The sequence below is a fragment of the Chrysemys picta genome, chromosome 22 (assembly GCF_011386835.1).
Source record: "Chrysemys picta bellii isolate R12L10 chromosome 22, ASM1138683v2, whole genome shotgun sequence".
NCBI lineage: Eukaryota > Metazoa > Chordata > Testudines > Emydidae > Chrysemys > Chrysemys picta.
In genome coordinates, this window is record NC_088812.1 from 12,781,934 (window position 1) to 12,916,517 (window position 134,584).

At 61.7% G+C, this 134,584-nt stretch overlaps 7 protein-coding genes and 1 non-coding gene across 13 annotated transcripts in view; 6 read left to right on the forward strand and 2 right to left on the reverse strand.

Moving 5' to 3' along the window:
* ESYT1 (extended synaptotagmin 1) overlaps positions 1–22,166 on the forward strand; it is a 23,280-nt gene extending 1,114 nt beyond the window's left edge. The window contains 31 exon segments of the mRNA XM_065575892.1: positions 8,027–8,068; positions 8,172–8,306; positions 8,754–8,827; positions 9,162–9,234; positions 9,858–9,947; positions 10,413–10,468; positions 10,783–10,906; positions 10,986–11,162; positions 11,327–11,409; positions 11,585–11,633; positions 12,427–12,516; positions 13,238–13,330; positions 13,545–13,616; positions 14,164–14,250; positions 14,340–14,489; positions 14,678–14,722; positions 14,724–14,819; positions 15,104–15,280; positions 15,825–15,907; positions 16,114–16,162; positions 16,258–16,347; positions 17,610–17,705; positions 17,983–18,054; positions 18,338–18,424; positions 18,495–18,641; positions 18,727–18,899; positions 19,377–19,475; positions 20,028–20,159; positions 20,257–20,362; positions 20,470–20,519; positions 20,963–22,166. Coding sequence (XP_065431964.1) covers positions 8,027–8,068; positions 8,172–8,306; positions 8,754–8,827; positions 9,162–9,234; positions 9,858–9,947; positions 10,413–10,468; positions 10,783–10,906; positions 10,986–11,162; positions 11,327–11,409; positions 11,585–11,633; positions 12,427–12,516; positions 13,238–13,330; positions 13,545–13,616; positions 14,164–14,250; positions 14,340–14,489; positions 14,678–14,722; positions 14,724–14,819; positions 15,104–15,280; positions 15,825–15,907; positions 16,114–16,162; positions 16,258–16,347; positions 17,610–17,705; positions 17,983–18,054; positions 18,338–18,424; positions 18,495–18,641; positions 18,727–18,899; positions 19,377–19,475; positions 20,028–20,159; positions 20,257–20,362; positions 20,470–20,519; positions 20,963–20,996 — 2,931 coding nt within the window. The 3' untranslated portion in view covers positions 20,997–22,166.
* A 2,788-nt stretch (positions 22,167–24,954) lies between these two features.
* On the forward strand, positions 24,955–32,363 carry LOC101936584 (myosin light polypeptide 6). The gene is made up of 7 exons (XM_005311085.4): positions 24,955–25,236; positions 28,283–28,310; positions 29,449–29,592; positions 30,121–30,294; positions 31,028–31,105; positions 31,235–31,277; positions 32,038–32,363. The coding sequence occupies exons 1-6, from the start codon at positions 25,045–25,047 to the stop codon at positions 31,261–31,263; spliced, it is 645 nt and encodes a 214-aa protein (XP_005311142.2). The 5' UTR covers positions 24,955–25,044; the 3' UTR covers positions 31,264–31,277; positions 32,038–32,363.
* Positions 32,364–34,050: 1,687 nt separating this feature from the next.
* Positions 34,051–40,355, forward strand: LOC101936853 (myosin light polypeptide 6). Of its 2 annotated transcripts, XM_024111741.3 has the most exons (7): positions 34,051–34,181; positions 34,524–34,551; positions 36,619–36,762; positions 37,561–37,734; positions 38,281–38,358; positions 38,805–38,844; positions 40,012–40,355. In XM_024111741.3, exons 1-6 carry the CDS (start codon positions 34,077–34,079, stop codon positions 38,831–38,833), a joined length of 558 nt encoding a protein of 185 aa, XP_023967509.1. In that variant the 5' UTR covers positions 34,051–34,076; the 3' UTR covers positions 38,834–38,844; positions 40,012–40,355. The 2 variants fall into 2 exon arrangements, with proteins under 2 accessions (XP_023967509.1, XP_008173467.2); XM_008175245.4 differs by lacking the exon at positions 38,805–38,844.
* Positions 40,356–44,830: 4,475 nt separating this feature from the next.
* Positions 44,831–67,501, reverse strand: SMARCC2 (SWI/SNF related, matrix associated, actin dependent regulator of chromatin subfamily c member 2). Its single transcript, XM_065575891.1, is given in 30 exon segments — positions 44,831–45,354; positions 45,677–46,108; positions 48,346–48,706; positions 49,395–49,529; positions 50,909–51,069; positions 51,443–51,572; positions 51,829–51,893; positions 52,842–53,003; positions 53,371–53,629; positions 53,724–53,786; positions 53,884–54,003; positions 54,498–54,590; positions 54,945–55,098; positions 55,363–55,476; positions 56,161–56,232; positions 56,354–56,484; positions 56,966–57,003; positions 57,339–57,398; positions 57,795–57,919; positions 58,155–58,270; positions 60,394–60,525; positions 60,843–60,918; positions 61,259–61,328; positions 62,172–62,241; positions 62,401–62,493; positions 62,593–62,674; positions 63,346–63,431; positions 63,756–63,875; positions 67,375–67,431; positions 67,433–67,501. Coding segments are annotated over 30 exon segments (3,702 nt in total). The 5' UTR covers positions 67,487–67,501; the 3' UTR covers positions 44,831–45,283.
* Positions 67,502–70,705: 3,204 nt separating this feature from the next.
* On the forward strand, positions 70,706–70,787 carry TRNAS-CGA (transfer RNA serine (anticodon CGA)). Its single transcript has one exon. It is a non-coding gene; the product is annotated as a tRNA-Ser (tRNA).
* A 7,185-nt stretch (positions 70,788–77,972) lies between these two features.
* On the reverse strand, positions 77,973–106,831 carry RNF41 (ring finger protein 41). 3 transcript variants are annotated; one of them, XM_065575902.1, is made up of 8 exons: positions 106,693–106,831; positions 103,297–103,482; positions 96,416–96,580; positions 90,111–90,223; positions 84,212–84,483; positions 83,186–83,321; positions 82,504–82,607; positions 77,973–81,072 (listed from the first exon to the last, which is right to left on the reverse strand). In XM_065575902.1, the coding sequence occupies exons 4-8, from the start codon at positions 90,198–90,200 to the stop codon at positions 80,721–80,723; spliced, it is 954 nt and encodes a 317-aa protein (XP_065431974.1). In that variant the 5' UTR covers positions 90,201–90,223; positions 96,416–96,580; positions 103,297–103,482; positions 106,693–106,831; the 3' UTR covers positions 77,973–80,720. The 3 variants fall into 3 exon arrangements, with proteins under 3 accessions (XP_065431974.1, XP_065431972.1, XP_065431973.1); XM_065575900.1 differs by lacking the exon at positions 96,416–96,580; XM_065575901.1 differs by lacking the exons at positions 96,416–96,580; positions 106,693–106,831 and adding an exon at positions 104,778–104,889.
* A 1,819-nt stretch (positions 106,832–108,650) lies between these two features.
* Positions 108,651–114,646, forward strand: NABP2 (nucleic acid binding protein 2). 2 transcript variants are annotated; one of them, XM_065575908.1, is made up of 7 exons: positions 108,651–108,785; positions 109,757–109,866; positions 110,641–110,779; positions 111,960–112,031; positions 112,459–112,540; positions 112,839–112,905; positions 113,400–114,646. In XM_065575908.1, exons 2-7 carry the CDS (start codon positions 109,788–109,790, stop codon positions 113,600–113,602), a joined length of 642 nt encoding a protein of 213 aa, XP_065431980.1. In that variant the 5' UTR covers positions 108,651–108,785; positions 109,757–109,787; the 3' UTR covers positions 113,603–114,646. The 2 variants fall into 2 exon arrangements, with proteins under 2 accessions (XP_065431980.1, XP_042700071.1); XM_042844137.2 differs by lacking the exon at positions 108,651–108,785 and adding an exon at positions 108,904–109,044.
* A 4,229-nt stretch (positions 114,647–118,875) lies between these two features.
* Positions 118,876–126,624, forward strand: SLC39A5 (solute carrier family 39 member 5). Of its 2 annotated transcripts, XM_065575898.1 has the most exons (11): positions 118,876–119,003; positions 120,092–120,511; positions 121,451–121,679; positions 121,973–122,147; positions 122,341–122,510; positions 122,888–123,025; positions 123,794–123,875; positions 124,130–124,354; positions 124,439–124,519; positions 124,624–124,814; positions 125,355–126,624. In XM_065575898.1, exons 2-11 carry the CDS (start codon positions 120,105–120,107, stop codon positions 125,505–125,507), a joined length of 1,851 nt encoding a protein of 616 aa, XP_065431970.1. In that variant the 5' UTR covers positions 118,876–119,003; positions 120,092–120,104; the 3' UTR covers positions 125,508–126,624. The 2 variants fall into 2 exon arrangements, with proteins under 2 accessions (XP_065431970.1, XP_065431969.1); XM_065575897.1 differs by having other exon boundaries at positions 124,439–124,814.
* Positions 126,625–134,584: the final 7,960 nt, after the last annotated feature.

A 134,584-nucleotide genomic window follows, 5' to 3' on the forward strand; every position in this document is an offset into this window, starting at 1 on the left:
TGTCTCCTCCTCACCCCTCCCGGGACTCCCCTATCCCCTTCCCCGCCGGGAGCTGCCCGCCTGGGTGAGGAGAGCGGGGCCCCCGCCCCCCAGGGATCCCCCGTACCCCTGGGGTTCCCCCGCCCCCCCGGGGACCCCCTGTCTCCTCCTCACCCCCCCCAGGACTCCCCTATCCCCTTCCCCGCCGGGAGCTGCCCGCCTGGGTGAGGAGAGTGGGGCCCCCGCCCCCCGGGATCCTCCCCCCCCGTCTCGTCTTCTCCACCCCGGGACTCCCTATCCCCCTGTCTGCCTGGGTGAGGAGGGCAGGACTCCCCTGGGTTCCCCTGCTCCCCCAGATCCCTGTAACTCCTGGGACCCCTTGGGGTTCCCTTGCCCCACTGTGCACCCCCATCCCACCAGGGATCCCCCATCCCCCCTGCCTCTTCACACCCCTGGGATCGCCTGGGTGAGGAGAGCGCCTGTCCCTCCCCACACACACAGTTCCCTCTTTCCCTCTGCCCTGCCCCGGGGAACTTCCTGTCCTCTTCACCCCACTCCCTGTCCTGAGCAGACCAGCCCTCCCCCCCCCCCCCGGGACCCCTTCATCTCCTCCCCATCTCCTCTTCACACATTCACCTCCACCAGGAGCTGCCTCTACCCGCAGCCCTGCCTAAAGATCCCTCTCCTTGGTCCCTGCCATCCTCTCTGCCTGCCCCCACCCAGCCCCTTGGGCATGGCACGCTCCGTCCTCGGCTGGGTCTGTCTATAGCACCCTCCTCCCAGGGCATCACATGCCCGTGACCCTGCCAGGGACTGCGCCATTCCTTCTCCAGGAACCCTTCGCTCTGGGCATCCAATTCCCTGCCTCGTCTTGTGCCAGGCCCCCACCCTGCCATCCTGCCGCGTCCCATCTCCCCTGTCCTCACTGCTTCTCCTTCTACCCTTCCCAGTCGGCCGGGCTTTTCCGTCTCTCTGTGTGCGGGGGTGGGCGGGTCGGGATTGGATCCGTGACGATGCAGGGGGAGCCCCTCCTGGTTTTAGGGTCTCGGCCTGTTTCCCCCGCAGCCCCTTGTCCAGCCGTGGGAGCAGCCTGCCCCGGGTTTTGCTGGAGCTCCCCAGTAGCCGGTCTGTGCTGAGCTGTGGCTCCAGACAGAATCAAGCCAGCACAGAGCACCGGGCACTCAGCTGCCAGCGCAGGGAGAGAAGGGACCTGCTGAAATCCTGAGCAGCCAGGAACAGAGGTCGGCGTCTTCAGTCTTAGGTGCTGGAAGTTAGACGCCGACATCCAGACAGGGCCCTGATCCGGCAAAGCCCCCGGGCCGTGTCACCGAGTCCATCCCTGTTCAGGGAGACATGGGCCCTGGGCTTTAAGCACGTGCTTATGTGGCTTGCCGAATCCGGGCCTTGGTTATTTCAGTGGGAGCATCTGAAAATTAAACCAGTTCTTTGGGTGCTTCCGTGCAGACCTGGTGTGAACGTTCTGGCTCAGGGCTGGCTTGGCTGGCGTTAAACCTACGCTGGATTCCAAGTTAATTGGCGTCGTTAACAATCGGCGCAGAGCCCATTTCACGAGGAGTTCTCTGCTGGGGTTTAACGGAATTAAAATCTAGCGACTGGGGAGTGTTTGTGGTCTGGTGCTTGTGCGGTTTTTACTTCTCCTTCGTCCCTCTTTGCCCACCAGAGTGTTTCAGGTACGCCTTGGACAAGGGGTGGGTGGAGCAATTTCAGAGCTTTGTTTTGGGGGGAGGGATAGCTCAGTGGTTTGAGCATTGGCCTGCTAAACCCAGGGTTGTGAGCTCAACCCTTGAGGGGGCCACTTAGGGATCTGGGGCAAAATCAGTACTTGGTCCTGCTAGTGAAGGCAGGGGACTGGACTCGACAACCTTTCGGGGTCCCTTCCAGTTCTAGGAGATAGGTATATCTCCATAATTTTATTTTTGTTAGGAAATAAAATATCATGATGTCACTTCTAACCTCTTTAAGTGGGAAGCGGTGTTCTATGTGGATGGAAGCTAGGAACCGCCACGGTGGGTCCGAGCAGGGGTCCAGCTGAGTCCAATATCCTGTCTCCAGCAGTGGCTGGACCCAGCTGATTCAAAGGGACAATTATGGAATGACCTCCCCAGAGGGGAAGTTCCCTCCTGACCCCTATCAGTCCAAGGTTGACACATTCCCTGAAGCATGAGGGTTCAAATCTCTTCCAAACTTTTCAGTAGGCTTTTTAAACCCTCCCCCTGCAGTGTCTGCAACCAAAACCTCACAGCAAGGTGCTGCAGCATGAGAACCTTAGCGTGACATGGGACAGACTCAGTGAAATTGCTTAGTTCACCAGCTCCTTGGGGCAGGGTCCAGAACAACACCCGATCTGGTTTACGGACCCAAAATGGATGAAGATCAAGACGCTTTACACAGTGTCAACAGTGACAAACCAAAAATGGATGTTGAAAAGAGGGGTTTTTTGGCCACTGTGGTTAGGGACTGGGGCGGGGTGAAAGGAAGTGAGACTACAGATCTTTGCCTCGGGACTAGATGTCTTTCTGCCAGAGATGCACTTGCTCCCCCAGCAGCTGTGGGCTGGAGGCAGGAATCAGCCATTAGAATGGTGCCTTCTGCCCTGGAAATCCATGATTTTAATCCTGAGGGATAAAGAAGAGCCGAAGCCCCATCTTCTGTGGTTTAAAAAAGTCTCGGGCTCCGTGTGTCCGGCAGCTGGGGCGGGGGAGGCGGGATGAGTGTGCGTGTCCCCTGGGATAAGGGATTCCTTACACACCATACATGGAGAGATTTCCCTGCTCCGGGATGCCGGGAACGTGAACCCGGCTACGCGTGGTCCAACCCCGAGTGCTTTGGCCTCATTTCCCCCCTCCTGTGGCGAAGGGGTGGGGGATCGTACAGGGGCAGTGGGGAAGGGTCAGATCCCTTTTGCAAGGGGGCGGGGTGGGGGCTGGGAGCTGCTCATTGGAGTGTTTTCTGGCTGCCCCCCCCACCCCAGCCGTCTCTCCCCTGCTGGGGCCGCCCCCTCCCCCCGGCCAGGCTGGCGTGGAAGGGGAGCGGTCTGCTGCCGGACTGGGGTCTAAAGGTTGAGATGTGAAACAGGCACGGCCCCAGAGCAAATGTCCTCTGGCCCTGGGCAAACCTGCCTATAGGGGGCATGAGAACGGAGCTCGGTCTCCAGGGCTCGTCCCCTCCCGGGCTGCCCCACTGGGGCTGGCTAGTGCCACTTGGCTGGGTGGCTCAGAGGCTGGTGGTCTGGGCCTCAGGGGACCTGGCATTGCTGGGTGACTGTGAGCAAGTCGCTCTGGCTCTCTGTGCCTCAGTTTCCCCACCCAGCCTTCATCTGTCTACCCAGATCGCGAGCTGTTTGGGGCAGCGACCGGCTCCTGGCACGGCAGGCCCCTGAGCCCGGCCGGCCCCTCTAGGCACTATCGCGATCCGACACCCCGTGCTGTGGCCCCCTGAGGCCCGGCAGACTCGTTTCACAGGCCAGAATCGCCCCGGCTCCGCCCCGCTGGCCTCCAGAGGAAGCCGGCGCATCCCCGCTCCTGGCACGTCTGGAATGCGGCTGAGTCACTGCCAGCCGCCCCTCTGTTTTCTGCCATAACGGAAACCCTGCTGCTGCGTCTTTCTCAGCCCTGGGCGGCCTTGGCAGCTGCCAGCAGCTCTGTGGGTGTCGCCTGCTCCCCATCCACCCACCCACCCGGCTCTGCTGGGGGTGGGGGGAGCCGCTGTGATGAACGCAGGCCCCTGCGGCTCGCTCAGCCGCGGTCTGAGACAGCAGCTTCCTGCCTCTCGCCCCAGACGTGCGGCCTACAGGCCCCATGGGGAGCTGGCCCCACGGCCCGGCCCAAAGCCCGGGGAAGGGGGCAAAGGCTCCTGCTGGCTTTGGGTCAGGGCCGCCGGCGGGGAGGGGGCAATAGGGAACCCCTGGCCGAGCCCAGCCGGGGAAACCGGTTCCCCCACCTGGTGCAGGTGGAGCCCAAACCTGGGGGAGGCTGAGCTGCCCCCGAGCTCCCGGACGGGCCAGGTGCCGGGCGGGTGGTCGCTCGGCAACAGCTGCGTGACGGTAGCCGTGCGGGGTGCGCCCGTGCTGGGCCCCTTGTGCGAAGCCGCACGTGCCTGGGCGCTCCCCTCGACGGGCACGGCTGGGAGATGCTCCCCGTGGTACCGAGGGGGACGGGCAGCCCGGGCCGGAGCTGGGCTCTGCTGAGCCCCCGCCCGGCCCCGTAACCACGAGCCCCAGCTGGGCTCTGGCGCCAGGGCAGGTCGGTCCCCAGAACAGGCCCGGCAGGTTTGGAAGTGTCTCCCGGGCGGTGTTTGCTCTGTGGGGCGGAGCGCCTGCCTCCCCCCCTACGAGTGCTAGTTGAGTGGGGACATGGGGGGAAGGGGTTGGGGGGGGAGCTGCCTGAGCCAGGCCTGGCGTCTCAGTGCCGGCATGGGGCACTTTCTCTGCGAGCCCTCCCTTGCACTGAGCGTGGGCCCCGAGCTGCCCTCAGCAGCAGGCCCTCTCCCAGGTCAGGCTTACTGTACAGAGGGGGAAACTGAGGCACAGCAGGGCCCGGGGGGGTGGTGAGCTGGGAATAGAACCCAGGAGTCCTGACTCCCAGCTTGTGCCCACGACTCTCCCCTCGGCGAAGGGGCGGGCGCTTGGCTTTAACCCCGGCTCCTTCCAGCCAAACTCGCTGCTTTAGCAGCTCTCCGAGCGGAGAGAGATTCCCCCTGACCTTCCTGCTGGGCGTGCCCCTGTTATCGTAGGGTCTCTCACGGGGTGGGGGTTGGGTGCTTGGCATGCCGGTTTGTTTTCGTTGGGTCTCTTATGGGGTGTGGGGGGTGCTTGGCATGCTGGTTTGGTTTTGTAGGCTCTCTCATGGGGGCTGTTGGTGTTTTGGTTTTGCACTAACCCCCAGGCTCCTCTCTAGGCTCCCAACCCACCCCTTGATCCGACTCCCTGCAGGCGTCGTCCCCTCCCCTCCAGCTCACACAGCCAGCCTGTCCCCAGAGCTCAGCACGGTCGGTACCCCCCTGCCAGATCAGCCCCCCCTTCCCAAAGACATCCCTGGCCACCCCCTTCCCCAGCATCATTTCTGGGGGGGCAGGTCCCCCCTTTCCCCAAGCTCTTGGTTTGTGCCTCTGACCACCGGCAGCTCATTAATCAGATGCTCTGGGAGCCCCCCCCTTGGCCCCCCAGCTGTGGGATCTCTGCCCGCTGGGTCTCGTGGTTACTGCCCTGCACATGATCTGCGGTGGGACCAGCTCAGCGTTGTATCTGGGGCCTGACGCTTCCCTTGTGATGGACGAGGGAGGGGTCTAGTGGGGGGGTGGGGTTGGGAGCCAGGACTCCTGGGTTCTGTCACAGCTGGGGGAGGGGAGTGGGATCTAGTGGGGGGTGGGAGCCAGGACTCCTGGGTTCTGTCACAGCTGGGGGGGGGGGTGGGATCTAGTGGGGGGTGGGAGCCAGGACTCCTGGGTTCCATTCCAGCTCAGGGAGGGGAGTGGGATCTACTGGTTAAAGTGGGAGGAGGTGGCCTGCTCATCCCCCATATGGGAGGGCGCAGCCCGTGCCCCGCTGGTCCCCTCCCCTCTCGTGCCCGGCCCCATGTGCTGCTCTCTGCCTTCGCCTGCAAGGGGAGGAAGTGAAACAGCTTGTGGGAGGCTCTGGGCTCCTCTCGGCTGCTCCAGCTGCCACGAAACATGTCCCTGGTGCTGAGACCTGACACAGTGGGGCAGGGTTTGGCTGGGGGCCAGGACTGCTCTGTCCCCCGGCATCAAACCGTCTCCTCCTGGGGCCAGGAACACACTCAGCCAGAGAACCCGGGACATCGGCTCTGCGTGCTGCTCGGATCCGGCCCAGAGCCTGCTCCCCGCCCGGACGCCAGCTCCAGTGTCCTTCGTCTGTGTCCGTTCCAGAGCCCTTCGCATGCTCGGTGCTAACAGGAAAATGCAGCCACCTCTGGGGTGGGACACAGGGGATGTCTGTCCAGGGATCCCTCGCCCAGCACTGAGCTGCGGCTGCCTCTGGGGTGGGACATGCGGGCTGTCTGTCAGGGGGTCCCTTGCCCGGCTCTGAGGTGAGGCACTGCGGCCAGGGCACCATGCAAGGGAGACCCTGGCCAGGGAGCGGGGCCATTCCCCTGCTCTTAGCGAAGTGGCTAGCGGGATTTCGAAGGGCTGGGCCATGCAGACAGGATGAGGCCTGAGCAGACCCACCCCCCCCCCCCCCCCAGCCAGGCCAGGCCTTTCCAGCTCCCTGCGTCGCTGTCACCAGGATGCTGACAGGGGAGTAGGGGCTGGACTCCGCGGGGTCCCCCCCAGGGCACGCTCCCTTAGCCGATGGGCTCTGATGGGAAGGGGGAGGCCAACTCTGCGGCATCCCCCCTTGATCCTAGCTGGGCATGTGGGGATCCTCCCTGTAAGTCATGCCCCCCCGAGGGGTCCCCCCAAGATGTGAAGCCTTCTGCCCACTCCTGACTCCCCGGTGCCTTCTCTTCGCTGGGCTCCCGGTCAGATCCGTCTTTCCCCTCCCGCTCACCAGCTCCTTGGCCTCCAGTCACTGGCCCCCCAAACTAGCTCCCGGTCTCCCTGTCCCTCGAGGAAGCCAGGCCAGCTCGGCCCAGTTCATGGGGTCACGCCTGGCACTGGGGGCAGAGGGAGCTGGTGACCTCAGGGTGGTGCCCTCGTGGGTTTGGTTCATGCTGCCCCCACCCCGCAGCCGGATTGAGGGGGGAGGGCGGGGCTGCGGGGGGTAAACGTGTGAGACGGGTGTCCCGGGTTTCGCTTTGATTCGCCTCGCGGGGAAGCCGACGGGCCCCCGGCTGCCCCGCTTCCTGCCCTGCCAGCGGCACCATGGGGGCACCCCAGCCCCAGCGGGCCGGCCTGCGTCTCTGTAACGCTGGGGGGTGACTTGTTCCACGGGGCGGGGGGCCAGGCCTCGTGCGCCGTCACGTTGCCCTGTTTTCCCCGTCGCCAGGCCGTGCCGTGCTGCAGGCGAGAGATCCCCACAGAGCCCCAGGACCCAGCTTGTGCCCCACGTCACTGCAAACCGGGTCCCTCCAGCTCCCTGTCCTGTGCCCCCCAAGGCCACCCCCCCATCCCTTCGTGCCGGACGCGGCGGGGGGGGGGGCATACAGGGCCTTTTCCTCCCGCGCTGGCAGCTCTCCTGCAGCCTGGCACGATGCTTTGCTGCTCAGCGGCCGCTCATGCGTCGCCTGTGGTTTTGCTCTGCGGTCCCCTCAGTTCTGAGAAAAGAGAGATGAAGAAAGCCGGCCGCGCCGGCTGGCATAATTGCTTCACACCCTAGGGCTTGGTGATAAGCTGCCCTGGGGGCTGCGCCCCGGAGGCTGTGACCCCGAGGGGGCTACCGCTGCACTGTCGCCTCGTTCCCAGAGCCCCCGGCCCCTCCGCTTGCTCCCCTGGGTCAGGGCTTCTGGCCTGGCCCCTCCTCGCCTGCTGACCCCCACGTCACTGCAGGCTGAATTGAAACCCCCGGCTTGGCACGGCCTGGGCTTTCCCTCCCCGTGATAAGGAGCCTGGTGCAAACAGCAGCAAGAATCTCTGTACAGGAGGCCGGAGCAGCGTGGGGCCCCCATGCACATCCCAGACATCTTAACCCCCCCACACTGGGGCGGGGGGGGGGTGTTAACCCTGCTTTGCAAATGGGGAAACTGAGGGAGAGGAAGTGACCTACCCGTGGTCACATAATGGATAAGAACCCAGGAGTCCGGACTCCCAGCCCCCGATGCTCTGACCCACTGGACCCCACTCCCCTCCCAGAGCCAGGGAGAGAACCCAGGAGTCCTGGCTCCCAGCCCGCCCTGCTCTAACCCACCAGCCCCCACTTCTCTCACAGATCCAGGGATAGAACCCAGGAGTCCTGGGTCCCAGCCCCCTGCTCTAACCACTAGATCCCACTCCCCTCCCAGAGCCAGGGAGAGAACCCAGGAGTCCTGGCTCCCAGATTCTCCCCCCTGCTCTACCCACTAGATCCCATTCCCCTCCCCGGGCTGTGGGAGCCTGGCACCCCCTGACGGGCTCTGTCTGCCTTTGTCTGCAGGTCAGTTTCCCGGACGTGGAGAAGGCCGAATGGCTCAACAAGGTGAGAGCGAAAGGGCGAGCACATGTCTGTCAGCCGTGGGAGGTGGGGAGGGCTTGCTCTGACCCCCAGCTAACACCCCTCCCCCCCCACGTGCCCCCTGCAGATCCTGGCCCAGGCCTGGCCTTTCTTCGGGCAGTACATGGAGAAGTTGCTGGTGGAGAACATCGCCCCCATGATCCGTGCCTCCAACACCCACCTGCAGACCTTCGCCTTCACCAAGGTCGACATGGGCGAGAAGGTAGGGCCCCCAGCCCACATCTCCCCAGCCCTGGCCAGATGGCACCTCCTGGCAGCCCTGGGGGTCTGTCTGAGGCCTGCGCCACTTGGGGAGGGAGGGAATCTCTGCCTTGCTCCCTCCCTGCTGCAGCAGGAGATGGATGGAGCTTGGGGGGGGGGGGCATCCCAGGGATGCACGGAGTCAGTGAGACCCCAGCCCTGTTAAAGCAGGGCCCCCCCCCCCCCCCCCCGCTGAGCTTGGGGATGACCCTCCCCATCATGCGGGCTGGGTGCACGTCTGTTTCCTCAATTCGCCTGCAGCACGTGGCCTTGTTAAGCAGCTGCCACGTCCCACCCCAGAAGCAGCCGCATTTCAGGGTCAGAGCCATTCCGAGCCCTCTGGGGAGCTGGGATCTCAGTGCGGGGCGGGGCCTGCTCCGGTAACCGTCTGCCTCCTGCTTCCCTCCAGCCCCTCCGGATCATGGGCGTGAAGGTTCACACTGGCCAGAACAAGAAGCAAATCCTGCTGGACCTGACCGTCAGGTAAGAAGCCGGCTGCCTCCGTGCTGCCCCCTAGCAGCCAGCCCTGGCAGCGCAGCGCGGAGACTCGCCCGGGTGCCGAACGTGCTGGTTCTCAGCCTCTGGGCCGAGGGCCTGGTCGCAGGGGCCGGGAGGAGCCGCAGGGCCTGTCTGTGGCCAGCAGCCTCGGTCCTTAGGCCTGGCTGCCCTGTGCAGGGCCTGGCACCGTGGGGCAGCCAGCCCACAAGGAGGGTGGGGCTCTGCTAGGGAGAGGATGGTGGTCCCTGGTCTGGGGAGGGGCGTGCCGGCGTGCGAAGGGTTAAGCGGGGGGGCGCCCCTCATGCTCCCGTTTCCGCAGCTACGTGGGGGACATACACATCGACGTGGAGGTGAAGAAATTCTTCTGCAAGGCCGGGGTGAAGGGGATGCAGGTGAGATGTGCCCGCTGGCTGGGCCTGGCCTGGGCCCATGCGGGGGGTGGGGTGGTGGATCGGGCACCAGCCCCCGCTGCGCTGCTGGGACGGGCACCACCCAGGACCCAGCGCCTCCCACGCTCTTAGCCGAGGCCGAGAGGGTTGCTGGGATGGGGGAGCCGGTCGGGGGGAGCTGGGGGAGGAGTGGGGGGGTTGCTGGGGTGGGGGGAGCCAGTGGAGGGAGACCTGGGGGAGGCCTGGGGAGGGAGCCGGTGGAGGGGAAGCTGGGGGAGTCGTGGGGGGGTTGCTGAGGTGGAGGAAGCCAGTGGAGGCATGGGGAGGCGTGGAGTTGCTGGGGTGGGGGGAGCCGGTGGAGGGGGAGCTGGGGGAGGCGTGGAGTTGCTGGGGTGGGGGGAGCCAGTTGAGGAGGTTACTGCGGGGGAGCTGGGGAAGGAGTGGGGGGTTACTGGGGTGGGGGGCATCTGTGGGGTGGGGGAGTCTGGGGGAGGCGTGGGGGGATACTGGGGTGGGGGGAGCTGATGGGAGGGATGGGGGAGGCATGAGGGAGTTGGGGGAAGTCTGTGGGGTGGGGGGGCTCCGGGGGTGTTGGGCCGGGCGCTCACTCTCCGTCTCCCCCCCAGCTGCACGGGGTGCTGCGCGTCATCCTGGAGCCCCTCATCGGGGACATGCCCATCGTGGGGGCCCTGACCATGTTCTTCATCCGCCGCCCCGTGAGTACAGCCCCCCCCCATGCCTGGGGGCCCCAGGGAGACCCGGCTCCAGGCCCCCCCGGCTGAGGAGCGTGTGGGGCCTGGGGACGAGGGTGGGAGGCCGGAGGTGCAGATGGTTCCCGGGGCCGGGCTGGGAGACCTGGGTTTCCCCTGGGCTCTGAGCACCAGGCTCCCCCCGCAGCGCAGCGACTGGGTGCTGTGGGGGCGTCAGTCCCTGGAGGTGCCGTGGCCAGACACACACCCCTGCCCCCCGGCCTGGCTCCCGCTCTGGGGCAGGCCCAGGTTCCGGCTCGCCGGACGTGGCCGCGGGGGATTGACTGCAGGGCCCCCAGGAGACGCCAAGATGTCTTTTGTGGGGAGGTGCTGATAAGAAGTGCCCCTACCCTGTCTGTCTGGGATTCCTGTGTGCCCTCCAGCTGGGGGAGCAGCTGGCGAGTCTAACCCCCCCATTGCTTCCCCCCCCAGACTCTGGACATTAACTGGACGGGGATGACCAACCTCCTGGACATCCCAGGGCTCAGGTGAGTTCCCCCCCCCCCCCCCCCCCCCGGCCTAGGGGCCCCACGCCCAGTGAATGCCCCACGCAGCAGGGGGTGGGATTGGAGGGCAGAGAGGCAACTGGGGGGGGGGGGGGGGGGCAGCGGGATCCTTAATATTGTCCGTCGATTCCCTGTCCAGTGGGGGTCTGCAAACCCCCCCCTCCCCCCCGGGCTGTGTCCACACTCCCATTCCCCGCAGTCCAGCCGTTCCTTGGTACCCCCCCCCCCCCACAAGTTTATGGGATGGGGGGGACTGGCCCAGCCGGCTGAGTTCTGCCCATGCCCCCCCCCCGCAGCTCCCTGTCGGACTCAGTGATCATGGACTCCATCGCGTCTTTCCTGGTGCTGCCCAACCGCCTGCTGGTGCCCCTGGTGCCCAACCTGCACGACGTGGCCCAGCTCCGCTCCCCGCTGCCCAGGGTAAGGCCTGCACTGTGCCCGGGGGGAGGGGTCGGGGCTCCAGGGCCCGGCTGAGTCTCTCCCCGCCCCCTCTCCGCAGGGGATCGTCCGCGTCCACCTGCGGGAGGCCAAGGACCTGCAGTCCAAGGACAAGTACGTGAGGGGGCTGATCGAGGGCAAGTCGGACCCCTACGCCCTCGTCCGCGTGGGCACCCAGCTCTTCACCAGCCGCGTCGTTGACGAGAGCCTGAACCCCACCTGGAACGAGACGTACGAGGTGAGCGGGACTAGAACTCGGGCGCTGAGCCCGACTCACCGGGGAGCCTCTCAGACGGCCCATGGCTAGAGGGGGACGGAGCCCCGGGGGGGTGCATGTGGGTCTGGGGTTGGTGCTCCCCCGCATGCACTGACCCCTCCCACTTCTTCCGCCCCCCTCCCCAGTTTGTGGTGCACGAGGTCCCGGGGCAGGAGCTGGAAGTGGAGCTGTTTGACAAGGATCCCGACCAGGACGACTTCCTGGGCAGGTGAGAGACGCGGGTGAGGGGCACCAGGCCGGGGGGGGGGGGGAGCCCCGCTCTGGGGATGGGCAGAACCACGAGGGCTGAAGCCACGGGGGAGGCCAGGACCAGATTCAACCCTCCCCCTCGGAGCGGCAGGTTCCGTCCGGGCGCTCACGGCGTCTCCTTCCGCCCCTTCCAGGATGAAGCTGGATTTCGGGGAGGTGCTGCAGGCCCGCGTGCTGGAGGAGGTCAGTGGGGCGGCAGGAGGGAATTGGGGCGGGTTTGGGGATGGCAGGGCTGGGGGGGTGCGTGGATCTGGGGGCGGCAGGAGGGAATTGGGGCGGGTTTGGGGACGGCAGGGCTGGAGGGGGTGCGTGGATCTGGGGGCGGCAGGAGGGAATTGGGGCGGGTTTGGGGACGGCAGGGCTGGGGGGGGTGCGTGGATCTGGGGGCGCACGGGGCAGCAGGAGGGAATTGGGGCGGGTTTGGGGACGGCAGGGCCGGAGGGAGCACTGTGGGTGTGTGTGGATTTGGGGGGTGTCTCTCCCAGGTGCAGAGGTGGGGGAACTGACTGGGAATTTCTTGACTCCATGTTTCCTCCGGGAGAGGCCGGCTGGCTGCGAGCGTCTCTCCGGGGGCTGCAGGGGGGCGTCTGGAAACGCTTGGGAAAGGAGTCGGTTCTGGGCCGCGGGGGTCCGGGCCAGGCGCCGCGGAGGGCGGGAACCGACGTTTGGCTTCGGAAAAGGCCGACGCTGAGCCGAGCTGGGTCGTGTCCGTCCCCTCCCCCGCCCCCGATTCATAAAAAATTGTTGAGATTTCAACTTTTTCTCCCAATTTGGGCAGAAAATTTCCCCGGGCCGAGAAACCTGTTTGCTGCCAGGCTCTGAGAGACGCTCGGCCTGGTGGGGTCTGGGGGGGTCAGAGCTGGTCCCCTTGGGGTGGGGACGTGAGTGGATGGAGCAAGGTGGGGGGTTCGGGGGGCTGAGGATGGGGAAGGACAGATGGGGCTCAGGGGCTGACCCATGTCCCGTCCCCCCGCAGTGGTTCCCGTTGCAGGACGGTGGCCAGGGCCAGCTCCACCTGCGCCTGGAGTGGCTCACGCTCCTCTCCGACGCCTCCAAGCTGGAGCAGGTGAGAGCCCCCCCTGCCCCCCCCAGGAATGGGACCGGGCGGGCCCAGGAACTTGATCCTGCCCCCCGTCGCAGCCAGCGTCAGCAGCCCCCGGGGCCTGGGCTCCCTCCACAGGGGGCGTCCTGACGGAGCCGGGGCTGTGGATACAGGACATCACCACAGTGCAGCCCCCTCACTGGGAGGGGAGTGGGGTCTAGTGGTTAGAGCAGGGGGCTGGGAGCCAGGACTCCTGGGTTCTAGCTCTGGGAGGGGAGTGGGGTCTAGTGGTTAGAACAGGGGGGCTGGAAGCCAGGACTCCTGGGTTCTCTCCCCAGCTCTGGGAGGGGAGTGGGGTTGAGTGGTTAGAACAGGGGCTTGGGAGCCAGGACTCCTGGGTTCTCTCACCAGCTGTGGGAGGGGAGTGGGGTCGAGTGGTTAGAACAGGGGCCTGGGAGCCAGGACTCCTGGGTTCTGGCTCTGGGAGGGGAGTGGGGTCTAGTGGTTAGAGCAGGGGGCTAGGCACCAGGACTCCTGGGTTCTCACCCCAGTTCTGGGACTCCATCATCAGTTGACCGCAGCCTCCGTTTCTGCAGAGGATGGATAAGTTCAGCTTAAGAACCATGGGGGGTTGGGGGAGCCCAACTCCTGGGCAGATGAGAAGTGGGGGGGCAGTGAGCCCCCCTCGGCATGCGGGGGTCCTTTGGGCCAGAGCTCTCAGGGGTGACTCTCCCCCCCGGCCCAGGTCCTCCAGAGGAACCGAGGAATCTCCTCCAAGCCGGAGGCGCCGTCGGCCGCCATCCTGGTCATCTACCTGGACCGGGCCCAGGAGCTTCCCGTGAGTCTCGGCGCCGTGGGGGGGGTGCGGGGGCAGTGGGAGGAGGGATCTGCACTGAGTGGGGCTGGGGGGGTCTTGTCACTGGAGGGTTGGGGGAGTGGATTGGGGGGGAAGGGTGTTTCAGGGAGAGAGGGAGGGGGTCTGGCCTGAGCCGAGCTGGGCCCGGGCCCCCGGTTACCGTCAGTGACCCCCCCCCCCCCGTGTCTCCCCACAGCTGAAGAAGCCCGGGAAGGAGCCCAACCCCATGGTGCAGCTCTCGGTGCAGGACGTCACACGGGAGAGCAGAGTGAGCCCCCGCCGCTGGGGCAGCCTCGGGGACCCCGCAGCCCCCCCGGGCCACCGTGTGTTGCGGGGGCTCGCAGAACGGAGCCCCCAGCTCCTCCCGGCCCAGCCTCCCCCAGCATGGGGCCACTGTGGGGAGCGGGGCAGGAGCTGGCTTGGGGGTGCCAGCAGGGGGTGCTGTGGGGAGTGGGGCAGGAGCTGGCTTGGGGGTCCCAGCAGGGGGTGCTGTGGGGAGTGGGGCAGGAGCTGGCTTGGGGGTCCCAGCAGGGGGTGCTGTGGGGAGTGGGGCAGGAGCTGGCTTGGGAGTCCCAGCAGGGGGTGCTGTGGGGAGTGGGGCAGGAGCTGGCTTGGGGGTCCCAGCCGGGGGTGCTGTGGGAGCGGGGCAGGAGCTGGGCTGGACTCCCAAGAGGTGGTGCTGTTGGAGTGGGGCAGGAGCTGGCTTGGGGGTGCCAGCAGGGGGCGCTGTGGGGTCCAGCGGCTGTGGGGGGCCCCTGTCTCCTCCTGCCCCAGCGGGGGGGCACTGTAACCCAGCCCCATCTCCTCCCCCCCAGGTTGTCTATAACAACAGCTCCCCAGTCTGGGACGATGCCTTCCGCTTCTTCCTCCAGGACCCGGCCAATCAGGACATCGACATCCAGGTGGGGCCCACCCCCTTACTGCCAGGCCCCACCCCCTGGTCCTAGCCCCACCCCTTCCCCTGTAACGGGAGCCCTTCTGCCCCCTGCAGGTGAAGGACGACACGCGCCAGACCAGCCTGGGCTCGCTCAGCGTCCGTCTGTCCCGCCTGCTGACGGCCGAGGACATGACGCTGGACCAGTGGTTCCAGCTGGAGAACTCCGGCCCGAGCAGCCGAATCTACATGAAGCTCATCATGCGGGTGAAGCCAGGGCAGAGGGATTGGCCCCGGGATGGGGGGTGGATCTCGGGGGGAGGGGGTCCCCCAGGAGCTGAGATCTCTGCAGCCACCATCAGCTGCCCCCAGGGAGGGGGTTCATCCCAGTGGCACCCCAGGGCCGTTAACGTCGGCTGCCCCCACCGTGACGCCCAGCACTGCTCTCCCCACAGATCCTGTTCCTGGACGCCCCCGAGGTCTGCCACACCTCCCGGCCGTGCGTTCCCGGGAAAGTCGGACGTGGAGACCGGCAGCAGCGTGGACTTGCCGCCGCGGCCCAGCCGCGCCAGCCCCGACGCCCAGTTCGGCACCGAGGTACGGGGGGTGGGGGATGTGCTCACCCCCAGCGGGACGTATGGACCCTGCACCCCGAGGCGGCTGGTTCAAATCCGGCCCAGGGCACCGGGTGCTCACCGGGCTCCTATCAGGGTGGAGACGCCAACGGGCAGTGGAGATGGAGCCCTCACGGGGGCAGCGAGCCTAGGGCTGGCTCGTGGGGGGGCCCGCCTGTGCAGCATAGGGGGCAGCGTAGGGGGGGAACCTGCCCCCGAGCAGATCATGTGAACGCTTCTCCCCCCCCCCCCCCCCCCCCCCCCCAGAGCGTGATCCGCATTCACCTGCTGGAAGCTGAGAACCTCATCGCCAAGGACAACTTTATGGGCGGCATGATCCGGGGCAAGTCGGACCCATACGCCAAGGTGCGGCTGGGCGGGCACAGCTTCCGCAGCCACGTCATCAAGGAGGAGCTGAGCCCCCGCTGGAACGAGGTCTACGAGGTGAGGGGGGGCGCGGGCTGGGGAGAGCCCTGGGGTGCCCCTCCCCCCGCCCGCCACGGCCCTTCCCCTTCCCGTGGGGCTCCGAGGGACCAGCCGGGTTGAGCCTGCCTAGGCCGGGAGCGGGCAGAGAGATGTTCCCCCACCCGCGAGTACCCCCGAGGGGCGGGGGGGGGGGGCGGTGTCTCATCCATCACTCTACAGATGGGGGAACGGCACAAAGGGGGGGACCGCCCAAGGTCGTGCAGCGGTCAGATCTGGGCGTAGAACCTAGGAGTCCTAGCTCAGCCCCCCTCCCCCTCCCGCCACATCTAACCCACTAGGCCCCGCTCCCCTCCCAGAGCCAGGGAGAACCCAGGAGTCCTGGCTCCCAGACCCCCCTGCTCTCACCCACCAGCCCCCACTCCCCTCTCAGAGCCGAGGAGAGAATCCAGGAGTCCTGGCTCCCAGCCCCCCACTCCCTCCCGGACTGTGCTGGGAGCAGGGACGCAGCTGGGTGGTGGTGGGCTTCTGGTGACCCCCCCCCCCGTTGTTTCCCCTCCCCCAGGTCATTGTGAACGAGGTCCCAGGCCAGGAGGTGGAATTCGAGATCTACGACAAAGACATCGACAAGGACGACTTCCTGGGCAGGTGGGTCGGGACCGGAACCAGGCGGGGGGGGGGGGGGAACCGAACCGGGGCTCCCAGCCCCCACCTGCTCCACTCGCATCCTCGTGGGGTTCCCTGGAGCCTCCCCAGGGCGTCTGTGTGCCCCCTGCCCGGTCTGCAGGCCCCTCCGGCGTGTGACTCGGCTTTGGGGGGCCCTCCCCCCAAACTGACCCGTGTTCTCCCCCCAGGTGTAAGATCGCCCTGAAGCGAGTGCTGAGCAGCCGGTTCATCGACGAGGTGGGAGCTCGCGGGGCCCCTGGGGGCAGCGTTGGGGGGCGGGCGGGGAGGGGGCAGGCAGGGAGATCTGACCCCTGCTGCCTTTCTCCTTCCAGTGGCTCCCCCTGGAGGACGTGAAATCCGGCCGCCTCCATGTGAGGCTGGAGTGCCTGCCCCCCACCCCCAACGGCGCCGAGCTGGAGCAGGTACGGGGGGGCCGGCCAGCCCCCCGAGATCCCGGGCAGCCTGCGCTGGGCGCTGTGGGTTGGAGCAGGGGAACAGCCGCTGGGCCAGGGAGGGGGGTAGCGTCAGGGTCGGGTAGGGGCCCAGGCAGCAGCTCTCAGCCCGTGGGGAGGGGATTGGGGGGCGGGGTGGGGCTAGAGTGATATGGTGGGGTTCAAAACGCAGCAGATCTCACAAGCGACAGGAGCTTGCTGGATCTCAGCCAGGGTCCCTGCCCCACCGGTCCGTTCGGTATTGACTCCCCGAGAAGCCCCAGCCCTCGCTCTGCGGGGGGCAGGGGCTTGGCTGTACAGCCGGGACCCCCGGGGTCCCAGCCGCCCCGCTCTGGCTGCAGGATCCCGGCCAAGCCGGCGAGGGAGAGGGAGGTAACGCAGCGCGTCCGTATGCCCCCGTCCCGTGCAGAACAGCCTGGGAGTCGTCCGACATCTTCCTCCGTGCCAGGGTCCAGGGGGCTGCCGTGGGGGGTCACCGTTCGGCCGTTTCTCGGGGCCAGCGTCACAGGCCTCGAGCCTTGTCCAACTGCCGTAGCTGCCCCTTGTGTTACCGCGCAATGAAATGGAGGCGAACTAGCCCCTATGGGCTATGCGATGTGTCCAAGACAGGGCCAGCGCTGGGCTAGTGGACGGCTGCGGGTTGGGAGCCCAGGGCTGGGCTAGCAGGGGCTGTGGGTCGGGAGTGAGGGGCACTGGCAGTGCTGGGGGGAACCCAGGGCTGGGCTAGCAGGGGCTGTGGGTCGGGAGTGAGGGGCACTGGCAGAGCTGCGGGGGGCAGGGCTGGGCTAGCAGGGGGCTGCAGGTCGGGAGTGAGGGGCACAGGCAGGGCTGGGCTAGCAGGGGCTGCGGGTCGGGAGTGAGGGGCACCGGCAGAGCTGGCGGGAGACCAGGGCTGGGAGAGCAGGGGCTGTGGGTCGGGAGTGAGGGGCACTGGCAGTGCTGGGGGGAACCCAGGGCTGGGCTAGCAGGGGCTGTGGGTCGGGAGTGAGGGGCACTGGCAGAGCTGGGGGGGGCAGAGCTGGGCTAGCAGGGGGCTGTGGGTCAGGAGTGAGGGGCACCGGCAGAGCTGGGGGCACGGGGATGTGGGTCAGGAGTGGGTCAGGGAGAGATAGGCTGCATGCTAGGCGCTTGCTGTGAACCCAGCCCTCGCGGTGGGGGTGCCATGCTCTCCGGGCAGCCCCCTGGCACTGCCCCGCGGGGCCGGGCCGGGGCTCACGCTGGCTCCGTTCCAGGTGCTGATGGTGAACAGCCTGACCCAGACCCAGCGGAGCGCGGAGCTCTCGTCCGCCCTGCTCTCTGTCTTCCTGGACCGGGCGGCCGACCTGCCGGTGAGCCCCCAACCCCCCGGACTCCTGGGTCCAGCCTCGCCCAGACCTCCCGCTCCGCCCTCTCCGTGCTGGGCACGCTCTGCCTCCATATCTGGGGGGCGTGAGACCCCCAGTTTGCGGCCAGCCGGCCCCGAGCTGGGCAGATTCCCAGGCTGGGGGCCTCGGACACAGCCTGTCGTGCACCCCACTGTCTGGTCCTGAGGGTGGGGGCTGGGCCAGCTCCATGGGGCTTGTGCCCCCCTTGGTTTCCTCTACTCACCGCCCCCCTTCTCCCCAGCTCCGGAAGGGCTCCAAGCCCCCCAGCCCCTATGTCAGCCTCTCCGTCCGGAACGTCTCCTACAAGAGCAAGGTAGTGGGGGACGGGGGCGGTTTGGGGGGCTTGCCCGGAGGTGGGGGCTGTCGGAGAGGGAGAGGCATTGGGACAAGTGTGGGGAGGACAAGGTGGGGTCCCTGTGGGGCAGGGGGGATGGTCTGGGGGGCTTGCCCTGTGCTGGGGCTGCTGGAGAGGGAGAGGCATTGGGACAGGGGCGGAGTGGGTGTTGGGGGGGGTGCCATGGGGAGGGGCACCCTGTGTGTTTGGGGGGGGGTCCTGGCCTCTCTGCTTTCACAGGCTCCCCCCCTCCCCCCCCCAGACAATCACCTCCACCTCGGAGCCGGTCTGGGACGAAGGCTTCTCCTTCCTCGTCAAGCGCCCCCACGTGGAGTCCTTGGAGCTGCAGGTAAATCCCAGCCCCCCGCCCCCCCTCCCCTGTCTGACCCAGGCCTGAGCTCTGTCCGTCCCGCCCGCAGGTGAAGGACGAGGGGGGGCAGGGCCTGGGGGCGCTGAGCCTGCCCCTCACCCAGCTGCTGACGGCTGAGAAGCTGACGCTCGACCGCTGGTTCCCACTCAGCCACGCCGGCTCCGGCGGCCAGGTCCTGCTGCGGGTGCAGCTCGGGGTGAGTCGCCCGGCGGGGGGCGGGGGGGGCTGGGCGCACTGGAGACTGAACCCCTCTGATCCCCGTGTCTCTCCCCGCCCCCCAGATCCTGGTCTCCCAGCGCTCGGGGGTGGAGCCCCGCAGCGCCGCAGCAACTGGCGCGGAGACCGAGAGCCCCCCGGGGGGGTTGGAGCCGGAGCTCTATGTCAGGGAGGACGGGGACCCCGGGGGTGTCGGGCCCACCCAGGAGCTGCGTCAGCGCCTCACCCACGCGGACAGGTGAGGGGCGCCCAAGTCGGGGGGGGAGGGGGCAGAGTGCAGCTGGAGAGTCCGGCCCCCTGGATTCCCAGCCCTTTCCTGGGGGACCCTGGGGCCCTCCCCGGGCTCGACCCGGCACTGCCAGGAGCCGCCACTTGGGGGGCTACCGTAATACTACTAATAAAGAGCATGATATAATGGGGCTTGGATCTCAGCTGGGGGCTCTAGGGGCTACCGTAACACCGCTAATAAAGGGCACACAACTCTGGTGCTACCGTAATGCCGCTAATAACGGGCCCAGTACACGGGTGCTACCGTAACACCACTAATAAAGGGCACACTACTCGGGTGCTACCGTAATGCCGCTAATAAAGCTCAAGTCATAAAGAGGCTCAGCTGGGGGCTCTAGGTGCTATCGTAATACTGCTAATAATGCACCCACCCAAACGGGCAGGATTCCGGTGCCCCCCGTAACGCTGCCCCCTCTCTCCGGCGCAGTAACTCGGAGCTGGTGGAGGGCCCCCATGGCCAGCTGCAACTCACAGCCTGGTACCACATGGACGAGCGCAAGCTAGTTGTCATCGTACATTCCTGCAGGTAATGGGGGGGCCGGGCATGGCGATGCGGAGATGTCGGGACCCCTTTCAGGGCGGGGGGAGGTTTCCCAGGACGCCTGGGTTCTCCAGCTGCCCTGTATGAGCTTAAGTCCCTCTTGGCCGGCGGGGGGGCTTGGTTCAGCCCCTCGTTATGGAACCAGCTGCTCTGAGCTCCTGCGTGGAGCTCGCCGGATGCCCCCCACTCCCAGGTGACCAACTCAGGCCTGACCCCAGGGCTTCCAGGGGCTCCCACTACTGGCCGGAGCTGGTGGGAGGTGCTGGGTGCCCATCGTCCCCCCGCCTGGAGCTCCCTACCAACAGTTGTAAGGTCTGGGCCTTTGTGGGTCAGCTTCTAGGGTCACCCCACATCCCTCCACAGGCTGGGCACCCAACGGGGCCCTCCAAGAGCTTGGCGCCAGCCCCCGTCCGTGCCTCTCTGGCTTTCTGGGCACGTCTCTGCAGCGGCGGTGTGGCCGGCCCGGCCGGGGAGGTAGAGCTTTGCCGCGCTCTGACCCCCTCGTGCTGTGTGTGTCCCCCTGCCCCGCCTCCCCAGGAAGCTGAGGGCCAGTTCGAAGGACATTCCCGACCCCTACGTCTCCCTGATCCTCCTGCCCGACAAGAACCGCGTGACCAAGAGGAAAACCACCGTGCGGAAAAGGACCCTGAACCCCGAGTTCAATGAGAGGTGATGGGGGGCAGTGATGGGGCTGGGGGTGGGGGAGGCCTCTTCCCACAGGTGTGGGTCCCAGGCTCCCCTCACACCTCTGTCTCCTCCCCGGCAGGTTCGAGTGGGAACTGCCCCTGGAGGAGGCCTCACGGAGGAAGCTAGAGGCCTGCGTCAAAAACAGCGTCTCCTTCATGTCTCGGGAGAAGGAGCCCCTGGGGAAGGTAAGGGGGGGCGTCGCCATGGTTATCGCTGGGCTGTCATGTTTTGAGTAGGGCTCAGATAAAGGGGGGGGAGAACAATCACCTGATTCCTGCTTCTCACCCCCCAGGTGCATCTTGACCTGTCGCAGATGGACCTGGCCCAGGGCAAGGCCCAGTGGTGAGTGGGGGGGGGGGGGGGGCAGTAATGGTGGGAGGTCTGGGAATGCTCCCCCTCTCTGGGGAGAGCAGGCAGGACCAGTTGGGTCCCCCTGGGGAAGTCCAGGGCCAGTGGGGTTCCCTGATCGCTGTGGCCCCAGACCCCAGGGTGGGAAGGTGGCTGTGGGGCGGCTTCCCCCAGGCAGAGCAGTGCAGGGCCCCAGCCAGGGCGGGGCCCCCTCCGGAATGGGGCCCCGTGTCCCGCTGAAAAATCTCCAGCTCCCCAGGAAGGATGGGGGGGGTCCCTCGGCTGCATCGGGGACCCCGAGCGCTGTGGCCAGAAGCAGCGGGCGCCCAGCTCGGCTCAGCAAAGGCACCTGCTCCATGGGGGCAGGATCTGGGCTGGGGGGGCGGTTCTGGAGGCAGCTGCCCACCCGTTCACGCTCTTCCCCCTTGATCTTGCAGGTACAACTTGAAAGACGACAGGAGCAGCTCTTAGTCCCCCTGGCAGCCCCCCGCTTCCCAGCAGGGTCCAGCCCACGCCCGCCCCCGGCGGCACCAGCCTTCGCTTGTGTGGCTCTGAGCACTCGCATCTCTTCCGTTCTCTTCGGTGTAAAGCCGTGGGGGTGAACGCTGGGGGGGAGGCTGTGGATGGGGGTGTCACCCCCCCCTTCCCCGCCCTGCGGCACTGATCAGGGATGCCAAACGCAATCTGCCTTTTAACTGACCAAAGAAAATGGACCCGCGGGCGGAGCCAGGCAGGGGGCTGGGGCCTCGTCAGCTCTTGGGCCCGATCCCAGATGGAGCAGAGCTCGGGGGGCAGGATGGGGCGTCTTCCACCCCCCCCAAGAACCCCACCCGCCTGGTCCGAAACGCAGGCCATGCCGGACAGCACCGCGGGGCGGGAGTGGCTCGGCAGGTCCTAGCTGGCCGAGCTGCCGCAATGTGGTAGAGAGAGCAGCCCAGATCCCGGGGTGAGGGGCGCGGGTGAGACCCCGCCGAGCCGTGCAGGGCAGGGATCCCGTCCTGCGCGGCGAGAACCGCAGGGGGTTTAACGCCCCAAGAAGGAAAGATCCCCCCACCAGACCTTGTACCCAGCAGCCGGGCTCCCAGCTCCAGCACAGAACCGCCCGGCCCCCTCCACCCCACTGCAAAATGTAGCCGCTCGTGCTCTTCGCTAAGGGTCTGGACACCCCCCACCCCACCCCCCCGCAGTGTCTCGCTCTCTCCAAGGTCCTTGCCTTGGTTTTCTTATTTTTTTTTTATTTCCTTGTGCCAATTTCTCGGCTTTTTTACATTATTTATCTCACGTGCCTTTTAATTCTTGTTTTCAAAGCAGCCGGCTCAGGGTGGGAGAGGCAGGCTCCGGGCTGGCTGGATGGGGCAGGAGGGCTCTGCCCCACTCCTCCCCCTCCCCCCTGCCCCGCCCGGGGCATGGGGTGAAGGTAGATTTGCTCTGGACGGTGCCCTGGTCCCTCCCTGCGGGAGCCGCCCCCTGCTCAAGCCAAAAACTCTCGCGCCGTATTTATCTGTATTGTGGAGACGCCGCTTTTCGAGTGTTTGCATCATGAAGGTGCCACGCGGCCGGCGCCAGGCGGGCGCCCCCACTGCCTGCGAGGCCGGGCCCGCGTCTGCCATTGTAACCAATAAAAGTGAGGAGGTGACCGGCCCGGCGACGTTCATTTCACCCTCGAGGGCTGGGTCAAAGGGGAACCTCCCACGTTTAACTTCCCAACCCCCCTGGGGTACGGGCCTGGTTCTCAGCTACCCCAGACCTGATAGGGACCTGCCCTGCGGCTGGGCGGAGGCCAGACGCCGCCACCCCGTCTCCTGGCGAGTTCCCTGCCGTAGCCGCGCTCCGCCCTCCCGCACCAGGGCCGGTGGATCCGAGCCATGGGAGCTGATGCAGGGGGAGGCAGCGTTTCTCGGGCGCCCCCCCCCGGCTCCCCCCTTCCCCCTGGGAACAAGCCGGGCCCACGTTAATAGTGTTGCCGATTTGAAGGTTAAATCTGCAGATCTGGGCCAAGCCTGGCCTCGCTCCCCCCCCGCCCGCCGACCTTGGCCCCGGAGCCAGCGCCGGGCAGACTGGCTTTCACCTGGCAACAGCGCTGCTCAAAGGGATTCAGGGCTCGCGCCCGGCGGGAGTGCGGGGGGCCGGCTGCCTGGTTCTGGCCCCCGTTGGAGACGGGCTCGATGGGGCCTGGCCAGGCCCTGCCCCGGCGTAACAGCCCAGCAGCTGCCCCGGCGGCGCCAGTGGGGGGGGCTGAGCCGCAGGGGGGCTGCGATGAAGTGGGTCGGGCTTCGCAGCCTAAGCCGGGTTAAAGCCCCATGGGCGGCCTGCGGCTGTCCCCGAACAATCCTCTGGCACTACTGCCCCAGGCCGAGCCTGGGGATTACAGACGCTAATCCCCTCCCCTGCCCCCTGCTCCTGCCAATCGCGGCTCCTTTCCGCTGCCCCCTGGGAGGAGCTGGGGCTCTGGGCTGAGCCCGCGGGGCAGCAGGACCCCCCTCTGCCCCCCGTTTCATGGTGGGGGATCCCTTCCCTTGGCTATCTCTGCCCCCTCCCCTGGCACAAACCACGGCCAAGGGGAGACGCGGGTGCGAATGGCAGGCGGGGCCCAGAGCTGAGCTGGGGGTCACAGCTCCTCCCCCAGGGCCCCACAGGGGACGCTGCCCATGCCCGCTCCCCAGCTCGGGGGCTTGTCTCAGGCCCCAGCCCTCTAAGACAGGCTGGGGCAGGGGCAGGAGATCTCAGCGTGCCCAGAGCAGCTGCTGCGTGGGCCCCGATCCATGGGGGGAAGGGGGCTAGCCCACGACTCAAGTTTTGCCTGCACAGCCTCACCCCGTGGGTCCCCACCCTCAGCCACAGGGGGAAGAAGCTGCCCTGTTTAACAGGGGAAACTGAGGCATGGGGTGGGCATAGCCCCACCGAGGGTGTGGAACTGGGGGGGAGCTGGTTTGGGTGACACCCAGGGCCCCCCCCATGGATTTATGCTCCAGGGCAATGGAGCCAGACTCGCTCCCTGTGGGAGGGCGGGGGTGTGAAGGGGACATTGCATCCCCCCATCTCCCCACCAAGTGCCAGGCCTGGACACCCCTCTTCCCTGCACCCCCCAAAGCTGCTTGGCCTGGCCCCTCCCTTCTGCCCCCCCCCTCCCCCGCTTGGCCTGGTTCATGGAGCTGCGCCGTGAGCCCCGATCCCTGCTGGGCGCCCAGCCAGGCCGGCTCGTTAATAATAATCTACGGAGAAACCCGCTTCATGGGACTGGGGGGGGGAACATAGCTCGCCGGTGGCCGCGGGCCTCAAGCCAGCCCTTAATCAAGCTGTGACGGGGGACCTGCCACCTGGACTTTTCCATCAACCCCTGCTTAGCCGGCAGGGCTGGGCCCAGGGCCAGAGCCGGGCAGCCCCCGCCTGGCCCAGGCGCTTCCATTTACTCAGGGTAATTTCCACGTGCTAATTAACCCACCCAGCTCCGCGGGGGCGGAGGGAGCACACGAAGATGCAGCCACCTCTGGGGTGGGCCACAGCAGCTGCACCCAGCCCTGGCTAACTGAAGCTGGCAACGCTTCCTAGCAGCGGAGGAGAGGCAGCAAATCGTCGGCTGAATTGAAACTCGGGGGAGAGGGCACCTCCCAAAAGCCGCCCCCCCCCCCCCCTCCCCAAACATTACTGGCCACAAGGAGCCCGCACACAGGGGTTTATCTGAATTCTGGCACCGCCCCTAGGCATGGGGGGAGGGGTCAGAGGCGAGAGCGTCCCCCCCTCCCAGCTCCACGTTGGGGTCACAGCCACCCCAGCACTGTAGCCTGCAGCTCCCTGCGCATCACCCAGACGTGTACGGTGCCCTCTGCCCAGCTCTCGGCCGTGACCAGCAGAGCAGCCCACCCCCTTTGGGGGGATTAGGGAGGCAGCGTGGCCTAGTGCTGAGAGTGGAGCCCGGAGACCTGGGCTCTATTCCCGTGCTGGGGTGGGGCTAGCGGCTGGCTGGGGGAGGCAACCTCAGGGGACCTGGGTTCCAGTAGCCCTGGGGCCTAGTATGGGGCGGGGGTGGGGAGGCTAGGACTCAGGACTCCTGGGTCCCCAGCCCAGCGCTGCGGCTGGGGCCCGGTGCCTTTTGAGCAGAGGAAAGGGCCTTGCCAGGTGCCCACGGGGCCCAGCCCTCAACTCCACCATCCCCTGTGTTCATGCACCTCCAAGCCCCCCGTGCTTGGGGGCGGGGGGGATTTCCTCTGACGGGGGGGGCACCGTGCCGGGGCCCTGGCCTGGCTCCCCCTTGAGCTCGCCTCTAAGAAAAGCCCTGGAGCTGGAGGGGGGCGGGGGGGGGGAGCTGTCACTTCTGACAATGAATGATGCTCCCATTTGTGCCCCCCCCCGTTCCAACCCCCCCCCCCGCCCTTATGGAGCACTGCTCCAGCCTGACGTCACCCCAGGCTATTTAAGCCGGGCCAGGCAGGGCCAGCCCCAGGCTGGGACTTCACCACAGCCCCGCAGCCTCGTCTGCCAGCCCCGCTCGCCCGGGCACGTGCCACCGGGCCCAGCCGCCATGCCCCCCAAGAAGGAGCTGCCCGTGAAGAAGCCGGTGGCCGCGCCGGCCAAACCGGCCACCAAACCGGCCGTAGCCAAGCCGGCTGCTGCAGCTGCTAAGCCCAAAGCCCCAGAACCGGCCCCGGCCCCGGCCCCGGCCCCGGCCCCGGAGAAACCCAAGGAGCCGCCGATTGACCTCTCTAAAGTGGTGGTATGTGGGGGCTGTGCAATGGAGGGCAGAGAGAGCAGTGGGGGGGGTGCATGGGGCCAGGACTGCGGCTGGGGGGCATCCCCCACCCCCATGTGGCAGCAACGCCGCGAGGTTTAAAGCTGCCATGCGAGTGGCCAGGGAGCCCGGTGGCCGGACGGCACAGAGACATGGACAGACAAGGGGCCCCAGTGCCCCCGGCCCGCCCCGCTCCACTGCACCCAGTTTGCCACGGGCAGGCCAGATAAGAAAATGCCCCCCCCGACCATCCCCTCTCCCCTGCTTCCTTGTGGCCCAAATACTGACCAGCCCCAGCGCCTGCATTTGCAGGGAGTGGGGTGGGCCCCCCACAAACACCTAGTGTGCCCCCCCTGAAAGGGGCATGAGCTGGCCTCCAGAGGGGTCGTGGGGGGCAGGGGGATCCCCCAGGGACACAGCAGCTACCCCGCCCCCAGGGGGGAAGGGCCAGTATTAGCCCCTTTACAGATGGGGAAACTGAGGACTTGCCCAATGTAAGTCAGTGGCGGAGCTGGGGACCCCCCCCCCCGATCTAACCACTTCCCCGCCCCCAGCGCTGTCCCTCCACGGGGTGCTCAGCAGTGGGGCTGAGGTGGGGGGGTCAATGGAGCAGGGGACTGTAGTTGGGGGACTTGCTTCATCTAACTGGGGCTGATCTAAGCAGCCAGAGACCAGCTCCTGGGTTCTAGCCATGGGGCCAGGAAGGGAGGGGGGGAATCTGGTGGGTTGGAGCAGGGGGGGTGGGAGCCAGGACGCCTGGGTTCTCTCCCTGGCTCTGGAAGGGGAGTGGGGGCTGGTGGGTTGGAGCAGGGGGGCTGGGAGCCAGGACGCCTGGGTTCTCTCCTTGGCTCTGGGAGGGTAGTGGGGGCTGGTGGGTTGGAGCAGGGGGCCTGGGAGCCAGGACGCCTGGGTTCTATTCTGGGAGGGGCGTGGGGTCTGGTGGGTTGGAGCGGGGGGACTGGGAGCCAGGACGCCTGGGTTCTATCCCTAGCTTGTTACTATCTCTCTCTCCAACAATGGCCAGAGACTCCACTCAGGAAGGGGGGGGGGCTGTTAGACAGTCACAGCTGGGGGGGGGGCCGAGCTCAGGTCATTGGGGCAGATAAATTTAGGCGGTGAGCAGGGCCCTGTTATTTTAATGACAGGCTGGAATGGGGGGTGGGGGCGAGCGCTTGGCATGGGCCTGCATTCCCAGGCAGCCGGCTCGGGGACAGGTGGCTGCGGCCGGGGGATTAGCACCCGCTTCTCCAGCCCCAGCGCCGGGCACCGCTTTGCCAGGCTGCGCTACAGGGGTTGAGTTGCGGCGGGGGGGTGGGGGGGCCCAACCGGGCGCGCCTCTGTGCGGGGGGGGGGGGGCAGAATGCAGGAAATTCCTGCGGCAGTGAGGTAGGGCCCCGATAAAGAGTGTGACTGGGGAGGGGGCGATCAGCCCTTATATGAACTCAGCTGCATGCATGGCCCAGAACCCCCTGCTGGGTGAGTCTGGGGCGGGCGAAACTGCCCCCCACCCCACAGCCAGGGCCCCCGCCCTGCGCCCCACAGCGCCCCCTGCTGGCAGAGCCCGGGGCTGGCGAAACTGGGCCCCCCCCCACAGCCAGGGCCCCCGCCCTGCGCCCCACAGCGCCCCCTGCTGGCAGAGCCCGGGGCTGGTGAAACTGCCCCCCCCCCCAGCCAGGGCCCCTGCCCTGCGCCCCACAGCGCCCCCTGCTGGCAGAGCCCGGGGCTGGCGAAACTGCCCCCCACCCCACAGCCAGGGCCCCCGCCCTGCGCCCCACAGCGCCCCCTGCTGGTAGAGCCCGGGGCTGGTGAAACTGCCCCCCACACACAGCCGGGGCCCCCGCCCTGCGCCCCACAGCGCCCCCTGCTGGGTGAGTCTGGGGCGGGCGAAACTGCCCCCCACCCCACAGCCAGGGCCCCCGCCCTGCGCCCCACAGCGCCCCCTGCTGGTAGAGACTGGGGCTGGCGAAACTGGGCCCCCCCCCCCCACAGCCAGGGCCCCCGCCCAGCGCCCCACAGCGCCCCCTGCTGGCAGAGCCCGGGGCTGGCGAAACTGGGCCCCCCCCCACAGCCAGGGCCCCCGCCCTGCGCCCCACAGCGCCCCCTGCTGGCAGAGCCCGGGGCTGGTGAAACTGCCCCCCCCCCCAGCCAGGGCCCCTGCCCTGCGCCCCACAGCGCCCCCTGCTGGCAGAGCCCGGGGCTGGCGAAACTGCCCCCCACCCCACAGCCAGGGCCCCCGCCCTGCGCCCCACAGCGCCCCCTGCTGGTAGAGCCCGGGGCTGGTGAAACTGCCCCCCACACACAGCCGGGGCCCCCGCCCTGCGCCCCACAGCGCCCCCTGCTGGGTGAGTCTGGGGTGGGCGAAACTGCCCCCCACCCCCCAGCCAGGGCCCCCGCCCTGCGCCCCACAGCGCCCCCTGCTGGCAGAGCCCGGGGCTGGTGAAACTGCCCCCCCACAGCCAGGGCCCCTGCCCTGCGCCCCACAGCGCCCCCTGCTGGCCGAGGCCGGGGCGGGAGCCGACTCAGCCCTCCCCTTATATTGAGCAAAACTCACAGGCCCTTTCACCGCAACCGAGGCAGCTTCCTCTTTGCACCCCGGTTTCAGGTCCTGTAAGGCTTCCCCCCCTGCCCCCCCGCCTCCAACTGAGCTCAGCCCCCAGGGCTCCCTGCCCCCCAACTCCATGGGAGACAGATGCAAAGGGGGGGGGGTCTCAGCAGCCCCCCCTCGCCCCAGGCAAGTATAAATTCAGGCCAGTTGGCTGCTGATTTCTCTCCCCCCCCCACACACACACACAAAAATGTCTGCCAGCCCCACAGAGCCTGAGGTCAGACCGGTGAGGACCAAGGCTCCCCCGCGAGGCGTTTAGTGGGGTCAGGCTGGAGGGGCCCCCGGGGGCCAAGCTCGGCCCCTGCAGCAGAGAGCTGGGGGGTGATACCCCACTGCACCCCCAGGCTCGTCGGCGCGGTAACAGACTTTGTGCAGCTCCCCCCAGTCTCCGTTAATGTCCCTGTTTCTGTCACTTCCTCTTTGCAGATTGAGTTTAGCAAGGACCAGCTGGAGGGTAAGTTGATGGGCCGCGTGTCTGTGTAGCTGGGGGGCGAGGGGGGTGTCGCTCTTCCGCCAGCCTTCACCCAGCGCTGGCCCCGCTAAATCCAGCTCCTTCCCCCAGTTACGCGGTTCCTGCCTTGGGCCTCTGTCCCCACGAAGCGCTTGTCAGTTCCTAACCCATCCCCGGGGGGCAGAAACCCTGGTTAGGTGGCATCTTCCATTACCCAGCCATGCCCCATGGCATGGCTGGGCCCCCAACCTCTGCCCAGGGGGATCTCTCAATGTGGAGGTCTCGGGTTAAGATACAAGCACCTGGCTGGCAGCTCCTGGTCTCTGAACGAGCCGGGCTCCTCCTGAAACTCATCCCAACACGATTCCGACAGGGAGACGGAAGAGCCGGGATTAGAACTCCTGGCCTCTAGCTCCAAAACCACCGTCCTGGCCAGGTGAGCTAAGGGATCTACCCCTCAACCTGCAGCAGTAGCCGGTCTCTGCCACTTGTGGGCGCCTGTCGCATACAAACCAAGGCAGCAGGTTTTGGTGCCCTCATGTGGTTAAGAGAGATCCCACCGCGACTCCGGGTGAGGTGTTAACCCCCATGTCCAGCGTCACAATTATGCATTAATTCAGCTACCCCCCCTCCCCCCCCCGGTTTCAATCCAACGCAGGCGTGGGTGCTTCACTTCCTGTCCTAAACCGTCCTGTGGTGTTGCTAAGCAACTGCCAGGTTTCACCCCGGAGGTGGCTGCATTTCAGTGGTGCGTGAGCTGAATCGGCAGCGGCCAGGTTCCACCCCAGAGGTGGCTGCATTTCAGTGGTGCGTGAGCTGAATCGGCAGCGGCCAGGTTGCACCCCAGAGGTGGCTGTGTCTCAGCGATGCGCCCTGTGTGTAATCTCAGATTTCGATGGGATCTGGGGGCGATACAAGCGTGAGCAGCACGTCACGCCCAGGGCGGGATGCTGCCCCTTGGGACGGGGATGGGGGTCTCTGGTTCCTGCTGGGGTTGGTGATCTCTGGGCTTTGCTGGACGCTGGCAGGAAGGGTGGTCCGGACTGGGCTGGGCCCCCCTCCCTGGCATGAAGCAGGTGGGTTAGACTGGCAGAGGATGTCCGGTTCCAGCCCCTCTGACCTGCTCTGCTCCCCGCCCCAGATTACAAGGAGGCTTTCCAGCTCTTCGACCGGGTCGGGGACGGCAAGATTCAGCTAAGCCAGTGCGGGGATGTGCTGCGGGCCCTGGGCCAGAACCCCACCAACGCCGAGGTCATGAAGGTGCTGGGCCACCCCAAGCCCGATGGTGAGCGAGCGGCCTCAGCAGCTGCGGGGCCGGGGTGGAGGGTGGGATGTGGCTCGGGCGCTATCAGCCTGTGGCCAAAGCCCCAGCTGCTGGAGTCACGTGACATCGCAGCCCCAGCTTGCACTGTGAAAAGGGAAGAATCTGGAATCCAGTGTAACGACGTCTGCCTGAGTCTGCAGGGAGCCTGAAACAGTTGCTCCAAAGGGAGAAAGGAATTGCCCCACGCGTCTCGGAAGGGTGTTACTTCCAGCCCCCCCTGCTCTGGGGGTCTACCACCAGCCCCACCCTAGTTGTGGATTGTGTGTGTGGTGGGAGTGGGTCTGGACCCCTAGCCTTTCAGAGACCCCCTTACTGGGGTTAGCAATGGGGATCCTCCTTTGGGATTTGGTTGGGCTATGTGATGGGGGGGCATCAGGGGCCCCATGCGGTGCCAGGGGGGCCAGACTGCCCTCCTCCAGCCACATGGGGGGGCTGCATGGTGGGGCCCCAGGGGCTCGGCCTGGCCTCAGTTTCCCCCTCCCGCGGCAGAGCTGCACTCCAGGCGGGTGGAGTTCGAGCAGTTCCTGCCCATGCTGCAGACCATCGCCAAGAACAAGGACCAGGGCACCTTCGAGGACTACGTGGAGGGGCTGCGGGTCTTCGACAAGGAGGGGAATGGCACCGTCATGGGGGCCGAGCTGCGCCATGTGCTCTCCACGCTGGGTGAGCGCCACCTGCCGCTGGCAGAGGCCCCCCCCACAGGGCAGCCCCCGAGACAGGGGCCCCCGAGGCTGACGAGGCTCAGCAAGTCTGGGGCAGGGACCCACGGGTACGGTGCCAGGTCAGGGGCGCCCCACCCCGGTGTCCTGCCCGGCGCCAAGCACTGGCTGTGCTGAGGGTCAGCATCCCTGCCGGGCTGGGCAAGGCCTGTGGGCAGGGACAGGGCAGGGGGCAGCTTGCTCTGCGGCTACCCAGGCTGGGCCCTTTCGGGGGTGGGCATGGCTGTTGGTCAGGCACTGGGCAGGACCCCTCCGGGGTGGGGTCCCCCCAGGGGCAGGCACTGGGGGGGCAGGACAGGGCCCGTCAGGGCTGTCGGTCTGGCACTGGGTGGGGGGGCAGGGCCCCCCAGAGTGAGCACCAGGCCGGGGGGAGGGAATGGAATCCCCTGGGGCTGTCGGTCTGGTACCAGGCAAGGCCAGCCCCCCCCAGGCTGTTGGACGGGCACCAGGCAGCGTCAGGCGGGCACCGGGCAGGAACAGGGCCCCCTGGGGATGTTGGTCTGGCACTGGATGGGGGGGGGCAGGGCTCCCCAGAGTGATCAGGGGGGAAACAGGGCCCCCCCAGGGCTGTGGGTCTGGCACCCAGCATGGACAGGGCCCCCCGGGGCTGTTGGGTGGGCACCGGGCCGGGGGGGAACATCTCCCCAGCACTAACGCGCTGCCCCCTCCGGCTGCAGGCGAGAAGCTGACGGAGGAGGAGGTGGACGCCCTCCTGTCCGGGCACGAGGACTCCAACGGCTGCATCAACTACGAAGGTGAGAGCCCGGAGTCGGGGACCCCCCAGCCGCAGGGCCGGGAAAGGGGGGGGGTTCCCAAGGGAGGGGCCATCCAGGTGCCTCTGGGGGCCCAGTTCCACTGCCTAAAGCCTCTCTCCCCCCCCACAGCCTTCGTCAAGCACATCCTGTCTGGCTGAGCGGGTGCCGTCGGGTAGGTGCCCCCCCGGGGGCCTTTACTTTTCGGACTCTGTTTTGGGGGGTGGCCGCTCCTTTCTCCCTCGGACCCGGTGGATAATCTCCAACGTGTGTGTGTCAAATCCCTCTGCCCTGGAAGAGGCTTGTGTTTTCGGGGTGCTGCCACCACCCCCTAGCACCTCCCAGCAGCCGACCTCCGAGGGCAGGAGCCTGAGCCCCGTTCTGCAGAGGGGGAAACTGAGGCACAGGGACTTGCTCCGCTGCCAGCTGAGGTCCAATGCCATCAGACGGGCACAAGTCATTCACCTTCTCCTCCCGCTCCTCTCTGCAGCGCCGTGTCCCTCACGGGGAACCAAGCCCGTCCCAGCCCGAGCGAACCAAACACCTGTTGGGGGGCATCAGAACACCTGGCCCTACGCCCAGCTCTGCCCTGGCCTCAGGCAAGGCCTTCCCGGTGCCTCAGTTTCCCCACCCGTGAACATACTCGCCTTGCAGGGCTGCTGAGAGCTCTAACTCCCCGAAACCATTCCGACTCCAAGCGCCTCTGCTAGGCCAGCGTCGTGCGGGCACAGCCGGTGCCCTGAGTCACACCCGCTGGCCCAGCCGTGCCGGGAGCACGATTCCCTCCAGCCTCTGCTCCAGGGGACAGAGATTCAGAACAAACCTGAGCTCCAGGCCTGGAACCTTCTCCCCCGCCCATGGGATCCCAGCTCCCCAGCCTGGACCCTGCCTCCAAAGGCCATGCGGCATTTCACTGTCTCCTCTTCTCTCCCCAGGCCGGGCAGGATGCGCCGAAGCAACTGATGCCTCCTCAGCCCATTGCTCTATGGGGGGGCCTGTTCCCTGCCCCCTTTATCTCTCTCTCTAACCCGCCCCCCACCACCCAGCGGCTGCTGCGAAGGACTTCCACCACTGCCCAAGGAGAGCCCAAGACCTCAGGACACCAGCGGCTGGGGATCCAGCCAGGGGGGGATGCAGGCTCCCCTGAGAGCAGCGGCCCAGCCCGGGGGTGCCCACCCAGCCGAGCCGCGGTCCCGATCCTGGGTGGGAAGGGACCCGATCCTCCTTGTGTTTGGACAATAAAAGCCCTTTGTTTGCAGAACCTTCTGGCCCCTTGGATCTTGGCCACAGGGGCCGTGTCAGCATCCCTGGCTCTTTCTCGAGACCCTGGGCACCGGGCGACGGGGGCTGGGCTTGGGTTGCGAGTGCTGCATCCGCTTTCACTGAGGGACAGGGCGGTGGAAGAGCCAAGCACAGGCTGGAAAAGGCCCAGGGGCTGGCCCTGCAGGGCCCCGGGGGTGTCCTTGCGCCCGGCCCAATGCAGAAAGCAAGAGTTGGGAAATCAACCCCTGTTCCCCCTCAAAGGCTCAGCTACGGGCAGGACGGAGGCAGGAGCCACCCACGCCAGCCAAGGCGTGAATTGCAAGCGTGACAATTTATAGCAGGCGTTATGCCATGGCAGGGTACGGTCACGCTGGGTGCTGGCAGAACGCGCCGGGTAGACAAGATGCTCTCGGGTGCCCAGAGCCAGGGCATGGCAGGAGGGCCCCGGAGGATTTCAGGGAATACAGCTGCCATTTCCTGTTTGTTAGGGGGTGAAAGGTTGGGACTGGCGCAGCGGGGATCTGCCCCAGCAGCCAACCCGCCTGCCCCGCAGCGCCCCCTGCTGGGGGTGAGAATTCCCACCCATCTCGGGCTGTTTCCCGCACTCAGACTTCACTGGGCCTTCGCGGCCCAGCGCGGTGGGGCAGGTTTCCGGCGGGCGGCAGAGAACTCCAGACGCAGCGCAGGGCCCCGGAGAGCAGCTGGCTGTGGGTGGTGCTTGGGCCGAGGGGCCCATAGCTCAAGAGGGAGTAAATCAAGGTGACCCGACCCAGTCCTGGCGTGGGATCCCGCCCTTACCTGTCCGGCTGGGTTAATTCTCAGGGGGCCGGGAGGGAGGTTTGTGCCCCCAGCATCGTCTCGCTGTTCAGCAGGCGGGTGGGGTGGGGGGAGACGGGCTGGCCCAGGCATCCCGGGCGTTACTGATGCCGCGTTTGCAGCGTGGGGGCTCCTGGCTCTTCCTCCATGTCGCCCGCTGAGACGCGAGAGCCTGCGGGGTTCGCAATCGCCGGCTGGGAGAACGAGCGCTGTTAAAACGCCCAGGAATGCGCTGCCCGTTCCCAGCCTCTGCAGATGGGTTCTCAGTCTGTGGAATGAAACCCTCCCCATGCACCCCAACCCCCGCTGGGACCCCCCTGTTCCCCATGTGCCCCCAACCCCCACTGGGACCCCCCTGCTCCCCCAACCCCCGGTGGGACCCCCCTGCTCCCCCAACTCCCGCTGGGACCCCCCCTGCTCCCCATGTGCCCCCAACCCCCACTGGGACCCCCTGCTCCCCATGCGCCCCCAACCCCCGGTGGGACCCCCCTGCTCCCCATGTGCCCCCAACCCCCGGTGGGACCCCCCTGCTCCCCATGCGCCCCCAACCCCCACTGGGACCCCCTGCTCCCCATGTGCCCCCAACCCCCGCTGGGACCCCCCCTGCTCCCCGTGTGCCCCCAACCCCCGGTGGGACCCCCTGCTCCCCATGCACCCCAACCCCCGCTGGGACCCCCCTGCTCCCCTGCTCCCCCAACCCCCGCTGGGACCCCCTGCTCCCCATGTGCCCCCAACCCCCGGTGGGACCCCGCTTCTCCCCAAGTGCCCCCCCGGCCCCATCTCCATGACTATCTATAGGCAAAGCCGGGCTGGCTGCGAGCGACTCAGCCCCGCCTCTTCGCGGGACCCTCATGAATAACGCATCAGCTAATTAGCATAACGAGTGACGCAGCCAATGGCGCCCGGATGCCTGGGCGGTGACGTCAGAGCCAGTAGAAAGGGGCTGGCGGAGGCGAATCCGCGCAGGGGCCATTGCAGGGACCGAGCGGCTGCAGCCATGGTGGGGCGAGCTCCGGCGGGGGGCTGGAAAGGGGGCGAGCGAGCTCCGGGCGGTGCACGGGGCTGGGGCTGGGGCGAGCTCCGGGGGGCTGGAAAGGGGGCGAGCTCGGGGCGGTGCACGGGGCCGGTGCCTGGGGGCGAGCTCGGGGCGGTGCACGGGGCTGGAGGGGGGCACGTGTAGGTTCCAGCCGCTCGAAGCCAGGGACATTCCCGGGCCTGACATCAAGCCCCCCCCCAAGAGGGAGCCCGGTGACAGCGCTTGTGGGGGTGCGGAGCTCGCGGGGAAGGGGGGGCGGGCAGCCCCGCTGACGGCGCCCCCCTCACCCCTGTGCTTGCCTTGCAGTGCGATTTCTCCGAGGATCAGACGGCCGGTAAGTGCCCGCCCCCCCTTGCGCGACCTCCGCCCTTGCGCGCTATTTTCATTTCGGGGGCGAATCCCTTGCGCGTCCCGCCGCCGCGGATGCACTTACCGCTTCTCTCCCTCCCTTGTAGACCTTCCTCCTCCTCTGTCACTAGCCTCCACTCTCCTCCTGTAGCCTCTTTCTAGCCGGCCGGTAAGTGGGGCGGGGCCTGTGTTTGCTCTCCCCCCCCCCCCCGGTAACACCGGGCCCCTCGCTTCTGGGCGCAGGGGGGGAATCTCTCCGGGCTACCTTCGGCTCTTGCTGCTGTGGGGTCCCTGGGCCCCCCTAACCCGGGTCTGGGGGTGACTCACCCCCCCGCGCATGGCTCACTTAGGAGCAGTTCCGGCGGGACCCGCCCAGGCCCGCGAGCCTCCCTGCCGCGTTTCCCCAGCCAGGCCGGATGGGGGGGGGGTAGGGCTGGTTTTAGGGGCGCTGCGCGGCCCCCCTCGCTTGTGGGTTGGGGGGGCGGGGTGTGGCAGGCTGCGGGCGGGGTGTGATTGCACAAGGGAAAATGGCTGCAGAGCTCCGCGCTCTGCGCAAGTTGTGGCAAACTCCCAGCTGAGCCGGCTCCCGCCCTGGGTGCCCCCAAGTCCCCGCCGCTTGGGGGGGGGGCACACCCGGAGGGGGGGGGGGGGCTGCCCCGCGGGTCGCGGCTGGAATGTTGTGTGTTGGAGGCGCAGCGCAATCCCTGCGCGCTGCCTTGCGCTGACTTCCTTATATGGGCACAAAACCCCGGCTGAGCGAAAGGCTGCGCCTCCCTGCGCGGGGAGCGGCGGGCGGGGGGGGGACAGCCGTTCCTGGCAGGGCTCGGCCAGCCGGGGATCCGGGGGAATGTGGTTCTCTGCGAACCCACCGGCCAGACCCTCGCTGGGTCCCTTTGCTGCTGTTTGCTTTAGCTAAAGCAGGAAGTGAGCCCGGACTCCTGGGTTCTTTCCCTGGCTCTGGGAGGGGAGTGGGGGTCTCTGGGGTCAGAGCCTGGGTGGCTGGGAGCCAGGACTCCTGGGTTCTTTCCCTGGCTCTGGGAGGGGAGTGGGGGTCTCTGGGGTCAGAGCCTGGGGTGGCTGGGAGCCAGGACTCCTGGGTTCTTTCCCTGGCTCTGGGAGGGGGAGAGGGGGTCTCTGGGGTCAGAGCCTGGGTGGCTGGGAGCCAGGACTCCTGGGTTCTTTCCCTGGCTCTGGGAGGGGAGAGGGGTCTATGGGGTCAGAGCCTGGGCGGCTGGGAGCCAGGACTCCTGGGTTCTTTCCCTGGCTCTGGGAGGGGACTGGGTTATGCCTCTGTTCCATTCCCATCTCTGCAGCTGGCTCTGGGCCCGGGTTCTCCTGTCACCTCTGTAAACCCTGCCTTGCTCCCATGAGGCCGGCGGTGGCTGTAACGCCTGTGGAGGGGCTGGGACAGAGGTGTCCCTACGGCTGCTGCCCCTGGTCAAGTCCCTGATACGAAGCCCACCGGGGCTGGCCAGTGGGGCCTTGCAGTGAGCCGATCCCCGCCAGGGTGAAGCCGGCCCTGGGACTGAGAGGCGCTAACCTGCTAGCCGGGGTGTTTCCGCCCCCCGGCTCAGCCGCGCGCCTGTGGGTTTTGCCCCTGAGATGGGGCTGGTGCAGAGAGACCAAGCGACTCGTCCCTGTGAATGTGGGCCGAGCTGGGAATCGGAGCCGTATCCCTGAGGCTGCGACAGGCAGGAGACCGGACGTCTGGGCCCGATCCAGTGCGGGGAATCCTGGCCGACACTGTTGGGAACCCCGATGGGGGGGATTATCGAGGGCTCTTGTCTCTTATTGTGCTGAAGCGCCTGCTTTCCTATGGGCCCCCAGCTGCCCCAAGCCCCCCCCCCAGTGCAGGGGGCTTGAACCTGGGGGGGGCTTGGGCTGAGGCTTCTGCCCTGGCGTGTGCTCATGGGGGTGTAGTTTGGATGGAGCCGGCTGGGTACCAGGCAGATCAGGGCTGGCCAAGGGGGGTTTGTTGTTTGAGGAGTGCAGGGCCCCCGCAGGTGGGATCAGCACCTGGAGCCACAGTGACACCCTTCCCCTCTTCCCCCAGAGTTCAAGGAGGCTTTCCAGCTCTTCGACCGAACCGGGGATGGCAAGATCTTGTACAGCCAGTGCGGGGACGTGATGAGGGCCCTGGGCCAGAACCCCACCAACGCCGAGGTCATGAAGGTGCTGGGGAACCCCAAGAGCGATGGTGAGCGACGGGCAGCAACCCCAGCGCCAGGGGGCAAACGGGCTGTGGGCCTCACCCGTCTCCCGCATCCCTGAGCTAGCGGCGGGTGGAACGGGCAGTCTTCTCCCCGCCCCATTGGCTGGAGGGAGCCTATGGCACAATGGGGCTCAGACTGGCTTAAACTCGGGGGCTGGGGGGAGCTGCAGGGAGCCCCCCCCCCCGCCTCTCTGGGGCTGGCTCTGTTGCTCAGAACGAGGAGGTTAATCTTGGGTCTGGGCCTTGGTTTTGTCCCAATGTAGAATGAGAATTTTTTTTCCAAATCTCAAATTTCTCACCCAACTTTATGGTCAACGTGGCACCCACCTGCGTTGAGCCCTGTGCCCCTGCACCACTTTCCCCTTTGCTCCCATGAGGCCGGCAGTGGCTGTAACGTCTGTGGAGGGGCTGGGACAGAGGTGTCCCTACTGCTGCTGCCCCTGGTCAAGTCCCTGATACGAAGCCCACCGGGGCTGGCCCGTGGGGCCTTGCAGTGAGCCGATCCCCGGCCAGGGTGAAGCCGGCCCTGGGACTGAGAGGCACTAACCCCTCAAACCCCTGGAGACTGTCTGGTGCCTCGGGTGTCTGCCCCATCTCTGGGGGCCTGGAGCCGGGGAGGCACCGTGCTCGCTGCTGTGAGCGTAACTGTCCCGTCCCTCGCTGGGTCCTGGCACAGGAGGGATTTGTTGCTGTGTTGGGTGAGCCCGTCCCTGGCCGTTGTGCCTGGCCTGGCAGGCGGCCGCCCAGAGAGCTGATCTCAGCCGCGCCCCCTTCTCTCGCCAGAGATGAACATGAAGACGCTGAGTTTTGAGCAGTTCCTGCCCATGATGCAGACCATCGCCAAGAACAAGGACCAGGGCTGCTTCGAGGACTACGTGGAGGGGCTGCGGGTCTTCGACAAGGAGGGGAACGGCACCGTCATGGGGGCTGAGATTCGCCACGTCCTCGTAACCCTGGGTGAGGGGGCTGCTGCGGCTGGGGGAGGAGGGTAGCCGAAGGCCTCTGGCTCAGTCTCCCCCGGGGATGTCTGGGTCAGGGAGAAGTGTCCTCGTGGCTAGCCAGTTGGCACCATTGCTCTGGGGGGCTTGAGCCCCGCACCTGAGACAGGATCTCCCCACCCCCCCGCCGTCTTCCTGCTTTGTCTCCGATTTATTTGTCCATCTGAGTGATTGAGGAAACCCCTCTGGGTTTGCATGGAGAGGCAGGAAGCCGATTCTGTTCTCACTGCCACCCCATAAATTGGGGATCCAAACCTCGCCTCGAGAATGGCGCCTCCGCCACCCCCCAAGGGTCTCTCCGAGGTGGCTGGCAAAGGGGTGTCGTTCCACTGCAGTGCAAAGCAGGTTGAACGGTGGGAACAGAACCCAGGAGTCCTGGCACCTGGCCCCCTGCTCTAGTCGTCGCTTGGCGGCTGCGGGGCAGCAACGAGGAGGACGGCCCGTGTGTCTGGTCAGGGAGGGTCACGGAGGGGGCCTGTAGTGAAATCCCATCTGTCCCACGCAGGGGAGAAGATGACGGAGGAAGAGGTGGAGATCCTGGTGGCTGGGCACGAAGACAGCAATGGCTGCATTAACTATGAAGGTGAGGGCTCGGGGCGGGCAGCGGTGTCTTGGGATCAGCAGCCCCGGGTGTATCTCCAGAGGTCGCTTAACCCTGTAGCACTGGGTGGCTTTGGCTCTCCTGCCGTGGTGGGGAGGAGATTCCAACCTGGAGTGGGGGGGCGAGCCCAGGGCCTCTGGCTCCTTCCCCCCCCCCCCCCCCCCCCACTAAGGACGCTGCAGCCCCTCGGGGTGTCTCCCAGCCAAGGAACGAAGAGCCGGATCGTCGGGGGCTGTACTCGGAAACACCAGCCCCTGACTGTGCCCCTGGGGGCGACGCCGGCTCCCCTCCCTGGGGCGCAGATGCTGGGCCCAGCGGGTTGGGAGCTGGAGGCAGCCGGGCGCCGGCGTGTCCCCGGGGACCCCCTCGCACTTTTTGGCTCCGTGTGTCCGGTGCGTTTGCTTGATGTTGTCTGTTCCTTCCAACAGCGTTTGTGAGGCACATCTTGTCAGGGTGAAGCCGAGCGGGGTACGCCTCTTCCCGACCCCCTTCACTTACCTCCCTCTGCCCCCCCTTTGGTTTTTGTTTTAAAGGAAGTCTGGTTTGTGCTCCCCCCCCCCCCAGCGTACCCCCCCCTCGGCATGTCTCTGCATGTAGCTGACTCTCTCTAGCGGGGGGTGGGGGGGGGGGGGAAGGTGGCCCTGCTGGGGCCGCGCACCAATATTAAAGCAAGACTGTGTTACCTGCAGGGGGGGGGGGGGGGAGGGAGGAGCAGGGATGGAGTCCGGGGGGGGGGCGGGTTCAGACGCAGCCTGGGCTGCTTGTGTCCTGTCCGGGGGGCGCTGCGTGCGCCTCTATCCCAGCGGGGCGGCCGCACCCCCGTGCCCACGGCTGAGCCTGGGCCCGCTGGGCAGAAGGTGAGGATCTTCCCTTCCAGGGGCGGGTGCTGGCCGCTGCCTGGGCCCGTGGGCCGTAGGTTAACCCGACAGTCTTTCTTTAGGGAGCGGTGTAGTGGCTGCCTGCCTGGCCCCTTCTCTCTGTGCGATCCTCCTCGAATGGCCCGGCCCCCGCTGGCCCTCCTCTGCTGTAGATAAAGCCAAGCTCTCTCCTCGCGCGGGGCAGGAAGCCGCACGGCTTGTAGGCCCCCGGTGCCTGGCAGTAGCAGTAGAAACCGTGCTGCCCTCTTTCTCTCCTCCCCCGCCCCTTCTGCCGTTGCGGGTTCGAGTGCTGCTCTCGCAGGACGGGCTGCTGCGGAGGGAAGAAAGCGTCCTGGGGCCAGGGGCTGTGGGGTGAAGGGTGGGGCCCGGTATGCAGTTGGGGGATGTGGGCTTCCCAGCCAGGAGTGGGAGAACGGAGCCCATGCTGCAGGCAGACCCAGTTATTACCAGTTTTAGAGTAAGGGGCCCCAGCATGGGCCCTGGGCTGCGAGGCTGGGAGTCCGTACGGCTCTGGAGGGCTGGGAGCCAGGGGGCCAGGGCTGTCTAAGGGGGGGGTTAAAGGTGGGCACTAGAGCACAGTTGCTGAACACTCTCCTTAGTGGACTTTTTTCCCCTATTGCAAACCCTGGCAGAACCTGCCTGGAAGCCCCAGGCCCTGGTCGGCTTAGCCCCGAGGACCCTTTCTCCCCCAGCTACCAAGGCGCCTCTCCCGCTGTGGGGCAGCCGCCTGGTCTCATGCGCACCCTTCTCTCCACAGAGCTGGTCCGGATGGTGTTGAGCGGATGAAGAGTCCAGCAGATCTTCCCCCCCCCCCTTCCCCCCCCCCCCCCCCCGAGGCCTTGGCTCGCGGCCGGGCGCTCAGGTTTATTCTGTTCTGTGCCTTTTCTACGCCCTCTGTAAACTTTTCCTGCCTGTATGGACCACAAGGAGACTTCCCCTGCTGCAGGGGCCTGTCCCAGGGGTGCTCCCTGGGGCTGGGGGGGAGGAAGAGTGATCCCTGTTTTCTTTCTGGGGTTCCCCCCACCCCCTTCTAACCCCTGCAGCTGTGCAAAGTTGTTTCTCCTTCTAGCTGCTTTCACTTAATAAACGGTTTGAAAAGTGGTGGCTCTCGGGCCTGTTTGGAAAGTGGGGGGTGAACACAGCGCCTGGAGGGGGGGGGAGAAAGGAGCCAGAGACGGGTTACGGGAAAACGCAGCTGGCTGTTATGTGCCCAGGTGGTCCAGGCCAGAAGCTCACAGCCGGGGATGCCTGCAGGTGGAACTTCTGGAGGTGGGAGGGCTCTGTTCCCCTGCCCCAGACCGACGGGCACCTTTTACCTTTGGCAGCTGGACCTGGTCTCTAGAGGGATGGGGTGTGCCAGCTCCGCCCCTTCCGTGGGGAATGACAGCGCAGCAGGGGCTGGAGACCCCCGTCTGCTCTGAGCAGGAGGCCGTGGCCTGAGGGACAAAGGGGGGGTGCTGGGGGGAAGGAGTAGGGGCTGGTGCTGGGTGGAGGTGGTGAGGACACCCCTGGACCCTGCCTCTAGTAATACTGGCTCTTAGAGCCCTTTACAATGGTGTGGGGAAACTGAGGCACAAAAGGGGGGGGTGTTCCCAGCAGGTCAGTAGCAGAGGTGGGACTAGCTGGGGGGCTGCTGAGTGGCAGGGGTGGGTTCTGCCCTCTAGGTCCCACATAGGTGCATAAAAGAGCTGGGGTGGCCATTACCCCCACTCCCACCCCTGCCTGGCACAGGAATCCCACCGTACCCCAAACCCGCTGGCTGGCGATGGAATTAAAATGGCTGGTGTCCGCTGATGAGGGGCAGGGCTGAGCGTGACCCACAGCTGGGGGGGGGGGGGGGGGGGCTAGTTACCTGGCTCCAGTGACCTGCTGCACGTGGGGGGCAGGCACACACTGCCCCTGGCAGGCAGCGAGGGAGGCTATTAAATAGGGCCGAGGGGGGAGGTACTCCCACCCCCAAAAATAATCCTGCCGCTCACCAGGCTGCTGCAGTGCCGTGGGGCTCCTGCCCCCCTTCGGTGTGTGTCACTGCTCCGCACTGTACCACTATCCGCTTGTCCGCAGTGGCACCACGGGGGGGGACACTATTACCCCCCCCTCGGCATCTTACAACAGGGAAACTGAGGCACGGGCACAAAGCACCTTGCCCGGCTGCTGGCCCCAATCAGCCCCCGGCTGCCACACCTTAGCCCAGGCCTGCACGGCGTTTCCTGCCGCTCCGACTCTTCCCAGCGGTGTCTATTTTTAGCCTGGCCGTCGTTGGGAGCGTCCCAGCCGCCAGGTCCTTACATGGAAGGAAACGCACATTCCCAGCATCCTGCCCCCCCAGTTCCCCCGCAGCAGGGTGGGGGCTGCAGCCCCTCATAAAGCCAACAGTGCCACGTGCCCCCAGGGCTGCCCCGGGTTAATGCGTGGGGCAGAGGCTGAGGGAGGAACTGAAGCAGGAAGCCGGCCACTCTCCCGGCAGCCCTGCGGGCTCAGAGCCACCTGGGTCTGGCCCTGCCTGGCACACGCCCGGTCTGGGCCCACCTCAGCCCCAGGCTGCGCCCCACGGAGCTGCTGCTCGTCGGTACTCGGGAGCAGCGCCCGCCATGCAGCAGGGGTCCTGCCCGGGCTGCCCACGGGTACGAGCACCGGGGGGCACCACGTTGGCTTCCAGCAGGACGAGCATCCCCCACCCCTGTAATGCCCAGCTGGGCCTTCCTGGAGCCTCCGCCTCCCTGGTCCCACTCGGCCCAGGACCAGTCTCCCTCTCCCCCGCCCCCCAGACATGTGAGTCTGGGCGCTTGGAGCGGCCCCATGGGAGACGGGCTCACTGGGGCTCATGGGTAGCCCTGGAGCCCCTGTCCTCAAATGCACCTGGCCCCTCCTTCAGAGCTCCAGCCCCCATCCCACGCGCCCTGTCATATCCCCCCCACCCCGCCAGGCAGAGGGAGGTGAGAAATGCCCTGTGGGGCTCCTCCCGTTAAACCAGCACGTGGCCTGGTCAGCGAGAGGCGCTGTCTCCCCTGCCCCCCGTCCAGGGCACCCCCAGCCCTGTTTGCTTCCCCGCCCAAGGTGAGAAGTGCCCGTCTGGCTCCCGCGTCTGCCAAGCCAGAGAACGACCTGCAGCCCCCAACTCCTGGGGAGCTTTTTGAGGACCCCTCCCACCTCCATGGAAAACCGCCAAGCACCAGTGAGCCCAGCCTGGCCCCCAACAAGCCAGCCCCACGGGCAGTGCCCCTCCCTGTTCACCACAGCACCTCCTCGCTAGCTGCACTGTGTCTGACTTCCGGTCGCCGCCTGTGGGCCTTGCTCTGCCAGCTGGAACGGCACCCGCTGGCGTCCAGCCCTGGGCCCCGGGGCTCCTTGCAGACTGGGATTCACGCACCTCTTGCCCTTCTCTTAGCCAAACCAGATCAACCTGCTTCAGCCTCCCCCTAGGCGCCGTTTCCCAGCCCGCAGCTCCGTTCTGCCTCCCCTTCTGCACTCCAGCAGCGTCGTCCTCCTCGGGCGAGGAGCTGGCGGGGCAGCCGGTACCCCTGGCCAAACGTGCCCAGCGAGGCCCGGGGCAGCTCGGTGCCCCCGCCGTCCAGCACCTAGTGCCCCCTGCGCCACTCCCACAGCCAGTGCCAAAGTGAGAGGGGACGTGGCCATGGAAACCCCCCCACGGCCACACTGAGAGCCTGGAGCCCCCCCACTGCACCGAGGGGGGAGCCTGGCCAACGTGAGCCCCATGCCCTTAGCAAGGGATGCCCAGGGCCAGCAGGGTACACGGCCCTTGTAGCAGGGAGGGGAGAGAGGCTCAGATCTTGGCCTTCGCTTTATCTGTGGCTTTGCAGAGCCTCGTGGAAACTCTAAAATACAAGCCGGCGCCTAAGCCCAGCACTTAGGGGTCGCAGTGACAGAGAGCCAACAGCAGGGGGAGCACTGACTTTTTTTTCCAGTGGGTCACAGCTCAGAATCAGGGGGGTAGCTGTGTTCATCTGTATCCACCAAAGCGACGAGAAGTCCGGCGGCACCTTAAACGCTAACAGATTTAGTTGGGCATAAGCTTCCGTGGGTAAAAACCCCGTGCCTGAGCTTTGTGACTTTGTCCTCACCCACAACCATTTCAGATTTGGGACAATCTGGGTCCCCGCATGGCCCCACAATATGCCAACATTGTTATGGCTGACTTAGAACAACGCTTCCTCAGCTCTCGTCCCCTAGTGCCCCTCTATCAGGCATTCTTAAAACTACAATACCCACCTGGGGAAGTGAGGAAACAGACTGACAGAGCGAGACGGTATCCAGAAGTCACCTACCACAGAACAGGCCCAACAAGGAAAATAACAGAACACCACTGGCCCCAGCTAAAACCTCTCCAGCACATCATCAACGATCTACAACCTATCCTGGAAAATGATCCCTCACTCTCACAGACTTGGGAGGCAGGCCAGTCCTCGCTTACAGACAGCCCCCCAACTTGAAGCAAATACTCACCAGCAACTACACACCACACCACAGAAACACCAACCCAGGAACCAATCCCTGTAACAAACCCCGGTGCCAACTCTGTCCCCATATCTACTCTAGCGACACCATCAGAGGACCCAACCACATCAGCCACACCATCAGGGGCTCATTCACCTGCACGTCTACTAATGTGATATATGCCATCATGTGCCAGCAATGCCCCTCTGCCATGTACATTGGCCAAACCGGACAGTCCTTACGTAAAAGAATAAATGGACACAAATCAGACATCAGGAATGGCAACATCCAAAAGCCAGTAGGAGAACGCTGCAATCTCCCTGGACATTCTAGAACAGATTTAAAAGTAGCCATCCTGCAACAAAACAACTTCAGAAACAGACTTCAGAGAGAAACTGCAGAGCTACAATTCATTTGCAAATTTAACACCATCCATTCGGGCTTGAATAAGGACGGGGAGTGGCTGGCTCACTACAAGGGCAACTCACCCTCTCCTGGAATTGACACCTCCTCATCAGTTATTGGCAGTGGACCACATCCACCCTGACTGAATTGGCCTTGTCGACACTGGTTCTCCACTTGTAAGGTAACTCCCCTCTCTTCATGTGCCAGTATATTTATACCTGTATCTGTAATTTTCACTTCATGCATCTGAAGAAGTGGGTTTTTTTACCCACGAAAGCTTATTCCCAAATAAATCTGTTAGTCTTTAAGATGCCACCGGACTCCTCGTTGTCTCTGTCAGCTCAGTGGCAGATGGCAGACCTCTCCCAGTCCTCCCGATTGTTACGCTGGTTTAGGTCACCGAGACACCTCGAGTCCATAGAACTAGGATCCCCTGGGATAAAAGGTTCAGGAAGAATTATCAACAAAGAAGTCACCACGGTAGGAAGGTCACTGAGCACAACTGGGTCCCATGACCTCCAACTCCAGGGGCACTGTCCCCTGCAGTCACGTTTGCTTTGGGAAAGGGGGTGGGAGCCTGGAGGCTGAATCCTGCTTTCCGCACGCCCAACAAACGGGGACACCATGAGCCACATGCCCCAAAGGGACACTGCAGGGAGGGGACAGCGGACTCCATCCCTCCCTCCCCGTCCCGGGCAGACAGATCCCCCACACGGTGCCGCTTCTTCCCACCCCGGGGAACTTGGAATTTTTATTTTATTTTTATTATTAAAAAAAAAAAGAGAGAGAGAGAGAGAGAGAAGACACGAGAGCTTTAAATGCCCAGGAACCAGGTAAATTCAGAGCCTTCTATAAATAGCCGTCACCTCCGCCCCAACAGGCCCCACAGCGCTGTCAGAGGTGGTTCTCAGCGCCTTTAAATAAAAGTCTCGGGACGATCGGATACAAAAAAAGCCCGGGGGTGGCAGCGAGGGGGCAGGACAGACAGACACAGCGGGACTGAGGGCTGAACACGTCGATTCCTTTTTAACCCCGTGATCAACGTGTTTTTTGAAACCAACGAAATCTCCACCCCCCTCCCGCATCCCAACCAATCCCAGGCAGGTTTTACAGGTTGCGAAGGTTTTTGTCCTGTCGGGTGGCATCTCCGGGCGGTGGGCGGAGCAGCCTCACTGCGTGGGCGGGACCGGGGTGGCTGTGCTGGGTGCGATGGGGTCCGTCTGCAGAGGGGGGCCCTGGTCTGCGGGAGAGAATTGACAGGTTGCAGCACCCCAACTCTGGATAGCAGAAGGGCAGGGGGGGGGCGCAGCGGCCCTCCAGCCTGCACCCGGCGCACGTCACAAGGAGGGGATGGAGGTGAATAGAGAGGGATCCTCACCTCCCTCGCCAGCCAGCAGAACAGGTAGGGGCAGGCGGGCACAGAACTGGGCAGTGGCTTCCCCGCCCACAGCGCCCCCCGACCCTGCCCTGCAGAGGGAGCCACCGAAGGGCCAAGGCCCGAGCCCAGCCGGGGGCAGACAGCGGCATCTACGAGGCCCCCCTGCCCTGCTGCGGAATCTCACCTGGTACCAGGGCGGCGTTTGGAAGGAGACTGCCCTGCATGGCTGCCACAATGGCCGGGCTTTGGGCCGCGGCCGAGGCCAGTCCCGAGACAGGAGGCAAGGCGGGCGCGGCGAGCGGCGGTCCGTTGGTCGTCAGCATGCTAGGGTGCATCGCGCTAGACACGGTGACGGGCAGGTTAGGTGGGGCCAGGGCGCCCCCGGCCAGCATGCCGCACGGGAGGTTACCATGCATTGGATGAGCGGGCGTGTTAGCGGGGAGGTTAATACTGATGGAGTCTGCTACGTTACTAGCCATGCTAAATGGGATGGATGGAGGCATTCCGAAAGGCAGAGCCGCCGGGAGATTACCGGGCACGCCGGGGTGAGAGCTCACTCCAACCGTCCCGGGGAGCATCTGAGAGGAGGGCTGCTGGCCGGGGAACGGAGGCTGGGCTGGAGAAAGAGAGAAACCAGCGACAGGGTTACACGTGGCAGCGCAGTCCTGGCCCTTTACAATCCTCCTCTGTGGCTGGCCCCGGCCCCGCGAGGCAGACTCATCGTCAATCCCTCTTGCTGGGAGGCGGGCCGGGCGGGCGGGCGGCTTAGGGGCAGCAGGGAGTGTCTGCCATCTCCTGGCACCCCCAAGCCTCAGGGGTAACATCCTGTACCCACGTAGGCACCACTGCTCTATGGTTGGGATATAGGGGTTCTCAAACTTCACTGCACCGCCACCCCCTTCTGACAACAAACATTACTGCATGACCCCAGGACGGGGGACCAAAGCCTCGGGGCGGGGGGGTGCAAAGCCTGAGCCCAACCACCTCGGCCGGGGGGGAGGGGGAGGGGGGAACCACCTCCAAAGCCCAAGGGCTTCAGCCCCAGGCAGGGGGCCTGTAATCTGAGTCCCGATACCAGGGCTTCAGCATGTCAAAATCAGCCCTGGCGACCCCATTAAAACAGGGTCCCGCCCCCCAGTTTGAGAACCACGGTGATATTTCATACAAAGGATGCCTTGTAAGATATCCCATGAAAAAACAGGACTTGCTGAATCTCCTTGTTCCGTCGGAGGAAGAACATCCCCATTGCACAGGGAGTTATGAGATTTTGCTCCCTGGTTGTTGCTGTGGGTCTGGGAGACGCCCACAGCTGGTTCCCCAGTGGCAACAAGGCAGGTGGCCCACACCCAGATGGGTGTTAAGTGACCATCAGCAGCCACTGATGAGCAAGGGATTGGAAACAGATTTACAAATTTAACAGGGCGGATAAAAATCAATGATTAAAAAAAAAAATCAGATTTTTTTATTTAAATTGGATTTTGTTGATAAATTGCTTTTTGAGGGAAAAACCTGTCTAAAGATAGTTTTAATTAGGATACATTCTAGCTCAAAGATAGCGCATCATGGAATAGGGATTCTAAATTCTAATTCTATAGTATGAGACAATATATTCATATAATGAATAAGAAAAGTTTTGTAAATGAGTCCCAACAGTTCATGGATTAGGGACCCTATTTTACGGGGCTCCAGGGGCTTCTGTATAGATTGAGGTTAATCTTTCGATCTACCCAATGGGACTCAGGGCTCAGTCTAGAAGATACCATCAGAGATGCTTAGTTTTGCAGTTCTCAAACTGTGGATTTATGTCTCCAGAGGCAACATGCTTGTCAGCAAAAATGTTTTTAAATAAATAATATATAGAGGTGAGAAATGACAGACCTCAGCTCTATTGTCCCTCTGCATATTTGTGTACACAGAGTCAATCCCTTACCTCTCTAAAAGTGCAAAGTTTCAAAAAAGTTCAATGACTAGAAGATTGTTGGGGGCGGAATAGATCTGGACAAGGAGAAGAAGTCTGGAGATAAATGTGAGAAGCGAGGGACATATGCTTGTTTTGTTAAAATATTATATGTTTGCTGTTGAAGAAAAAAAAATCCAGAATACTTAACGTTGTTGTTTTAATTAAATAAAACAATTTCAATATCTGTCTGGTGATGTTCTCCTAATCCAGCATGGCAAGAAAACCATCCAATTATTAATGATTAACCTGGTGAATTGGAGATCGTTCACCTCCCAGTGACTTCATAAATATCTGCTTCAATTACCTTTGGTAAATGAAATAACCAAACAATCATTCATTTCCTGATACAGCTGTAAAACTAACCTGAAAAGTTTTCAAAATAAATCACTGTTTAAAAATGGATAGCGTGCACCTTCTAAAAATGAAAGCTACGTCTAGCTCTGAGTTGCGAAGAATATGTATTAAGGTTATAACAACCAGCAAGAATGCACTTTTATGTAGAAAACCCTGATTAAATCGAGTCTTCCTGACTAGTGATTTAAATCAGGATTTAAATCACTAATTTGGTTTAAATCAAATCCACCCTGCAATTTAACAAGAGACAACTGCTCAAGCGCCACACAACAGGGACCGTGCCATTATCTGCTGCAGCCAGGCACCTCATGACACCTGATGCTTGACTCCGTTTCCGAGCCAGTATCTTCCCAGCATGTGAACGGAGTGTATAAAAGAAGGGACCGTGGCATTGTGAGTTCACCTCCCTCCTCCCCCCCTACGCTGAAGGCAACGAGAACGGATGAGAGGGACCCTGAGTCAGACAGTCAAAGGGGACACGGTGGTCCCACAGGCCAGCTTGTACCCCGGTTTCTGGATGGCTGGCGGGAGGCACTTACCGTGAGGGCCGGCAGGGGTCTGTCCCTGCTGAGCTGGTACTGTGTGCGGAGCCCCCGGCGCGGCCGGCACCGCCTGGCCGATCTGTTCCGTTTGAGCCAGGCTGGGCTGGGGCACCAGGCTGGCTGCGGTCGGTGCCCCTGGGGCCTGGGCCATGGGCATGGAGTGGGCGGCTGGCGCTAAGGGAGCCCCGGAGGACGGGATGGGCTGGGAGCCGGGCGGGAGGGGCGGAGGCGGCTGCTGCTGCTGCTGCTGGTGCATCTGCTGGAAGTGCTGCTGCCGGGCGCGCATCTCGGCGTATTTGAGCTGCTCCATGTGGAAGGCCTGTCGGTCTGCCAGGAGCTGCTGCCTCTGGTACTCCAGCTGCAGAGAGGGCACCCGCCGGTCACTCGGGCCAAGCTCGTGTGGCACTGCCCCTAGACAGCCTCCCCGGCTACCCCCCTTGGCTGCATGCCCTGTATGGGTCCTTCTGTCATCGGGACCTCCCCCTTTACTCCGCCCAATCCAGGATCCAGGCTCTCCCCAGCCCCCCACTTCCATGATCACCAGCCCCAGACTGGATCAGGCTGGCCGAGGCCTACACCCCAGACTCCGGAGTCACTTTGGCCATCACTAGGGCATAGGCAGAGGCTTGTACTGCAGTTGACAGGGTCAGATCCCTTCCCCAAGCCCCATCTGCTAGGACCTCCACTAAAAGTCCCTTCAACACGGATTCCTTCTTCACTTCCTAACCTGCAGTCTCATGCCACGCTGATGTGTGATTGGTTAAACAGCTGTCATGCCCCACCCCAGAGGTGGCTGCATCTCAGCAGTGGGTGAGTGATCCTACACAAACAGTTATGCCCACCCCAGAGGTGGCTGCATCTCAGCAGTGGGTGAGTGATCCTACACAAACAGCTATGCCCACCCCAGAGGTGGCTGCATCTCAGCAGTGGGTGAGTGATCCTACACAAACAGCTATGCCCCACCCCAGAGGTGGCTGCCTCTCAGCGCTAGGTGAAGCTAGTTCTGTGTGGGGTGGAGGGAGAAGCGATCCCAGGGTCGCACTCACTGCCTCGCGCTCCCGGTCCATGATGGTCTCCAGCTCCTCAAAGTGTCGCAGCTTGATCTCCAGCTTCTTCATCTGGGTCTCCACCAGCAGGGCCACCAGGGACTTGATCTTGCGCTCCTCCACTGCGGCCAGGTGCTGCACGGGGCGGAGCAGGGGAAGGACGGGGCGGGTTAGGGCTCTGGCACCACACAGCTCAGAACCTCCACTAGGGCAGCAGAGGAACGACCATGGGGCATTTCCAAGCCAGGGACAGGAAGGGAGGAAGCCACCGTGGCGGGGGGAGCCTGGGTGCTTTCCTGGTGCTCATTCGCCCCCCAGGATTCAAAGGGGGAGCAACTGGTTAAAGCGGGGGGGCTGGGAGCCAGGACTCCTGGGTTCTCTCCCTGGCTCTGGGAGGGGAGTGGGGGCTGGTGGGTTAGAGCAGGGGGGGCTGGGAGCCAGGACTCCTGGGTTCTCTCCTGGCTCTGGGAGGGGAGTGGGGGCTGGTGGGTTAGAGCAGGGGGGGCTGGGAGCCAGGACTCCTGGGTTCTCTCCTGGCTCTGGGAGGGGAGTGGGGGCTGGTGGGTTAGAGCAGGGGGGGCTGGGAGCCAGGACTCCTGGGTTCTCTCCCGGCTCTGGGAGGGGAGTGGGGGCTGGTGGGTTAGAGCAGGGGGCTGGGAGCCAGGACTCCTGGGTTCCCTCCCGGCTCTGGGAGGGGAGTGGGGGCTGGTGGGTTAGAGCAGGGGGGGCTGGGAGCCAGGACTCCTGGGTTCCCTCCCGGCTCTGGGAGGGGAGTGGGACCTGGTGGGTTAGAGCAGGGGAGGCTGGGAGCCAGGAATCCTGGGGGTTCTCTCCTGGCTCTGGGAGGGGAGTGGGGGCTGGTGGGTTAGAGCAGGGGGGGCTGGGAGCCAGGACTCCTGGGTTCTCTCCCGGCTCTGGGAGGGGAGTGGGGGCTGGTGGGTTAGAGCAGGGGGGGCTGGGAGCCAGGACTCCTGGGTTCCCTCCCGGCTCTGGGAGGGGAGTGGGACCTGGTGGGTTAGAGCAGGGGAGGCTGGGAGCCAGGAATCCTGGGGGTTCTCTCCTGGCTCTGGGAGGGGAGTGGGGGCTGGTGGGTTAGAGCAGGGGGGGCTGGGAGCCAGGACTCCTGGGTTCTCTCCCGGCTCTGGGAGGGGAGTGGGACCTGGTGGGTTAGAGCAGGGGAGGCTGGGAGCCAGGACTCCTGGGTTCTCTCCCTGGCTCTGGGAGGGGAGTGGGGCCTGGTGGGTTAGAGCAGGGGAGGCTGGGAGCCAGGACTCCTGGGTTCTCTCCCGGCTCTGGGAGGGGAGTGGGGCCTGGTGGGTTAGAGCAGGGGGGGCTGGGAGCCAGGACTCCTGGGTTCTCTCCCGGCTCTGGGAGGGGAGTGGGGGCTGGTGGTTATAGAAATGGGGTCCCGCTCAGCCGAGGTAGTTCCCGTCTCCAAGCCAATCCCTCCAGCTCAGCCCTGGCCATGGGGCGCTGGGATCAGAGCAGGGGCTTGGCTGCTCCAGGCCCCTCACCTTGGCCTTCACGGCAGCAGCAGCCAAGGCAGCGGCGGCCGCGGTGGACAGGTTCCCTTCACCAATGTCTCGCTCCACCTTGGTCTTCCTCTCACCTTCTGCCTCGGCCAGGTCCTTGGGCACCTCCTCCTGGCCGTCCTTCGGCTCCTTCTCCTTCTCGGCTGGAGGCCAGGGGAGAGAGACGGGTGGGGAATGAGGGCTGGGTGCTGCTGCCATTGCCCCCCCGGGCGAATGGGGCTGGGCCCGCTGGGGGGCGGGGAAGGGAAAAGTAGGTTTGGCCCTGGGGAAAATCAGGGAAGGGGCTGGCACCGCTGAGATGGGGGGAGGAAAGGGGGAAAACCCGCCTCACTGCCACAGCGGCCACATGCGAACTCCCCTCCCCCCGCTCTGCCAGTGCCCCTCAATCCCGACTCGCAGCCCCCTCCCCCGGTCCTCCAGCACTGGCCTCTCCTGAGCTGAGGCTGCTGGCTCGGCAGAACCCCCCCCGGCGCTGGCGCGTTCGCCTCCTGCTCTCCCCGGCCGTGCGGCGCTCACCCATGCTGTCACCGTCACCCTTCTCCGACTCCTTCTCGCTGTCCCCCTCTTTGCCTTTCTCCTCCTCTTTCTTGGGTGCTTCGCCCAGCTTCTCCTTCGCTTCCTCCTCCGCGCCTCCTTCCCGGGGCTCCTGGGAAAAAGAGTCCTCCGATCTGCCCCGCTGGAACGAGAGCTCCCCCCTGCCCCAGCCCTCCTGGGTGCAGCCGCCCCCCGGCCAGACAGGACCAGCCCTGTACGGAGAGGCCACTGGGAATGAAGGGGGGGGGGGATCTGTTCCCCCGGTGGTTCACTCTGCCCCGTCCCACACTCCCCCCAGCTCCACGCCCCCCAGGGCTCCCCCCAAAGGTGCAGGATGGGGTCATGCTTCTCCTCCCCTCCCTCTGTACCTTCAGCTCCTTCTTCTCGTCCGCCGGCTGAGGGTCGACCCGCGTCTCGTCAGCGCCGCTCTCCTCTGGGGTGTGGGGGGCGGACAGAGACAGCCAGGTCAGAGCGTGAACGCAGGGCTCCCCCCACCCCCCAGGAATGACAGTCACAACAATGGAGGGGGGAGGATGCGCTAAAGGGCACGGGGCCGCCGGGGGTGCTGGCGCACAGCTCCAGGCTGCATGGACTGAGACCCAGCCAACTCATTTCACAGAGGCTGCCCCGCACCCCACAGCAGCAAGTCTCAGCTGGGCTCACGCCGGGGCTAAAACCAGCAGCGCAGACTCCACTCGGGCTCCCCAAACCCAGCGAGGGGACGGGGCTCACAGACCAAGCTCCGGCCCGTGTGGGAACGTCGCCACTGCTGCTTGGAGCCCCGGAGCGCAAGCTGGAGTCAGGCGACTTGCTGACACAGACAGGGATGCTTCCAGCCACTCCCCCTCCTGGGCCAAGCTCACTGAGAGGGAAAAGGCCCCGTGCCAGCCAGTCCCCCATCCCGGGGGCAGATTGGAGCTGGCGCCCCCTAGAGGGGAAAGGCCCCATGTCCCCATCCCCCGTGCCAGCCAGTCCCCCGTCCCGGGGGCAGATTGGAGCTAGCGCCCCCTAGAGGGGAAAGGCCCCATGTCTCCATCCCCCGTGCCAGCCAGTCCCCCATCCCGGGGGCAGATTGGAGCTGGCGCCCCCTAAGGGGGAAAAGCCCCATGGCCGGATCCTGACCCCGCCACTGGGTCCCGCTGGGGTTCTCGCGTGCACATGGGAGGGAGGCGGTGGTGACGACGGGGTCCCTTACCCTGAGCCAGCCGATTGAGGGTGAGCTCCAGACCGGAGGCCAGGCCCGCTCTGGTCTCCTGTGGCTCCTCCCCTCTTCGCTCATTACCCTTCCTACTCGCCGCGCCCGGAGCAGCGTCCGACGGAGGCGAGATGGCGGGCGCCTCACGGGCCAAGGCGCGGAAGGAGCCTCGCTCGCCCCCCTCACCTATTCTCTCCGGCTCGTCGGACGTGGTCCCCGCGATCCCGCTGCTCTCCAGCCCGAAGGCCGGGTCGGCCTTGCCCGTAACCTTGGCCGCCTCCTCCACCTTGCGGACGTGAGCTTCCACAAGCGCCGTGGGCACCTCCTCCTTCATCTTGGAGAACTCCTCTGCCGAGCACAGCCCCGGGTCAGATCACTGGAGCGGGATGGGCACTGGGGTCCGGGGAGGGGACGGGCAAAGGAGGATGTGCCCTGCCCGGTGGGCCGGGTGCCAGGATAATGGACTGGACATTCCCCCTGGCCCACCAGTTTCTCCTTGGGACTGGGACAGCGTCTGCAGCACCGCCAGGAGCAGGAGACTGGGAAACTTGGGGGCAGGGCACAGCTCTGCTGGGCGCAGGCTGGTAAGCCCGCCAGGCCTGGGTCCGAGAGGGTGGCTCCAAGACTCTCACGTGATCAGACTGCCCGGGACTGGGTCATGCCGCCTGGCTAAGCGGGCTGGGCACTGGGGTTCTGAGCGGGGACGGGGCGTTACCGAGAGCAGACTTGGCTGCCGCGGAGGCCACGCGGGGGTCCACGACGGATGCCAGGAAGGCCACGGTGCTCATGACAGGGTTGCCCGACTGGCTGAAGGGGATGGGCTGGTAGGCCAGGGGCCCAAGCGACGCCTCCGAGTCCTCCAGGTAGGGGTCCTCGATGGGCAGGCGCAGGAAGTGGAGGATACACTCGTCCTGCGTGCGGCTGCCCACGTGCTCCGACACCTTGTTCCAGTCGTCCTTGTACATCTCCAGGGCCTGCGGGGGGAGGGGGAGACAGGGAGCCAGAGGGGTGGCTGGGCTGGCGCCAGCCCAGCACTGTGGGGACCCCGCGAGAGCCCTCCCCTCTCACCTCCAGCAGCAGCAGCGTCTCCTGCTCCGTCCACTCTCGAGTGGCGCTGGCGGCAGCTTTGCTCTGCGGGGAGAGGAGATGGCGGGGGTGAGAGCGGGCGACGGTAGCGCGACGCCAGGCCCCGGGGGGGGGCAGGAAGCCGCCCGCTGCCCGTGCCTACCTTGGAAGGGACGTTCTTTTTGGTGTACATGTCCGTGCGCAGGCCGAAGTTCTGCAGGTCCGTCGGCTTCTCCTTGCCCTTGTCGGGGAAGCTGAGCATCTGTTGGGAGGCCGAGGTCTGCTGCGGAGAGAGGAGGGGGCGGTGAGCCATTGCTGCCCCCCGACTCTCGCCTGGTGGCTGACTCCCGACGGCTCAGCCCATGGGCCCAGGCTCCCTGCCTCTGCCCCGTATTGCTGCTGCTCCCGGGGTCGGGGGCTCTGATCGAGGTTCCAGCTCTAGGCACTGGAAGATCTTGTCACAATCCCACCCCAGCAGCAGCCCAATGCTTTGGAGAGAGAGGCAAATATCCCCCGCCCATTTCCCCTGCTGGGCTGTCCAGGGGCAGAAATTCCTTCCTGACCCCCTGTCAGCTCAGCCCCTGAAGCCTGATGACCCCCACCCTCCCCACCACCGTTAGCCCCCTGCTGAACTCCGCAGCCTCCTGCGGCGGGGAGTTCCACAGCTCTCCAGGACACAGCGAGGAATCCACGTGCCTCCTGCCAGCTCCCCCACGGGGCCACTCGCCTTCTCCCCCCAGAGCAGGCTGCAGAGACGATTCCCGGGAGCCCACCTACCAGCTCGGGCTTCGCTTTCACCGCCTCCGGGACTAGGTCTTCGATTTCTTTGCTCTTGCGGCCGGCCTTTGCGTCGCCGTCGCTCTGGCGACCCTGAGGGGCCAGACAAGGTCGCGGTGAGCGCGCCCGCTCCCCAGCTCAGACAGGGACGGAGGGGCGAAGCGTATCCCACAGATCAACGCTCTCCTGCCCCAATGGGAGGCGCTCCCGCCCACGCGCAGAGGGGCAGGCCGGCTGCAGGCCCTGAGCAGAGCAAAGCAGCAGAACCAGACATGACGGGGTCAGCGCACGGGGCTCCCCGACCCCGGGGGGGGGGGGGGGGGGGGGCGGCGGAAGGGCAGGAAGGGATGAGCCGCCCCCCGCCAACAGGGGGAGAGATTCCAGGGGCAGGGTGCCCAGACCCCCCTGGCCGGGCTGATTTCACCCCGTTCGTTTTCTCGCCCCTACCTGGGGCGTCTTGGGCTGCAGCGGCACCAGTCCCGAGGGGGTGTCGGCCAGGACATGGAAATGCGATGTAGGGGGAGGTCCCATGGGGGTTGGCCGGCTCTCTGCGTCCACCTGGTAGTTGATCAGCCCCCACTGCTCCAGGAAGGCGTGGACCCTGCAGAGAGCAGCGGGTTAGACCCAGACCCAGACCCACGGATCAGCCCCATGGCTGCGTTGTGCTGGTGGGAAAGACGGCCGTCTCGGAAGCCCGACTTCATCCAGGCCTCTCTTCACTGTGTGGCGGGGGCTGGGCCAGGCGGTCAGCCCTGGAGACCAGAGCTCGATCCGGGGCCAGCTCGCTACCCCCACCCCCACACCTCAGCCCTGGTGCGTGCTAGTCCCCACCCCGGTCTGGCGGTCGCTCTGCTGCCCAACCCACCGCATGATGGCGCAGACGTCCCCAGCCAGGTTCCGGCGGCAGGCGGTGGAGGTCAGGTACTCCTGGGGGTTCAGCCGGTAGGTGTCGATCATGAAGTTGCGATAAGCCAGGTATCTGGGGAGAGGGGAGGGTTAGCACGATCTAACGGCATCGCTCTGCATTCAGAACCCATAGGGCTCAGTAACAGATTTCACGCTGGCGGGGAGGGGGGGGTCTCAAACTCACACGCTTGGTCAGCATCACTATCCCCCCCCACTCAACAGAGGGGGAAACTGAGGCACAAAGGCAAAGTGACTCAACCAAGGTCACTCAGTGAGTTAGTGACAAAGAATAGAACCCAGGAGTCCTGGCTCCCAGTCCTTCCCCCTGCTCTAACCACTAGACCACACTCCACCCCCGAGTAACAAACAGAACCCAGGAGTCCTGGCTCCTTAGCCCCACCCCCCACAGCTCTAACCACTAGGCCACGCTCTGCTCCAAGAGCCGGGAACAAAAGCAAGTCCCAGTTCTCTCCCCACAGCCGGCTGGTAAGTTTCACGCCAGCTGCACAGCTCAGCTGCCTGGCGAGCGCCAGCAGCTTTCACAGGGCTCGGGGGATCCCAGCCTGCAATGCTCCATCCGGTGCCAGCACACTCAGCCCCTCGCTCCCACAGCCCCAGAACTCAAACCCACCCCTGGCCTGGGGCTACTCCCCTCTTCCCGCAATAGACCATCCCTCAGCATTGCTCTCTGGCAGCGCCACGCACAAAGCACCGGCGCGGGGGAGCTAACGGATGGGGCGAGGGGGAGCAGCCTTACATTTCGGGGGTCTTGGATTTGTTCTTGCCGTTGAAGAATTCGGGCAGGGCTCTGCGCTCGATGGCGTGGACGCTGCGGGAGAAGCACAGAGCGGGGGCGTTAGAGCCGCGTGTCTCGGAACAGGGGGTGGCGGGGCCCTCCCATGCCCAGGGCATGGGGGGGCCCTGGTACCTGGTACCCCCTCCCCCGGTACCTGTTGTAGTCGAACCAGGCGGCGTAGCTGGGGATGATAATATGGTGAGTCTGCTCCGTCACATTGTCCTCGTGCAGGTCTGGGTTCTTGGCCTGCTCCCCTTTGTTCCCCGCACTGTTTTCCTCCTCATCCTGGAATCAGACAGCCGCAGGTGGGCGGGCGGAGGGTGCCCCACATGCTTGCCCCCGCCCTGCCGCCCGGGCAGCAACTCCACCAGGGCTAGCCCAGCGCGGTCCTCGGGCTCCGGGAGCGGAGCTCTCGTCTAGCAGGGCACCGGCAAAGGGACTTCGGAGACTCAGCCGAACCAGGCTCTCGCTCGGAGAGTCCCAGAGCCCTGTGGGGTGCCTTGCGACCCAGGTGCCCCAGCAGGGACCCGGAGAGCCCCCAGTGCCACCGCTGGGACACAGGCAGATCCAGCATCGTCGCCTGGGGGCGAGGGGTGTTTCGAAGGGGGAGCAGGAGGCTGTTCCCAGGACAGGGGCTGGGGTGTTTGAAAGCGGAGGAGGGGACGGGTGCTACAGCGTACGCCAGGGCCAAGCGTGGCCGGGATGGAGGAGGGCAGAAGGGGGCAGCAGAGAGGGTGAAGCTGCTGCCCCTGCCCCTCAGTCTCACCTTGCCGGCAGTCTCCATGCTCTCATCCTCCTGCTCGTCTGGAAGGGAAGGGCAGACAGAACAGCGATCAGGGGAGCCCGGGCCAAGCGGGGGAAAGAAACGTACCCACCCTGGACCACGGCCTCCCTCCTACGGCGCCCGGCTGGGGACAGACACAGCCAGGCCGCGGCATGGAGCTCATTCTGCCTGCCTCCACCGCCGGGGAAAATTAACCCCTTGGGGCAGGGAACGAGACAAGCCCGAAAGCGCCTGGGAGCGTCCTTCCGTGCTCACCGCAGGGCGTCTGCCAGGGGCTTCAGACGGAAGTGGCCCATCTCTAGCCGGGGCCCTGTCTCCTTGCTAATAAAGGTGAGGATGCTCGGGGGGTCCTTACCCAGGTCGGTCATGGTGCCCCCCTTCACGGGTGCAGACTCCGAGTCCTTCTTGGTGTTCACTGTCCCAGGGAGAAGGGGAAAAGCTTTATTGGGAGGCTCCAATCTTGGAGAGACACTCTGCCCACCCTCCCCAGCTCAGCAACTCGCCCTGGGCCCGGCCAGAAAACGCTCCTGGCTAGTCCAGCCTCAGCCTCAGCCAGCAGGGGGCACTACACAGCGTGACACAGGAGCCCTGGCTGTAGGTCCCAACTATTCCAGCCTCAGCCAGCAGGGGGCACTGTGGGGCGCGGGGTGGGAATGGGGGCTGTGTGGGGCGCTCCCATTTATTCCAGTCCCATCCTCCCCCCAAAGGGGGCACTGTAAGGGGCGAGGCAGGAGCACGTGCTATGTGGGGACGCTCCCAGCCTCTCCCCCCAGAGTCGCTGTTGGTCTCCGTGCGGGGCCGATGCCCAGACCTGTTTTGGGCAGCGTGACCTCCTCCACATTGGGGACGGGGGAGGGCTCGTCCATGTCCTTCGTCAGGTCCTCCTGTTCCTCCTCGCGGTGCCCGCGCTTGGACTTGGTGTACGGGGTCGACGGGCTGCAGGGAACGAGAAACCCAACACGCCCCGTTGCTGACGGCTGCAGCGGGCACCGGATGGCCTGCTGGGGCGCACACGCTCCAAGCTCACCAGCCCCGGGGCAGGCGCTGCCAGGGCCCCTTTGCCGGCAGGGCCAGGAGCAAGGACGGCCCCAGTTCCAGATACGAGGACACTGACCACGCACCCAGTCCCGCCCCGGCAGAATCCCCAAGGGGGGGCCAGCGCCAGCCTCACCCTTTCTTGGCGTTCTTCTTCTTGGCTTCTGGGGTCGGGGACGGCGAGGGTGAGCGCTTTCTCTTTTTGTAGTTCCCACCCTTCTTGTCGCGCCGGTCCGAGTCGGGGCTGTTCACCTGGGGAGGCAGAGAATCTCATCCGCATGCCGCTCGGGCCAGAGGGTGGCCTGACTCCAGCTACCCTTCCCCCACCCATTTATTTGCCCTGGCTTGGCTTTGCAAGGGGGGACCACACCCCAGGGCCCCCAATGGCTGACAAAGCCTAGCACGTGCAGGCAGCGGCTGCCTCCCTCCCACAGGTGGAGAAACCGAGGCACAGACTGGAGTGATTCATAGATTCCAAGGCCAGAAGGGATCACTGTGATCATCTAGTGCCTTATTTCCAGCCTGAACTGGCTACTGCCCCTTCCAGCCATCGGAACGCGTGAGCCCTCTCTCTGCTGGACCAACGAGCCCGTTATCCAACAGTTCCTCCCCACGCAGGTACGTACAGACCAGGAGCAAGTCACCTCCGAACCGTCTCTTTGCTAAGCTGAATAGATGGAGCTCCTTGGGTCTCTCACTACAAGGCAGGTTTTCTAACCCTTTAAACCATTCCCGGGGCTCTTCTCAGAGCCCTCCACAATTTTGGCAACATCCTTCTAGAATGGTGGACCCCAGAACTGGACACGGGATTCCAGCAGCGGCCACACCAGTGCCAGATACAGAGGGAAAAGAAACTCTCCGTCCCTACTCGAGATCCCATTCACGCATCCCAGGATCGCATCACCCCTTTTGGCCCCTTGACTGGGAGCTCACGTTCAGCTGATTATCCACCACGACCCCCCCACATCTCTTTTTCAGAGTCACTGGTTCCCAGGAGAGAACCCCCAGCCGGTAAGCAGGGCCAGCACTCTTTGTACAGTAACTCCTCATTTAACCTTGTCCCACTTAACGTTGTTTCAATGTTATATCCCTGCTCAATTAGGGAACATGCTCGTTTAAAGTTGTGCAATGCTCCCTTAGAACGTCGTTTGGCTGCCTGCTTGTAAGATTCTGTGGAAGAGCAGTGACTTTACGAGGGAGCATTGCACAAGTTCCGCTTCTCCGCCTCCTCCCCTCCCTCCCGGCGCTTCCCGCTTAGGACTTTCTGGGAGGGAGGGGCAGGAGCGGGGATGCGCTGCGTCTCTGCTCCTCCCCCTCCCTCCCAGAAAGTCCTAAGCACCGCCAAACAGCTGTTTAACGGCACTTAGGCCTTTGGGGGGGAGGGATGTGGCGTTCTCCGGGGAGGAGGTGGAGTGGGGGTGGGAAGAGGCGGGCCTGGAGTGGCGCGGGGACGGGAAGAGGCAGGCCTGGAGTGGCGCGGGGACAGGAAGAGGCGGGCCTGGAGCATTCCCGGCAAAATCCGAACCTGTCCTCCGGGAAAGCTGCCGCTGCTGGTGCAAAGGTGCTTCCTAGCGTCCTTGCCTGCAGCGGGCTGTGCCGGTGTGGGGTAAGCCAGGGGCACTTCCCAACCACAGACCAGTACAGTACTGTACAATATACAGTATAATGCCTTTTGTCTGCCTCAAAAACATTTCCTTGGAACCTAACCCCCTGCATTTACATTAAATCTTATGGGACAATTGGATTCATTTAACGTTGTTTAACTTAAAGTTGCATTTTTCAGGAACGGAACTACAACATTAAGTGAGGAGTTACTGTACTTACATTCAGGCCTGGTAGAGCATATACTGGGGAGATGTCCCAATCTACATACTGACTCAGTGACAGGCACAGAACCCAGGAGTCCTGACACCCAGTTGTCTACTCTTTCCAATAGAGCAGTGGTTCTCAACCAGGGTACGTGTACCCCTGGGGGTACGAGAGGTCTTCCAGGGGGGACGGCAACTCATCTAGATATTTGCCTTGTTTTACAACAGGCGACAGAAAAAGCCCTAGCGAAGTCAGAACAAGCTACAGTTCCATACAGACAACGAGTTGTTTAGACTGCTCTGTATACTGCACACTGAAATGTCAGTACAAGATTTAGATTCCAGTCGATTTATTTTAGAAGTATATGGCATTGTTCAGTAACAGTGCGGCTGACACACTTTTGTAGTTTTTGTCTGATTTTGTAAGCAAGTCGTCTTTAAGGGAGGCGAAACTGCAAGACAAATCAGACTCTGAAAGGGGGACAGTCGACTGAAAAGGTTGAGAGCCACTGCACTAGCCCCCTCTCCCCTCCCAGAGCTGGGAACAGAACCCAGCTAGGATCTTACTTCGTCAGTGAGCGTTTTGGCGGAGATTTTCTTCCTGCGGGAGACGGGGCTCTTCTCATCGGTCACCTCGTAGTCTTCCTCATTCATCCACTCGTTGAAGGTGTCCGTGTCGAGGATCCACTTGGCGTGGACCTGCAGGGGCAGAAAGGGCCTGGTTCTGGGGGGCACTGAATGGTGCCATGGGGAAGCTTGGTGGAGATCCCATGCATTCGGGGGATGGGGCGATTAAGACACCACGAATCGACTGCACATGAATTGGGGGAGTGTTAACGAGGTTCCGTCAGGAGGCCAAGGCAGAGCAACCAGCCCGAACACGCTAAGAGCACAGGTGTGTGCGGGAATCTGCTGATGTCAACAGTGAGAACTCAGAGCCCACTGGCCCCCTGAGGCCAGCCCCGAGCCAGCCCCAGCTCCGTTTACACAAGTCCCAGCCCAGGGAGCCCCGTTACCTTCCGGGGCTTCTCCGGGGTGGGCGCGTCCTCGACAGAAGCTTCGATTTCACTCGCGGGGATCCAGGTGTCGTAGCTGTGGGAGAGGAACACAGGGAGTGGGGGGGAGGCTGCGTGTCACCCCCAGCCCACGCACATCCCCTTGGCAGGCCTGGCCCAAGCGCTGGAGGGGTTCACAGGCAGCTGCCCACGCTGCCCCCCCGCACGATGGCGCAGGGCAGCTGATCAGCACCTCGGGGGGCTCCCGTGGCCGACCGCAGGGGCGAGGAAGGGGGCCACAAAAAGATTGAAGGGCTTGAAATGAACGGGCGAACCCAGTTCTGCATCCTGGGGCTGCAGCCAGGCTGACGGGGTTTCTTGAAGGTGGACCCAGCGCCTCAAGGCCTGGGGCCCGCTCCCCTTCGTCTCCCACTCACCTGTCCGGGAAGTAGCCCCAGTGCAGAAGGACCTGCTTGTCTCTCTTCATGACAGGTCGAACCCATTCTTCTATGAGAGACACAGAGGGGAGTGAGTGGCAGGGTGAGACACAGAGGGACCTCTGGGGTCCCAGGGGCAGCCCGGGGGCGCAGCTCCGGCTCCATAATCAACACCTCCTGGATGCTACCAACTCCTGTATAATCATTCTAAGACTTCAGTCTTCTCTCGTTCATCTAGACACACCTGCCCGCCAGCCCACAGCAGCCACCTTCCCCACCACCGCCAGCTCCGGACAGCGGTGCCAGGCACTCTTTAGGACAGGAAGTGAAAAGCAGGGTCCTGTAGCCAATGGAAAGTGCCGGGGCAATTCATGGAGGCAGAACTGAATCGCCCAGCCAGACCCTACACCTCAGCTCCTCAGGGACCAGGCGTGCTCAGCCCGCGTCTGTCGTCTCCTCTGGGAGATGGCGTCTCTAGCAGCACGGACCCCCTGGCACCCTGCTAGGGCACTTCGTTCAGTGCCAACACTGAGGGGAGAGAGCTGCCATTAAAGAACCATCTGCTCCCACTCACCGGATCAGCCCAGCTACTCTTCCCTTGCGAGCACAAGCTACTGGCTTCGCGGTTCACCAGCCCTTTTCCTGCAGGTCTCTAGGTCGTTCCCCGCCCCGTAGGGGCCGTTCCCCGCATGCAGCCTGGCAGTGGGTCCAACTCTGCTTTGTGCCCCAGAGTTAGGCAGCTGCCCCCTGCAGACGGAGCCCCTCCAACCCGGAACGCAGGTTCACACTCAGTTATCGGTGCTAGTCTCTGACACCCACACGGCCCGAGCCAGGCCCCAAAGAAGCCAACGGGAGCCGGATTAGACCCAGACTCCCCCAGCCTGGTCACAGAGCGCACGTGCTGCCGCCTCACCTTCCTCCAGGTTGCCGGGGACCGGGCAGACAACATGGGAGGCGTTGTTCCGATCCTCGGTGACCGTCCCCTGCAAGGAGATCAAAGGAGCGCGTCAGAGGCACGGGGAAACGGCGGAAGCTGGGCCTGGCACCCTGGAGCCGGGAGACGCCCATCCCCGGGCGGACGAGGCAGGCGCGCCCGCGACATGCCAGCTGGCATGGAACTAACCCCACAGGCTCCCACCTACCTGGTGCCGCTTGATAATGTCCTTTAGCTTGCCCAGCAGCTTGGGTTCGATCTCCTGGTGCAGAAAGATGTTAGGCCGGGCCAGGCAGTTGTTCTAGAGAAGGAAGAGGGAAGCGGAGCAGTGAGGGCCAGGCGGGGCTGGGGGACAAGGAGCAACTCGAATGGAGGGGAGGGGGGCGACCAAGCCGGTTACCTGCACCAAGGATTTCTCGATGGTCATGAACATCTCCACGTTGCGATCCATCCGCGAAGGGTTCTGGAAATCGAAACGCCGCCTTATTGGAAGAAAAGAGCGACTCTCATGAAAGCCACAGCTCACGCCTCCTGGATCAGCCACCCTTCCAACCCTGCCTTGGCCCAGAGCGACGACACCCTACCTGGATGCAACACCTGAGCCCAAGCCACGTGGCGGTGCCGTGGGAGGGCTCTTCGCTCCCTGGAAGGGGGCAGGGCACTGCCCGCTGGCTGCGGGTGCTGGACCCACAGGGGCCCTTGTCTGCGAGCACAGCCTGGCCCCTGCTTCCTGTGAGTGGGCAGTGGACTGGGTCCTATCGCACCCAGCCCACTGCTAGGGGCCGGCCAGCCAAACCGCCCCCTCCGTGGAGAATCGTTCATTCAGTCAGACGCTGGGGGGGCACCATGCATCACGGCTCGTTACTGAATCCCCTCCCCAAATCCATGCCCCCCGCCAGGATCGGCGCTGGGAGCCAAGAGCTGCATCCCCTCCCATAGACCCCGTCCAGGCTGGTTTGAACCCCAGGTTCACAAGAACAAAGTCTGGCCCCTCTACGGCCCTTGAAGGTCCACAATGCAGGTCTGCGAGCCATGGGCAGCACTGCCCCCAGCAAAGTGCATCTGCTGGTGCGCGGGGAGCCTGGGGGGAACCTGCCCGCCCCCCACCCCGAGCGAGCCGGGAGACAAGCGGGAAGGGAAGAGGACAGCTCACCATCCTTGGTCGCTCTTGAATTTATAGGCTGCAGCGAGGATGTGGCACAGGGATCCTCCTGCTTTGAAATCCAAGAAGCATTTTATCTGCAATAGAAGGACAGGGGAGGACGGGAGAGAGGCTGAGCCGATGGAGAAGATGGCGGCCGGCTGGCGAGGGGTTAAAGGGCACAGGCTGTCTCTCTTGGAGCCACAGGTGGCACTTCCGAGGCCCGCTGACAATCCAGCCCCCATCCCAGCACCTCCTGCTGGGTAACAGGAAAGGCAGCACCTCCCTGGGACCTGCCCCATCACCACCCCGTGTGGTCTCTTGCCCAGGCTGCTCCCCTCTGGGTGTGCGAGCGGACGGGTTGCTCCGTTAAGGGCCGTCCCTCTCTGCCCAGTACGGCTCGGCCGGGTCGCGGCACTCACCGGCAGCTTGGTGAGCGGGGCGTTGCTGACATGTTTGCCGAAAACCTCCTCCTGGAACTGCAGCAGCTGCACCACCAGGCTGGAAAGGGACTTGTTGGTGGGAGGCTCTGCCTGGATGTACTGTGGGAAGAGCAAGAGAGGACGGCGCGGGGCTGTAACACGCTGCGCTCGAGGGCGATTTCAACAACAGAACGGGACCCAAGAGTCCTGGCTGGCCTGGACACACAGGCTGTTCCCTTAGAAGAAGGAGGTGGGTCAGCAGCAGAGGACTTGAGCGTGAGCCCGGCAAAACTGTGCCCGGTGCTCGGGTTGTCTCTCTCCTTTCTCGCAGCTGGCAGCCTGCATTCGTATGTTATTTGCCTACAGACCCTAGAATGCCCCATCAAAATAGACAAAGGTGAGAAGGGAAACCGAAGCCCCGAGGGGGAAAGTGACTTGCCCAAGGTCCCACAGCTGGTCAGTGGCAGAGCTAGGACTAGAGGGTAGGTCTCCCGAGTCTCACCCACCAGGCACACGAGAACCGATCTCCCTCAGCCCATTAACGTGCTGGGCAGCCGCTCTCACATTGGCAATGAACAGCTCTTGGGAACACTGGCCCTGCCAGAGCGGGCCAGTCCCGCCAGTATCCCCTCTCCAGCAGCGGTCAGTACAAAGCGCTCCAGAAAACAGACGAGAGAGACTTTTTGCGGCCAGCCATGGAATACGGCCCATGGGGGACGTTTTCTCCCAGCCCCTGCCAGTCCAAGGCTGGTTATCCTTGAAGTAGGAAGGTTTGTGGCCCCTTTTGTCCTACTAATAGAGCTGTGGACACGCTCAATAGCCAGAGAAACAGGACAAGCTTTTGGCCTCCACGAGACCTTGTGGCGTGGAGTTCCCCAGGCTAATCCTGCCTTGCGAGCCAAAATATTTCCTTCCATCGCTTTCAAATGCGTTGCTTTTGTTTCACTGGATGAGTCCCCCTCCCCCTGCTCTTGTCCAAACACGAGAGGGAGGCATCCACTCGACCTTGTCTAGCCCATTCGTCACGTCATTCGTCTACCACATCCCGGCACAAGGACGAACCGCTCCATTCTTTCCGCTCTCTCACGGCCTGTGCTCTGCCTAGGTTTACAGGTACCAGATGCGCTGGGTTTTGCAGGGCTGCCAACATCTCAGTTTGGCACCTAAATACCCTTGAGGACCTGGGCCGTAATCCCTATATTGGACTGGTCTACCATCCTTCTAGTCCTGTATCCTATCTCAAGCCCTGACCAGCAGCAGCTTCCTTTGATTCAGTTTGGACAAACACAAGGCCCTAGGGAGAAGAGGTGTGTCCTATGAAACCCTCACCGCTGGTCCCCGGGCCCCCCAGCACAGCCCCAGCAGGTGGGGAGAACCTGAGGGGGGCGCTCGCTGTGATCTGTCCTCTCCTCGGAGGTGACTTTTGTTAGCCTGTGCACATTTCTGTTTTTAACACAGGCAGCAGTGGGTGCATAGTCCCCGTGTCTGTACGGGAACCCAGACTCCCAAGAAAGAAACAAGCCGATCATATTGGCCCTTCCATCTTCAAAGCACTCTGCAAAGGTTCGTTCCCTGACGACGACACAGGACAGAGGACAGGAATTGGCTTCTGCCCCTGGCCTGAGGAATGGCCTTTTCTTCACCTTTCCCTGGGCCTCTTTCTCCTCCCACTCTGCCTGTGACGACTGTAAGCTCCTCGGGACAGCGACGGTCTCTCACCACGTGTCTGTCCCCCAGCCCGACGGTGCCCTGATGTCGTTTGAGTTCCCACAGCAATAATCCAGACCAATACACTGCGTTTGTCTCAAACTCTGGGGTGACCCAAAGCCCCCATGGGGCGGTAGCGATTGGGACAAGCCCGAGGAGACGGGCATTCACCCAAATGGCATCCTCCACAAGCCAGGAGAGGAGAGACGCTATCATGCAGCCATATTCATCGCAGCTCAGAGGACGGAGCTTTTAGCGGAAGGTAGCTAGGGAGGGGAGCAGCGAAGGACATAGGAACGGCCAGACCAATGGTCTACCCAGCCCAGTCTCCTCTCTTTGACAGCGGCCGGTGCCAGGTGCTTGAGGGAATGAATAGAACAGGGCAATTAGCCAGTGATCCTGTCGGCCTGTGGGGGTGGGAAAAGGCAAATTCCCAGGGAGCGGGTGAGGGTCAGGTCACAGCCTGTCACTCCAGACCCAGGAGCTGTCTGGTGACTCAGCCACTGGCTACACTCAGAAGGTCAAAGGTAACAGCCTGGGAACCACAGCCCCATGCTCTTTGCGTGACAGCGGGGGGACGGGACACAGGTGGGGCCGGCAGGACCCAGCCCACGGGCCCTACGCTGAGACAGCAGGGCAGGTGGCTGATGTATCATAACACGAACGCTGCCCCTACAAAGAGAAGGCTCCTCGCAGCTCCTGGGCAGAGGATCTGGTGGTTTCATCAGGGAAGAGCCATCCCAAGCCATAGGGGGCCTGTTCTCTCGGTAACTTTCGCTCCATTTTCGGGAGACAGGCTGGCCTTTGTCTTGGGTGAAAGATGGGGACGGATCCGAGGGGAGACGGGACGTCATCAGCTGCTGGGCAGGGTCCCCCGTCGGAGGGAAGGGACAAGGTTGACAGCCAGAGTGAATGAAAGAGCATCTATTGTGCCCCTAAGAGCAGGGGACGGGGCAGGAGGTTTAGGGGGACCCGGAGCCCCTTCCCAGGACAGCTGCGGTTGGGTGGGGAACAAACCCCCTTCAGGCAGAGAATGGGCTGTGTGCAAAGCAGATCGGCCCCCAAGCGCTTACAAGGCCTTTGCTGAGCTGGGGGGTGGGGTGGGGAGTGGAGGGGGATTAAAATGAGAAGCTGGGATGGGGGTAGGTGGTGGGGGTGGGGGGACTGGAAGGGAATTAAGGGTGATGGAGGAAGGAGGGGGAGGGGTCAGTGGGGCTGAAGGGGGTGAACGAGGGGGAGGCAGGGCCAGGAAGGGGGGACCCAAGCCCTGGGAAGGGGGCTGCAATGGATGAGAGGGGAAGGGACCGAATGGGGGAACAGAGGGGGCAGGAAGGGGTGACTGGAGCCTTGGAGATTATCGGGGCCCAGGAGGGATTCCATGGGATCTGGGGGGCTGACAGCTGTCAGTAGGGAGGACAGGTGTCGGTGGGGTCCAGGGGTCGGCGAGAGGTGGGCACTGAGTGGGGTTCAGTGGGGGGCTGACAGCTGTCAGTGGGATTGGGGGGGGTCAGTGGGGGATGGGGAGGGGGGAGCTGAGGGGGTGCAGGGGCCAAGGACTGGGCCAGGGGGTGCCAGTGGGGCTGTGGGCGGAGAGGGGGCGGCTTTGAGGGGAATGTCAGTGGGGGCTGGGGGGCTATGGGAGGGGGCTGTCAGGGGGGCAGTGGGCGGGGCCCCAGGGGATGCGGGGGGGGAGATGGGGGCGGGGTTGGGTGTCAATGGCGGGGGGGGGGGGGCGAGCCGAGCCGGGGGGGGCCGGGGATGGGAGGGCGCGGGGGAGACCCGGCGGGGGGAGCCGAGCCGGGGATGTGGGGCCGGGGGCGCGGGGGCAGGGGCCGGGAATGGGGGGGCCGGCGGCGGGCGGGGGGGGGGGCCGAGCCGGGGCCTGGCCGGGGGGGTCCGGGGGGGCCGGTACCTTCTTGTAGTTCTTGCCCAGCCAGAGCCGCGCGCTGTCGAACTGGCTGACGGTGTCCCGCGGCCTCGTAGTACTTGACGTTGGGGCCGCCGTCCTTCTTCCGCACCGCCATCTTCCCGCGCGCCGCGCCCCCTGCCGGCCGCCGGGCGCCATCTTCCCGCGCGCCGCGCCCCCTGCCGGCCGCCGGGCGCCATCTTCCCGCGCGCCGCGCCCCCTGCCGGCCGCCGGGCGCCATCTTCCCGCGCGCCGCGCCCCCTGCCGGCCGCCGGGCGCCATCTTCCCGCGCGCCGCGCCCCCTGCCGGCCGCCGGGCGCCATCTTCCCGCGCGCCGCGCCCCCCTGCCGGCCGCCGGGCGCCATCTTCCCGCGCGCCGCGCCCCCTGCCGGCCGCCGCCCGCCATCTTCCCGCGCGCCGCGCCCCCCTGCCGGCCGCCGCCCGCCATCTTCCCGCGCGCCGCGCCCCCCTGCCGGCCGCCGCCCGCCATCTTCCCGCGCGCCGCGCCCCCTGCCGGCCGCCGGGCGCCATCTTCCCGCGCGCCGCGCCCCCTGCCGGCCGCCGGGCGCCATCTTCCCGCGCGCCGCGCCCCCTGCCGGCCGCCGCCCGCCATCTTCCCGCGCGCCGCGCCCCCTGCCGGCCGCCGGGCGCCATCTTCCCGCGCGCCGCGCCCCCTGCCGGCCGCCGCCCGCCATCTTCCCCGCGCCTCGCGCCCCCCTGCCGGCCGCCGCCCCGCCATCTTCCCGCGCGCCGCGCCCCCTGCCGGCCGCCGCCCGCCATCTTCCCGCGCGCCGCGCCCCCTGCCGGCCGCCGGGCGCCATCTTCCCGCGCGCCGCGCCCCCTGCCGGCCGCCGGGCGCCATCTTCCCGCGCGCCGCGCCCCCTGCCGGCCGCCGGGCGCCATCTTCCCGCGCGCCGCGCCCCCTGCCGGCCGCCGGGCGCCATCTTCCCGCGCGCCGCGCCCCCTGCCGGCCGCCGCCCGCCATCTTCCCGCGCGCCGCGCCCCCTGCCGGCCGCCGCCCGCCATCTTCCCGCGCGCCGCGCCCCCTGCCGGCCGCCGCCCGCCATCTTCCCGCGCGCCGCGCCCCCTGCCGGCCGCCGGGCGCCATCTTCCCGCGCGCCGCGCCCCCTGCCGGCCGCCGCCCGCCATCTTCCCGCGCGCCGCGCCCCCTGCCGGCCGCCGCCCGCCATCTTCCCGCGCGCCGCGCCCCCTGCCGGCCGCCGCCCGCCATCTTCCCGCGCGCCGCGCCCCCTGCCGGCCGCCGGGCGCCATCTTCCCGCGCGCCGCGCCCCCTGCCGGCCGCCGGGCGCCATCTTCCCGCGCGCCGCGCCCCCTGCCGGCCGCCGCCCGCCATCTTCCCGCGCGCCGCGCCCCCTGCCGGCCGCCGGGCGCCATCTTCCCGCGCGCCGCGCCCCCTGCCGGCCGCCGCCCGCCATCTTCCCGCGCCTCGCGCCCCCTGCCGGCCGCCGCCCGCCATCTTCCCGCGCGCCGCGCCCCCTGCCGGCCGCCGCCCGCCATCTTCCCGCGCGCCGCGCCCCCTGCCGGCCGCCGGGCGCCATCTTCCCGCGCGCCGCGCCCCCTGCCGGCCGCCGGGCGCCATCTTCCCGCGCGCCGCGCCCCCTGCCGGCCGCCGGGCGCCATCTTCCCGCGCGCCGCGCCCCCTGCCGGCCGCCGGGCGCCATCTTCCCGCGCGCCGCGCCCCCTGCCGGCCGCCGCCCGCCATCTTCCCGCGCGCCGCGCCCCCTGCCGGCCGCCGCCCGCCATCTTCCCGCGCGCCGCGCCCCCTGCCGGCCGCCGCCCGCCATCTTCCCGCGCGCCGCGCCCCCTGCCGGCCGCCGGGCGCCATCTTCCCGCGCGCCGCGCCCCCTGCCGGCCGCCGGGCGCCATCTTCCCGCGCGCCGCGCCCCCTGCCGGCCGCCGCCCGCCATCTTCCCGCGCGCCGCGCCCCCTGCCGGCCGCCGGGCGCCATCTTCCCGCGCGCCGCGCCCCCTGCCGGCCGCCGCCCGCCATCTTCCCGCGCCTCGCGCCCCCTGCCGGCCGCCGCCCGCCATCTTCCCGCGCGCCGCGCCCCCTGCCGGCCGCCGCCCGCCATCTTCCCGCGCGCCGCGCCCCCTGCCGGCCGCCGGGCGCCATCTTCCCGCGCGCCGCGCCCCCTGCCGGCCGCCGGGCGCCATCTTCCCGCGCGCCGCGCCCCCTGCCGGCCGCCATCTTCCCGCGCGCCGCGCCCCCTGCCGGCCGCCGCCCTGTGGGGGGGGGGGGGGGGTCAGGGGGGCTGGAGTGTAGGGGGAGCTATGGGGCACGGGGGGAGAGCTCTGTGGGGGGCAGAGGGGGCTATGTGAGGCCCGGGGCTATGTGGGGCCCAGGGGGCAGAGGGGGCTATGGGGCAGGGGGGTGTAGGGGGAGCTATGGGGCACGGGGGGGGCTCTGTGGGGTCCAGGGGACGGGAGAGGCTGTGAGGGGCAGAGGGAGCTATGGGGCACGGGGCTATGTGGGGCCCAGGAGGGGCCGTGGGGGGGGCTCTGCCGGCGGATGGGGGGATTCCCGGGGGCCCGGGGGTGTATGGGGGGGCTATGGGGCCCGGGGGGGGCAGAGGGGCCCGGGGCGGAAATCCCGGGGGTGTAGGGGGAGCTATGGGGCACGGGGGGGGGCATGTGGGGTCCAGGGGACGAGAGAGTCTGTGGGGGGCAGAGGGGGCTATGGGGCACGGGGGTGTAGGGGGAGCTATGGGGCCCGGGGGGGAGGCCCTGCGGGCGGGGGGGGGATCCCGGGGGTGTAGGGGGAGCTATGGGGCCCGGGGGGGCGGAGGGGCCCGGGGGGGGAATCCCGGGGGTGTATGGGGGGGCTATGGGGCCCGGGGGGGGCAGAGGGGCCCGGGGGGAGGCCCTGCGGGCGTGGGGGGAATCCCGGGGTTACGGGGGTGTAGGGGGAGCTATGGGGCCCGGGGGGGGCGGGCAGAGGGGCCCGCGGGGGAGGCCCTGCGGGCGGGGGGGGGGTAATCCTGGGGGCCAGGGGGTGCATGGGGGGGCTATGGGGCCCGGGGGGGGAATCCCGGGGGTGTATGGGGGGGCTATGGGGCCCGGGGGGGCAGAGGGGCCCGGGGGGGCAATCCCGGGGGTGTATGGGGGGGGCTATGGGGCCCGGGGGGGGCAGAGGGGCCGGGGGGGGGCAATCCCGGGGGTGCTGGGGGGGCTATGGGGCCCGGGGGGGCAATCCCGGGGGTGCTGGGGGGGGCTATGGGGCCCGGGGGGGCAATCCCGGGGGTGCTGGGGGGCGGGCTCAGCCGCTCCCCCCGCCGCCCGGCCTGTCTAGGCGGCGCTCGGCGCAGCCCCGGCCGGGTGTCACGGTGGCCGAGTGGTTAAGGCGTTGGACTCGAAATCCAATGGGGTTTCCCCGCACAGGTTCGAATCCTGTTCGTGACGGCGCCGCGCTTTTGTGGGCGGGGGGGCCTGAGCGTTCACCCCCCTTTTAATAAACCCCCTTTCCAGCGGGGAGGGGGCCGGGAGCGACAGCTGCACCCAAACACACCGGCAGCGCCGCAAATGGCGGGGGAGGGGCTGTCTGCATTTACTGGGAGATGGGAGGGCTGGAAACCAGGGGGGGCACATGTACACGGGGTGGGGGGGCTGCAGAGTTGGGGTCACATCTAAACTAGGGGATCCCAGAGCTGGGTGGGAGGCTGCAGAGCTGGGTGGGGGGCACATCTGGATGGGGGGTCCCAGAGGAGGGCAGGGATACATCTGGATGTGTAGGGGTGAGGTGATCTGGGGTTGCAGAACTGGTCCTGGGGGGTGCACAGCTGTACTATTTGCTGGGGTGGGGGACACATGCCGTTTTTTGAGTGGGGGGGGCAGTTGCAGAACTGGCTCGGGGGGGGGTCATATCTTGATTTGCTGAGTGTAGTGCAGGGGGGCGGAGATCTCTGAATGTGTAGGGGGGGTGCTAGAATGCTGTATATGCTTTGCGGGGGGGGCAGGGGCTGGCAGAGTGTGGGGTTCCCCTGCAGTGGTGAAGCAATCCCCTCTTTGCGGGGGGGGGGAAGCAATCCCCTCTTTGCGGGGGGGGGGAGCAATCCCCCAGAGCAGCTCGGTTCTCGCGCCTGTTACTAACGGGGGGCTCTGTTCTCCAGTCTCAGCGCATGGCAGAGCCGGGGCTGCCCCCCGCCAAACGGGAGCGGGGCCCATTGCAGCTTGTACCGAGCCCACCCTGACCAAACCCAGAACAGTTTCAGCCCCGGGCCTGTAAAGCAACAATCTCGCTTTGCTCCTTGCTCCAGCGCCTGCTTGCAGGCGGCACCGCTGGCAGGAGATAAACCAGGCCGGCGGGTTTCATTAGCACAAATAAAATCCCTTCCTCACCCCCCCAACAAACTCATCTCGTGAAAATGACGGTGAAGGAGCAGCAAAGGGAGGCCAGGACGCCCTGCCAGCGGCCCACTTCCGCGCCTTTTGAAGCCTGTGCGTAAGGACTGGGCTGGCTCTAAACTTTGCACTTCACGCTGGGGCGAGCGATGGTTCGTTTTGGCTGACTCTGATCAGCGTCACCCCTTTCCTGGCCCCACGGCAGGGCCAAGCAGCGTCGCAAAGGCATTCACAAGAAAAGCCCCCCCAGCTTGCTGGCAGGAGGAGAAGCATTCGAGATCGGCTGTGGCCTATGTTTTAGGTCCATCCTGGGCCCGAGTGGGTCAAGTCATTTTCTGACCCGACCCCAAACCTGCGTTGCCCGCAGGAGGGGGCACGCAGCCCCATGGCCAGGAACGGGAGAGCCCGGCCGACCTGGTCAGTGGGTCCCAGCGGGTCACAGGGCTTTGGGGAAGGATTCAGCGGGGGCAATGCTACTTAATGGGTTTGTGGATTGCTGCCTGGGGTCTTTCCCCGGCCTGGGGGCTGGTTTCTATCTAGCCCAGAGCCATCTCCCTCCCCCGTTCTGGGGTCTGTGCCATCTTCCGCGGCTAGGCCGTTCTGGAAGTGCAGCGGGGCAGCAAACCTCAGCTAATGGCAAGAAATCTTGGTTCTCCCCCGGCTGGTTCCAGCCATTATCGTTTGGCCTGTGCTTAGAGTCTGGGCCGTCGTTCTGTTGTGTTTGTCCAGCGCCTAGCGCGGGGGTCCTGATCCGTGACAGGGACTCCCAGGTGCTACTGAAACACGAATCATTAAGGGTCTTTCAGCAGTGGGCAGGAGCCCACCACGCCGCCGGCCCCGTGCCGTGCCGACACAGAACACAAAGACAACAACTGGGAAGAAATGGTCCCATTCTAGCCTCACTGGCAGCCAGAAACATGAACCTGGAGCTCCCGCAGCCCCATCCTGGCCTTTAGCTCAGTCGCCAGCCCGTCCTCCCAGAGCGTGGGGGTTCTGGAACGGGAGTTGAGTCTGAACTGGCTGGGCACGGGAGGAGCCACCCGACGCACACCCCCAAAGCGGCCTCCTTCCGGTCCCGTTTAAAACCCGCTTTGCCAGGATGCCTAAGAAACCTTGACCCTGGGCAGGCAGCTTCTGGGCCCTCGCCCAGTGGTTCCCTGGGCTGCCCCGACCATCTGCGTCCAGCCGACGGCGCTTGTCTGATGCTTAGCTTGTTAGCCCGGTTTTTGTGCAGCACCTAGCGCAGCGGGGTCTGGGTCCATAACGAGGGCTGTAGTCATGCCCAGGACAGGTTTAGCTTTCCCCTCGCGGTGTCTGATTCAACACTTAAACTCCCGCTGAATTTTAAGCACATGCGTAGTCCCATTCTCTGGTGCCACCCAGACCCGCCTCCTGTCTCCAGCCAGGGCCAGTGCCAGATACCAGGGGAAGAGGCAGAAAAAAAATCCTCCCAGGCGCAGACATAGGGGAACGCTGGTCTGCTCTGAACCCCTACCGGAGATTGGCTGAAATCCTGAAGCATGAATTGGGCAAACCTCCCTCCACCCGCAGAGATCCTGAGGTTAGTGGGCCTTTCCCCTGCAGCCGAGATCTTGCGCCTGCTGCGGGGGGCCTTGCGGGTAGAGCCCTGGCTTGAGCAAAGACGCCCGTGGGGCTAGCTGCTTATAGCCGGTTTCCCAAGTGCTCGGACCCGCAGCCGGGGGCTGCCTTTCAGCCCTGGCACCCAGCTCCTGGACTCGTGGGAAGGTCTGGCCCTTCATCGCTCCAGGGATCAGCTTCCCCATCAGTAAAATGTGAGTCATTCCCCCTCCCTGCTCCCTATCCCCCACTCTGGCCTGTCTGCCTCAGCGTGAGCTCGCCAGGCCAGGCCGGGCCCCTTCCTACGTGGACGTGGGGCGCCTGGCCCAACGGGGCCCTGATTGCGGGCGGGACTGGAAAAGGAGGACGCAGCAGGGCTGCGCGCTCTGGCCTGAGCCTGCCACAGCGCGTGGGCATGAGAAGGCGCCCGGGAGACCGGTGGGGTATTTAAATCCTGTCCCAGGCCATTGAGACGGAAGCAGCCGGGCACGGGGCTCCTGGGCGTGGAGCAGGGCACCCGCTGCCCGACGTCGCCGCCTCATTCACAGCTGTCCAGCTCGGGCTGGCCATGCGTCACCGGGCCCCACAGCAAACGGGGGGCGGCGTCCTGGCAGCAGAGGGCCCCTGAGGCAGCCCAACGGGGCAAGGGGCCAGTTGCACTTGGCTGGGGGGTGGGATGTCGGGTGGAGCAGCTGTTCCGCCTCACTCATTGACTGGGGCTGCGAGACGCTACCAGGAGCCGCCCCGGAGCCCAGTGTGCCAGGCGCTGTACAGCCCAGAACACGGACCCCGCCCCCGCCCCGCCAAGAGCCGCCCCGGAGCCCAGTGTGCCAGGCGCTGTACAGCCCAGAACACGGACCCCGTCCCTGCCCCCCCAAGAGCCGCCCCGGAGCCCAGTGTGCCAGGCGCTGTACAGCCCAGACCACGGACCCTGCCCCTGCCCCGCCAAGAGCCGCCCCGGAGCCCAGTGTGCCAGGCGCTGTACAGCCCAGACCACGGACCCCGTCCCTGCCCCCTCAAGAGCCGCCCCGGAGCCCAGTGTGCCAGGCGCTGTACAGCCCAGACCACGGACCCTGACCCTGCCCCCCCAAGAGCCGCCCCAGAGCCCAGTGTGCCAGGCGCTGTACAGCCCAGAACACGGACCCCGTCCCCGCCCCCCCAAGAGCCGCCCCAGAGCCCAGTGTGCCAGGCGCTGTACAGCCCAGAACACGGACCCCGTCCCCGCCCCCCCAAGAGCCGCCCCAGAGCCCAGTGTGCCAGGCGCTGTACAGCCCAGAACACGGACCCCGCCCCCGCCCCCCCAAGAGCTGACAAGCCCCCACTTTGGATTCTCCACTCAACCGAGTTCAAGCAGCATTTGGGGGGAGGTTAAATGACACGATTGCAGGGTGGGGATCCCGGTGGCCATAGGGGCTTGACTCTCCGCCCAGTCGCCGCGACCCGGTCCCCGGGGCCACAGCTCTGACCCAGTTCAGCATCACGGGCTGCAGACCCGCGCCTCACCCCACCTCACCCCTCACCGCCGCCCCGCCTGCCCCTCGAGCCCAGGGAGAATCTCCGGGGAGCAGCAGAGGGTCGCATGGTTTATTCCCCCCAGGAGGGGGCAGCGGAAGACATCAGCCTGCTGGGGCCAGGTGAGCCGACAGTCAGGTGGGCACCGCAGCAGCACGGGCAAGCTCCAGGAAGGGATCAGGGCCCCCACTGCTTAATTTGTAATGAAAGAGCAGGTAGGGCTCAAGGATGATTTTTTACATCCATAACTGATACAGCACGTCCAGAGGGGCCGGGGCTCGGGCTATGAACTGCCGGGCCCAGAGGGGCCGGGGCTCCGAGCTGCCGGGCCCAGAGGGGCCGGGGCACAAATTAAGCACTGCCCCACCCCCCATAACAAAGCCAGGCCCTACACCCAGGAGCCAACAGCCTGGGATGAGACAAGAGGTGGATTCAGCCATGGGGCACGTGGCAATTAGCACTCCCTGCCCCCCAGCCCCATGAGCAGACAGCAAAGGGGGGGTGGGATGGGGGTACAAGCTGCTGGTGCATGCCCCCCCCCTCCCCGAACAGCATCACAACAGTGGCTAGAAGCCCCGACAGCCATCAGAGGTGCAAGGTGCTGTACCTACCCCTGAGCACGCCCCTGCCCCAGGCCGCTTGCCAGATACAGCAACCAGGCCCCAGAGTGGGAGGGGAAACAGAGGCACAGAGAGCATCAGCAAGGTGCCCAGGGTCACAGGGCAGCAGCAGAGCCCGGTCTCTTGAAGCTAGATTCGGCCTCGCCTGTCTTCTTCTGGAGCTAGAAGATGGGAAGGAAACGCACCCGCTGCCCCTGCTCGCTGGGGCACCCTGCCAGGCCCCGGTGGATCATTAGCAGAGATCAAAACGGGGAGAACGTGGACGCCCACGAGCGGTGCAAGAAGGGGGAGCCATAGGGGACACTGGTTCCCCTTGTAACCATAAAATGCCAGCAGCTCTCCACGGAAGGCACGTGGTGACCCGCTGGCCTGGCTGACGGCCAATTACACCCAGGCTGTGCGCGCATCACGGTGACTGCGGGTAGATTTGGATTGGTAAGAGCAGGTCCGTCAGTTTCCGAGCACACAAAACCCCCAAACCAGTTCACACCGCAGCAAAGCGAGGAAACCGCTGCTTGAGAAGGTAGCCGGGTGATTTCCAGGGGGGTTTAGGTGTGATATTCCGAAGCTTTTTGAACCTCCTTCAATCATTAGGTCCGGACCTCTCCCTGCTGTCAGTTCCCAGCAAATTCCAACATCTTGGACACAGATTCGCTCATAGAAGGGCCCTGGGAAGGAACCAGGTTCCCAGAGACTGCATCACCCATGAAAGGGGACAGACGGGGGGTGAAGGGAGTTTGTATTTGACAACCCCCCCCCCATCTTTTTGGGGTGAGAAGCCTGTAAGGGCTCCTGATTTGCGGAGAGGTTGTGTTAAACACGCCACCTGTTTGCCCCTGAGCCCCTGCAGCTGCGGGGAGCCGCCCGCAAGGGAGGGGAGAACAAGTTTTATTCAGACTATTTCAAAATGCTGCTTTTGCCTCAGAAACCCATCAAACACTTGGAGAAAGGGGGGGGGGGCTGGTCAAAGATTCCCCCCTCCCTCCAGAAAAGGGCTCCCAAATCCACATCCAGCAAACCATTCATCAGAGCCAGGCCCTCAGCCTTCCTGATACTTGAGGCTTAAGAATAAGTGGGAGAATTCACACCTAGGCTTTCCTGCAGTATAAGCAAAAGGTCCAGTCCCAGCCCGCCATGCCCCCGTCCCTCTCCTCCCCCTCTCTAGGACACTCCTGCTGCTAACTTTGCAATGGCTGGAGCAGTGTAGCCTCCAACCCAACCCAGAGAAGGGCTGGCAGCCAGGGGCTCCTGACGGATCTTTCCTCCCCCCCGTCAAACACTTTCACTGCCTGCAAGAATGAGGACATTTAAAGTATCCTTACTGGCCTCTGAATTAGCACTGCTGGGCTGATTGGGGGCAATTCCACCTCAGAGCCATTGTTTCAGGCTCTCTGCAAACCCAGGCAGCAACTGGAGGCACTTCCAGGCACCGGCTCAAAGTTCTCTTGGCAAACATCTAGGGACTTTAAAAAAAATAAAAATAAAAAAATTGGGCAGGGTGAACTGAGCCCCCCCTCCCCCGATTGAACCCGTCCCGGTCCACTGGTGGGCGTGCACGCCCCGCTCTGGGAAATGCTAGGAGTGGGTAAAGGAAGCAGAGCCGCTTCTCTCCCAAAATAAAGATTGGCAGCTCACCCGCCGAGCCAGAGCTGAGCTAAGCCGGGCCTAGGAGACCCCAGGGCGTGCAGCAGCCCTGTCACAACACCCCTGGGGCCAGAGCCCAAACCCGGGGCAGGAGAGCTGCGGGGACCGTTCACTGGTGAAGCGGACAGATTACAGAGAAGCCAGTTTCGTGACTAACCCGAGCTCAGGTCTGGCAGGACCGGGGACTCCGTGAGCACAACAGTCTGATGTTCTCTTCCCCAAATACACTCGTCTCTGCCGCCCCCAACGCCGTGTGCTGGCACGAGGTGGTGGGGGACATCTCGCGGAGCCCATCATAATTTCGAGCCATCGGCAAGCTTGCCCCAGCCCCTTCCATACAGCGTTAACCTCCTGGCTTATCCGACGGGAACCGCCCAGGGCTTTGCCAGCTACCGCGGTGGCCCTGCTGCAGCCGGGCGTGAGTGGCCTGGTTGGAGCAGCAGCCCAGCTGTCCCCGCATCAGCGTCTTGCAAAACCGCAACGAAGTGCCAGGCTCGTCAAGCGCTCAGGCTGGAACGCAGCCCTGCCAGCAACCCGGAGTCTGCTCCGACCCAGCCTCAGCGACTTGACCATCTTTACCATTCCGTGCAGGCGCTGGCCAGGCCCACCCTGTTACGCTCCCCCCGCACCCCAGGGTAGTTTCTGGGATTCTCTCTCGCGCTGGGAGAGCTCCAGCAGTTACCGGTTTCTAGTCAGCAGCCGAACAAGGGACTTGCATAGAGAACTAGCTCTTCGGCTCATTGATATGGGGCATTCCCAGCGGTAGAGAGGACATAGCAAGGTGCGAACTGCAGGCAGTGGGCAAGGAAAGGTCACGGAAAAGCAGAAGCGGTTTTTGCAGCGTGTCCATGCAGGAGAGAGCGCCCGGGGAGCGGAATGAAGGATTGGAGAGTCAAGAAAAGGCAGTTTATTAGTGCAGTCGACACAATGAAACAGCGCACACAAGACACAACCAGCAACTTTTATGGACCAGCAAAGACACCATTGCAAGTCTAGTCTGATTTCCGAGCGCCCGGTTCCTCCAGTGGAAAGGAGACGGAAGCCATCTCTGGAAGCAAAGGCCCAGTGGAGGAGGGGGAATCAGTTTTTAAAAAAAGTCCAGCTAGACAGATGCAGTTACCAGGTTGGATTTAGCAGCTTTTTCTAATTCCTGAGCATAAGGGTCTGGGTTGGACAGAGCTCCCACCCAATAATTCCCCTTCCACACACCTCATCATCGAGACATGAATTCAAATACAACCCGCTCCATACCTCAAACTGATCTGACTTCTGAAGAACGCGCCAGGCGCTTGTAACGTAGGATACGAGACACACGGAAAACTCTGACGTTACCCAACAAAGAGGGGAAAGCCAACCAGGTCCTGAAACAGAGAACTGGCTGGATTTCCTCAATGCTGCATTAAAACAAAAACAAACCAACCTGCACGAGCAAATTTGCCAGTTGAAAGAGAAAAAAAATGCAGGAAGAGAAGGACCCTAAAAACTCCACCCAGGCGGGCCGGGCGGTAAAGGTGAATGCCAAACTGAAATCCTGTGGCAGTTTACAGAGCCTCTGAAGCAGGACGCAAAGGTTTCCCTGGATGTCCACCGAAGAGTGGCGGGAAATTGGGAACAGTATCTGGACAGTGTGTAACAAAACCCACCGCCGGGGCTCGAGCGATAGTTCTCAGGCAGCATCTCCCTGGGAGCCCTGCCCGTGGTGGAGCTCCGGGACCCGAAGAAAAGGGGACAGACCCTTTGAGACAGGCAGCTGGGCGAGGGGCGTCCTCCTCTGCTTAGAGCGCCAGGAAGCACGTTTGGCTCCGTCTGCAGTCTGGGCCGACGCAAGCGGATTCAGCTCCTGGAAGAAGCTCTCGCTAGTGTCATACGGCTGGGCAGAACTAGGCCAATCAGTGTGAGGCGTGATGGGAAATGTTGTTCTTACAGAGCCTAGCAATGGAGATGGTCCGCGGGGTCATCACCCACTGGACAGCTGCTGCCCCGAAGATGGGCTCCAAGAACCCTCCCTTTTGCAGGGCTGCTCTGCCAGCTGGGGCAGAGGGGTGGGTGTCGTAGGGAGATCAGACTCCTTTCCATGGGCGAAGGCAGCTCCGCTATCGCCCGACTGAGTGGGAACCCAGGGGAGCTGCTTGGCTGTGGGGCAGTTAACTGGGAATTCAAACTCTTACGTCACCCTATTTGCAGCTTCCGGCTAGCAGCTGGGGAGGGCTCAAGCTATTCAGAGGGCCAAAGAGATGCAAGCAGTCTCCCAAAGGATGGTCGTGTCAAGGTCTGGATTAGAGCAATCAGAACCTCTTATTTATTGACAATTCACTCCCTGTCCCACACGCAGCCACCCTGGGCACAAAACCACCAGCTAAGGAGGAAACAAAGTCTCCAGGTAAGACAAAGACCGAAAGAAAGGAACAAAACCAAAAATCCACACCCTCCCCCCAAAAAAATCCCACAAATGCAAATAAATTAAATTCCCAACAAGTAAACTTAATTGGGCCTGGCAGCATTTCTGGCCACTGTATTTAAAAAATAAAATAAAGGGAAAATACAAACAAACAAGGCAAAAAAAGGTACAAAAAAAACAAACCACAATCACAAGTGTCTGAAAAAAAGACATAAAGCTCTTTGTTGACCGTTCAACGCACACACAGACAGGACAGCTGAATCTAGGTTCCGGGCAAGACTGGCAGGCAGAGAGGCTGTCCACATTACAGGCTCCTGGAGTCCGTTGCCTCCCTCGGGTGTCCGAGCCACCAGAGCGTCCGGTCGGCTCCAAGCGGGAGGGAGAAAGGAAGGAGGCGAAAGGGCCGTCCAATGAGACTTTAGTTCCACTTCGAATTCCCCCTTGAAGTCTGGTTTCTCCCCAGAGCAGCACAAGGCCACACGGTCAAGTTCCAGAGCGTGGTTGCGCCACAGCTCAGCTGTTTGGCTGCAAAACGCCGTTATGGTGAAATCACGCCTCGTTTGTGGGGAGCGGTTATTTGGCATCGCTCGTGTCTGCAGCTTAGCCCCCCGGCCAAACCGTAGGCATGTCTGAGCAGGGTCCCACCTCCCACCAAAGGCTGCAAAGCGAGACCTGCCTTTGTGGTCCCGCTTTGCAGCCTGCAGGCGTGTGAGCCCGGCTGGAGAGCTGTGGCTTTCACACAGGTGCCTCAGAGGGAGGAAAGAAACCGGGAGTGGGGAGAATAAAGCTTCGGCGCAGACGTGAACACCGTGTGGTCGGGTCACCCCAGGGCAGCACCATGCCGAGATCCGCTGGCCCCTTTGGTTTGGACTGCGCCAAGAGGTCAGGACAATGGCAGAGGTGTCGGCAGTCAGGCCCGCTCCAAAGCCCACAGCGGTTTCAAGGGGCTGTGTGCTTTTCAAAGCCAGTTAGAAGCCACACGGACACCGGACTGGGAGGCGGATCTGCTGCAAGAGGCAAACCGCATTTTGCATATGATGCTGGGCGACTGCCCAGCGCTACAAGGGAGTGTTTGCCAGAGGCCTTTAATCACTCTTTAAATTACGAGCCACACGCTTGGAGGAATAATGCCCTGATATAATGCTGTGACTGACGGGGGCGGGGGGGGAAGATGTCAGCGGTTTTAGACAAGTTAGTTATTTTTTTTTCAAGCACAAAATGTTTCTCTCTCTTTAAAAGTCTTTAGATCTCCTCCACTCCGTGTGCAAATATCATCACCAGTCCCGGCTCGAGCACCATGTCCTCCCCCATGTGCTGGTTCTCGCAGGCCATCACCACCACGGCCTGCTTGCCGGGGATGCGCTTGGCCACGTAGTTCTCATAATAGCGCCGGTTCATCTGGCGGGTTTCCAGGGTGGCCAGGCCCTGCGGCCAGTTCCGCTCATGGGCGTTCTCGATCAGCTCGTTGATGATGGACGTGGGGCACCCGCTTTCCATCAGTGAGCGCTTGATGACCGCCTGGAGGACGGCGTCCGGTGTGGAGATCATCCCGCCCCATCGCGTCACCCGGGCAGGCTGCAAGGAGTTCACCCACCTGTAAGACACCAAGACACCATGAGTAAAATACAGGGGCACCCAAGAGACAGCAAGTCCTAACAGGCACGCAGGGACTGCTCTGCCAGAGAACGAGACGGGCAAGACGGCCAAATCAAGGACTGTCAGAGGTTCTGCGGGGTCTACAGAATATAGAGCCAGCTTATAATGGTCTCCGAAAGGGCAGCGCCAAATAACTCAGGTGCCCCCTCTGGGCGAAATTGGGATGGATCCAGAAAACTCACCAGGTTTCCGTCGTAAAACCTAGTGAGAACGGATGTTAGAGCCAGCTGCTCCCTCGGGGCCGCTGGGGTTGTGCCCTCTTCTGGTGGAGAGAAGGGATGAGGCCGGGAGGAGACCGATGCAGTTAGAGATGATGCCCATGACAGAAAATCTGCCAGACTCAAGTAGCTAAAAGCAATGCTGGAGGGACATCGGGCTACCCCACAACTTCCTCGTACTAACGGCTTCAGAGGCTGAAGTCTGTCGATACAGAGCCCTTTGCCCCACGTCCCTGTTCTCCTCCTTTCTCCTTAAGTCAGAAGCCTCAGAGTTCTTCAGGAGCTTAATCACGGCCCCCTCCCTCACCCCCTCCTATCGAAATCCTTTGCCAGGCCGTAACTGCAATGTGGCGACGACTGAAAGTCCTCTCTCTGGTCCTCCCTATGTGAGCCAGCCAAACGTGTTCTGAAGGTCTTGCTCCAGAAAGTGAGGCCCCATCCCTGGCTTCCCGGCTACCTCCACAGCTACCCAAGATGGCCTTCAAAGTTCTTCATGGGCTTGCTTCCCTCCAGCCTCTCAGCTCCCCCAACTACGACCATTTAGCGTCTCGTCCCTGCCCAGGACAACGTTGAGCTCCCACTGCAGCAGATGCAGCGGGGAGAGAAGCTGCCATTTTCCAGCTTTCCAGGCACCTGAGGACGCTTCCATGCACCAGAACTCCAGTGAACCCCCGTGTCTGAGAACCCCAGAGTAAAGCCTCTCCCTGTGCTTTCGATGCCGTTTGATTAACTCCGGTGGAATTCGGTTTTCCTGAGCCGGGCTGAAACCACCCTTCCACCAGTTCCCATCTGTGCCAGTAGGGTGCAAGGATCAGCTCCGAAGCCATTTCTTCCCGCCCCGTTTTCCGGCGGGTCACTGGTTTCGAACTGGCTGCAGGTATAGAATTTTACAGCTGGTGGGACCCGTAACGTTAACAGGGCTGAGTCGCCCGACTTCGTTCTCTCTCGCAACGGCCTTAGCAATGTCCTGCTTGCTTTAAGATGATGGGTTTTCTTGTGGCTCCCTTCGCTCGGGCCTTAATCTGCTGGGGGGATTTAATGACCGTTCCCAAATCTCGCCAGCTGAGCCGACGCCCCGGTCCCCTGTGTCTGCCTCCCGAACACCTACTCACCCATTGTAACTGGGATCGTGCATTAGCCGCGGCACTTACTCTAGGATTTCGTTGTATTCAATGGTCTCTTCCAGGTTCTGCAGGTTGGGGTTGACGCTGCGGATGGCTCGCATGTAGGCCTTCAGCAGCTGGATGTCCCGTTTCTGCAAGAGGCAGGGCAAATGGAGAGATGTCTGCCACAGGCGGGAGGCCCTCACACGCACAGACCGGCCCTGCCCCCTTCTCGCAGGGATCTAGGGCTGGAAGGGTTTATGTTCAGCCCCACACGGGACGGCAGCGGGGGACCTGGCCGTCTCACTAACCCTTCGCTATTTTTCCTGCTCACTCTCTGCTTCCCAGCGGGGCTGCTTGGGGATCCTCAAAGCTCATGGAACAGACTGAGGTCAGAGTGGCTGGAGCACGAGCCGTCCTCCCCTGCGTCCGAACCTTGTGAGATCAGAGCGCAGAGCGTGACGCTCCCACTGGGCTAGGGGGGGACCGCATGGGACAAGGATTCCGATGCAGGACAACAGCCTGGAGCTGGGAGAGGAAGCTCCCACTCAAACAGACCCTGCACATAACGAAGGGAATGCTACAACGTAGTAGCCTACCAAGCCGCCTTTGGCTTTTAACCAGCAGATTCAGGTGTCCCGTATTTGTGCCAGGGAAGAGTCCACCCACCAAGAGAAGCTGTTAGCCTAGAAGGCCAGAGCGAACCAGAACCCCATCCCTGGACACCCACCTGCTCGGCTAGCTGATGCTTGTGCTCCGCTGAAGTCTTCTCCAGCTCAGCAATTCTCGTCTGCTGCTGCTGCACCACCGACCTTAAGTGCTTGATGCAGTTGTGAGTTGGCAGCTCGTCTTTGGGCATTTCCAAGCTGCAGGGGGAGAGAGAACGGACGGCGGGGGAGACAGAGCAGGCCAGGGTTCGGGATTAGCGAGGAGCGGCAGCACCCACCCGGCTCCCACCACAAACTCAGAAGTTTGGGGGACTCGCAGCGCGAGGTAAGAGTAGCCCCACTTCTAATTAACCACAGACGTTTGGGATGGGATCTTAAGATGATCTAACCATTGGGGATCAGGATGAGGTCAGGGGGAGGGGGGGTCCCACATCTGCCCACTGCAGGGTTCTTTCACTCTCCTCTGAACGTCTGGTGCTGGCCACCGCTGGAGACAAGGCCCTGGAGTAGCTGGACCCGACTCACCTCCAGGTCAGCCGGGATCACTAGCCCCACCTGACTGGCCAGCCAGTGGTCTGAGCACAGCTCATGCATCATAATACCCAGCCAACAGCTGGGCTGCCTGGGCAGCGGCCTCACAGAGACACCAAGGCCGGAGACCGGACGCCCAGCTCCAGCCGACCCGGGGGAAGTGGGCGTGGGTAGGAGGCGCTGCTCTTGCTACGCCTTGTTCCGTGGATAAGAGCTTCCATGTCTCACTGACTTCGGTTCCTAACTGCCACCTGGACCGAAGGAACGTCTCCCCCGGTCTCCAGGCCTGGAAATCCAGGGCACATAAAGCGAAGTTGGAAGGAGAGCAAGACACCAGCGGGCTCAGAGGCTGAGCTGTGACTTGCCCCTGTGCAGCACCGTTGGCATTTACCCAGCCCTGTGCGCAGATCAGCCTTCTCCCCAGCTCCCAGCAGCCCAGCTCTGTCGCTGCCTCGCGGGAGGCTACAACTCCTGGCCTCACCCCCAGCAGCAGGGCCCCCCCCTTCTCTCCGCTCCCCTTCAGCCCCAGGAAACAATCCGGCAAGAACAATCCTCACCCGCATCCTTGCTCGCACGTCACCGGCCGCTTTGGATTATGCTCACAGTCATTGAGGTGAGACATCAGGTTGTCGAGTCGCACGACCGCCGTGCAGCCGAAAACCGCGTTGTCGCAGGTGATCTGCAGCTTGGAGAGCATGTTCCGCATGATCCGGGGCACGGGGCGGAGGTGGGCCACAGTGACTACGCTGCGGTCCACGGGGCAGGTCTGCTGCTGGGAGAACCACTGGGTGATGCAGGCATTGCAGAAGGCGTGTTCACAGTGAGGGGCCTGCAGAGGGAACGAAACGCAGGACGCAGTGACTCCCCCCGACCCCCAGCCTCATGCTCATCCCGCAAAGCCCAGGGCAGATGGGCAAAGCCAGCACCTTTCACCTGGCCTGCAAACATAGCTCATCCCGCCTCTCACCCCCCATCCATACCCAGTGCTGGCAAAGCCCCGAACACAGCACGAGGGCGTCACGCATTCCTCTGCCCTCCCCACTAGATGCTGCCGCCTCTTTAAACGCAGGGTTGACTGGCCACGAAGGGTTGGCGTGCTAAACGGAGCCTTTTCCGGAGCAGATTTGAATGGTACTTCACTGTCTTTACCCAGCTGGGCATTACAAGGACTGCAGCAGGAAGGCGAAGGCTGCAACTGGGCTGACGTTACAGTTATAAAAGCGTTACGTTTGAGGGCGAGCAACACATCAGCTCTTCCTCAGCGATCCGGCCGATCTCCTTTGGGAAAGCAGAACTCCAGAGCTACAAGTCCACACAAGGGTGGGTCAGACACTCAAGGGTTAAACCTGTCCAAAAGCTGCAAGACACTGGGCGCGGGGGGAGGGGGGAAGAGTCCAGCAAGCCCTGAAGTACCAGTGGGCAGAACGCTTGGGGCCCATTTGACAGCATCGTTAGTAACATTTCCATAAGTGCCCTTCAGTGACGGCTCTAGATCCGTTAGACGCCCCGACCCACTGGCCTCGCCACCTTTGAACCGAAGGCAGCTAGAAGACAACAAAGCGAGTGCAGGGTAGAACCGACTACTTTCCAGCACTGTCTCATGGGGCTCGCCAGGGCGGCCCAGGGCAGGAGGAAGGGGCGGTTTGCCCCTGAATCGAGTGGTTTTGTGGGCTCGCAGCCCCACGCAGGTTTGGCCTGGCCCCCCCCCCAGGGAGGGGAGCTGGCCCCCCCCAGGGAGGGGAGCTGGCCCCAGCCCCTCTCCCCTCAGTAGTAGTTTTTGGGGGGGAAGGGAGAGGGGTTCCAGATTTTACTCTGGGTGGCCTGGTGGCTTTGGTTCCTCTTCATGATCTATTTGCTCTGTTGGTCTTCACACCCGCCTAGGTCACTGCCCCCTTCCCGAGTCCCTGCTCTCGCCCTGGGTCAACACCGGGTCTCGCTGCAGCGCACGAGAGAGAACCAGCTCTCCGGGCCAGCGCCCCCCCGGCTGAAATATTTCCCATCAACTCTGCTAACTCCTCCCACCACCGGGAAATAGATGGACACGAGCCAGAGCAGAACCCAAAGCACACTGGGGAGTCGGCTCCCGGCGCTCTGCACCGGAACGTTTGGTTGCCAGGGTTGGAGCCGTTACCAGGGAGCCCCTGTTCCAGGGCGACACCGGGCTGGCCAGGATCCCGTTTACACACTCGTGTCGCTAGGAGCTTTCCAGGAGGGCTTCTCCAACCACAGCAAACCGATTTCTTTCCCCCCTGGAAATGGCGCTAGCCAAGCTGTGCCATACTGCGCTCCTCCTCCAAGCATACGAATGGCCCCTTGCCAGCAAGGGCAAGGATGCGAACACGGAGGTGCCAGATAACACGACCGGGACGCTCCCTGAGCGGCAGGGCACGACAAGTCCAGATTCCTGAATTGACTCTGTGCAGTGCAGACTTGCTGGGTGGCCTTGGACAAGACGGTTCATTTCGGTGCCATAAGGCATCCCCAGCTGTAGAGCCGGTCTAGTGCTGTACTTGGCCACCACACGAGAGGGGTCCGGAAGATTAGAAGTCTCGTCTTCAGGACGGATTGAGAAATCACAGAGCCCACTGACGTCCACGGGAGCGGCGGGCGGCTCTTGGAAAGGAAATCAGGGGCCAAGCTGGATCAAGTTCGGATTGTTAAAAACGGCTTTTATGTCGAACATTTACCAAATTCCAATCCAGTTTTAACGTGTTGCTAGTTCTTTACTTTCTCCCCACTGGGCAGTCTGAAATTGCCAACGCGGAGGTGTGAATGAGGGTCAGAGCTGTTACCTGACTTGCAGATTTCACCTCCATTTATTTTCTGCCAAGAAGTTCACATTTTTAGGCCCCTCTCTGCAGCAAGAGATCATTCGGGAGCTTCATGAACACCCCAAACTCGGGCACAGATACGTGAACAGCTGGTGCTGGGTCTGCAACAACAGCACCTTCCCACAGATCAAACTTCCACATGCCAAGAAAGGTGAATGCTTCTGCTAGACTACGCTCCTCCACCAGGGAATGCAGCTTGAAGTCAATGGGACTTGAACGCTTAGGTCACTTCGGAGCCTAAATACCTTTAAACATCTGGCCTTTACGCTTTGAAAATCTCACCCTTTGGACGTTAACTTCAGGCTATTTTTGAACATTTTGCTGTGTATGAACATTCATAACGTCAAGAATATATTGAAAGGTTAAATAACTTTTCACTGTTAACACTGAAAATCGTTTTGAAGGGACAGACGTCATGCCATTAAGGGAACAGTTGTTAACAGTTTTTGCATCTGTTGCGACAAACACTGAGGCACACAATGTTTGCAGGGTCAGAGACTCACATTTCCAGTATTTTGTTGTTTTGCTTGTAGTAGTTTTGTAAAATTCAATAGCCTCCTAGTTGTGACATTTAAAATCCAGCCTTTATAATTTAGTTCATTATAAAGCGTTACGCTAAACGTACAACGGGTGCACGTTTTTAAGTTAGCATCAACCGGATTTAAATCACCACGTTTTATTTTAAATTGGGAATTTACGTCAGTGGTTTAAACTTGCCTGGATTTACATCACTCCAGCCCATCGAGAAACCCACTAACTCGTGTTCAGGGAGCTTCTGAGCAAATGGAAGTTGTTAGAAGTGCAACGTTTACTGCCTTACCACGTGGTTATCCCCTGTATCCTCTCGTCCTTCCTCTTAATTGCACAACACCAATTTGGAGAAAAATGCAGTGACTGTGTCTGTCACTGATGCAAGATCTGTCGAGAACAAACGACACCACCCTCCCACGGTCACAGTAAATTGTTTACTAGTGAGGCGAGCTTCAGATTTCATTTTTGCCGAGCACAGACAGCTTAGCAAGCCGCAAAACACTTCAGCCAGCAAAGCGTCGTGCTTTACACTTTGCCCACAACTTACTGGCACCGCAGTCACTGTGGACCACGAGTCCCAGCTGAATGTCCCCTTGTCGCTCAACTTTCCATTAGCCGCACTGCCGTGCGTTTGTTCGCGGCAAAGTTGTGTGTTACTGTCACTCACGCTCTAACGGGCCTTGTAAAATAAATCGTTCCATCACTCAAGTTGCTCAGAGCAGGCCCCAGCCGTGCAGTTCTTTGCCAGAGTCCCTGCGATCCCTCAGACCCTACGGTGGTTATCTGGCAATTTCAGGAATTTTTCACCAGCCCCAAAAATGCTCAAGGGGGGGTCACAGATCAAACCCTAAATCCTCTTGTGTCCCTGCACGGGTGACAATGCAAATAAAGGGCAGGGAAAGAATCCACTTCCGAAAGGGAACAGCACGTCTGCCACAGTCGGGCGTAAGGACACGGGGACCTCAGGAAGGGCCTGGGGTCTGAAAATCTTTGTGCACAGGGACTGTGTGATAACACACCGTCAGTACTGCCGGGATCCTGCTTAGGCACAGACTGACTCTGAACCGGCTTTAACAAGCTGGGGAACGGGTAGCGCCCCCCCCCCCACCCGTAAGAGACAGCTGCTAAGAGCTCTAATGAAATCTATCCCAGCCCTGGGGACAAGTCTCAGCCTTCGTGCCCACAGTTAGACCACCCCCGCGAACACTAAAGCTCTTCCCAGTCGGGATTTCCCGCGGCGCATGTTACGCAAGGAGCAGTCAGGGTCACAGTATTCCCAGCCTCCCTCCTTGAATGATTCCCCCCTTCCCGGACCCAGCAATCTTCTCCAAACGCAGAGCGACAGCTCGCAGCAAGAGCAGGTCTGTAAATATCACCTCTGCTGGGCCTCGGGCTCCACACAGTAACGGCAGCCCCCAGCGCGCCACCCGCCGGACCGAACCCAGAGCAGCCCACCCGCTGGACCGCTCTGTCCACTGGCGAGCAATGCAGCTTCACCGGCATTTCAGAGGAACGCTCCCAAGACGGGCGGGGGAGCCAAAAATCACCGCTACCCACAGCTAAAGTCTGAAAGAGGCGCTCCGGCTGACTAGACTACCTATTGCTTCTGCTGCCGGTCTGGCTCGGTGCGAGCGACTCCCGCGTCTGGATTGTGCGCGTGTGTGGGGGTGGTGGGAGAAGACAGCTCTGAACATACTGAGCTATTAACAACGTGCCAAAGGATCGCAATGTTCACAATTTGGATCCCCTCCGCTTTCCTGGGTTGAACACTTGCGCCTAACAGGTGGCAGGGAGGAGGGCAGGGGGAAAGGAGAATCAGCAAGCCTGAAATCTTGCTGCTGCTAGAAAAGAACGGGCGTCAGATACCCTCCAGGAATGGCAATTCCCCAGATGTCGTGGGTCCCACTGGAGACGCACAAGCACCTCACGCATGCGAGGTCAGAGTTGTTTTTTAACAGGAGCGTCGCTTGGGGCAGTGCATGCACCCAGACCTCCGCGTGCGCCCATAGCCAGGCAGAAAGGAGAAAAGTCCCTCACGATTCAAAGCCCCGAGTGCTAAGGGCACCGAAGAGCCAGGGTGGAGGGCAGGTGATGGGATCCACACGGGCTCCAGCATCTCCAAGAGCCACAGTTCCTGCCAGGAATGTAAATGTTCTCTCCCCTCTTCGAGTATGGGTCAGTCTGGAGCCCACACTAGGTGCCTGGTGGGCCGTATCCTCCTGGGACAGCGGGGGGGAGAGTTTCAGCTGCATCAGTCAAAGAGGGAGTGGAGCCCGGCTCTCCCCAATGGATCATCACACCTGGCAGCCAGGTCAAGGCAGAATGTTTAATGAACGTTGGTGGCTGCCTGGCAGCCTTCAGGCTGGCACGTTCCCAAAGCAGGCGGAAGATGGTGCCTGTGCCCCGGGGGAGCACGCTTCAAAGTGCGGCGGGAGAGACCTCCCAGCCTGCTGATAGTAAGTGGAAATACAAGGAGATCCACTCAGCGAGTCTCTGCGCAGGATACGCCCCGAAGAGCTGGGGGAAAGGCGATCAGCTCAGTCCTGTGGAGGCATTCGAGCAAGGACCGGGAGCACGCAGCTTCTCTTCCGCTGGCACGGAGCAAGACTTCGGGAAGAAGGCTGGTTTGGTGACCAGTTGGTTCAGGGGGAGTTCTGAGAAGCCGGGGTGAACCCGAGCCCTAAGAACACACTGCATGCAAAATCGCCCGGAGAAGCCATCAAATGCCAACGCGCACGTCAGCTCCGGAGCATCTGGTAGGTCTCAGACACCTGCGGAGGTCGGGCAGTCGCATTTTAAAAGCGATGCTTGAAATAGCCGGTATGGTCATATACTAGCAGCTTCCAGCAGGTTCCCACCAGTACTTGTTAGATCCCAGCAATTTACCCCTGGCTTGGCGGATTTGGGCAGCGATCTGAAGGGTCGGAGCTGGACGTGGACAGTAAACGGCTCTTTTCACACACGCAGGGCTGGGCATTTAACATCCACTCGCCCTCACTACAGCGGAGATAAACCGTAGTCCGGAATCTCCCCCGGAAACCTCTCCGAGCACGAGAGCGGAAAGGAAGTGGCCGCTGCTCTTTTCAGCACCTACCTGCACCGGCTCCTCCAGGACTCCGCTGCAGATGGGGCATATAAGGTCTTCGTCCACATCCCCCTGAAAGCGGGCTACATCATACCCCATTGCTCATCACCGTCGCCAGAACCCTGGAAAGAGAGAAGGCAGGAGATCAGGGGCAGGCAGAGAACGGCGGGGATCACACCGGAGGAAAGCCGGGCAGACTCTGAAGGCAGAGCCTGATTTGGGAGTTTAAAGTCCCTCTTTGCAATGCTGAGAGTTGGAAACAGACCTGAGCCTGCGGCATGCTAAGCCAGGGGCTCGCAGACCCGCTCCAAGCCCTTACACAACAGGGTGTGGTGCAGTGTTCTCAGCCCCACTTCCATGCATTGAGTCGCTCCTCAGTTCTGCTCTCCTGCTAGCACCAACTGCACACTTCCCTCCCCCCCCAGGCATTACTCATCCCTCGGCACTTGCCGTTTGCCTATCTTGCTGCTTTTGTGCTCGCGACAGAAGGATGTGTGACAAGGCAGAGGGGGTGCCGAGCGCCCAGGACACGATGGACACATAGAGGGAACATTGGCCCACTGGAGCAAGCATCAGACATGCTCAGACCACTGGGAGTCTAGCTCCGGGCTCTGCCACTGACACAGGGTGATCTTGGGCAAGTCACTTTGCCTCTCTCTGCCTCTGTAGGCTCTGTCAGTCCCTGGGAAGGTCTCTGAACCGTGCCTGGCACAATGAGCCGGCAAACTCAGGCGGGGTCTCGAGACTAGCACGGTGCCACTGCAGCACATGCCCCTGGGCCACTGCCGGCTACAGGAACTGCGTCTGGAAATCCTCACAGCGAGACCCCGGCTGGGTACCTTTCTGAATGGGATCTCTGCGGTCGCAGGGGACTGGCCCGGATGACCCAGGAGGGGCCCTTCCAGGCCTGACCCTAGCCCTAATTTCTCAGGTTTGCTCCCCCACAGAACTGCATCCTGATCATCCTCTGCAACGCACGGATTCCCTTTGTCCACCAGCGGACTCCCACGCAGGGCACAAGAGACACGACAGCAACCAGCACTCAGGGAGCCGTGTCTCCATCACTGGTTAAAGTGCGGCTTCTCCTCTGGCAAGCCTTCTCAGCAGGGAGCATGCCACCCCCTGTCTGCGGTTCGCTGCTCCCTGTGCCCAGAAGAGCCGGGTGGAGATGGGGATTCAGTTCACCCAGGAGCCCTGTATCGTCGGGGGTACAGGAACTGCACTGCCAGTGGGCTGTGACAGTTATTCCCATGGTCCTACAGCTCTGCTCCTAAGCCAGGATTTGAGAAATGGATCCATTGATCCCAGTCCTGTAAAACTCCAGGTGCTGCTCTAATTCCAGGCATCTCAGTGAGTCACTTACACATCCTCAAGGCACAGCACTGTTAGAGCCGCACGGAATTCACCAGGGCCGGGCTTTTCTACACACGCCAGGCGTGCGGGAACATTAGAGGAAGGCTGTGGAGATGATGTAGCATGATCACAACCAACATCAAAATGTTTCAGAGGCGGGACTGGCCTGAGTCACGTGACATCATCCACCCCTCAGGGGAACCCGCTCTACTTAGCCGCTAAGCTCTTCACATCAGGGCCTGGGGTGTCAGCATAGTGCCCAGGGAGGTGGGGCCCTGACCTCGTTTGGGTCTGTAGTTACTATCACAGTACACATAGGTAAAGAGCCAGGAGTACCCAGGTACCTCATGAAGTTCCTGCATTTACCCGCAACCTTCTACAAGCCCCTACACTGGGACCAAGGTCCTTTCCCGGGCCTCGCCGACGGATCCCGCAGGAAACTGGTAACCCCACTCACATCTCCAGGGTATCGGAGCCGCTGGCAATGATGGGCTAAAAGGTCTCCCCCATTTCTTACGGGGGATCTTCCTAGACTAAAAGTTGCTATGGAGGAGACATAAGGCTCCTAACCCTTGAACTAGGAAGTCAGCACATGGCCTGCGATTGGAGCTGCTCCTCTCTCCGCTCCATAAGCCAACCAGTAAGGGGGGGTGATTATGACATCAAAAAGGTAAGCCAGCCAGTCGCCACCTACCCCGTCACTCATTTGAAAGCTATCATCCTATTGGTGCAAATACCCCCAAAACTCTTAACAGCGTTAAACGCATTTGAGTTTTGTCCCAGTCCCTGAACTAACGCATCACAATCCAGTCGCCTGGCATCCGTTCACTCAGCAACTAGCGATGGCCCAGGAACGCTAGGTCAGCCCCAGAGACAGTCTGGGATAGCAACAGAGGTCTCAGCTCCCCCAAAAGCCAAACAGAGCCCTGGAAAGCAAAGCTGCCCATCTTTGGGTCTGCAGTAACACCAAGAGTACAAAGAAGATCTCTGTGGTAACCATGGTGCGTTTTCCAAGCAAGACAGCGCTCCACCCCACCCCCCAGGAAAAGTCACGTACGGAGAGAGAGGTTTCCATTAACAGAAGGGAGATTAACATCTTTTTAAGGGTTTTAACCAGAAAACATTTGGCATGTTGCATGGAGGTATAGTGTGGAAATGAACCGTGGACAAGGCATACGTTCACGTGTCTTTGCCACAGCACGTCTCCCCTCTGGATCCCAGTGAACTAAGCCTTCTGCCGGGTTAAAATTGCTTTGGGACTATCTACGGACAGATTTCCTGTGTGTCCCCTCAATATCCACTGGCTCGGAGGGCCCACTCAACTCTACCGATGCAGACCCCCGAGTCACTTGAAGGCCAGAGGACAAAGCTCTCCACACGTCTTCTGTCCCACCCAATTCATTTTCCCCACTTTCATAACAGCAGTTCTAGGGTTTCACACCAGCCTTGTGCAGCTGCCCACCAAGAAACGCCAGGCGAGATTTCCGCACTAGATCCATGCACCATTAAAGGTGCACGCTGAACGCTCACACGAGAAACGTTTGCTAGGATGGACGCGTCATTTCTCTGTCTCAGCGCTTCAGAGCGCACTTCCTATTCTTTACTTGTGATCTGTATGGGGCTTTAAAAGGCAGTTACGTGCCCGGATTACATTCAATATGGACAACATGCAAACGAGGAACAGGGCTTTAGAAAGAACAGAAAGCAGCAGGACTGAGCAGCGAAGTGTATTGCGAGTCTGAGCGGCGCAAAATCATTCTGGCTGGGAAAAAAACCAAAATCCATCTAGTCTCCAGATGTCTGGGGTCCAAAATAACCGTGCTCTGTATGGCTAGAGTCTATAACCAATGGCTTGAGCAACATGGCAACAGGGAACATTCAGAGTTGTCCATTAGTTGGCTGATTGAGTATCAGAACCAGACCCCAGGCATTGAATATGTAAAATTCTACCCGAAAAAACCTGGGGGACGCCGCAGGACAGCCTTGCTCTGGAGTGACTGTTTAAGTACGGAGCATCGGTTTCTACAAGTTACCACTCTGGGTTTTTATAAACAGTCTTAATTTGCTAGATCCTTGCACAGCAGGGATAGCAGCAGCACACAACAGCCAGTAACTGTAGAGTAAATAGAACTTCGGTCAAAGCAGTATCAAGGCCAAGCGAAGATCAGAGAGGTAGAAGAGAACCATTCGGGTCCATTCCCTGCAAAGCCGAGAGACACACCCCTGCCTTTGAAAACCCCCAGTCTAATTCCCCTTTAGCGGCTTTGAAAATCCCAGCTGTGACGCTCGAGTATAGACCCTTAGGCAGAGAGAAGAGACACTAGACATGCGGTGCCCCGATGAAGGCCTTCGACGGCTTGTTTTACAGCCAGAGGGGAGAGACGATGGATGGGATGAAACAGACAACCTAAAAAAGGCCTAACAAGTCCTGGTCTGCTATGAGCTGGAAGTGAAGCAATTTAGCTCACTAACGACTGCAGGCTACAAACACGCTTTGGGCTAAACACAGAACATGCAAAGTCACGGCAGCTCCTTCTTTAGAAGCCACCTGAGGTCGAGCTCAGCATCCTCCTCGTGTGGGAAATAACCCTCCCAAATGGGAAATGCAAAGCAGGGTGGGGAAAGCAAAGACCCGGTGAGCCCTGAGTTAAACCCCTCACGTAGCGGCTCCAGCAGGCCGAGGACAACAGAACTTCGCTAACGGCACAAGACCACACGCTAGCTGACACCTCGACTTTGGGACCTGTCAAGTTGAATCTGGTGAGGAAGTTATTCCCCCTGTCCCCTGTGACGGCAGATACACGCAGCTGGTGGATTTACTGAGTCAGTTTCAGATGCAAGAGACGAGTTGATAATGGGAGCCAGAACTTGTTGGACCAATCTCCTAAATCAAACTTAATTACGGCCTGTGCTGGACGTCTCGGATTTCCAGCTTTGCCTAGGTTCCCAGAAAACAGACACCCTCTTTTCATTACAGCCAATACGAGGTCTGCCAACAGCACTGCAGCTGGGTGAGCCTGGCGGAAACCTCTTCGGTAAGCAATGTTATTTGTATAATCTTCCCAATTTCAGAAGCCCTGGGGGCCAGAAAAGTAACTTGAAACCAAAGGGAAAACAAGGCGGCCACAAGAGGGAGTGTCTCTTGTAGTTAAAGCCCAGGACAGGGGCCAGAACTCCAGGGCTCTATTCCCAGCTCTACCACTGACTCACCTTGTGATCTTGGGCAGGACCCTTGTGCCTCGGTTTCCCCATCTTTAAAGTATGTACGATACATGAACATCTCTGGGGGGGGGATTCTGAAGTGTTCAGAGCTCTCTGAGAGCTTCCAATGAAAGGCGAAAGCAAGGACGTGGCAGTACTGCACTTCTGCATCTGCGTGTGATCCCTGTAGCTTCAGCCAGCTGGAGGAAGCAAAGTCTAGTGGTCAGACCGGGAATGGTCAGAAAAGGGGAGTCCAGAGTTCTCTTCCTAAGAGGCAAAGAAAAGTAACAGGCATTCGACACGTGGAGGAGAAGCACTGGGGCAGCTAGGAGTATGTGTCACGGCTGCTTAAGCTAGTCCAGGACCAAGACAGATGAATTCTGAGGGAATCACCCAGCTGGTGCTTAGAGGGGGTCGTTTACAGGCGTTGCAATGCTAGAAACAGTCCCCCGGGAGCCTCTGCTGCAGTCTTCTCTTTATCGACTAGGGGGAGAGCCGGTTTGGGGAGGGGGCAGCCCCAGCCACACAGACACGGCTCTGGACTGATGAGCAGATTGTTTAGGAGAAGATGGGAGAGACCGATAGTGACTGAATCGAAGGCCTTGTGAACACTTAAGTTTTGCAGCTTTGGATCCAGGCCAGCAGAAGCCCCGGTGCACACGGTCATACCAGCAGAGCAGTGCGGCCGAGCTCGAGGAACTATCCCGCACCAGTATAACGACACCTACGCTAAGAGTTCCACTGGCAAAGCCAGGTCAGTAAACACAAAACAATTCCCCATTGTCATAGTTACGCTGGTAAAACATGAAGCGCAGACCAAGTGCGAGAGAAGAAATGAGTTGCTTAGCCATGGACGGAGCCCAAGTGCTCCAGCCTGCCACGAGTTTCTGACATGCAACATTTCTGCTCCTCTAACCCCGCTGTCTTCACGGCACCTGGCTGCTCTGGGCACAAAGTCTCATCCGCCACAGCTTCCTCTCTGCCGCCTCGCTTCACCGAATCCCAGCCGAGTGGAAACCACCCAGTGGAATCGGTACAGCCGAGAGAGAGGATGACCCCACGGCTCTGGGGCGGGGCTCCAACAACGACCTTTCGCTCTCCCAGCGCGCCTCTCCAGCACAAAGCAGACACGGCTGCTCACCGACAGCAGCGTGACCCGTTCTGAAGCGGACGATTAACGGCAGCGACATTGAAGCAGAACGTAAAGCAGCTAGAACGCCATCTGCATGACCTAGCTGGCCAGCGACCTCGTTTGAACAGTGCAATGCAGGGGACAGAAACCGCATGTGAGCTGAGGTCGTTTCGACAGAGCGTGGCGAGGTGGTGGAAGGACACACTCCGACAGCACAAAGTTTCCCATGAGCTGGAAACCACAGGCACTTGCCACCTCTCTGCTCAGATGAAAATCTGAAACCCTTCCGCGACGAAGGGGGGAGAGAATTTATTATGCAAAACGCACCTCGGCGCCCATGTGAGAGGCACGAACATCGAGGGGTAAACGATCAAAGCAAGACTGAGTTTTGGCCCCACGTCTCCCACGGCGGTTGTGCAGCTGAACTGCTCTGCAGAGAGGAGACGGTTACTCCGGCCTCGCGTGGAAGGTGGACAACAGCATGTTCTGGAGGGACTAAAACGAAAGCCTGAGGTTTCGATGTGGTTCTAAGGCGTGCACGCACCCCGGGGACACGGCGCTCCCACCTACAGCTTCCTCCTGAGTGAGGCTATTTCGATTCTTTTGGGGATTTTATTAAGTCTCCTACCTGGGCAGCGGATGGGGCCTGTTTTGTTGGTAGCTGGAGCCTTTATTCATGTGCCAGATTTTCCAGGTCAATCGGTTACTGTTTCCAGTGTAGCGTTACCCTTAGCGGCTGTAGGTGCTTAATGTGGCTTCCACCACACGGAGAACGTGGGTTTGACGGTCAGACCTGGGAATGCAGAGTTGTGTTTTTAAGAGGCCAAAGCTCGTACTAAGACAGTTTTGTTGAGGAGTTGTGTCTGATCTACACTTAGCCAGGGTGGATGTGGGGGACGAAGCACTGACAGACTCAATTACTTAGCAGAGATGGGGGCTGAGGCCTTCACTTCACTGCTGAAAAGGTGCATTTTTTACCAGTGGGTAACTAACGTTTGAGAGCTACCCTAAGGGGGAACACCCAGCGAAGAGAAGACACTTTCGTTTTACTGAGGTGAACGAGAGGGCAGTGCCAGGCAGAGGTCAGCACTATGCCCCACCTCGCTGACCTGAAGTGCCTTCTCTTCACAGTGTTTTACCCCAGAATAGCTCACACATATTACCCTGAGGCTAAAAAACCCACCTGTTGGTTTTAGCAGTGAAGACAAAGCCTAGTTAACTCCACTCCAAGAGGTAAAGAAAGATCAGAGACAGGAACACAACTTCGACAAAACCTGAGATATGCAGGATTGTTCTAGCCCTGTTCTTTCAGTCCCCATCTCTGCTAATGAACTAAGTTCTTTCAAAAAAAACCTAGATAAGTTTATAGAGGATAGGTCCATCAATGGCTATTAGCCAGGGACGGTGTCCCTAGCCTCTGTTTGCCAGAGCTAGGAATGGGCAACAGGGGATGGATCCCTTGATGATTTCCTGCTCTGTTCATACTCTCTGGAACATCTGGCATTGGCCACTGTTGGAGGACAGGACACTGGGCTAGATGGACCTTTGGTCTGACCCAATCTAGCCGTTCTTATGTTCGTCCCAGGATCTTAGAGAGACATGGTGGGTGAGGAAGTATCTTTGATTGGACCAACTTCTGTTGGCATGAGACACAAGCTTTTGAGCTTGCACAGAGCTCTTCTGCAAGTCTGGCTGCTCTAATAAGAGACATGACCTCACCCACCCTGTCTCACTAAAACCTGGGATGAAATCTGTGCCACAACCAAGGATAATTTGGGGTACTTTATTTCCTTGCTTCTTATGACCTGGAGTGGCCAAACAAAACTAAAGTCTGGGCTTGAAAGCAGCCAACAGTGAAGAATGCCACCTGGCCGGTAGAGCTGGTAAAGACGCTTATTTCCATGCCAGTAACGGACAGGAGAGGGACACATTTTTGACTGAAATTCAGAGGGTTTAAGAAATTATATCCTTGAAACTTTGCAAGAGTCTTTTTTTTTTATAAAGTAAGATTTTCCCACTAATTTGCCCCAGTGATTTAGAGAGAAAGACGGCAACAGCACAAGGCTCTTCACTGATTAACCTTCCTGTGGCCCAAGACAACTGGCCCTTTGACTGCTCCAACGCTAGCGTGACTAGGAACAGAGCTGTTCAACCATAAGCTTCAACTCACAGGCAGCAGTTGTCTTTTCAGAGCAAGAAATTGAACAGAAACTCAAATGTGCACTGAGTTGAGTGGTTATCAAAGAACTCACCCACGCGGCATTAGTACAAAATGCCTTTGATTGCACTCGTCTGCATCCAGGAAGTCCGCTAGCAATTTCAAACAATGTGGGCTCCACTCAGAGGGAAAATTCAGGAATGAAAAGGTTTAACTCAGTAACAGCATTTGTAGTTTTATACACGTGTTTAGCCAGCAATTCTCTATAGAGCCCAACACTGCGATATTTAGGCGCTGATGCATTCACGCCAATATGTGCACCCCACGTGTGACAGTAACGTGGCTCGTGGCAATAATCGTTCGGGAAGGCATTCAAACCATAACCCACCAGATCGATCTCATTTGACATCAGTTACAGGATTATGGGAACTGTAGTTTAAATTATTTAATAAGAATCTACTGTTTTCTTTACTCTTCTCACTAATCCCTAGTGAGCCACCACCATCACCAGCCGTTGTTGCCCTAACATACTTTGAAGCACTGGTGAGGAATTAATCCCACCTCTGAATTTGTTCGTTTACATCAGACTAGGAAACCATTTGATCAGGTTTCTGTTGATCAGTGCCGTCCCTCCCACAGGTATGAGGAAACCTTGTAGTTTGAGGCACCAACTCCACTATTAAAACCCTCGTTCTAAGTCAGTTTACCCCCATCAGACAAAGACTTCCTAAATTAACGACCCCCAGCAGTAATCTGCAGAGAGTTCAGTGCACAGTATTTGCTGCACAAGACCCCAAGGTGCACTCTGCAGCAAATCGTGACAAGGAATTAGCTGCTCCGGAAATTATTCTGGGGACGTCCCATGACCTGCGTCACGCAGGAAGTCAGACTAGATGACCACAACGATCTCTTCTGGCCTTGAAATCTAAGTCCTCGACAGCCACTGCGAGAACTTTTCGTCTAACCAAGTGAACACAAGGCCGAGAGCCAGGAATGCACCAGTTCTGAATCTGCTATTGACTCACTGCAGAGTCCTGGGCAAGTCATTTCACCACTCGACAGCTCAGCTTTCCGATCGGTAAGGTGACTTCTCACAGGCGTGACGTGAGGATCGGAAGATGGGTCTGCACTGCAGAGAGTTACCCCTGCACCCATGTTACCTAGCCCCGCCGTGAGCAGCCACACCGCGAAGCCATAGAATACTGCGTCCTCACTGGGTCTCTGTAGCCTAGTAACTTGAGCCACTCTGATCCTTTCCCAGGGAACTGTGAAAGGACTTGTCTGTCCTTCTGGGCGCGTATGGGGAATTGTGGGAAGGCACTGGAGGACTCTCAGCACTCAAGGATTCAGACTGCAAAGTGGGCAGGTTACCAGCCTGAGCGATAGCCTGCACCCACAGCCAGCCCGCTAGCCGGGGCCGAAGGCACCACTGAACTCGGGGGGAAGGGGGTTAAGGGCAATGCCCCGGTAAGAGCCCAGGGTAACTCTCCAGTGAAGACATACCCTGAGTCTTTACACAGCACTTTAGGGACCTAAAACATGAGGCATGCTAGCATGACACGATCCATGTATTATTCATCCATTCGCAGCACAGTACAAGAGTATACGAGGGTAGCCCCTGCCCAGAAGGGCTTGCAATCGAAAGGCCTTAGCAATGGCTTTAATGGGAGCTGGACGGGGTCCTAAAGAACAGGGGAGACTGGGAATAGAGTTCGCCACCAAAATAAGTTACATAAAGGTTAAAGCAAAAACACTTTGACAAGCCTCCTCCAGGAGGTTGGAAGCAACCTGGCTCACCGTCCACCCAGTCACGCAAAGCCTCAGACCGTGAAGCAGAGACGTGAAAGCACAATCCGTGCAGCTTCCCAGAAAATCTAACTTAGAGGTGTGTCGATTGCGGAGCTGCTACAGAACGGGGAAGAAACGCCCCGCCCACCTGCTGGGGGGAAATGTTCGGACTTCTCTAGAGAGGGATTCTCACTGAAATGAACACACAATTGAATGAGGATCTTATACAAACCCATTCTTGAAAGCAGACACCCTCCATTGTTTAAAAATCCGCTTCCATTATACCCACTTCTTAGACCAATTGAAACCAAAGAGCCACAGGACACAATGAAGTATGTATCAATAGCATTGTTAAAGGCAAAAATGCATTTGCAAATACCAGTGGTTTCCCTTATTTAGGGCTTTTCATCCTTAGATCTCAAAGCGCTTTCAGAAGGTGGTCAGTATCATGAGAAAACCAGAGTTAAAGATCAGGTATGTGACTATTCAGGATGGTATATGAAAGATTTAAGGCACCCAAAGGTACTTACCCATAAAGCATTTCTGCTCGAGTGGGAAAATATGCTTAATCAGGATGTTTGAACACACAGACCAGACATGCTGCCTCCTGTGAATGACAGCGATCGTGATCTGTGCATTTCTGCAGCCCGAGCACATTACTGGTTACTTCCTGAGAAAAAGCACCACTTAATTATTTTCCAAAACACCGTGCTCCCAAAACCGGCCTTCATCACACCCAAGTGAATGAACGTTTCTGACATGAACCCGGACTCCAGCCTCGATGGCTTATGCAGTGGCTTTTGTTAAAACACAGATTCAGTGCTGGTGATTGACTGAGAGTCCCGTGGACTCCAGTTTTCCATGCTGGAGGGACAGTGGCCAGGAATGTGCTTCTGGCATGCCCCGGAGCCCCACCTCCAGAGTCTGGAGAATAGTTCAGTCTCCGTGTCCCATTTAACTCTTTGGCCTCTCTGATGCCGCTTCCAGTTATGGGCCGATTAGCGGCAAGTGTGTTTGCGAGGCGCACAGCTGTCTCCAGAGAGCTGTCCCAAGAGACACACTCATGTTACGTGGGGGCACTGATCAATTGCAGGAGGGTTAAAGATCTGTGCTGAAATTGAATTGGGGCCTTTAACCTCTGGGTCACTAGGTCCCATTATACACTGCCCAAGCCCCCCCAGCATGTACGGCTTTCCAGGCTAGGAAGTGCTCATTTAACAACCAGTAATCCCTGTGGCTGGCGGAGAAATGCAGCGGGGCACAGAAGGCAGCCCTCGGCACGTCTACCAGCAGAGGCGAAGAGCGTAAGGAGATGTCAGATTGCAGGATCATTGGGGCAGGAACCTCGCGTAGTAGCTCTGTGAAATCCCCAGGCGTTCATTTCTAGCGCACACGGGCCGTGATCAGAATCAAGGCCCCTTTGTGCTGGGTCTAGACAAACATACACCGCTCCTGCCACAAAGCGCTGACACACAATGCGCCGGTGGAGAACAGGGAAAGCCATCAGAGCCAGGAATTAAGTCAATGAATGTTTTGACAAGAACTTCAGCGGGAAATCAGGTCTCATACCATTAGATAATCAGAAGGCACCATTTCCCCAGCACGGCTAGCAATGTTAAAAATGCCCCTTCCATTACCGCAGAGCCATTCAGCTTTCACAACGTGAGAGAGACACCAAGAGCCGCATTAGAAACACTTACGTAACAGCAGAGTTGGCCGCGTGCTGATAGAAAGCCGATTTTTTACAAATAAAGTTAAACAAGTTCAAGATTCTTCCCCCCTTATCGCTCCAAGACAGCCAAATTATTAGTAGCTACCAAATTAGAGCCGACAACGTGGAATTTAAATACACACGGAGTTACAAAGAAACCCTCCAATGGCTCATTGCTTCTTATTCAACATTGGATAAAATAGCTTTTCAAAAATACGGTCTCCTTGCCGACAGTCAGTCCCTAGCCACAAAGGAAATATTAATGGTGTAGTTTCTAGCAGGTGCTAGACACAGTATTCCAGAATAACAATACTGACAGCAAATTTTATTTTGCTTTTTCACCTGGTCAATTGCAGGAACTGACATACTGCCAGAAACAATGGTGAAAGTCTCAACTGAGTGTATGCAAAACCAAACCATTCTGGAGACACAGAAAACATGGGCCATTTCTCACTGGGAAGATGCAAAGGTCCAGACTTCAGTTCAGTGATGTTTTTCAGGCTTATGATCAGATAAACATTTCAGTGGCCACTGCAGATTCACTCAGGAATATCAGGGCTGCACCTGAGGGGAGGGACATTGGCTAGGCCACCATACAGAAAACCTATCACAAGAAAAGGGAACCCAGCACGTTTTGCCTCTTAGACAATATCCTAAGCATTGGGATGACCGTGAAATATTTCATCTACGTACTGGTGAACAAATCTGTCTTTACAGCATAAAATTGCTAAAGGCTCTATTCAATGAGAAATATGGATTGTTTTCTGCTGTGAAGAAGCCTAGGCAAGCTGGTGGAAGGTGACTGTGCACCAAGCGGATTGATTTAGTGCGAACGCTCACATGCACTACGCAGCCCAACTAACCTTAACATTTTTTATATTTTTAAATAATGGCCTCCAGTCATCACTCCTACCAGCTGGAGGCCTTTCCAGATTCCAACACGAGTTTCATTGTTAGGATTTTTTAAAATAAATTATGCATTTTACTGCATGTTATGTCGAATCTTCCTCCTTAGAAAGGCATCAGGTAATTTTATGGGGATGTTTTAATTCTCAAATTCTAGACTATCACAGGAAAGGAAAGCGCCCTGGAAAGCAAGCAGAAACAGCTGGGGGTGGGTGGGTGAGTATTTTTTTTAAAACCCAATCAGAACCCTAAGGTCAACCATTCAAACGAATGTTTAAAGGAACACAACTTGGATTTTTCAAATAATTTACCACCCTCCCGCTCAAATCCAGTTTCTGACAGAGCCACCTTGAGATAGTTATGCCCTGGAATTGGATAATGGGCTGTCTGTCCCCTGTGGCTGTTTATATGGAAAGGGCTTTGTTCTGTGTTTGCACAGTGCCCGGCGCAGTGGGGCCCTGACCCCTAGGCAGTACCCTAACCCAAACAATAACCATTTCACCACCGGAGAAACTGACTATACAGAAGAAACACTGAATGGGACGATACTTTGTGCAATTGACAGTGCCTTGTGTAAGGGCCGGGTTCTGCATCGGGGTCTGGGCAGACAGACCCTCATGCTGAGCTCCAGTGAAATCAGAGGGGCTGATCATGGCCACAGGGGGCTGGCCCATAAGATTCCCAATGCAGGATCAGAGCTTGTACCTACATCTCTTGTTACTGGAGCAGATACAACATTTTTTTGACAAGTGCGATCTCAATTCAATTATAGCCCTTTAGCTTGTACAGAAAGGAGGGGGGGGGATTATCCTCCCCCCCACCCCCACACACTGTTCTTTACAAATAAAGCTGTTGATTTGGTTCTGAACACTCCTGTGTCTGAATCTCTTAATTAAACGCTTGTGCTGCTCGAGATCTGGAAGAAGATTTGAACTGAAGTATTTACCTTCTGTGGCAGAATTGCTCCCGAAAGGACAAAGACACAGGGGTGGGTTTTGATTGCTCTTTTTAAGCAGCTGCTCCCAGCGGCCCATCTTTTCCCTTCCTCCTCGTTCAGATTAAAACGTCATTCTTCCCGGTGACCACGACCTGTTGCCACAGGAATAGTCAGGAGGTCACAAACGGGCTTGATCTATGAATAGGAACAAGGAGAACAAAATGAGTAATGTAAACAGAAATACGGCAAGGTGTGCGGCTCCCCGCCCCCTCCACACACCCGCCCTGAACTCCTGGATCACGTGGAAGACGGCCTAACCTTTTCTATCCAGGAACTCCTGTTCCACTGACCACATGCCTCCAGCCACGTGCCTCCCTCCCGCCCCACCAGATACACCCTCATTTCTTAAAAGCCACTTGCTGCAAAGCATTTGTAACATTTTTATAACCTGCCTAACGAGGCTGCACACCCTGTGTTGCTGATACAACCAGCACCAGCACAGTCTGAGCCTTTTCAGCCAATGATATTCCTCCTTTGAACGAGAACAGATACAAATCCTCTTTAAGCATGTGAGCTATCTGGAAAAATACCGCTTTGTGCCCAGGGCCTTTTGTTACACCTTGTTCTCCATGCAGCTAGAAGGCTGCCTGCTACATCATTTCAGTAGCAAAATATTTGCTTCCGGTCTGGATGCTACCGTGTGTTTTAGGGAACAGACATTCAGTCGGGTGTTTAGCCATATGTTGGGTACAGGGGAGTTTGTCATTTAAAGGGCTCTCCCAGCGGTGTAATAAAACCTCCTCTGCGAGGGCAATGGCTCCCAGCGCTGTACCACTATCTACCCTGGCACTTTACTGCGCTAACGGGGGTGTTTTTTCACACCCCTGAGTGAAGAAAGTTTCAGCGCTGTAAGTGGCCGTGTAGACAAAGCCTAAGAGAAGTTTTCAGTGTGACTGATGCTCGGTAGGGACATAACCCAATTTCAGGCAACAAAGAATTTTCAGATCAGGAACGTTCTGTCCTGGAATGATTTCACACAACAGAAAGGGAAGCACTGGGAGACAGCGTATACTCCCCTGTAGGTACATGCAGAACTAGTCAAATATAGTTCTTCAAACCACCACCGAACAGGACTCCCTAGTGATGTCCCCGTGACATTTACGCAGCAATGAACTGGGAACCATCACACCTTGTATTTTTTGTAAGTCTAGCACCCAAAATTCACTATCAGAATACAAAGCGCATTTGTCACTACTGTACTGCATTAAGTAATTTCACATTTATCACTGAAACTATATAAAACCCCATTCCACTTCAGTCCCCACTCCCCCGACCCTTCCTCAAATGCCTGCGCAAACAACTGAGCTCTGAAAGACAACGGATTCATACAGCACTTAGAAAACCACAATGTGCTAAATGTTCCCTTTTATCAGTGTAGTGTATATATAATTCATATATAGACACTGTATATATTTGACCAGTTCCCTCACCTCTCGTCTCGTCTCTGTATGCCGCCGTGTTCTAGACTGTGCTTTCCTATGGGGGGTATGGAAAAAAGGGGCCCCGATTCTGCCTGAATTAAAGTAGCACCCAGAGGCTACAAATTTCAATAATTCACCATAACAGCAACAATTCCCTGCCCAATTAAACAGTAACTGTGGTAACCTATTAGGAGAGCATTTATGATGCAACACAGGGAGGCAGAACCTCCCTATTCCCCAAACCACAGTGATTTCGCCCCATTTTCTCAGCAACAATTTAGCAGCAGCCCAAGCAGCTCCGACTCCACCAGCCTGGGCCAGGTTGATGCAGATGGTATGAAATATCCCCAGACACTGAAGTCAGAGGGCACATGTTTCCTGGCGCAGACGCCCAGGGCAGGGGAAGGATCCTGGGGTTTTTAAATTGGGTTATTTGCTTAGTCACTAAACTTGCAAAACAATCACTTTTGGCAGCAAGTGTCCCAGTCACTGCCCTGAACGAGGCAGGTCCCTGTGGCCACCACCACATACCCCGGGGGGGGCCCTGTATAACCACACAGCACCCTAAGGGCCCCCTCTCAGCCTCTGTCCACAGACCCCCCCACCAGATCCCATCCTACCAACCCCCAGCCCCGCCCCCAAACCAGCCCCCCTCCCCCACAGACCCCCCACCAGATCCCATCCTACCAGCCCCGCCCCCAAACCAGCCCCCCTCCCCCACAGACCCCCCCACCAGCCCCTGTCCTACCAACCCCCAGCCCCGCCCCCAAACCAGCCCCCCTCCCCCACAGCCCCCCCGCCAGCCTGTCCTACCAACCCCCAGCCCCGCCCCCAAACCAGCCCCCCTCCCCCACAGACCCCCCCAGCCCCTGTCCTACCAACCCCCAGCCCCTCCCCCAAACCAGCCCCCCCTCCCCCACAGACCCCCCACCAGATCCCATCCTACCAACCCCCAGCCCCTCCCCCAAACCAGCCCCCCTCCCCCACAGACCCCCCCAGCCCCTGTCCTACCAACCCCCAGCCCCTCCCCCAAACCAGCCCCCCCTCCCCCACAGACCCCCCACCAGATCCCATCCTACCAACCCCCAGCCCCTCCCCCAAACCAGCCCCCCTCCCCCACAGACCCCCCCAGCCCCTGTCCTACCAACCCCCAGCCCCTCCCCCAAACCAGCCCCCCTCCCCCACAGACCCCCCACCAGATCCCATCCTACCAACCCCCAGCCCCTCCCCCAAACCAGCCCCCTCCCCCACAGACCCCCCCGCCAGCCCCTGTCCTACCAACCCCCAGCCCCTCCCCCAAACCAGCCCCCCTCCCCCACAGCCCCCCCACCAGATCCCGTCCTACCAACCCCCAGCCCCTCCCCCAAACCCCCAGCCCCCCCCCTCCCCCACAGACCCCCCCCAGCCCCTGTCCTACCAACCCCCAGCCCCTCCCCCCCAGCCCCCCCACCAGATCCCGTCCTACCAACCCCCAGCCCCGCCCCCAAACCAGCCCCCCTCCCCCACAGACCCCCCCGCCATCCCCGTCCTACCAACCCCCAGCCCCGCCCCCAAACCAGCCCCCCTCCCCCACAGACCCCCCCGCCATCCCCGTCCTACCAACCCCCAGCCCCTCCCCCAAACCAGCCCCCCCCCCACAGACCCCCCCGCCAGCCCCCTCCTACCAACCCCCAGCCCCTCCCCCAAACCAGCCCCCTCCCCCACAGACCCCCCACCAGATCCCGTCCTACCAACCCCCAGCCCCTCCCCCAAACCAGCCCCCCCCCCACAGACCCCCCCGCCAGCCCCCGTCCTACCAACCCCCAGCCCCTCCCCCAAACCAGCCCCCCCCCACAGACCCCCCCGCCAGCCCCCGTCCTACCAACCCCCAGCCCCTCCCCCAAACCAGACCCCCCCCCCAAACCAGACCCCCCCCCGCACGTACCGCGCCGAGCCCCGGCTCCTCGGGCTGCTCCGGGACCCTGCAGGGCTCAGAGGCGGCCGCAGCCTCCCCGGCCCCCGCCCGGCCCCGGCGCTGCTACGCAACCCCCCGCCCCGCCGGAAACACGGGGGCGCCCCGCCCGGATGCGACGCTCCAGCCACCCGCGGGGGGAGGGGGACGCGGACTCTATGGTCACCGGCCGCTCTACCCCGCCACAGGGGGGGGTGAGGGACTCTATGGTCGGCGGGCGGGCGCGCCGCTCCGGGCTCAAAAGCGGGAGGGGCGGGGCTTTGGGGAGGGGGCGGGGCTTCCCTCCATGCTGGTTGGGAGGGGGGAGTGAGTGAGTGGGTGGGGTCTGCCCCTGTCCGTCTGTCCCTGCCCCCCGAGTCCTCCCTGTGTCTGTCTGTCCCTGCCCATGTCTCTGTCTGTCCCTGCCCCCCCATCCTCCCTGTGTCTGTCTGTCCCTGCCCACGTCTCTGTCTGTCCCTGCCCCCCCCAGTCCTCCCTGTGTCTGTCTGTCCCTGCCCATGTCTCTGTCTGTCCCTGCCCCCCCATCCTCCCTGTGTCTGTCTGTCCCTGCCCACGTCTCTGTCTGTCCCTGCCCCCCCCAGTCCTCCCTGTGTCTGTCTGTCCCTGCCCATGTCTCTGTCTGTCCCTGCCCCCCCATCCTCCCTGTGTCTGTCTGTCCCTGCCCACGTCTCTGTCTGTCCCTGCCCCCCCCAGTCCTCCCTGTGTCTGTCTGTCCCTGCCCATGTCTCTGTCTGTCCCTGCCCCCCCAGTCCTCCCTGTGTCTGTCTGTCCCTGCCCATGTCTCTGTCTGTCCCTGCCCCCCGAGTCCTCCCTGTGTCGGTCTGTCCCTGCCCATGTCTCTGTCTGTCCCTGCCCCCCGAGTCCTCCCTGTGTCTGTCTGTCTGTCCCTGCCCATGTCTCTGTCTGTCCCTGCTCCCCCCCGTGTCTGTCTGTGCCTGCCCACGTCTCTGTCTGTCCCTGCCCCCCCGTGTCTGTCTGTCCCTGCCCATGTGTCTGTCTGTCCGTCCCTGCCCCCCCCTGTGTCTGCCTGTCCCTGCCCACGTCTCTGTCTGTCCCTGCCCCCCCCCCCGTGTCTGCCTGTCCCTGCCCTTAGTCCCCCTGTGTCTGTCTGTCCCTGTGTAATTCTGTTCCTGACCCCGTGTCAGTCTTTCTCTCCGTGTTGGACTGTCCCTGCACCTCAGTCTGTCTGGCCCGGATCCCGTCCCTCTGTCTGCCAAGTGAACAGCAAAGGCCGTGTGGCCTCCCCCTCCTTTCCCCGATGGAAATGATTCCGCAGGCTGGAGCTGCTCCTGGCCTGTGCGCTCCCTGGAGAAGGGGCTTTTCCTTCCCTTTGTATACCAGCTTGGGCCTGCTGCGGGTGGCAAATGTTACAAACCATCAGTATTTATGATGAACCTCTCCTATAGTCCACACGTGCCTCTCCCAGGCCTGGCCGTTCTAAGCTGGAACGCATGGACCACCTGTGGCATGCATGGTCCATGCCACCACCGCACGCATGACACATGTGCCCACACATGTCTCTCACCCACAGAGGCTGGTCCAATCAAAGCTATTACCTCAACCCCCCTTTCTCTCCGACGGGCCGTCACAGCATGGATGGGTACCCGCTTGGGGACTGTTCTACACCCCCTGGTACAACGGGCCCTGGGCCATGACTAGGTGCTACGCAAGACGCCTCCTGAACAGGAATAACACTGCACGGCTCGCCATGCTGCCAGGCTGCGACCCACACATGTCTAGCCGCAGCGTCACGGTAACAGCACGTGTGTGATTCACGCACTGGGTGTGTATGGCCCAGGCGTAGCAGGGGAGTCAATCTAGACTCCACTGCTCCGAGTACAGTATACATAGGAAAGGTTCCCATCTCCCCCCACTGGGAAATTTCACACACGTGCAGGGGATGTCGCTGTCCCTTTAATTCCTCAATGCCCCCCCCCCCCCCGCAATGCAATTGGCTGGAGCTGGAGAACGTTCAGACATGTCGAAGAGCGTCCTGCGGCTGTGATTGGCTACTCAGAACGCCGCTGGATACTTCCTGGAATGTCTGCAACCCAACGTTCCATCAGGTCAGTTTTACAGGGGAAGGGGGGGGACCTCCTGATCTTCCCCCCCCCCATTAGCCCCTTTCTGCAGCATCTTAGGAGCTTTGGTCAGGGGGCCTGAGCCCCCTTGCAGGTGGTGCATTGCAGGGCAGGGGGCATGGGGCATGCATGGTGCAGGATACGTGCACCACCCCAGCAATTTTCAGTCCCCAAACCATGTCTCCTTTCCCTCCCCTCCTCTGCAAGAATTTCCACCAACACGTGAGCGAACTGATCCTCCAAGGTGAACGAGCCTCAACTCCTCCACCCCCGGAGAAAAGCACTTTGCTTGCACTAGGGAGAATGGCGATGGGGTTGCAATTTATACAAAAGGAGAAACAGGCATTTTCCTGGCGGGGGTGGTGTGAAATCAGGGCTGGGATTTGTGCCAAAGATAAAATGCATTTTCCCGGCCCAGGTGGTTTTTCAGGTCTGTATTTTATTTGAATTAGCCGGTATCCGCTTTGCAAGTTGGACACAAATGTGCAGGATGGTTGGTGACTTTTGCAAAAGAGCAAGATGAAATACGGTGGGTCGCAATCCATGCACGCAGGAATGGGTTTTTCTTGCCACCGTCTGACTCAGGGCCACAACTTGTGCAAAAAGAAAGGGATGCGATTTTATTGTAGGGGGTCTAGACTCAGAGATAGAAATGTGAGCAGAAATGAAAAACAGATGCACTTTTCTTGCAAGAATCTTCAATTGCGGTTGCTATCTTGTATTTTCTTTCCTTTGGGGATAAATTAACAGCAGGATGTTTCATTCGTCCTACAGGGCATTCCCCTATTGGCTAACCTTGGGAGGGACCTGTGCCAATTCAACCCCTGATCCTGCCCATTTCTCCATGTCCCTGCATTCGCTCCACCTTGGCTGCAGGAGCCTTTCCATTCTGGGTGCTGACTCTCGCTTTCTTTTCAAATGTGGTTATTCAAATTCTTGTATTATTATTTGCGCAGATAACGTAGTGGAAGCCAGACGCTGCTCAATATGACGACTGAAACCTTTGTAAAGGACATTAAACCCGGCTTGAAAAACCTGAACCTTATTTTTATTGTACTGGAAACAGGTGGGTATTAATGATGTGCGAGATATATATGAAATATCTTACTGCAGTGGTTCTCAACCAGGGTCCGTGTGCCCCTGGGGGTAGCAGAGGTCTTCCAGGGGGTACATCAGCTCATCTAGGTATTTGCCTAGTTTTACCTCAGGCTACAGAAAAAGCCCTAGCGAAGTCAGGACAAACTACAATTTCATCAATGACTTTTTATACCGTTCTATATACCGTACACTGAAATGTAAGTACAATATTTATATGCCAATTGATGTATTTTATAATGATATGGTATGAATGAGAAAGTCGGTCATTTTTCAATAATAGTGTGGCTGTGACATTGCTGTACTTTTATGACTGATTTTGTAAGCAAGTCGTTTTTGAAGTGAGGTGAAACTTGGGGGTAGGCAAGACAGATCCGACTCCTGAAAGGGGGACGGTCGTCTGGAAAGGTTGAGAGCCACTGTCTTGCTGAAATTCCATGTAACGGTTGCAGTCGGTTCTCAAACAATATTTGTGGCTGGATTTCACCCCGTCCCCGGCTGCTTTGTGATGTGAGTGTCCTTTTCTGAGACACCATCATTGACGTCGGGTGAGTGCATGGGCTGACGTTCGCTGCCGTGACGCGGCTCGGCGTTGTAGGCTCGGGACCTTAGACTGTGAATTCTTTGAGGCCGGGGGACCACCGTTGTGGTCTGTGTCTGTACAAGGCCTTGTCTAGCCCAAAGGGGCTCCTCGGTGTTACCACGGAGACGTCCCGCGAATTGGACGGTTTGCTCCCCCCTGCAGGTCGGGTGACCAAGACAAAGGACGGCCACGAGGTGCGGACGTGCAAAGTGGCCGATAAAACCGGCAGCATCAACATCTCGGTGTGGGACGACGTAGGGAACCTCATTCAGCCGGGAGACATCATCCGATTGACCAAAGGGTAGGCGAGACCCTGCTGGGGGAGGGGGGAACCACGGGACCCGCTGCTCGCCCAGCCCGTCAGCCTCAGGCCCCCCAGGGCTCCTGAGACGAGCTCATTCACCGTTTGATAGACCAGGCTGCGGGCTCACCTGAGCGCCCCACATCTGGAATGGCGACGCCTGCCCTTCCAGGGGGAGGAGAACGGGCCAGGCTGCTCCTCTCCCCGGCCCCCATTCTCAGCGCCGGTCCCCTTCCTCTGCCGAGGGAGATACAAGCCAGAGCAAACAGGCCTGCGTCTGCCTGCTCAGAGCTACGCGCGAGCTCAGGTCGTCTCTAGGCTCCAAATTTCCTAACTTTCTAGGCAGGCTGCAAAAGTGTGTGGGGGGGGAGGAGGGGGATGTGGGAGAAGGCCCAGGGCAGTGGCTGAATTCCTGCTGACGACTTTAACGCTGAGAGTGCATCATAATGGATGTATGGTGGGGTCAGGGCACCTTGGGTAGGAGACTTTATGAGTTTAAATATAGAGATACAATTAAAAAAAAATCCAGTTAAGTCCCTGGAAAAGATCCTTCCCGCACACACACACACTTAATCTCAGAGTAGCAATAGGACGCCAGCTCTCTATCCCTGGACATGGGGGTGGGGGGAAGTTACCATAAGCGGGTAGGACTGATCTCAATGGATTCATCATGACGGTTTAACTTAGAAACGATGTCAAGGCAGGATTTTACTGTCCCTGTATCCCGAGGAGAAATCCTTGTCCTTCTAAGTGGCTGGATCTTCCCCCCGCCGCCCCCAGCCTAGCTAGCGCTGCACCCAGAAACTGCGACTGCTTTTGTGGGAGCCGCTTGAAAGAATAATTAGGGCGCCCCCTGGTGGCACTGCCAAAGCAGCACACAGTGCTGCCGGGGCGGGGGGGGGGGGGGGGGGGAGGTTCTTCTCTCCTTCTATAGGGAGTTGTGGGAAGCAGCGTGTAAGTCAGAGCGGCCTCAGGGCTGCTCTAAATTACATCGGGGGTGTCCCTGGCCAGCCCCAGAGCATTGGGAGCACAAAGGTGCCTCCCTCAAGTGCAGGTTCAGGGGAAGTGAGAATTGGGGCCCATAGCTCTGCACCCAGTCCCGGGTGCGATTTCTGGCCTGCAGCCCCTGGGGCAGCCCCGTGCAGTTCACCCCAGATCTCGGCATTCCTCTTGCTTTCAGCTACGCGTCCATTTTCAAAGGCTGCCTGACCCTCTACACGGGCCGCGGAGGAGACCTGCAGAAAATCGGAGAGTAAGGAAGGCCTGTTGGCTTCACTGCGGGAGCCCTGGGGACGTCGCTCACTGGAGCCTGGCTTCTTAGAGGCTGGGGAGGGGAGAAGTGTGGGGCAGCCCCAAAGCTGGAGCGATTTGCCCCCGGGGCTGACCATGTGGGTGTCTCCTCAGGAGTGGTGTTTAGAGCATGGTGGGGGCAGGGAGCCAGGAGTCCTGGGTTCTGTTCCCAGCCCCGGGAGGGGGCCTGACCTGATGGGTAGAGCAGGGGAGACTGGATACCTGGGGACTGTATTCCCAGCATAGTTTGCATCAAGATCTTGGCCTGAGACAGTCCAGGACGCTCCCCGCTGGAGAGTCGGGGCATCCCCACCCCCGGGATAAGGCTGAGTGCGAGGGGAGGAAGGGGTTGGCTGGTGGCCTCGCTGACCTGCCATTTCCCTCCCTAGGTTCTGCATGATTTACTCCGAGGTCCCGAACTTTAGCGAACCCAACCCGGAGTACGTGACCCAGCAGTCCCAGACCAAAGCCGTGAGTCCCAGCGGGGGGGGCAGAGGGCTGGGGGGGCCCATCAAGCGGGATAATCGGATCTGCTCACCTGCGGATGCCCACGGGGCCAAGGGGCACCGGAGTGTCGCTGGAATCTCCCCCGTCTCTGCTCCTGCTGGGATGGGACGGGGGTGGGGGTGGATTTGTATACGTCACAGACGCACGGCTGGGTTGGCTGCTGCCCAGAAGCGGACGCATCTCTGTCCCGCGGGCGACTGGGGAAATGCGCCAGGATCCTGCGAGATCCGGGATCACGAGTTCTCATTTCCGTTTCCTTCAGGCCCAGAACGACAACGCGACCCCTGCTGCTTCCCAGACCACCCCGGGCCCCGCCGCTTCGTCCCCAGGTAAGGGACCCCCCCCAGCTCTGCAGGCCGTATGTCCCCCCATCCCTGAGCAAGGCGGGTGGGACGTGGCCCTGCCTCGGAGCCATTCAGCACTAGCCACTTGGGGGCATTCACAGCTCCAGCCAATTCTCCAGTCCAGTCATCCGGGGAGGGGAGTCTAGCAGGTTAGAGCAGCGGGGGCTGGGAGCCAGGACTCCTGGGTTCTATCCCCAGTTCTGGGTGGGCACTGGGGTGTAGTGGTTAGAGCAGCGGGGGCTGGGAGCCAGGACTCCTGGGTTCTATCCCTAGTTCTGGGTGGGCACTGGGGTGTAGTGGTTAGAGCAGCGGGGGCTGGGAGCCAGGACTCCTGGGTTCTATCCCCAGCTCGGGGAGGGGAGTGGCATGTAGTGGTTAGAGCAGCGGGGGCTGGGAGCCAGGACTCCTGGGTTCTCTGCCCAGCACTGCCTTGGCTTCGCTGTTCATTTCCCGGTGGAATCTGTCGCTTTTGTTTTTAGCTGCCGAGAGCCAGAACGGCAACGGGCTGAGTGCCCCAGGCCCCGGCGCCCCCCCCCACCCGCCAAACGTCCCGTCCCACCCCACCAGCGGCCGCATCACCAGGAGCCAGCCGAATCACCAGGGCGCGGGCTCGGCTGGGTCCAGCTCGTCCTCCAGCCCCATCAGCAACGGCAAAGAGACCCGGCGAAGCAGCAAGAGATAACACCGTGGGGTTGGGCCCCCCCCCCAGCTCTGTGCCGGCTCGCCCCAGGCCCCACTGCCCAGGCAGGAGGGCGGATGAGGAGCGGGGGAGAGACCGTGGCCGGCTGACGCTCCAGGCTAGATCAGAGACAGTGAAACCAAGAGCGTTTTCGTCGCCGCAGTCGTGACCGTTTTAACCGGGACTGTGGCGTTCTCCTGAGCAGAGACAGGGAGGGGGCGGCCCCCCCCCCCCCCATTGGAAACCAGCCCTTTATCTTCACGGAGCCACAGCCAACAGCCCTGCCCCTGCCGGCATCCCCACGTGCCCCTCTGGGGGCAGTGCCAGTCCCCCTCCTCCCCACATCTCATTGGATTTTGTTCCTTTGGCAGCTTTTTTACAAATATCCTGAAACTTTTTAGCAAACTTTAAAAAGCCGATTTCGCCAGGTGGGGTCAGTGGCGAGGGGGCATAGGACGGGCGGGGGCGGCAGTGGGCCCCCCCCCCCTCCTTGCCCCTGGGAGGGTCCCGTTTGGGTCGTGGTGTCTCAGCGGAGGATACCTAAGACTGAGCTTGGAGCCAACTCTCCTCCGTCCCCGGGGCCAGCCCCAGCTCAGGGACCCTCGGGGCACACGCAGCGGAAGGGGGGGCGCTGGCTCCAGCCCAGGTCGGCCGTGATCCCCGCCTGGGCCCCCTGCGTGGAACGAGTCTCAGCCGGGTTCCTAGGAGACAAACGTCTCCGTCACCACGAGCGCCCCCCGCAGCTGGCAGCCCGGAGCTGGTGGGGGCAGCTCCCGGGACGGGCTGCCCCGGGGCAGGGACTAGACGGAGGATTTGGGCTCCCCCGAATCGCTGCGCAGGGAAGGGCTGTCACGTCTGCCCACCCGGGGAGGGATCAGGCCTGGGGCTGACCTCGGAGCCGTTCTCCCTCCCCCCAAGCCCGATGCTCCCAGCCCCCCCACCCCCTTTTATTCTGTTTTAACCCCCCCAACTCCCTTTTCTTGTCTCACCCGACCGGAGTCGCTGGCCTGCCCGGGCCTGCGCTGGAATAAAGACCGTGCCGCCCTCCCCCTCCGCCTGCCGTGTGCTCGCTTGCGCCCGGGGGACCCTTTGTACCAGTCACACCGGGCCTCAGCCCCCGGGTCCGGCACCAGAGCAGCTTGTCACGGCTGAGATCAAACCCCCCCATTCCCAAGCCCCGTAACGACCCCCAGCCCCGTATGCTGGCGGCAGCGTGGCCCCGCCGGGCGTTATACTCGATCGAAGGGGCTGCCCTATACGGCTCCTGCCTGAGTCACACTGAGCATTAGACGGAAAAATCTCTCCCCTGGGCGGGACGAGGCCCGTCCCCAGGGCACGCTTGCCCCTGCCGCTCAGCGAGCCCCAAGGGGGCACGAACTGCGAAGGGGCAGCGGGGCCCAGGGGGCTGCACTGGGCTGCGGGCGACCCCAGCTCTGTCCCTGACTTGCGGGGTGACCCCGGGGGCTCTGGGCTGGATCCGGACCCACGAGCCCGGCCCCTGCTCCTGCCAAGAGAAGACAGTGCCCAGGGTGGGTGCAGGGCTGTACCTCGGCCAGCTCCCTGCAGGCAGATGGGGCAGGGAACTTACAGGGACTCACCCCTTTAGTCTCCTCCCCAGCCTTCCCTTCAGGCCCCAGCCAGGCCTCCTTGGGTGGGGGGGGGGAAGGGGCTGGGCTTCGGGGAGACCTGCCTGACCCTTGCCCCTCAGGTACTGGAGCAGCCAGATTTTGTGCAGTGAAGGGCAGGGACTGAGACGCTGCGCCAGGTAAGTGCATTTCCTTTCCCCGCTTCTGGGGGGCCAGATCCCCCATGGGAGGGTGGGGGAGCCCCCATACTGGCAAAGATTCTCCCAGACAAGAATCAGCCCCTCCAAGGCTGTCCTCCCCGCCCCCAAAGTAAACCGAAGGGGGGGCTGGCCCCGGCCTCGCTGGCCCTGGCCCTGGGGCAGAGTTGGAAGCTGGTGTTTTTGGAGCGGGGGAGGTGTCTGGTGCCTGCCCTGGCCAGACGCAGCCCCCCCGGGTGGGTCTTCAAAGGGCACTGGGGCGGTTTCCCAGAGGCTCTTCCTGGCGTGTTTGCCTGGTGTCCTGGCTGGCGAGGCAGAAACCTCACGGCACAAAGTCAGTGCTGAGGGTGGCGGCAGGGCGCCCCCAGGGTACGCAGCACTGTTTGTGCAGCGCCTGGCGCGCTCAGGCCCGGCTCTACCCTGCTACAGCTAATAAGTGCACCAACTCGGCAGGTCCCAGATGTGTCCTCAAGCTCTCGAGGGGCAGATCTAGCGGGTTGGTAAGACCAGGGGGTGGATGGGAAGCGGCTGGGGTAGGACTCCCATGGGAGCGTCTAAGCGAGGACCCATTCCTGGGGCTGGTAGTGGGGATGGTTCCTGGCGGCCCATCGAGCACGTGAGGCGACAGAGCAGCGCCAGTTCTCCTGCTAATCGGGGCAATTCCCAAAGCCCCAGCGCCCGGAGTCACGTGAAAACGAGACAGGCATTTCTAGGATTTTAACCCCGTGACACCCAGGTGTCCATCATCTGCCAGGCCGGGGTCATGCCCTGCCCATCCCGCACTGGGGCTACTGGAGAGATTTCCAGGCTGGCAGGAATTGAGGGGTGGGGGGGCAGCCATGGGACCTGCCCTAGATATTGTGCACATGGCCAAGCGGATTTATCTTGGGCCCGGACTCTTTGGGGGGGGGGGGGCACAGGCGGGAGAAGGATTTGAGATTCCCAGTCACCGGCTCTGTCATGCGGTGGCCTACACCAGCCCTCCCCCCCCGCCCCCCACTTGGCCCAGCTCAGCGCCTGCCCCTTGAGTCCTCCCACTGGAGGGGCAATAAAGTGGGGGGAGGGAGATGTCTCAGCAGCAGCCTGCGCCCCCCCCCCCCCCCGCCCCGGGCTTCTCTGCCTCTGGGGCCCGGAGCCTCCGGCCGGTGTGGCCCAAGCTCAGTTCTTGCCCCCCTGGGCCCAGCCCCACAGCGGCTGCCTGGTTTGGCACAGGGTTGGCCTGGTAGGCGGGTTGGGGGACCAGGTGCTGACTTCATGTCTGAGTTATCACCCAGGTGAATCATTAACACCTCGCAATAAAGTACCTGGGCTTGCAAAACTGCCTGTCAAGGACACATGCTCCCCACCCTTCTCCAGGGACTGGGGGGGGCCTTCCCCAGGATGGGACCTTCTCCCCCCTCCTACCCCCCCCCCCGAAGCCCCATCCCATCATGCCTCAGTCTGCAATATCATCGTGGGGCTCTGATGCGCCGAATGGACCTGCTGCAGAAATGCAGCTACCTCTGGGGTGGAGCGTGGCAACTCTAGGGAAGGGAAGGGGAACCGAGTGTCTGGCGGGAGCTGGGAACGGGCCAGCCAAGGGCCAGGGGTATTTTAATAACCCCGAGCCACTCAGACCTCCCGAAAGACGTGTCCTCCAGCAGCACCGCGCCCCCAGCACGCTGGGTGGGACGGGAACCCCAGTGCCACATTAGCACCAGGCCCTGAAGCCAGATTTCTCCCAGGGTGGGGGGGTTATGTGCCCCTGCTTAGTCTGCAAGACAGGATCTGCAGCGCGGGGGGGCTCAGGCCCAGTCATCATGGGGGGGATTTGACACCCCAGTCATTAGCTTTGTTACCTTGCTCAGACCGGATAGTGGGCGGGGGGCCAAATCTGGGTCTGGGATCCCTGGGCGGCTCCTGGACTGTCCAGCAACCTGGAGAGAGACGTCCGGGCAGGTGAAACTGGGGACGCTTTGCCCCCCCCCAGGGGCCAGCTGGGCCAAAGAGCTGCAGACTGATGGCCCATCTCCTCCTCCCAGCCAGAGGCAGCCCCCCCGCCCCTCCCCGCAGCAGCCCGCGGGCCAGACGTGGCTTCCTGGCCGGGGAGTTCCAAGGCCGCCAAGCAGAAGTTGCACCTTCACCTCCTGGCACCGCAGCCGATCGCTCCACACCCCCGCGCGAGGCCGATGACCAGAACCGAGCCCGGCAGCCGGTGCCCGCTGCTACCAAAGTGAGTGCAAGACGCCCTGTCCCGGGCCGTTCCGGTCAGTTCCCTCCTGACCCCGGAGAGCGGCTGTCGCACACGGTTAGTTTTCAGAGTAGCAGCCGTGTTAGTCTGTATCCGCAAAAAGAACAGGAGTACTTGTGGCACCTTAGAGACTAACAAATTTATTAGAGCATAAGCTTTCGTGGACTACAGCCCACTTCTTTGGATGCATATAGAATGGAACATATATTGAGGAGATATATATACACACATACAGAGAGCATGAACAGGTGGGAGTTGTCTTACCAACTCTGAGAGGCCAATTAATTAAGAGAGAAAAAAAAAATTTTTTGAAGTGATAATCAAGCTAGCTCAGTACAGACAGTTTGATAAGAAGTGTGAGAATACTTACAAGGGGAGATAGATTCAATGTTTGTAATGGCTCAGCCATTCCCAGTCCTTATTCAATCCGGAGTTGATTGTGTCTAGTTTGCATATCAATTCCAGCTCAGCAGTCTCTCCTTGGAGTCAGTTTTTGAAGTTGTTCTGTTGTAATATAGCCACCCGCAGGTCTGTCATTGAATGACCAGACAGGTTAAAGTGTTCTCCCACTGGTTTTTGAGTATTATGATTCCTGATGTCAGATTTGTGTCCATTAATTCTTTTGCGTAGAGACTGTCCGGTTTGGCCAATGTACATGGCAGAGGGGCATTGCTGGTTAATTTTGTAGCACTCGCCGCGGTGTCCAGCGCTGGCCGGCCTCGTTCTCCCCCGGGGAATGCTCAGCCCAGGGCCTTTGGCCAATCTCGGGGGGGGGGGTCTCCCTGCTCTGGCGGCGGTGAGAGACCCCGGCCCATCGTGCTAGGCACTGTACACCTCGAACAAAGAGAGAACGCAGGGCCGGGGGAAGCCCTGTGGAACAATGAGGTGACAATCACAGTGTCCACATCTCCGAGGGTGGATTTCTGGGTCTGTTCGTACAGCCCTAGCGCAAAGGGGTCTCAGGCAGGACACACACAATACAGCGGTGAGTTCCACAGGCCTGGCGCTGGGTTCCCTTCGTGCCCCGGGGGCAAGGGGCAGCTCCCTGTCTCAGCTGCACACGGCAGCGGGGCCAGCTTGTGAGTCCCAGTGCCGGGGGGGTGTGTGTGTCAGAGGGACTGAACGTACGTGTTCACACAAGTGTGAGGGGACACGCAGAGCCGGGCCCCTTAATCCAGGCGCTCTGACCCGGTGTCTAACTCAATCAGCGCACGCTCCTCACGCCCGCTTCAAATCCCAGCCCAGCTCCCTGCCCGTTGCCTCCGGCCGGCCAGTCCTTGCTGCGAGCCGGGCGAGGGACGAGCCGGCGCCGCTAACCAGTTGCGCTGCCCCACGACTGCACCTGCTTCGCCGCGGGACAGACACGGCCGGGGAGGAACAGGCAGCAACAGGTGGGTTTTGACTGAGGCTGTTTCCAGGGCTGATTCCCCCGTTCCCTGCGCACTGGGATCCTCATCTTGGAGGGAGCTGCTCTCTGCCTCAGTTTCCCCACCTGGAATCCTGGGCTCACTCTCAGCTGCCTTTGCTGGGTGGGGTTGAAAAGACTCAGGCCTTGTCCACACGAGGGAGTTTTAACTCTCCCGGGCCAGCTGCTGGTCTCTCGTTGGGGGGTGTAACACATGGTACTGGTGCAAGGCCCCTTTACACGGGTACAACCACTTCTGCACGACAGCGTCCCCCGGTGGGACACTTCTAACCCCAGGCCTTATTTCTCCAACCACAGCCCGGGCACAGGGGAGAGCGAGTTGCTCACTAGGCAAAGTGCGGGAGGGGAAACTGAGGCATGGAACGAGGGCAGGACCTGCCTGCTGTCACCCAGCAGGCCAGAGCCCCACTCCCCTGGGTCCCGGGCCTGGGCCCACTGCCTCAGGCAGACCAGGCGTCGGCAGAGTAGAGCGTTGACTGTCCGGCTCCCACCGTCTCTCTCCCTGCGGCCCCTCCCAGCCCCCCAGGACGAAGCAGTTCCGAGCGGCGGTGGCTGGAGCCGGGCGTTATTTGGCTGTATATTTAACAGGCCCGGGGGGGGGGCACCTGTTTTACTGTTTCTTTGGCTTGATTTGGTCCCTGTTCCCCATTAGAACGCCCAGCCCCCCAGGACAGGGGAGACCCCCTCCCCCCTTCGCACCACTGGAGAAAACCTGTTCCTCTGACACCACGGGGCAGCCGGGAATGGGACCCAGGAGTCCGAGCTGGTAGCCGCCAGCTCCCTCCAGAGGTTCTGCCAGAGCTTGGCGTATTGAGGTCCCACCTGAGGCCTGGGCTGTACAAACTGGGGCCCGGGGGGGGGAGGGGGGGGGCACCGGCCGGGTGCTGCCCAGAGCCGTGCGGTAGAACAGGGCACAGGGGAGAGGCCCATTCACCCCCCTCAGCTCTGCCCCCCCCTGTGCCAACAGATCTCCCACTAGGGGGCGCCCCAGCCAGCGCACCTGGCCAGGTGCGACCCCAGCTGACAGCCCCTCCCTGTCCCGCTCGGCGCCAGGCTCCCCCCATCGATGGACCGGAGGAAGCCGCGGCTGCTGCTGGCCGGACTCTGGGTCGCTGCCCTCCTGCTGCCGGGAGAGTGCCCCCCGCCCCCCCGCCCCCCCGCCTGGGCGCCGGCCCCGCTGGAGGACGCGGAGCAGGAGCAGGGTTACTACCTACAGCAGCTCTTCGGGCTGTACGGGGAGAACGGCACCTTGTCCTTCCACGGCCTCACCCGCCTGCTGCAGAGCCTGGGCCTGGGCCAGGTGCAGGTGGTGGAGATGGAGCACGAGGCGCTGGGCCACGGGCACGTCAGCCACCTGGACATCCTGGAGGTGCAGGACAACAAGCACCGGCACTCGCACTCGGCCCTGGAGCACGCCGGGGCGGAGCCGCCCAGCCTGGGCCCCGAGGTGCAGAGACAGAACGGCACCTCCAGGTACCCGCCGCTGCCCCTCACTCCCGACCTGCAACCCCAGCTGGTGCCCCTCACTCCCGACCCGCAGCCCCTGCTAGCCTGGCCCAGCCCTGGGCTCCCCCCCCCAGCTCTGCCGGTGCCCCTCACTCCCGACCCGCAACCCCTGCTAGCCCAGCCCTGCCGGTGCCCCTCACTCCCGACCCGCAACCCCCTGCTAGCCCAGCCCTGGGCTCCCCACCCCAAGCTCTGCCGCTGCCCCTCACTCCCGACCCGCAGCCCCTGCTAGCCCAGCCGGTGCCCCTCACTCCCGACCCGCAGCCCCCTGCTAGCCCAGCCCTGGGCTCCCCCCCAGCCCAGCCGGTGCCCCTCACTCCCGACCCGCAGCCCCCTGCTAGCCCAGTCCTGGGCTCCCCCCCAGCCCAGCCGGTGCCCCTCACTCCCGACCCGAAACCCCCTGCTAGCCCAGCCCTGGGCTCCCCTCCACAGCCCTGCCGGCGCCCCTCACTCCCGACCCGCAGCCCCTGCTAGCCCAGCCCTAGGCTCCCCCAACCCAGCTCTGCTGGTGCCCCTCACTCCCGACCCGCAGCCCCTGCTAGCCCAGCCCTAGGCTCCCCCAACCCAGCTCTGCTGGTGCCCCTCACTCCCGACCTGCAGCCCCTGCTAGTCCAGCCCTGGGCTCCCCCCACAGCCCTGCCGGTGCCCCTCACTCCCGACCCGCAGCCCCTGCTAGCCCTGCCGGTGCCCCTCACTCCCGACCCGCAGCCCCTGCTAGTCCAGCCCTAGGCTCCCCCAACCCAGCTCTGCTGGTGCCCCTCACTCCCGACCCGCAGCTCTGGGCTCCCCCCGACCCACAGCCGCTCAATATTCCAGTCCTGCCGCTGCCCATCAGTCCCAGTCATCCCCTCCCGGCCCCGGGCTGCAGCTGGGAACTGGGAATTCGTTTTTGTTCGTTTCTTTCAGTCCGGGATCCCCTGGAAGGAACCAGCCAGAGACCGTCCAGCTGCACCAGGCTGACCCGATGCCCACCCTCCCGCCCTCGGACACAGAAGGGCCCAGCGCCACCTGCCCCCCAGGGCACCTTGGGAGCAGAAGAGACCCTGTCCAGCCCCCCCCAACCCGGCCCCGCCTGACCCTGCTGGAGCGGGTGCTGGCCCTGGACCACTCCGTCGCCGACCACCTGCACGAGGATGTGAGGGGGGGCTGCACTGCGGTTCTCAGACCCTCTCGGGTCTAAAGGGGAGGGGCTCTGAAGGGGGGGCCAGACATCCTCAGCCAGAGGGGTGGGGGTCTCAGTGCTGACCAGCCTGGCTCTAACCCCATGCCCCGCAGCGCCGGGAACGGAACCCAGGCGTCCTGCCCCCACAGGGCTCTGCTACTCACTAGACAGCCCCTGCGTCGTAGCAATTTGGGGCTTGGGAGGGCAGGTGGTTACGCCCCTTCCCCAGGTGGCCTCACTAACCCCCACTGTCCCCCTCCCCAAAGTGTCTCAACGTGACGCAGCTGCTGGTGAACTTCGGGCTGAATGCCGGCTCCCAGATCACACCCGAGCAGTTTACGTTGCTGTGCCCGGCCCTGCTCTACCAGATCGACAGCCGGGTCTGCATCCGGCACCACGACCAGCTGACACCAGAGCCCCTGGGGGGGGCGCTGTGGCCAGGTAACACCCTCCCCTTGGCCAGGGCCTTGGGAAGGGGCAGCCACCCCGATGGGGAAACCGAGGCACAGAGCGGGGAGAGGACAGGCACTGGGAGCCTCTCCTTGTGCCAAGGGATTTGCCAAACCCCCAGGGTGTCGGGGGGGGGGATAGAGCCCAGGCCCCCCCACTTGCCTCACCCCACTTCCTCTTGCAGTTCTAGGCTGGGGCTTCCTGGCCATCACGCTCATCAGCCTGCCCTCGGCGCTGGCCCTCCTGCTGGTGCCTTTCCTCGGCCGCGACTTCGGCCGCCTCCTGCTGGCCTTCCTGGTGGCGCTGGCCGTGGGGACGCTGTGCGGGGACGCCCTCCTTCACCTGTGGCCGCACGTACGTACAGGCTCGCCGGGCCCCCCAGCACCCCCTGATCCCCGCTGGATCCCCCAGCCGGGCAGGCCCGAGCTGGAAAGCCTGGGACCGGGGAAGCACCCATGGGAGGCAGCGGGAGATGAGGTCGTCTGTGGCTCCATCCAGCGGAGCGTCTGCATCGCAGACAGGGAGCCCATCACACCCCCCAGCCCCCGCCCGGGCATCCTCTCGGCCCCCTGCCTATCCCAGCTTGGCACCTGGGCAGCGTCCCAAACCACCAGCCATCCCGCCCCCCCCTCAGAACCCCCCCCATTGAATCCCCCCGATTTTTCCCTGCCCCCCGGCTCTGGGAGCCCCCGAGAGGGACCCCGGGCTCCCCTCCCTCCTCCTGCGTTTAGGCCCAAGGGAGGCACCAGGAGACCCCGCGGGAGCAGCAGGACTCGGTGCTGAAGGGGCTGTCGGTCCTGGGGGGCATTTACATCTTGTTCCTCATCGAACACCTCCTGGGCACGCTGAAGCAGAGACGGAGCCGGCTGGTAAGAGCTCGTGGGTCGCCCCGGCTGGCCGGGAGCCCGCCTAGGGCAGGGGGCTGGAGGGAGGGTGGGACAGCAGGGGGCGCCCTTCCCGTCAGCGCCCTGGGGCAATGCCGGGGGCACCGTGCTGCCGGCTTCCAGATGGGCCCCGATGCCGCGGGGGGCTGCAGAGCTGACGAGAGCAGGAGCGTTGGCACCGGTGTCCTGGCCCAGGCCCTGCCAGGGTCAGCACCTGCTGAGGGGGTGAGGGGGTGGCCCTGCCTGTCCGGGGCAGTTACGTGGTGATGGCACATTCTGGGTCCTGATACTGCTGCGTCTCGGCTCCCTGGGCCCGTCCCGGCGTCCGGTCCGTCCACCACCACGTCCCGGCTCCCTTGGCCCGTCCCGGCGTCTGGTCCGTCCACCACCACGTCCCGGCTCTCTGGGCCCGTCCACCACCACGTCCCGGCTCCCTGGGCCCGTCCCGGCTCTCTGGGCCCGTCCAGCACCACGTCCCGGCTCCCTGGGCCCATACCGGCATCGGGTCCGTCTACCACCACGTCCCAGGTCTCTGGGCCCGTCCAGCACTACGTCCCGGCTCCCTGGGCCCATCCCGGCATCGGGTCCATCCAGCACCGTGGCCCATAAGTGCCTGGTTTGTGCCCGTCTAGGATAACGTGGGTGGGGCCCAGCCCAGGTGTCTCCCACACCAGCAGGCACGATGCCCCGAGCCAGCCGGGCCCTGGCCCGCCGGTCAGCTTTCAGCTCTCGCCGTTGCTTTCCCGCCCTCAGAGCCGCGCCGCGGGAAGGAGCCCAGCACTGGATGCAGACGGAAACCACAGCTTGACCCTGCGGGCATCGGCGCCTTCCCCAGGTGAGCCTGGAGCTGTCGCTCGCTCCTGCCCCCTGCACGGAGGCTGGAGAAGCCAGAAACTGCCCCCGCCCCCAGCCAGTGCCCCTGCCCCGCTCCCCACAGCGCCCCCTGCTGGGAGAGGCCAGCACAGAGGCAGCTGTCTGGGCCGCCCGACCTCTCCAGTCCGGCACTTCCCTGCAGCCTGGTCCCCAGCCCCAGCCACTGTTCCCCCGCCGGCTCGGGGCTGCTACCAGCCTGCGGCTGCTCTTCCGAAGGCGCAGAAGCCGAATCGCAGCGTCTGACGGCCCCGGGGCCGCTCAGCGACAGCCCTGGCCGGGGAGAGGAGGGGGCGAGGCAGCTAGCGCCGAGCGCGGACGGACAGACGGAGGAGCTGAGCCACCATGGACACTCGCACGGCCCGGTGGCCGGCAGCGCCGACATCGTCTGGATGGTCATCCTGGGGGACGGGATACACAACCTGACGGATGGGCTGGCCATCGGTAAGGGGGCGGGGGCAGGGGCGGGAGCCACCCCAGGGCTGGGGCACCGGCTTCCTGGTACCAATCGGCTTCTCGTTCCCGCAGGGGCTGCGTTTTCCGAGGGCATCTCCAGCGGCTTGAGCACCACGGTCGCCGTCTTCTGCCATGAACTGCCCCACGAGCTCGGTAAGACCCCTAGTAGCGCGGCACGGCGGGCACCGCCCCCCCCAGCCACGCCAGCTGCCTGGCATCCCACACGCTCTCATCTGCTGCTTCCCTCGCTCTGGCAGGCGACCTGGCCATGTTGCTGCAGGCGGGCCTGCCCGTCAAGAGAGTGCTTCTCTCCAACCTCGTGTCGGCCTTCCTGGCGTACCTGGGCATGGCGGTGGGCACGGTGGTCAGCCAGGGCGCCTCGCCAATCACCCCCTGGATCTTCTCCATCACAGCGGGCATCTTTCTCTATGTGGCGCTGGTGGACATGGTAAGGGGGGGCTGGCTCCAGTACTGCTTCGCCAGGTGGGTGCAGGTCCTGGGTGGCGTCTGCAGCTCGGTTGGGTTCGCGGCAGATCCTGGTGCTGCTGAGGCCGCACGCCGGGCACCACGCCGCCCCCTCGCCTCGTGTCTCGCACGGTGATCGGCAGCTCTTTGGCATGGGGGCGGTTTTGGCTCTGGGTTTGCCCAGCCCCTGGTGCCGCGGGGTCCTGTCCCACGCCTGCGGCTCTGGGGACCGCCAATCATCCCGAAGAACAAGTGTAGGGCCGGCGCCAGGTTTGAGAGAGAAAAATCTCCAGGTGGGAACGCTCTGAACTGGGTTTGCTACATCCGGAGAACAGCTCCCCCCAGCGTAACCCTAATGCCACCCCCGTTGCTTGCATGAAGGGCGGCACAGGCTTCTCAACTGGCTAGCCAGAGGGCAGGCCGAGCAAGTCAGCGCCTGGCACAGGCCCACCCAGGGCTCTGGGGTTATCCCCTCCCCGTGTCGGCGGAGCTGTTGGCTCACAGGTTTCTGGTTTCCCTGCAGCTGCCCGAGATGCTGCGGCGAAGCTCCGGCGGGAACAGGAAGGGGCCCGTGACGTATTTCGCCCTCCAGAACCTGGGCTATCTCCTGGGGGCGGCCATCATGCTGTGCATCGCCCTCTTCGAAGGGCAGATGAGCTTCCGTGTGGATCTGTAACACGGGGGCGGCCACACGGCTCGCCGAACTCGGACGGGACGGGGCCGAGGTTCCGGGCACCCCCTGCCCCATGGCTGCTTCGCAGAGAACTAGGACCCCAGACTCTCTTCCTGCTGACGGCTGGTGCGTGACACCCAGGGCAGCCCCCGCACTCTCTGTTTGCTCCACATCCCCCGGGGGCAAGCGTGGGTCGTGACTTGGGGGGGCCCGGAGCTGACTGGTGCGGAAGAGGGGCAGCGTTTTGCTGTTCAGTTCAGGGAGGAGAGCGTGTGGCCAGCACAATCCCCTACCCCCCTTTCCGTGAGGACACTGCCGTTCAGTCTCAGCGTCTGCCCGACATTTCGGTATGTCACGTGCACGAGGCCAGGCTGGCCCCCGAGTGAGTCTCGGCGTTTCGGAGAGGGAAACGCAGCCGATCCGTGGGCGATTTTGGGGCGGAGTGCAGGAGACGTTGCTAAAGGGGGCAGCGCCAGAGTCCGATGGGAGCCAACAGCCCCACGCAGAGGGTGCGTTCATCGCCGGGAGGAGACGTTCATCTGGGGAGCGGACACGGGAACTCTTACCTTCACCACCGTCCAGAGACAAGCGGCAGCGCTCCTTCCGCTCCACCGCCCGGGATAGAGCCTCCGAACTCCGCTGGGCAGCTAACTGTTTAACCGAACTGAACGAAAAGAATCCACCCCCCCCCCCCTGCGCCTGCCCACTGAAGCTATGGTTCTGCAGGGTGCTGTGACTTACCAGACCAGTTTCCCCACCTAGCCTCTGCCAACAGCTTCTGTAAGGACCAAATCCAGTTTAATTGGACTGGGGGGGGGTCAGGAAACCAGAATTCCGTTCCCAGCTCTGCCACTGACTTTCCTGAGTGAACCTGGACAACTCGCCCCGCCCTGTGCCTCAGTTTCCCCATCTGTAAAACAGACATGGTGATTCTGCCCTGCTTTGAGATCTGATCTACGGCTGAAAAGCGCTGCAGGAGGGCCCCCCCTCTCCCCCCCCCGGGCCCGATCCCGCCGGCGCTAACCCCCAGGGGTGGGCGGTGGGAAAGGAGGACGGGCGAGGAAGTAGAAGCAATAGCATTTTAATAAACATAATTGATTCAAAGCCACAATATGAAGAACAGGACTTGGTCGCAGCGTACATTGTAGAAAATAGATCAAGTCTGAATGCTTTTATTTTGAGTTCCTCCCACCCCCCCGGCGCCCCCCCAACTGATGCAGGATTTCTCAAAATACACACATGGAACATCTCCGACAAAAAGGGAACGTGGGAGTGGGGCAAGGCAAAGGGGTGGCATTCACGCTGTGGGGGTGGATGGCTTCTTGGGTGGTTTCCTTATTCAATTGCACAGCCCCACGAGGGGGTTTAACAGCTTTGGGTTTCCCTTGACAAACAGGATTTTGTATTTGTTTAAATTTCCTCCACAGAGACAAGTGCTTGGTTGGTCAGGACTTGATGTTGGCGCCCCCCCCGGGTGCCGGGTTGTACGGGAGGGGAGAGAAACCAGCGTGGCCCAAATCTTGCCAAGCCAGGCACCTGCAGCCTCTCGCCCCTGGGGGGGGGGGGTGTCTAGGAGAGGGTTTCACACCTTTTTTTCCTTTTTAAATGTTAATTGCACATCAAAACTCTGCTGTATTTCATGCCGCGTCCCCGCAGGGTCCCATGCACCTCTGCCGGTAAAGCAGTCGTCCCGATACTCCACCCACCCACCCGTCAACCGGCAGGGCAGTTTTTGTGCTTTAAACCAGCGGAGGAAGGAAGAATGAACTGGTTCAGGGGGCTGGGGAGGGGGGAGATACAGTTGAAGTCTCTTCCAAAGATTGGTCCAGGCCTTGCCCATATACCTGCCCTCTGCTGATATTGCAGGGGGGGGGCGTGTTTCACAGAGCGCTCCCGTGGGAATACTCTAGCATCTCAGACATCTCTAGTTCACGCACGCGCCTCTCCCCTACCTGCTGAAATTAAAAGGCATTCCAATTAAGTTGCCCTGCACCATGACCTCCAATTAAGGCCCCCATCTATTAGGAACAACACCTCCACCACACGCTGGGTTTTGCTCGGCAGGTTCCAGGTTCAGTGCTCTGAAGGGGAAAAATTCCAGGGAACCAAAAGCCCCTTTTATTTCAAAAACCAAACCAAACCCCAGCAGCTGTTAAACACAATGAGCAGAGGCCAGCGCCGGTGGGGGTCAGTGCTTTCCAGGAAGGGGAACGTGACGCAGGGGGGCGGTGGCGAAGGAGAACGTTCTCAGTGGAAGTTTTCCCAGCAGCTCTTTTCTGGATCGGCCCTGCCCCAGCAACGCAGCCAGCTGCTCGGGATGTCAGCCCTAGGAGCCGGGGGTGGGATTTCAGAGACAAGAAAGCATTCTACACGTCCGTGAGCCATTCTGTTTATTGCAAGAGGTAGGTGTGAACAGTGCAGTGAAGTCTAAAATTAAACAGCTTTTTTGTATTTCCAACCATCTCAAATACACAACACCCAACGTGGGTCCCCCCCCGATGACATAAAATTCACACACGATGCAGCCACCTCCCCGCCACACGCCCCAACCCCTTCGCAGTGACCGAGCGGGTCCCCACTTGCTAACTTCTAGTGCCAATCCAGTTCAGTCAGGTCCCAAATGGACCTGACTGAACGGAACATGCTGGGGGAGGGGGGAGAGAAATACATCCAAGCGTCTGCCCTAAGCTCACGCACGCTGGGGACACCTGGTTAAAGTGCACGCCCTCAGGCCGCGCCAGCTTCTGGGGGCCAGGTAGGGAGCCCCTCCTGGTACTCTCAATTTGTGAGGCGTAAGCCCCCCCGCACAATGACTAACCCTCTCCTTAGAGCTCCCCAGATGGATCTTCCAGCTGGGCCAGCCCAGCGCTCTGGCATCTGTGCAGCCAGAAATGGAAACCACAGGAACACCAGTGTGAAAGAAGCCAGGAAAACGCCCCAAAGCCTGAGCGCTGAGCCCCCGCAAACCCCACGGCAGCCAACAAGCCACGAAACGGGTGCTAGAAATCACAGGCTGCTTTCAGTCTATTGCCTATAGGTCCCATGGGTGTTGGCTCCCCGGGCCTCCTTCAGACCGCAGAGGGGAACTTAGCGTCTGAGGTGACACCCCCCTGCCTGTAAAGGCAACGAGCCCGTGTGACGCTGCTGGGCCCAGCGTCCTCTGCAACACCACAAAGCCACACCGATCTACCGACCTGGGCTGAGACGCCTGCTTCTGCCTCATCCGCACACGCCGCGGGACCCCCTGGCACCTCGTCTCCCGCACGCAGCACTTATGGGTCAAGGCGGCAGCAAGTCCATTTCAGTCAGCGCCGTCTTTGTCCCCGCTGGGGGCTGGATCCGCCACTCGCCCTCGAGGTGAATTTGCTCCCTGAAGACCAGAACCACCATGGGTCTGGAACACGGATCTTCAAACAGGCTGAAAGATCACCAGTCGGCGAACCAGCTACCAACCCGCTGCCCGGGAGCGCGACTTGCTGACTTGGGGCCAGGACAGGAGCAGAGGCAAAGGAAGTCAAGGGGTATAAGGATGAGTTCTCTCCCAGCTGCACTAAGCCAATCCAAGCCAGGATGTGTTAAAAGTACCATCCTCCATGTTACACTGAGCCCTAAAGGCAGAAAATCGGTCGACGCAGGATGCACCTCTCGTGTTAAAGGCAACCACGGTGGCTATCAGCTCATGCCGACGCTGCCTGTGGGCAAAGTTTGGGGGGAAAAAATCCCCCTGCTGCCCATATTAATCAAATTGTATTGACTAGAAACTCACTGAGCGCGGGTCTAAACATCCACGGACAACAACTGCCGGGGTAGGGGAGAGGAATGAGAAATGGTTCCAGGGAGTTTCAAGTCAAAACCACATGCCGCGTTTCTGCTCTAGGGCGTGAGGTGTGTCGGCAGAGAGAGAGGGGCCTGGGGAGGGCAGGAGATCCACCCCCCCCCGGGCGATGGATAGGCAGCATCACACGTCATGCATCTCACACCACACAGCACGTTCTAGGAAACAGACGCACAAGACGCGTTTGTTACAGGACATAAAGAACACACCTAACCACGGTACATGCTGTCACACACCACACGGGTATTGTCGGGGGATGTCCGGAGAGCGATGTGTATTGTATTGATCTTGGACGCACCAATACAAGTGCAAACTAGAGGGTTTCAGCGCGCCCTGAAGGGGATAAGAGACAGTGGACTCCAGCAGCGAAGGCTCAGTGAATTGGGACTGAAATTATCTGAGTTCTACAGCGAACGTTACCGTTCTGACGGCAATTCCAACAGGCAGGGGCTTCCTTCCCAGCCCGTCTTCCTCTCCACCCAAATTCCCAGCCAGCACCTGCACTTTCAGAGAGAACTTTTGTGAATCCCCTACTGCTGCCCCAAGTAGCGCGCGGAGCGAAGAACCTGCAAGATTCAGCCGACGGCTATTGCTTTAGCGAGAGAGACGTTGGAGGCGACAGTCGGGGCAGACTGCCCCCTCCCGCCCCAGTTTGGCACATCTGTGACAAACAGAACATAAGGAAATAAAGTTACTCCCATTTCTCCTCCTCCCCCTCCCCATCTCCTCTCCTGTTTTCAGGAGTAACTACTGCAACCAAGCTTGGAGAATTCCTTAAAAATCCAGTTCCTAACAGGCCTGCAACAGAGCAGCTACGGTGCAGAGCAGGGAAAGGGGCTGGCCGGAGGGTCATTTAACCAATACTGACACTACAAGGCAAGATTTTTGGGTTGGGGGAGAGACGGGACAGAGAAATACACAGAGATTGTCAAGACGGAACTGGTCCAAAAGCAGAAATTCTGAAGGTAGGTCGCTAGAGATCAACAAACCCAATGGGAGACGGGGTGTAATTCATTTTTCCTAAGCAGACAGACAATGAGCGTAAACTTTACAACTCTCCTCTCCACACAGGTGCACAAGAAAGAAAAGGACAATGAAGAACTAACCGCCTGAATTAAAGAGAGGTCCTGAAAGTGCTTTGATTTGGAATCTTACTTTATATCTAAGCAAGTTACTGGCAAGATGTGCATGGGGCAAGATTCCAATCTTCCAGCAGATAGATTGGAGAATCCAGGGCATTCGGTTTCTCTTGCTAAATAGCAAAGTTGGAGCCTTGTAAACAAAAAACACCACTCAACTCTCTGCCCTTTCCCCAGTCACACAACGAAGCCTGGTGTCAAAACCAATGCTAGCCGTGTTCGAGGTTTCCCAGGCAAGTTTACAGGAACTGTTTTGCAGAGTGGTGTTAATCTTGCCGGAGGTAACTCACAGCAGCATGATTCTCTGACAGAATCCCCTTAACTGCAGGCATATCAGGGAAACGGTACCGTTAACAAGGAGCGTTTGAAGGGACAGTGCGGACTACAAATCTAGTCAATTTTAAACCAAAAATGTCAAGTAGTTTCATGTCCCACAGCTGCCCCTGAGCTCCCCTGGCAGGTTTTGTGGTTTGACCACCATATTTTCTCTCTTTAAAGAATACTTTTCTCTTCTCCGCACAAACAGAAGAAACTGACCGGAACCAAAGAGAGAAATATATTCTTCTTCTGATCTGCCTTATACTCATCATGGGTGAAATTGACTTAAGCAGCACAAAGACCTCCTACTGATGTTCGGCAGAGGGTGAAACGCTCGGTAACAAAGCAAGTAAAGAAAGCGGTTTAAAGACAGAAGCATGCTTTTGAAGTGGGTGCTGCCCCTCTGAACACTGGGTCGATCCAATGTGGACACCTCTCCCATCTATTTGCTAAGCAGGTCTTTTTGAGAGAGGAATTTAGTGGCATGGGTATTGTTAGGTACAGACGTCTCTAAGAGAGCATGCAGCCCGGCAGGAATCAAGATTCCTGCTACATATTGCTGGCTTTCGTCTTTGATTTTGAAATACCTCCTTAAAGAAGGAAGCAGGAGAAAGCTGTGGGAGCCCTAAGGCCAAAAATAAAATAGAAACTTGACAGATCTGTAGGGATGAGACAAACCCTAAACTCCAGAACAGATCTGGCAAGCAGAAGTTTCCCTAGCATGCTGAGTGGAGGGGGGATGGAGAAGGTGCTGATCCGACAGAGCGGGAAGCTAAGCTGATGCAGGACAGAGACAGCACTTGACATCCTTCCCGGACAGAGGAGCCTTTTAATTTTTGGTTTTAAGGGAGGAGGATTCAGACTTAAAAAAAAAAAAAAAATCCAAACCCAAATCAAAAACATTGTCAGAGGAGGGGAGACAGAAGCTGGCACGTAGCTATTTTCAGTGCAATTTTCAATCCTGTAGTTACACGATACGACGATTCTAGTGAGGGACTCCAACAAGCCGCTACAGACGCCCGACGCGCTATGCTCCAGGTAAGCCCATCTGCACACGGTGGCTCGCCGATGGCAGCGACGGCCCTGCGTTCTGGTGCGAGCTGCCAATGCTGCACTGAATAAGGTGGCAAAACTGCCAAGCACTCATTGGCTTGGCCACTTAATGCAGGGCTGCTCTGGGTTTCACTGCCCAGGTTTGACTCGATGCACCGCCTTGGATGGCAAAGCAGCGTGTCCTGAAAGCACGGCACGACTACAGCCCATATACTACTGCAGCCCCTCCGCCCCCCAAAAGCAGTGTGGGGGAGAAGGGGCCCTTCGGGTTGGGGGCTACGGACCTTCTCAGCGACATTTGCCCCTCATAGGCATCCCAAGGCTGTAGGTTGGTTTTGGTTTTTTGCAGCATCTAAATTCAGATGCAATCATGTGGCAAAGCCAGCGGTGCTGCCGATCTCTTAGCAAAGCACCCCAAATCCCCAATGTTTAAGAGCCCTGTTTCCTCAAGCCAACGACTCGGGGGAGCTGAGAGGCAATGCTAGGACCCCAAAGGGGTGAACTCTGATCAGGCTGCAAAATCTGTTCCTTCGATCTCATGTGTGTGTGTGTGTGTGAGGATCCCACTATTCAACCCAACCTGCCAGAAACCCTTTTAAATCCAGGTGGGGTTTTTGGTCTATCTTTGGTGCCTGCTTTTGTTTGTGGGAGGCTAAAAGAGAAGGAAAATCTTGTAGATTTCCACTCTCCATTTTTCCATATACCCTCCAAATCCTTCCACCTCCACCGAGGGGAAGGGCTTCCCTCCATGTCTACCCCCTTTACCACCCCCGCCCCCTTTACCACCCTCCTCTATTTATTTGAAATCTATAGTGGACTGTGGGGGCCCGAGACGGGTTCTGTCCCCTCTATCAAATGAAGACCGACCTGGTTGTTCCCTACTCTCGCCCGTGCTGCAAGGCATATGGTGGCAAAAAGGTTTTGCAGTTTCTAGATTCCTGGAGCGGTCGGGCTGCCTGACGCGGTTTTAAGAAAAGCCCCTTGTGGCAAGCCGGGGCTAGCGGCTTAACGTCGCCTGCTGCCTCTGAACTGCAGGAAGAAACAATGAGAGGGATGCGAGGGAGAATCCTACAGAACAAGGAGGGGGCAAGTCGGCAGATTCAAATGCCGGCAGGCCCCTATTTGGGGCCCGCTGCGCTTCGGGCCACGGTTCTCCGCAAAAAGCCGACTCCCCCCCACCCCCCCAGGGAATTGACAGTTCCAAGCAACTTCCAAACACTCACCCCCCCGCCCCCAGCAAAAAACTAAAAATGAAAACAGCAGCCGTTTTGGTTAGTACCTTCAAGTAGATCAACAAGAAAAAGCCTTTTTGAAATCAAGACAGATTTCGAAGCAGAAATCCGGTTCCATGAAAATGCTCTCTTGCCCACCAGAACCGCAATGCTCGCGTGGGGACCGGGTGAGGGGCAGTTCCAAGGTACCCAGACCCTCCCCCCCCCCCCCCCCCCCGAATATTGGCTAAGGCTCCCAGTGTCACCCCAGAGGGATGCTCAAACTGAAGAACTGGCCGTGTTGATTTATTTTTTTTGGTCATCTCCTAACATTCCTTGCGTGCATCACCGTAGCTCACGTATTGCTTTTATGGGACGCTTCTCTTCTCCCGAACAAGCCGGATTTCACAGTAGTGCAAATTCAGACACAGGACACAAAAGGCAAAACTACCAAAACTTCTACAGTGGTTTGGGGCCCGTGGCTAACTCCCTTCTCCACTGCTGTGGGTCGTGCCTCTGGTGAGAGGGAGAGATGGGTGTGGGGGTTACGTGGGAGTTTTCTCCAGCATGTTGCCCCAGTGACAGGGCTTGAAAATCCAAAAGCCAGTGGTGTATCCAGAGACTCCGTGTGGCAAAGAAATGGAGCCAGGGATGGCACGGCTGAGCATGGTGCCTGAGAACCCCCCCGGCACCCAGGAGATGCAGCTGTTTCCCCTCTGCAACTTTCAATGGAAGAGAGAAAAATGGTCACATTTTTCTCGGGTCTCACAGTGCAAGAGCCAGAGAAGGGCTGGCCCCATTCCGTTCTAAGGGAGACGTTCAACCCAGCTCCTAAGGAATAGCTGTTCTCGACACCCCATCTGGCTTACTTTCCTGGCCGCCTGGCAGAGGACTCAAAGGGGACCTCTCCTCTGAAGGGTCTGTGTCCCAGGAGCAAAGGCAGCAGAACACAACAGCCACTCTCTTGGGAAGGGGAGAGGAGACATCTTTGCCTGGGAAGGTAAACTGGATTTAAAGGTACCTCTCCTTTGCAAGCAGCCCAAGAAACCTCTTGTTCTCTCCCACTTTAAGCAGCTTCACTCTCTTGGCAGAATTTTTGCTACCTTGGCTCAATAAACCCCTGCCAGAGATTTCATCCTTGCGCTAGAATAGTCATGTAGCACCTCACAGGAAGAGAAAGGGGCCCTGGGCACGAGAAGACAAGACACGCGACAGCCCACCCCTTTACAGTCTCTGGACGAGTACCGGGCCTCTGCCAACCCTCGCTAACCACACACAGACGGCCTACGCAGGCAAGGTGCCAGGAAAGCCCCCCCATCCACCGAACAGGGATCCCAGAAACACCGTAGCCCCACAGAGACCGAGTGCGGAGCACCGCAGAAACTGCAATTTGGATCTATCTGTGAAGAACTAGTTGTGTCCTCTGCTCTTTGAGAGCACAGATTGGCAGGGCAGCCTTAAAACAGTTCCTCCTGCTCCTGTCTTTGCCCATATAACAGAGAGAGCGTTACAGTTTGGTTCTGA

What these genes read in the sequence shown, in the direction of transcription:
- LOC101936584 (XM_005311085.4), top strand. Translation starts at nt 25,045, where the DNA reads ATGCCCCCCAAGAAGGAGCTGCCCGTGAAGAAGCCGGTGGCCGCGCCG. An exon ending in TAGCAAGGACCAGCTGGAGG is followed by an intron (nt 28,311 to 29,448) that starts GTAAGTTGATGG and finishes TCCCCGCCCCAG; the next exon opens with ATTACAAGGAGGCTTTCCAG. An exon ending in CGGCTGCATCAACTACGAAG is followed by an intron (nt 31,106 to 31,234) that starts GTGAGAGCCCGG and finishes CCCCCCCCACAG; the next exon opens with CCTTCGTCAAGCACATCCTG.
- LOC101936853 (XM_024111741.3), top strand. Translation starts at nt 34,077, where the DNA reads ATGGCGCCCGGATGCCTGGGCGGTGACGTCAGAGCCAGTAGAAAGGGG. An exon ending in GGGGAACCCCAAGAGCGATG is followed by an intron (nt 36,763 to 37,560) that starts GTGAGCGACGGG and finishes TTCTCTCGCCAG; the next exon opens with AGATGAACATGAAGACGCTG. An exon ending in TGGCTGCATTAACTATGAAG is followed by an intron (nt 38,359 to 38,804) that starts GTGAGGGCTCGG and finishes TCCTTCCAACAG; the next exon opens with CGTTTGTGAGGCACATCTTG.
- RNF41 (XM_065575900.1), bottom strand. Translation starts at nt 90,200, where the DNA reads ATGGGGTATGATGTAGCCCGCTTTCAGGGGGATGTGGACGAAGACCTT. An exon ending in TCCTGGAGGAGCCGGTGCAG is followed by an intron (nt 84,484 to 90,110) that starts GTAGGTGCTGAA and finishes TTCCCTCTGCAG; the next exon opens with GCCCCTCACTGTGAACACGC. An exon ending in GAATACAACGAAATCCTAGA is followed by an intron (nt 81,073 to 82,503) that starts GTAAGTGCCGCG and finishes GGTGTCTTACAG; the next exon opens with GTGGGTGAACTCCTTGCAGC.
- NABP2 (XM_065575908.1), top strand. Translation starts at nt 109,788, where the DNA reads ATGACGACTGAAACCTTTGTAAAGGACATTAAACCCGGCTTGAAAAAC. An exon ending in ATCATCCGATTGACCAAAGG is followed by an intron (nt 110,780 to 111,959) that starts GTAGGCGAGACC and finishes TCTTGCTTTCAG; the next exon opens with CTACGCGTCCATTTTCAAAG. An exon ending in GACCTGCAGAAAATCGGAGA is followed by an intron (nt 112,032 to 112,458) that starts GTAAGGAAGGCC and finishes TTCCCTCCCTAG; the next exon opens with GTTCTGCATGATTTACTCCG.
- SLC39A5 (XM_065575897.1), top strand. Translation starts at nt 120,105, where the DNA reads ATGGACCGGAGGAAGCCGCGGCTGCTGCTGGCCGGACTCTGGGTCGCT. An exon ending in AGCAGAGACGGAGCCGGCTG is followed by an intron (nt 123,026 to 123,793) that starts GTAAGAGCTCGT and finishes TCCCGCCCTCAG; the next exon opens with AGCCGCGCCGCGGGAAGGAG. An exon ending in GACGGATGGGCTGGCCATCG is followed by an intron (nt 124,355 to 124,438) that starts GTAAGGGGGCGG and finishes TCGTTCCCGCAG; the next exon opens with GGGCTGCGTTTTCCGAGGGC.